Source organism: Ochlerotatus camptorhynchus, unplaced genomic scaffold (genome assembly GCF_037179485.1).
Source record: "Ochlerotatus camptorhynchus isolate MF236.1 unplaced genomic scaffold, CSIRO-AGI_Acam_v1.1 ptg000193l, whole genome shotgun sequence".
NCBI classification, from domain to species: Eukaryota; Metazoa; Arthropoda; class Insecta; order Diptera; family Culicidae; genus Ochlerotatus; species Ochlerotatus camptorhynchus.
The window spans coordinates 9,609,131-9,750,190 of NW_027040683.1; the positions used below are offsets into that span (position 1 = coordinate 9,609,131).

The 141,060-nt window shown below is 38.9% G+C and overlaps 6 protein-coding genes, 2 long non-coding RNA genes and 2 other non-coding genes across 10 annotated transcripts; 3 read left to right on the forward strand and 7 right to left on the reverse strand.

Moving 5' to 3' along the window:
• The first annotated feature begins 50,083 nt into the window (after window positions 1-50,083).
• On the forward strand, window positions 50,084-50,757 carry Cks85A (Cyclin-dependent kinase subunit 85A). Its single transcript, XM_065223485.1, has 2 exons — window positions 50,084-50,341; window positions 50,401-50,757. Exons 1-2 carry the CDS (start codon window positions 50,168-50,170, stop codon window positions 50,503-50,505), a joined length of 279 nt encoding a protein of 92 aa, XP_065079557.1. The 5' UTR covers window positions 50,084-50,167; the 3' UTR covers window positions 50,506-50,757.
• Window positions 50,758-51,195: 438 nt separating this feature from the next.
• On the reverse strand, window positions 51,196-54,128 carry LOC135702542 (uncharacterized). Its single transcript, XR_010517706.1, has 5 exons — window positions 54,118-54,128; window positions 53,442-53,498; window positions 53,200-53,253; window positions 51,469-51,767; window positions 51,196-51,224 (listed from the first exon to the last, which is right to left on the reverse strand). It is a non-coding gene; the product is annotated as an uncharacterized LOC135702542 (long non-coding RNA).
• Window positions 51,586-51,658, reverse strand: LOC135702615 (small nucleolar RNA U18). The gene has a single exon (XR_010517710.1). It is a non-coding gene; the product is annotated as a small nucleolar RNA U18 (small nucleolar RNA).
• LOC135702616 (small nucleolar RNA U18) lies at window positions 53,330-53,400 on the reverse strand. Its single transcript, XR_010517711.1, has one exon. It is a non-coding gene; the product is annotated as a small nucleolar RNA U18 (small nucleolar RNA).
• On the reverse strand, window positions 54,118-58,135 carry LOC135702541 (uncharacterized). The gene is made up of 3 exons (XR_010517705.1): window positions 54,997-58,135; window positions 54,382-54,649; window positions 54,118-54,169 (listed from the first exon to the last, which is right to left on the reverse strand). It is a non-coding gene; the product is annotated as an uncharacterized LOC135702541 (long non-coding RNA).
• Window positions 58,136-71,336: 13,201 nt separating this feature from the next.
• Window positions 71,337-87,866, reverse strand: LOC135702528 (hrp65 protein-like). The gene is made up of 6 exons (XM_065223607.1): window positions 87,219-87,866; window positions 80,665-81,339; window positions 80,403-80,589; window positions 79,747-79,937; window positions 79,455-79,616; window positions 71,337-72,895 (listed from the first exon to the last, which is right to left on the reverse strand). Exons 1-6 carry the CDS (start codon window positions 87,660-87,662, stop codon window positions 72,677-72,679), a joined length of 1,878 nt encoding a protein of 625 aa, XP_065079679.1. The 5' UTR covers window positions 87,663-87,866; the 3' UTR covers window positions 71,337-72,676.
• Window positions 87,867-100,730: 12,864 nt separating this feature from the next.
• On the forward strand, window positions 100,731-103,253 carry LOC135702453 (transmembrane protein 216-like). The gene is made up of 2 exons (XM_065223486.1): window positions 100,731-101,277; window positions 101,422-103,253. Exons 1-2 carry the CDS (start codon window positions 101,058-101,060, stop codon window positions 101,613-101,615), a joined length of 414 nt encoding a protein of 137 aa, XP_065079558.1. The 5' UTR covers window positions 100,731-101,057; the 3' UTR covers window positions 101,616-103,253.
• Window positions 103,254-108,263: 5,010 nt separating this feature from the next.
• On the forward strand, window positions 108,264-108,994 carry LOC135702455 (COMM domain-containing protein 10-like). The gene is made up of 2 exons (XM_065223488.1): window positions 108,264-108,303; window positions 108,356-108,994. Exons 1-2 carry the CDS (start codon window positions 108,266-108,268, stop codon window positions 108,951-108,953), a joined length of 636 nt encoding a protein of 211 aa, XP_065079560.1. The 5' UTR covers window positions 108,264-108,265; the 3' UTR covers window positions 108,954-108,994.
• Window positions 108,995-109,059: 65 nt separating this feature from the next.
• On the reverse strand, window positions 109,060-111,766 carry LOC135702454 (uncharacterized). The gene is made up of 4 exons (XM_065223487.1): window positions 111,665-111,766; window positions 110,368-111,596; window positions 110,215-110,305; window positions 109,060-110,148 (listed from the first exon to the last, which is right to left on the reverse strand). Exons 2-4 carry the CDS (start codon window positions 111,532-111,534, stop codon window positions 109,166-109,168), a joined length of 2,241 nt encoding a protein of 746 aa, XP_065079559.1. The 5' UTR covers window positions 111,535-111,596; window positions 111,665-111,766; the 3' UTR covers window positions 109,060-109,165.
• Window positions 111,767-113,930: 2,164 nt separating this feature from the next.
• Window positions 113,931-117,962, reverse strand: LOC135702606 (uncharacterized protein K02A2.6-like). The gene is made up of 3 exons (XM_065223653.1): window positions 115,733-117,962; window positions 114,043-115,313; window positions 113,931-113,975 (listed from the first exon to the last, which is right to left on the reverse strand). The coding sequence occupies exons 1-3, from the start codon at window positions 117,960-117,962 to the stop codon at window positions 113,931-113,933; spliced, it is 3,546 nt and encodes a 1,181-aa protein (XP_065079725.1).
• Between the last annotated feature and the right edge of the window lie 23,098 nt (window positions 117,963-141,060).

Sequence of the window (141,060 nt, forward strand, 5' to 3'; positions counted from 1 at the left end):
AAAATTCTGGATAAAATGCAAAATAATCACGGTCACGATCTTCTTCAGAAAATGTCGTATAAATTTCTTGAAAAAATTTTGCGAATAGATTACAGTTTTTTTCCGAACTATCACCGACATTTTCGTCTAGATGCATTATTGAAGGAAAATTGTCAGATTTTAATTTCGTTTTTACGTAATTAAAGAAGTTCTTCGGACAGGACATTATTTCACGTTCAGTTTTTGCATTATATTCTTCAAATGCAGTACTGATAGCTAAATTCAGTTGATCGCATAGATCCAAATAAATTAATAAATTATTACTACTATTGTGTTTTTTATAAATTTTATGTGCTTTTTGCTTCCGATTTTTCAAGTTTTTTATTTGTCTGTTAAACCAGACTGGATTTTGTGTGTTTCTGTTGCGTCTTTTTTTCTTCAAAGGAATTTCTTCCGAAATTATTTTTGTTAAAATTTTGTAGAACACGTCTATACCAATTTCGACATTTCCTACATTCCTTAAAATTAATTGCCAATTGACACTGTTTAATTTAAATTTTATTTTTTCGTAGTCTGCTAATTTGTATTCAAAGACTTCTTCGTATTCGCAGTCGTTGGGTCTTTGGTTTTCATGCATAAATAAAGAATATTCGATTGCTGTGTGAAACGCTTCATTTTTCCACAGTGGATTTAATGATTCGGTCACACAGAAATCTTCATAAATATTCGTTAGTAAAAAGTCCAAATAGCAATTTTGTTGGTTTTTGATGTGGTTAATTTGGTTCAGTCCTAAATTAGCAGTTTTGTCAAAAATGAACTGCAATGTTTCATTATCCCCAACGACTGGGAGTAAGATACATTCATTTTCAGAGTCCAGAATGAAGTCAGCATGGCGTTGATTAAAGTCTCCATAGATGTGAACTTTAACCTCAGGAGGAAGGTCAGATAGAATTTGTTCAGCACTTTGGAAGAAGGCTTCATAAGTGCTTTTATGAGCATGGTCTGGTGGAAAATACACTGTGTGAGTACATTACTACTTTCTAGCTGATCTTCTCACCATTTTCGCTGCAGCGCTGACATGATCTGCGTTGCTGCTCTGCTTACGGTATTCCAAGTGCCCTCCTTACGACACATTTCTTCGACGACAATCTCCGCGCTGTGGTGATTTCTGCCCGCTGCACTGCTCTATAGTTACTGACCAATATCACTTCTGATTTGTGGTTGATTATCTGCAGCTTTACCAACAATCAATTCGAAACTAACGATTTTAAATTGGCTCACTACTTGACTAGCCTATTGGTCCCAAGCAAATCGATAAACGTACTCCATTCTAGCATAAATTCCAGTACTACACTATGTTTGTTTTGATTCGCTATGAAAGTTTGACAGATAAAATGAGGGGTTCGTGGATTTTCCTATGTTTCGAGGGGTGCATCGATTAGCTTGGGACCGAAGATAGTACCAGAGCTGAGCCAAAAAGTTGAGCTCGTTTCTTCGGGCCTTCTGGTCTTAGAGATACCTCTATGGCTTTACTCCTTGTATCCAGTTACCAATCGTATCTATCGCCTCGGCCGTTTCACAGCGTGGGACCTAAGGCTTGTACTAGAAAAAAATGCACCATTTTTAGCCGTGTGTAACTTTTTTATCCGTGGTTAAAAATTGATGAAAATCTGGGTATAACTAGTTTGGAGTGAATTGTTTACATATACAAAATTTCATAACAATCGGTTCAGTGGTTATTGAGATGTCATCGAAACAAAAAGAAAATCGCCGGAGAATTTTGCGCGCCGTCATGGAAAATCCGACTGCGACCATGAGATGGATCGGAAGACAACTGGGAATCACCCATACAACTGTGTCTCGGGTGGTAAAATCGTTTAAGGAGTCCCAGACGACCGAGCGGAGGGCTGGAAGTGGAAGAAAATCGAAGACAGCTGACCCTGTGAAGGCCCGGAAGGTGTTGGATTATTTCAAGCGTAATCCGAACCTTGGTTAACGAAACCGATGTGTGTGGTTATGGATGACGAAACCTACATCAAGGCAGACGCAAAGCAGATACCGGGGCTGGAGCTCTACGTTGCCAAATCACGGTTTGATGTTCCGGAAGACATAAGGAAGAAGAAAATGGACACATTCGCCAAAAAATACTTGCTCTGGCAGGCCATATGCCAATGCGGTAAACTGAGTAAACCGTTCACAATGAGTACCACCAACAGCGAAATTTACCGCATCGAGTGCCTCCAGAAGCAGGATTGCTTCCACTCACTTGTATGTATGTATGTAAGGTAGCCACCATCCCTTCGAAGATCTTGTCTTGTATGCAGCTCCACTTAATAGCAAGATCAATTTGAGCTACCGATCTGAATTCACAATATCGCTGTATGAAGGGCCAAAAACGGTGGAGTGGACCCGTAAGCAGAGACACTTACGCGAAATCCACGGGAATTTAAGAATCTCCTTCCAACGATACGATCCAACAAATCGAATAACGCAATTCGCAATACTTATTAAGCTTCCTACAGGATGGTTTGTTAAGAAGGGCGCGTCAATCTCACTGAAACTGTTGGAGTAGAATTCACACCATCACAATCGAATCGGTAGGATAAAGAAAATGATAGTGTTTATTCCCTCCTAGACTCCGGTTGTCATACCACTCCAATCGTCCAGTTTCAGGTCAAATGATACCCTGATGCTCCCTCCCAACCCAGTATTTATTTATATTTATATTTATATAGTAAACATATGTAATGGAGAAATGAGATATATCAGAACATTAAAATACGTAATAATGAAAATACATTTATATGGATAAAAAAACTGGTATTCCGCAATGAAAATAATAATTATTTTACATACAATATGATGCAGCCACAGACAAACAGACGTAACTCTTCATTGTGTGTCTTCGTTCATGCATTTAACGGTTGATTTGAATATTATCAGTTCCGCAAACTACTCGCCGCAGCGCTGGCATCGGATCACTTTGACGTTTCCATACATTCGATAGAACTTTTATGCAATATTGTTTACGAGTTAGCGAGCAAGCTTGTTTTCCGCGAGAAGCCAGAGAGATGTCGTTACTGAGGTTATATGTTTTGAGATACTATGTTTTCAAGAACAAGTTTTTCAAAGAGTTACGTCTGTTTGTCTGTGATGCAGCTCTATGTCTCCTCAGCTCCCAATAAGGAAGATGTAACCCTGAAATTTCCAACAAAAGACACAGAAAAAGAGATGTTGTTAGTAAGTTGGGTTCGTTGGATCAGGATTCACCTTGATAAGTGATGCGACCATGGTTTTAAATGAATCAGTGTTATCATGCATTATACTTGGATTTGCCCGAAGCCAAAACCAAATGGTGTATCATTGGGCCTTATTACGGGTGTCACTACACGGTGATAAGAAAGTGATACTCAGAATAAGAGCCGTGATTACCGTACAAATCAAATGGGAATCACTTCACCGTGACGACAAGTGACAACTTTTCACCGTGATGTGACATCCGTAATAAGCCCCATTATAATATAAATCTGAAGACGTTCCATCATCGAAATGCTGAAAATGAACTTAGAGCATGAGCATTAGCAAAATTGATCGCCCGCGACTGCCATCACCAAAGAGCTGAAAACCAATTCAAACAAATCAAATCAACAGACAAAACCAGGGTGAAAGCTGTAAAAGTGAATCATTACAGTATAAATCTAGTGATGTTCCGTCATCAAAGAGCTGGAAGAAAACTCAAATAATTTAAATCAATAGATCCAGTCTGAATGAAGGCTGCAAAAAGAGAATACAGCAATGACCCCATTTTGTCAGCTAGCAAAGTATGTGTATCTTAAACATTCATCTTGAAGGAGGAAGGTATGAAATTACAATTATGTGGAATTATTGAAAAATAACAGTCTGATGCGCGGAGAGATTGACAGGATCGGGTCATAACTGTAATGTGAATATTATGAAGATTTATCATCATCAAACTATTCTTGAATTGACCTGGAAGAATGCTTGTGAATAATTGTTATACAGATAAATTAAATTGATAAACTAAATGGTTCAAACAACAACTCCAGCCTGTAAAAAAGCTGAAAATAGGGAATCTTTACAATGTGGATCCCCGATGGTCTTCTACTCAGTAAGCAAAAGCGGCAGCCACCAGGCTAGTCGATCTGCTCAATTTAAATATTGAAAACTTATTTTGTGAAGTTCTTAAGAATACCAATTGAAACACAATGTAAACAAATAAAAGTTAAGAGTCTCATCCGAATCAAATGATTCCAAACGATACGCATTCATAAAAATTCAGTTAAAATAGACAAAAGTAGAAAAATGGAACAATCTCACCAAATCAGCCCAACTGAATCCCTTGCAAGCAGCTATGTCACGCTTGGTGTAGTAGCTCCGAGCATAGACCCGCCCTACGGGGATCAATCCTCTGGTCGAATGTAGTCGATTGCTCCATGACGCGAACACGAAGCGACCGCTCACAAAATCATACAACGCGTAAACAAACTGAAATCAAAAACTATCACACGCGACGCCACAAATTTCTGTACCGGGAGCACAAGCGAAGAAAAAAACAAACAACGCAGATAGCGACACTTCTTCTGATGCCTGCAAACATGATGCATCACGTTTTCTTTTTCGATTCCAAAACTTCTCGGAAAGCGAGAAAACCACCAATCACACACGTATAACCGTCCGGGAGGCAGAGTGCCAGCGCTAATCTGGCAAAATCAGCGAACGCACGCACAAAACAGAAATAAACTTATACACAACCGTATCCGAACAGGTTCGAAGCTGAACTGCAGGATTGCTTCCACTCACTTGCTATAAAAACATATTTTTCGGAATTATGCGATCATTAGATGATATAATGATATGTTGTACTTGTAAGTATCTAGAAGAGGGTGTAAAGTATGTATTTGACTCATAAAACCTGTCAATTTCGCTTTCAGAGCGTCACAATAAGCGATCTTATGATTCGTGAGCGTTCACTCAGAGTGAGCGCTCACGAGTCGTAAAATTGCTGATTGTAGCGCACAGCAATATTCACAGATTTTGTGTGTCAAACACATAAGTCACGACCTCTTCTTGTAGCTTACAAGTTTTAATTATTACTTTACCATCTCAGGGTTTCATAATTCTGAAAAACATTTTTTTTATAGCAAGTGAGTGGAAGTAACCCTGTCCAGAAGCATCTGCTGCCCTTCGTGCGGTCCCACGGAGGCGAGACATTATTTTGGCTGGACCTGGCATCATGCTATTACGCGCGATCGACGTTGGATTGGTACAGAGACAATAACGTTGTTTTTGTACCAAAAACCGCCAACCCCCCAAATTCACCAGAGATTCGTCCGGTGGAAAGATTTTGGGCCATAATGAAGGCCAAAGTTCGAAAATCGTCCAAGGTGTTTAAGAACGAGCTGGAGTTGAAGAAAGAATGGATGAAAGTGACCAAAAAGGTCGGCTCCACCATTGCACAAAATGTAATGAGGGGTCTTAAGGGAAAGGTGCGGGCTTTCAGCGATGTAAAGGAAATTGAATAAAGTAATATATGTATTAGTTCATTCCCTGAAAGTTTCAAGAAAATCCGACTTAAAATAAATTTTTGGCGACGCTTTTGTCTGGTGCATTTTTTTCGAGTACAGGCCATAGAATGGAGCCTTGTGGAACTCCTGCCATGATCCTAAGCAATTTCTGTCCCGTGTTTGTCTCGTAGACCAGGACCCGGTTCTGGAAGTAACTACTAGGAATCCTATAGGGGTAGTCTGGGACCATCATTCTATGGAGCGCCTCGGTGGTAGCCTCCCAGCTGGCACTATTGAATGCATTCTTCTCATCAATCGTAATCACGGCGCAGTATCGATCTACTCTCCACTTCTGTTTGGAAGCTTTCTAGGCTCTGTCAACCACTATCCGAATTACATCAACCGTCGATGTCCTTTTCCATATTGGCCTATACGATGCAGGATCTTCCGGCGGTTTTCCGGGCTTCGGCAGCAGCACAAGCTTTTGTACCTTCCACCTATCAGGAAGCTGACCCTCGTACAGACATTTCGCAGCACCATCCTGAACAAGTCCGGGAACGCCTGGATTGCCACCTTCAACGCCACGTTGGGAATTCCGACCGGGCCGGGAGCTTTCTTCGCTTTCAACCCTTTCGCTGCTGTTAGGAGGAGAGCGTAAAATTATTGACTGCTTAGGCTGAATGTGAAAGCACTGCATTGTATGTAACAAACGGTATAGGACGAGGCAATGAAAGAGCCAACAAAAACATTCAGTCACTCACGAACAGGCGACTCACACCGCTTGCCTTCGCTCACACAGCATGTAATTTAGGCATTTTTCCATAGAAAATGTACGCTCAGTCATTCAAAACAAGGATTGGGTTCCATCACGGAAAAATAAACGTGCGCGAGATGGGAGATGACAGGTGGGCAGGAACTCACGGTCTCCCAGTGTTGGTGAGTTCTTTCCCGTTAATGTTCACGAAAAGTTCACTATTTTGCTATACAGAAATTCAAAACAAAAAAATTTATCTGCGGATTTGGACAGTTTGACAGACTGTTTCATACGACCGGAAGGTGTATGCTGGTCACAAATGCCGTGCCAAACTGATTTCCTACGCAATTAATCAATCTTTGATGTGAATTTCGCTAATAAACAGGAGGAGCATTTCTTATAGCAAACTTGCCATAACAAAATGGGCATGGTTCATTTAAGTAAACAAACTAACACTTCTTCCGACTGTGGCACCTCTCTTACGCGCCTAGAAACGTGCTGACTGAGCTACTGACTGAGTGCTCTGCTGTCAGTGACTCGTCAGTACTCTGCTTCAGTTCTTGCTCTCTGAACCCGCCTTCTGGCTAGAATACAACTAGCACGGAGGGTGCTAATTTCCTCGTTCGACCAGTAAGCTGGGCGCCGCCTGTTCGTTGGCTCCAGTTTTCTCGGCATAGTTGTGTCACATGCCCTTGCTAACGATTCGGTCAACTCGTTCGCGCTTAGGCCCGGGACGCTGCTGTCTACCCTTAGAGCTTCGATGAAGAGATCCTTATTGAATGCCTTTGTCTTCCATTTCCGCTTGCCTACTTTCGTCCTCGGCATTTCCACCGGTATCCGTGTGTATGTGTTGTATGTGTGTATGTATGTGTGTGTATGTGTTTGTAACGAAATATTTATTAAGACATGTTTCTCGGCAACCACTAAACCGAATTGGACGCAATAACCGCCAAATGAAAGGTATTATGGTCCGTTACGGTATTTTTGACTATTTATGGGAATCGGTCAACCGGTTCCGGAAATATAGCCGGTACATCCTCCGGTTTATATTGAGCATGAGGCTAATTATGCTCTCAAACGAATAAAACTCATCATCTAGTTCCATGGTAGTCATTTGGAGGACCAGGGCCACATTGCCCACACCAGGTAGAAGCGACCACTTTCTGACTATGGTCAAAAACCATCATGTGATACCATAAATCAGATTAAAATTCAATAACCAGTTCAATGGCAGTTATTAGGAATAGCCACATCCAGCCATTTTACGGGAACCAGAGAAGTGACCAATTTCATACATGGATCAAAATCCATCATCTATTTCCTATGCCCTATGTTTAAGAAAGTTGTGACTAGGAAAGTAAACAGAAAATCATGTTCATTTATGTTTATTTATGTTTATTCTGAGTCAACTGCTAATACGACGAGATAACATCGATTCAAATCAGCTGCACGCAAAGGAAATTGTAAACAAATCGAAGTGCACCTAGCGGCCAATGCAGAAAACAACTAAGTTCAACCATGATACCAACCGGTGGAAACTAACGATTTTAAAATGGCTCTCTACTTGACTAGCCTATTGGTCCCAAGCAAATCGATTAACGTACCCTATTCTAGTTGAAATTCTACTACTACACTATGTTTGTTTTGATTCGCTATGAAAGTTTCACAGATAAAATGAGGGGCTCGTGGATTTTCCTATGTTTCGAGGGATGCATCGATTAGCTTGTGACCGAAGAGAGTACCAGAGCTGCGCCAAAAACTTGAGCACGTTTCTTCGGGACCTTCTGGTCTTAGAGCTACCTCTTTAATTATACTGCGTAGGACCGTAGAGGTAGCTCTAAGACCAGAAGGTCCCGAAGAAACGTGCTCAACTTTTTGGCTCAGCTCTGGTACTAGCTTCGGTCCCAAGCTAATCGATGCGCCTCTCGAAACATTGGAAAATCCACGAACCCCTCATTTTATCTGCCAAACTTTCATAGCGAATCAAACATAGTGTAGTTCTAGAATTTCTACTATAATGGGGTACGCTTATAGATTTACTTGGGACCAAGAGGCTAGTCAAGTAGTGAGCCAATTTAAAATCGTTAGTTTACACCGGTTTGTAGGACCATGATATAAATATGAATTAGGAATTTTGTCAATTATTCAAACTTTTCAGCAAAATTAATGCATTAATAGTCTGATAATATGAAGTTCACAACTTTTAATAGTATTATAGATCTAATGTCTAATGTATTATGGCTCTAATGTTGCCCTACACAGCAAAAAAAAGTTGTTGAATCATCATATATAATAATATCACATTGTACGATGTACATCGATTTTGCGAACAAAATTACAGCCATTGATGTAATATTGTATCTGCTTTTTGCTATTACGTAATTATTTCATACATCAGCTTGAATTACGTTGATCGATATTACATTTTTTTTTGCTGTGTATGGATCTAAGATTGGGCCCATCGCTAAAAATCTGCTATTTATCAATTTTAAGATTAACGTGTCATTGGGAAGGTACAAGTGGATATTTTGGTCGCTATTGACAATTTACTCGATTGCTGAATTTATGTATGGGCCCAAATTAGGGGCATTTATGCTGACATTACACCCATTTCCTCTACTTCACAAAAGTTTTGAAAATGTAACAAAACATTCCTCTTCTGGACAGTTCTAAAGTGAGCCATGTTGATAAAAAAAATGAGTTAAAAGTGGACTATTTTTAAAAACATAATAAAAAAGGTTTTTTTTTATTCTTAGGCCGGAACAAATATCAAGTTTTTCTTTTGTCACCCCCCCTTCAAAATTTTGGAATATCACCAAGGGGCGATTTTATCGAACATCATTCCTAATCTTGTTTGGCAACTCACTAGGTAAGCCACCTTCAATCTGATCAATCCCTCTTGTTCGTTGGGCACATCTTCGTCTTGTCCCAGTCGGATCGCTACAAAGAACCATTTTCAGTGGGTCGTTATCCGACATTATTACGATGTGCCCAACCCACCATAGTCGCCAGATTTTTGCATTCGATCTACATTTCTTAACTTACAAACCTTCTGCAATGATAGATTTTTTTTTAAAGCAAACACAATTGTTGAGAAAACTGGGTTTACATCCACAAAAGTACGTATTTTTATAGAAATTTGGGTTTCTTGATCAGCCAAGTTGGATTTTGGCTCCGTCCTTTGAAAAACAGGTTTGGATGTTTTGGAATAGACCTTTGTGAGTTCATACGTGATGGTAGATTTTTTTGAAGCCAGGTTGGATTTCGGTTCAATCTTTTGAAATGTGTTCTTGGATTTTATATAATGGAACTTGCTGAATACCGGAAGGACGAACCTGGTTGATATTCACAAAAGAAGATATTTTCATAGAAAATTAATTTTTCTGTTTTTCCGAACAGAATTTTGGCTTCTATCGTTGAAAGATAGGCTTGTATTTTAATAGAAGTTGCTAAATCCATACGTGAGGGTTGAATTTCTTCAATTTTTGAGAATACCAAGTTTAAATTCACAAAAGTACGTATTTTCATAAAAACTTTGATTTTCTGTTCTGCCTAGTTGAATTTCGGCTCCGATCTTTGAAAATAGACTTGAATTTTAAAGAATGGACTTTGCTGAATCCATACGTGACGGTAAATTTTTTGAAGCATGCACAATTTTTTAGAAAACTGGTTTCTCAAAAGTACGTATTTTTATATAAATTTAGGTTACTTGTTCCGCCAAGTTGAATTTCGGCTCCTTCCTTTGAAAAATAGGAGTGGATTTTACCGAATTGCTGAATCCATCCGTATTTTCATAGAAATTTGGTTTTTCGGTTCTGCCAAATTGCATTTTGGCTCATATCTTTGAAAAATAGGCTTGTATTTTTTAGAATGGACCTTGCTGAATTCATACGTGAAGGTTGAACCAGGTTTGTAATTCTAAAAGGTTTTTTTTTTGTTTTCCTTTTCTGCTGAGTTGGATTTTGATACTGTCCTTTGAAATTTATGCTTAGATTTTATAGAATTGACCTTGCTGAATTCGTATGTGATGATTATTTTTTTAAGCACACCCAAAGCCAGGTTTAAATTGACAAAACTACGTATTTTTGTTAAAATTTGGTTTTTTGGTTCAGCCAAGATGTATTTTGGCTCCTTTCTTTGAATATTACGCTTGGATTTTGTTGAATAAACCTTCCTGAATCCAACCGTCTAGTTAGATTTTTTGAAGCACGAACAATTGTTGAGAAAACTGAATTATATTTGGATAGGGAGGAACTTTCGAAAACAGAACGTTTTTTATAAGAACTGTTACGTTTGTGGTATTCCGCTTGATGGTTTATCCGGAATTTATCAATGCCCAAAATCAATTACTTTGATCCTATTCATCTACATTATTACCACTGTTCTTCCTTGAAAGGATACACAAACTTATGCGCGAAATGTCTTGTTGATAACTTGAGTTTTACAGGATAGCAATTGAAATATATGGTTTAGATATAATGTAAAACGAATTTTAAATGTTTTACTTTTTTTTTTGGTTTATTTTTTATCCCTGCCCCCCTCCCCTCGACTGGCGCGAGCTTCGAGTAACATAAGAAAAACTTGTGATTTGTTTCGGCCTTATAAAATATATGTTAATCATTAAAAAAGCTTTTTTTCTTTGTAGCTATGAGCTTTTAGAAAAAGTTTATTAGAACATATGGACTAAATTAGCGCTAGTAGAAATAGGCTTAACCCAGGGTCAAACCATGATTCATTTTTGGATAGGTCCAACCAAAATGCATTACCCTAAATATGCACGGCCAACTAAGATGTTTTGTCTGCAAGGTTTGGCACCCCGCCTTTTTGTGTTTACTGCAAGTGATTTTGAGCGACTGTCGTCTGCTACATCCATCTAATTTACGGCATAGTTCTGTAAAAAATACACCGAATAAAACGTGACAAAATGCCAGTTTCTTCTGCTTTCCCAAAGACAGCGTCGTCAGAAAAAGTGATTCCTATTCTGTTGGTTTTGTCGCGGTCAAAGTGTGACGGAAAACTTAATAAAATAAATCGTAATTAATCTACCATATTGAAAATTGGATTTTCGTTAAGGCGAAAGTCGATTTTAAACTGATTTCAACTACATTTCAATTTCGATTTAGATTTATACGTGACATCGGATAGCAGAAAACTATTAGCAACTCCAGGTGCATTTTCTGTTTTTTTTTTAATTGTTGCGGATTTGAACGATTATGATGATTTACAAGATTATAATAGGCTTGACTTGATTGATTATTTATACTTTTCCCATGCAAACTTATTTATTATTTAAATCTCAAAAATCAAATTTTAACCTCAATCTCAATACTCCCCACGCTTTTCCTCGTGAAGCGCTCGTGTTTATTTACATTGCTGGAACCACGTTTGTAGTGACTGCTTTCTCACCCCAATGGGTCTGGGTTCAATCCCAGCCGAGGTCGGTGAGATTTTTCTGAGGCATAAAAATCTCTGGTCACGGCTTCCTTCGAAAGGGAAGTACAGCCGTTGGTCCCGGCCAATGTGTGTTTGAATGGGTACGATATCCCTACGCAGGTGTGGAAGCTGCCCACATGTACATTCCATTGCCGTCAATGGATGGCAATCGATGTCCGTCGGTGATTGGCATTAGATTACGGATCAGAGACCGACGGGGAAAGAAGAAGAAGACGGTTCGATTGGAACTTTTGGTTTCAGTCTTCGTGCGTCTCTTATTTAACATCGTATCTAAGGAAAATGAATGACCTCTCCCAGTTGATAAACAGGAAGTTCTAATGTTCTGTTTTGTGAAAATTCAATTTAGAGTGCAGTCTGAGGTCTGAGAGGCAGTGTTCTTATCGTTTTAGGTTTTTTTTTTCAGATGAAGAAGTGCAAGGAGTTTGCTAAAAAGTAAAATTAATTAAGTTTTTCGCAGTTGGTAAATTACTGTAGAAATTACACTGCAAATATTGATAGATTATTCTAAGTGCTGCATGGTTTCGATGATCCGGTGAAAACGCTTGCTTGGCGAGGATGATTTATGAAACAACTTCGAAAACATGGAAAGATAGGCAGGTAATGTTGGTGAGATCTTTCCGTTTGTATTTATTTATTTGTATTTCCATTTTATATAATATATAAATATATACCATTTCCTAATAACACAAATGTTCCCTTTCGTGACATTTATGAACGTATTATGGGTTCCCTACACTTAGGGTGTCCATCCAACCGGGAAAATTATGATTTCACTTCGTAAAAACTTTTTGAAGCACAACAGGTAAATTTATAAAAATGAGTTTCATGAAATGGTAAGTTTTGCAGATATTCCTGACAATTTTCCGGATCTTCCGGAGAACCAACTTGTGGCCATGGGCGGTTCATATGCTGACTGCACATTGTAAACAACTATTCAAGCACAATACTAACCGTTTTGAAAAAATCGTAGAACTTTAAAACGAGTTCATCACTTTTAGGTCAAATAATGTTCAGCAGTACCATATTGTCTATATAGTTCAACGGTAAACTTTAGTGTTCACTTTTAGAGTAATCTCATCTCAGATTAACCGTTTTCATTCATCCAGATTTACTCCGGATTGTAGCCGGTTCCGCGTGGTCATAATGACCAAATGGCATCCAGGCCCCTGGAATGGCAACATGGAGCATATATCTTGCCACTCATGCAAAATGATCATTGTATAGCAACAACAATCTTGGGTCTAAATAGACCCAGAGGGCGAGATTGCAGCCCTTTTTTGAATACCGTCACCAGGTTGAAGAAACGCAGCTAGCCCCTATCAATCTACCAAGCAACCGACCACGTGAAGCAGTCCAAATAATCCTTCAGAAAAAGTACAACCAACATTCAAAACGGTACCGCAGTGCTTCAAGTACCACTTCACACCCTTTTGCCCATACAAAGTACCTATCGTATGGACGCAAGCCCTGAGCCTTTTTGTGACGATGGCGGATGGGCCGCACTCCTGAAAATAGCTTTGGGTCAGGGCGAAATAATTCTAATAATTTTTGGCACCGGATCATCATGAATCACACAAACAACACGCCACAACCATCAGTCTTACCGCCACTTCCGAGAGCGAGCGAGATAGAGCTTGCCATGATGGTGTTGGCTGATGATATGCTGCTGCTGACGAATTCTATTTTTCGATGACACGATAAATATTCACGAATTCTGCTGCTGCTGTTGCAAATGGATCAGTTTGTTTGATAGGAGGCGGGAGGACCGAGTGGTGAGGAGTGCATTTTTGTTTTTCCGAGGGTTTGGGAAAATTTCAATCAATCTTGCTGCTGGGTAGAGGTCGTCGCGTTCTCAAAATTGCAACCGTGGTTTTGCCAGCTATCCATCAACATTTCGACCTCCAGAAATTAAATTCCCGTGGCTTTGGGTTCGGTACACGGCCTCTTAAGGGCTCACATTTCGGCAGCAGCCAAAAAAAGTAAGCTACAATCAAATAAGAAATTTCTGTACGCTGGGGTAGCAAAAAAATGATTGTGTAACATAAAACACTCCTCCTCGTTTGTCTGGAGAAAATTCGAAGGCGAGCCTTTCACCACCCTCGACTTGCTCACTCTCTCTCTTTTTCTGGTTCGCCTTTGGAGCCATCCACACATATTTCCACCCACCCATTCATCCATCCGGCCGTGAATCCAAAGCACCAAGCACGGGTCCCCTAAGGGAGAATTTTCTTCCACCTTGCGTCTCTGCTCGCTGAACCCTCAAGTATTCCATTGATCCACCGCCCCCTCCCCATTCCCCACAAATCAGAATCTTATCATAACTCTTCCTTAAATGTATATCTCGTTTCATGGCGAAGCTCGATTTTTGATCCTGCTCCCCCGTTTTACCCTGGAGATTCGAGAAAGCACTGGGGAGTTCCCTTCAGCAGCAGTAGCATGAAAACGAAAACTGAGGAATTCAATTACATACATTCACTCACTGAGGCTCTCAGTACACGCTCTTTCCAAACGTAGTAGTCGTTGTCGTCGTCGTTGGGTGAAAATTCAGCACCAAGTTGGAAATTCAATTTAATTTCGCAGCAAGCAGCAAGCTATGCTGCACTCCTCAACCTTCTTTTTCCACTTTGTCGTACAATTATTCCTCCTGGTCTCATGCATTCACCACCCCCACCGATGACGAAAATTTTACTTCTCAGAATAAAATTTATCGCCAGCTACTTCAAACCAGCGAGAATCGTGTCAGATATGATTCCGTTCGAATTTTCTGCTAACCTGTCTTCAATTTGCTTCCTCAGATTATCCGGACTGGAGTGAAAATCAAGCCTTGAAAGTTAATCTTCTTCTTGGGAATTCCTTTCTCCGTTATTCGTCTCGCACCACACGACACCTCTTTCACGACACTTCACTCACTGATCGAAAGATCCGTCCAAGTCCGGACATACGGTTCGCACAAACTTCCGTCTCAACAGCGCAAAGAAACCGACCACCGTCCGGGAAAATCCATACCGTCCGAAATATTTCCGCCGAAATAAATCAAATTCGCGACAAGCTTCCAAGCGATTCGGGTTTTCCTATTTTCCTTGCAGGGCCGACTAGGCCAACTACTGTTCCTCCTGATCCGTAACAGGACTCGACAGCTCTTCTAATGCATGTAACAAGGACTCGGGACCGCTCCTATGATTTGCGAGCATCGGGTAGGAGTCACAACGACAGACTGACGACGTTGGAGTAATTTTGCTCCATTCGAGGCCACCACCGACTCGTCTCGATTGGCTCGATGTGTGTGCGGTGGCTGGAGGCCGCTCCCCAATACACGGAGTAGTAGGTACCTACACACAAAACCCCGATATCGGTGGTCGGACGAAGGGAGAATCACAGAACACGAGAGTCGATATCCGTTTCCCACCGATGCGATGCGATGGGGGGATGCCTCTAAGCCGCTGATGGAGAGCGAGCGAGCTTTTTCTCGCATGCCTCCTAGATTACGACATACGACTCTGCTCTGTAAGCATAGAATGCTTATTTTGGAGAGGAAGCAGCATATAAGTCGATCGAGCGTTTCTAAATATCCTAGAGAGCCCCCTGAATACGCGAATGTGGGTAATTGTGGGAACATGGAATCCTTTCAGTTTTCGATTTGTGATATCACTCATGGCGCTTTTTTTTCTGTAGTAGTAGTAGCCCAGAACGGATCGAAGCAGAGAATCATCTCCAATGATTGGAAGCTTTTATCGCCGTGCCAGAGGCAGGATAATAAACATTATGAATGAAGGAATAGAAGGAAAACTTCCGACAGTGATGGCAGTTGTAATTTTCCGTTTAACTTTATTAAGAGAGCTGATTAAACTCCGTTACTCGTATAAATACTCCGATTATTCATATCAAAACATCGAAATCGCTTTTCTAATGATGATAACTGCATGATAACGGAAAACGACAAGTCTCTATAAGTTCAGAGTTTAAACTATGTAAAATGCCAATGTATTACAATTCAATTTGAAGCGATGGGACTTATTTCAAGTAATGACTCCGTCATGTGAGACAATTCGTTAACAGTATAACTAAAAATCAGTCACTTTGATTTAGTGTATAACACAACTCTAGGGGTAGGGGTAATCAACTCTGCACTCTGTGCCGAAACACATCGTGGCACACTGATCGGCACGATATGGCATACGAGGACAAGTATGACACAAAATATAATACAAAACGGTATCCCTGTTTTGTGTTTACTTCTTTGTTTACTTCAAAGTAAGGTAGAAGGGATTTTTTGTCAGTGCCATTTTTATTGTTTTGTCGATTTTCCAGCGAAATTGTCGCCAACCATGATAAGAGCTTGTATAATTTACGAGACTCTCCGTGTTCTTATACCTTTTGGGGGATGAACCTAAAGTCCTCTAGTTAAAGTATGGACGACTGTCAGCACAAAACTGAAAAAAGCTGTTCCAATTGAGCAAAGCGGTGCATTTTGACGGTTCGATTGGAACAACTTTTGACAGACGTCCATACTTTTACTGTAGGGCTTTAGATGAACCTCTACAGAAAGTCCACACGGCTTTTGAGAGATGCCCATAGTTTCGGGGAAGTTCAAACGAATTAGTCAGACGCAGTACGCCACGCAAAATAGACCAAAATTCTTATTAATCCTAATCTATGGCCATCTAACCATATAATCCGGACCGAGAGCTGATTGTATAGGTAAAGAGAATTGCAGTTCAGATTGCACTGCTAATGTACGGTGTCAACAACAGCCCGGTGCCAAACGATCCTATCATTCTGTAGATGCATCTGCAACCGCAGCAGTTCCTCCCACAAAACCACTCGGTACGATAGCTGGTTCACCAATCAGTCAGCCGTACAGCTCATTCTATGGACTGAACGATCTCGGAGATTCGGTTAGCTGTGGAGGCTAGTGGAGTCAATGGTTCACGTATTTCCAGTTCACAGTTTCGCAACTTGGGTGTTCGTTTCACCGACAGCAGCAGAAACACTATGAAAGATGCTGCTAACAGAATTGTGAAGGTAACCACCGGAGCCAATTTTAATCGCGAGATTATTGAACGCAACCGGAACCGGCAGCAGTTTCAGTGAGATCAATATGTGATTCCGGCATGTCCAAGCAAGGATAAACAATATGAAGGAACAACAAGCAGATACAAAGAGAAGGTAGTCATCAAACTACTGCAACCAGTATCGAGATCCTGGACCGACATTTGGATGCTGCTGGAAATTATTCGATGGAAGATGTGGATAATCGGATTAAACGCAAGAAGTAGAGAACCATGCGAAAGAAGAAGCCCAACACTAGTTAATTGGTTTCCGTAAATGACCAATATCAGCGGACTCCTGCGTCTTCTGTTTATTTATCAGGGTTTTCCAATGTTCTAAACCATGGACAAAGTAGATTGACTTATAGTCGCTATATTTTATCTGACGGATAACATTTCGATCTATCAAAAAGTGGAACCAATTCAATATATTGTAGACCAACAATTGAAAAGGTGCTATCAACTTTTATAAACAAAACGGTAGAGATTTTCGGGTATGGAAATTTCAATATCCGAACCCGACTTGTACCCGACTCATTAAATTTTCAAGAACCCGTACCCGACCCGAACCCGACTTCAAAATACATACCATTACCCGTACCCGACCCAAACCAGATAAATTGAAAACTATTTTACCGGTACCCGACCCGAACCCGATCGATTAAATTATCTAAAACCCGTACCCGACCCGAACCCGACAAATCATAAATCTCAATACCCGTCCGTACCCGACACGAACCAGATCCAAAATATCCAGCTAATTCTGAAATTTTCGAAATGCTATTCAAAAATTATAACTATTTAACAACATATTTATTTTCGAATCATCGTTCGTTACAGAATAAATAGAATCAATATTTTTTCGACTGGTTAAGATGCAAATAATATTACCCAAACCCGAACCGTACCCGACTTGTTCGTTTATTTTGTTACCCGTACCCGACCCGAACTCGACATATATATTTTTTTTAGATACCCGTACCCGACTCGAACCTGATTTTTTTTTATACACGCACCTGACCCGAACCCGTCGAGTACGGGTACGGGTCGGGTTTCGGGTAAAAATACCCGTACCCGACCATCTTTAACGCACGGTAGAGAACTTTCTTCTCCTGGATGGATAGCATCTGACATCAGTCATCCTTCTTCTTCTCGCGGAGGGGCTGAGCTTCGACCCAAGTAACACTTGCAACATCTTGCATGAAAAATAAAAAAAAATCCAGTTGTAAATAAATTATATATTAATTGCTTTTAAAACATTCTGTTTTAGACGCGTTGTATTGTTGTTTGTGAAGTATTCAACCTTTCTGACAAGCACTTGTTATCTTGAAGTTATAGTTCGATATTGCATGTCTCAATCACCAGTTTATAACACATTTATAACTGATTGTATTTGGTGAAAACTGGCTAGCCTTATGTACAACATGTTTTCATATGTCATTATTATAAACATGAATACATCTGAGATATATGAAACTAATGTTCTGCCCGACAACAACTCAGCAGCACTAGACTCCTTGAACTGTGTCTCAGAGTCGACGCTCTACTGGGCAAACTGGAGGGGCTACGCGGACGAAAAGGCACTCAAGCTTTCAATTAATTATATGATGTGAGTAGTAGCTATATTGAAGATCCGCGAGATGTCGCCCCTTCAGTGGTAGGAAAATCTTTTTTGCAGTATGGAGAATATCAAAAAATCCACGATTTCTGACTAAACATGCTTCCACAGAAGGAAACAAATAAACGAGTGTTTACTTTATCACCATAGTAATGTACTCGTGCAATTTTTGTGCATCTAAAACTGCCCATAAAGACGATAATGAATAAAAACTGAAAATTTTCATGCATTTTCAAATGGTTTCCTACCATTCCCATACATTCGAAAGTGACTGGCCCTCTGTATGTGGATGATATCAAAAACAACAAAACATGATTAATTAAACTGAAACACAGCGCGGATCAATTTAAACACTGTATTTTCTCCAATTAACCCTTCGTCTGTGCCAAAAAAAACTTACGTTGTCTGTACCTTGGGGTCAATTTGACCCCAAATTCAAATTGTCATATCTCAGCGAAGGTTCAACGGATTATCGAAATTTCAAATGTTATGTAAGGTAAATTTAGTGAAATTTCTGTTTAAATTATCAAAATTCATTTTAAAGGACGGATCTACTATAGGGAGGGGTCATTGTAAAAATATTCCCATGAAGTGGCATATTTTAATGTTAGAGATGTTTATATCACAAGATCTCAACCAAATAGGATGTTGCTTCTTTCTGTAAAGATGTTCAAAAATACAAGGTCTTCAAAACTATGGATAGTGTATGACAGAATTCACTCCCTAGATGGCACTAAAACGAAAATGCTCAAGTTGCACCATCGTAAATACACATTATATAACGTTATCTACAGATCCTGCTCATATGGATGGTTCCCGTCGTTAGCTAAGTTGTTCAGATGGACAAGACCTATCTGCAAGAAAGAGTTTAGTTCAGAATTCACTCACCAGGCACCACTAGAGTGACATTCATTTTGAACTGATTGCCTTAACTTAACTTTTGGACTAGATAGAAGGTTTCCGTCTTAGGAAAAGTTGTTCTGATGGACTAGACCTATCTTTAGGACTAGAGTTTAGTTCATAATTCACTCACCAGGCAGCGCTAGTGTGAAATCAATTATGAATTGTTTGCCCTGACTTAACATCTTGATTAGATAGAAGGTTCCCGTCTTAGGCAAAGTTGTTCAGATTTCAATTAGATAAGGTCTGAAACAAAAGGCAGCTTTCTGGCGTTAGGCAAAAATGTTGTAAATATATCTAAGCAAGCGAATGACGACGTCACGTCGACGCAACACAACATTCCATTGTAAATAGTAGATGTTAAGTCACAGAATATAGTTGTCTATAGCGCCACTAAACATTTCCACATTTAACTAATACCATTATGTGCGGTGCGTGGTGCCGTGCTCCCACCGCCATTTACCGGCTGTTCTCTTTCCAATTGAGCTAATTTTCTGTATGTGATTTGGGCCAACCATAAACTTGGCACCGACAAAAAATCACCTCAATTCGTTGGAAGACAACCGAGACAGTACGGTCGATGGACGGCATCAATCACCGCGCTATCGGGGGGATTCAAGATTAACTGCGCAATACGTTTTTGAAGCTTCTCTTTATCTCAAGCATATCGAAAAATAGTTAGACGAAAGCAAGCTCATAGGTCTGTTCCCGTGCTTGTTTTTTTTTTTGCTTTTTGCTTTTTGCTTTTTTTCTGTACATAATCTGTGGTTGTGAACTGTTTTGTGCATATATGGTACTATACACCAATACTAACGAAAAGCGGTCTACAAGTTAGTTAATGCGAAGTGAGTTTTTCATTCTCAATTACCATTCGATTCTACCATACTCTTGGATGATTGAGTAAGTGATACTTTTATTTATTATTATTGAAGGATATTTGATTTGTATTTCAATTAGCATAATGGACGCGGAAATCGATGATAACTTTGATGGTGACTTCTCTGATTTTGATGTAACGGATGAAGAAAGTATTGACCATGACGAGGAAATGTCTTCCGATGACGAAGAAGATGCAGACGTTACGGAACCGGATGTAGGTAACATGTTTGTGGGAAAAAATGGACGTTTGTGGAGTGTCATTCCAAAAACACAACCTCCGATTGATGTGATAACACGTGAGAAACGGGGATTATCCGTAAGTGCAAGAAGAGATGTGTTGAATGCGGTTGATGCCTTTAAACTGTTCATTGATGACAATATTGTAAAAATCGTCGTCTGTGAAACTAACAGGAAAGCTCGTGTTTTTTTCAAAAATAATCCTGGTGGATCTTATAGAAAATGGAAAGATACTAATTCTAAGGAAATTTATGCATTTTTGGGATTGCTAATTTATGCTGGAGCATGTAAATCGTGGGATGAGGAATTACCAGATTTGTGGAAAAATGATAATCGCCCTATATTCAGAGCAACTATGTCATTGATGCGATTCCAACAATTGCTACAGTTCTTAAGGTTTAATGATTTACGTACAAGAAAAGTCAGACTAGCTGAAGACAAACTAGCTGCCTTGCGAAAAATATGGGATGTGTTCCAGGAAAATCTAAATGCGATGTATAAACCATCACAAAACATCACTATTGATGAACAATTGGTACCCACCAGAGGTCGATGTTCGTTTCGCCAATATATGCCTGCCAAGCCTGCTAAGTACGGCATTAAGATATTTTGATGTTGCGACGCTGAGAATAGCTATCCATTGAAAGGAGAAATATACGTTGGTCGACAACCACAAGAGGCTCGAGCTCAAAATTATTCGCTAAATCTCGTTCAACGTCTTTCGGATCCGTGGTTGAGAAAAGGTAACTAGAAAATATTCAGTTTATTTTTTATTTTTTATTTAACTTTGTTCGTCTTAGGTCGCAATATTACCATGGATAACTTCTTCACTTCTGTTCCATTCGCTGAACAGTTATTGCAACAGAAAACAACTCTCCTTGGGACAATTCGCAAGAACAAGCCTGACATTCCTCGAGAGATGTTGAATGTCAAAGAAAGGTAAAAAGAATCGAGTCTTTTTTGTTTCGATAGACAACTAACGCTGGTAAGTTACGTTCCGAAGAAAGGTAAAAACGTGATTTTACTGTCCACAATGCATCACACAAACGAAACGGATGTGACACAGAGAAACAAGCCGACAATGATATTGGACTACAACAAGACTAAAGGTGGAGTAGACAATATGGACAAACTTGTTTCAACGTACACCTGTCGGAGAAAGTCAAATAGATGGCCCATGACTGCGTTCTTCAATATGATGGACGTAGCATGTATTGCTGCTTATATTCTTTACTTTTTTAAATTTCCGAATGCTGATAATTCTTCTACAAAGCGTAAGAAATTTTTGCTGAAATTGGGAAAGGAGTTGGTTCATCCTTTAATTGAAGAGCGTATTGCGAAGTCATCAAAAATTTTCGGTGATGTAGCAGATGCTATTCGTCAAATGGGATATACCCTAGTGAGTGTATCACCAACAGAAGAAGAAAAGAGGACCTGTAAACGTTCCCGATGTATAATATGTCAACGGTCCAGCGACAAGAAAGTTTCCACGCAATGTACAGCATGTCACAAATATGTTTGTAATGATCATATGGATTCGATTTGCCAAGCCTGCATTGAAAAGCTAAGTGAAGATAGTGATGATTAGTTGATGAGCAATAGTGACTGATATGTACCATGTCTTATTTTTAAGAATATATTTTCAAATAAACAAAAGCTTAAATTGAATTGCGTATTTATTTCTAAATTTGGATGTCAGGAATCTTCTGTACAGAGTTGGCAACTAATAGATTATTTTTTTTTCATCTGACCAAAATTGCTAAAGAGAGCGAGATTCTTATTTCCTAAAATATAAAATTAATGCAAAAAATCTAAACAAAATGACACTTTAGTGATCCCTGGGAAACTATGAGGATTACTATATCTTTGTTTTAGTTCATCTTAAAAACTTGGTCGAAATAAAAAAACTTCCATATAGGCGCTGTACAATGAAACCAAAAACTCGAAACAATGTGAAGCAAAAGTGAAAACTGATGAGTAAATTCTTAGCTAAACTGTTTGCCATAGAATAGGTTGAGTCTATCGGATCCACTTTGCCTAAGTTGGGAGCTTTCAATCTAGTTAAGATGTTAAGTTAGGGCAAAACATTCTAAATTAATGTCACACGAACACCACCTGGTGAGTGAAACCTGTGCCGAACTTTTTTACCACAAAATAGGTCTTGTTCATCAGAAAAAATTTGCTGAATACGGGAACCTTCTATTTAGTCCATGCGTTAGGTTAGAAAAACAGTTAAAAATTAACATCACACTGTTGCAACTTGGTAAGTGTTTTCTGAACTAAACACTAATTCTGAAGATAGGTCCAGTTCATCTGAACAACTTTGCCGAAGACGGGAACTTTCTATCTAATCCATATGTTAAGTTAGGGCAAACATTGAAAAAGTAATGCCACACTAGCGCTGCCTGGTGAGTTAACTTTGATCTGAATTATTTACCATAGGATAGTTCTTTTCCATATGAACAACTTTGCCGAAAACGGGAACATTCTATCTTGTCTAAACGTTAAGTTAGGGCAAACAATTTAAAATGAATGTCACACTAGCGCTGTCTGGTGAGTGCATTTTGAACTAAACTTTTTACCTTAGGAGAGATCTTTTCCATCTGAATAACTTTACCCAAGACGGAAACTTTCTATCTAGGCCGTGTGTTAAGCTAAGGCAAACAATTCATAATTGATTTCACACTAGCGCTGCCTGGTGAGTGAATTATGAACTAAACTCTAGTCCTAAAGATAGGTCTAGTCCATCAGAACAACTTTTCCTAAGACGGAAACCTTCTATCTAGTCCATATGTTAAGTTAAGGCAATCAATGCCAATGAGTGTCATTTTAGCGGTGCCTAGTGAGTGAATTCTGAACTAAACTCTTTTCCCAAAGATAGGTCTTGTCCATCTGGACAACTTTGCTGAATAATGGAACCATCTGTATGTGCAGGATCTGTAGATAATGTTATATAATGTTTGTTTACGATGGCGCAACTTGATCATTTTCATTTTAGCGCCATCTAGTGAGTGAATTCTGTCATACACTAACCATAGTTTTGAAGATCTTGTATTTTTGAACATCTCTACAGAAAGAAGCAACATCCTATATGGTTGGGATCTCGTGATACAAACTTTTCTAATATCAAAATATGCCATTTCATGGGTATATTTTTATAATGACCCCTCCCCCCTCAATCTGATAATTGTAACAGGAAGTACACTAAATTACCTATGCAAAACATTTAAATTTAAGAAATCCATTGAAGATTCGTTAACATACGGCAATTTGAATTTGGGGTCAAATTGACCCCAAGGTACAGACAACGTAAGTATTTAAATAAATGTTTTCCAATAAATATTTTTTTCAATTTTTTTTTAAATAAATTTTAATTTTTATATATTTTTTAACCTTTGTAATACGTCCGGTGGACGCGCCTAGTCGTGAAAGAATAAGAAAAATCCATTGACAAATAAAAAAGTTACAGCCTATCAAAGTGGCCTGGGGTCAAATTGACCCCAAGGTACAGACAAAGGGTTAACGATAGTGTGGATTGTGTGGTGTTGTGTTCGATTTTCTTGGCACATATCCTTGATGACGATGGCGACTACGACGACTGCAGCACAGCGCTCGCTGTGGTTCCGGTATGATCCTTAAAGGCCGATCTAGTCGGCAAGATGGCGGTACCACCGCTCGGTGAAATTCCGGTACAATTCCGACAACGGCGGACGAAGCGAGGCTGACCGAACGGGTTGGCTTTACCGGGGCTGGTATAGTGGTTTGTGGAGATGGTTCCGATGCACAGGCGCTTCCTTCTGACGAAGCCGGTCGACGACGGCAAAGCCGCCCTCTGTCGAACCGGGAAGGGAAATTCTCCTTGGCGTTTAGGGCCTTCAGCCCGAGAACGATGTCCTTTACGTTTAGGCCAAGGTAACTAAATGTCACCTAGACCGTAGCGTGCAATGGAGGTCGTTGACTCGCCAACCAGAAAACCATTTGATTAGTTGAAAAAAAAGGTCCTAGCGAGGAGGTAACATCCATTAGTGCCTTAGACCAATTTAGAGGATGACTTCGACTTTACCTGAATCAGCTGAATTGATGATTTACACTTCATCTTGATTCACTACTCGTACTGTATTCTGTTAAAATGTATTCCACAGACACTTCTGGTCTACACGCTCGCCTGAGATAAAGTGAACGATGGCCGTTCTCTACGCATCGCAGAACCCTTCAGCTCATCACCCGTGACTCCGTGTCACCATTTTGCCGCGGCCATGCGCGCCTTATTCAGCAGTCGGCCGTTAAGCATGGCCGTATCGTTTGCCCAGTGGGTTTCACCGCAAGTGTTACACAAATTTGTTTGAATGCTCGATCACATGATGCATATTTAAAATATCGTATGGGACCTTTGTAACAGAATGGTTACATATTACTTATTGATAACATGTTATTAATAAGTTATATTTCAGTTGTACTCATGTTTCCAAAAGTGACATATGAAAACATGTTGTATATAAGGCTATCAAGTTTTCATCAAGAACAATCAGTTATAAAAGTGTTATAAATAGGCAATTGAGAGTTACCATACCTAATTTTAACTTCAGTATATGATACAAGTAATGTTCTTGTTTTTCGAGCATGAGCATGAGCATGAGCATGAGCATGATTGACCAGCGCCGGCCGCGCCCGAACACAGGCCAAGAAAGGAAGGGGTAGGAATGTGTTGACGTAACACTCGCTTTGATGGAAGCCGAGAACACCTCTGCACTTCCACGAGGAATCACTGGGATATTGGATAATAGCCCAAGCAACACGGCTTGTCATAAAGAAGTTGAAAATACTTTGTAATGACTAACGCAAAGAATCACTAATACTTTAATATACATCATTTAATACATTTATACAACCTAAAAAGCGCAAGACGCGGAGCTTATACAACTAAATACTGGTCTTATAACATGTATTTTGGAAACATCATAAAAACCAGCGACAAAAAAAAACAATAAAAAAATCTTGAGCATGGGATTCGATCACTGGTCCTTGGCGTGGTAGACTTGTTTCTACCTAACTAGACCAACACCGCTTGATGAAAGGTTTGTTATAAGTATCTATCATGTTCTTGCCAATGGCATGAAAATTATTTTCTCGTTCAACACGCCTTCGATCCGTCATGAAGACGTTTTGTTAGTAGCAAAGCGTACATCTAATAGCCAGAATGTTATTAAAACGTATTTTCAACTTCTTATAAGACAACCTGCACATTTTCAGTTGTATTAATTTATGAGATGTCATAAAAAAGTATTTTCAACTTTCTTTATAACAAACCTCCGAATACCTCATAAGAAACTGTCAATCACGGCATGAAGAGACAGTCCGGCTCAATGGCACCGTCAATGTTTACGTCAATCTGGATTGATTTTGTATACGACAAGTTTTATAGTGGTATTAAAACAGTAAGATGCACGTTCAAATAACATTTCAAGATAAAAGCAAAAGAAAACTATTTTGGAAAATGTTGAATCGAAGAAGTATGAAGAAAACATCTTTAAACCTCATATATAACGTAGGATGTTTTCTGCATCTCTTATAATACATTTATACAACAATCCGTTCTAATTCTTTTTCAAAAGATGTTTTATGTGTTACTTGGGAGGGGGGGGGAACCCTGCTGCAATCGTTTTGGTAAACGATAAGCTGAATTGATGTCCTAACAATCATATAACGCGAAGGAGCTTGGGATTGAACCCACGGTCTTCTGCTCAGTAAGCAAAAACGTTTGCCACTAGGCAGACGAGCTCCTTTTTTATCATCGAGTTGCTGTTATTACCATGTAGTCACTTTAACAAATAAAACGATTGACGAATCTTGAATGTGGATGGGCTTGAGATTAGACTAATGATGTTCTGCTCAGTAAGCAAAACCGGTTGCTCTAAGGCCACCGAGCCCCTCATATCACATTATAGCGTTACTCAAGTTTTTTATGACTATTCAGACCCGGCACCGACGACAACGAAAAGTTTTACGAAATACACGATAAACAAGCGATCTAACCATACATTTTTAATATGAAAGGATCTGGGACCGCGTTTTTCTGCTCAGTAAGCAAGCCACTGCAACCGACGATCTTTGAAATCCTTAAACTAAAAGCTATGAAAGAGGCCTTCATTAAGATCCATTTTCACGCGACGTTAAATGTTTCGACCGATGCTATGACCGACGTGACGATTGTTTAATACCTGGTTGAACAAGCTATTCAAATGAAATTACGTTCTCGAATTTTACTTGGCATGTAATGAACAACAGAAATACGCGATAATTCATATTTTCAGCGGTTGGTGGTTAATTTTAAATATACTAACGGTACTGCCTACGACTACGACGGCGATTACGACAGCGACTACGACGGCGCCTACGACAACGACAACAGCGAATTTGTAACTTACCATTTGTCTAGGATAAACACCTTTGCCCGGCACCTCCACTGGTTCTTCATGTCCGCTATCTGTCACTGTTTGAAAAATATCTAATAGCAATTACCTTCCAATACCAATACTTCCTGTATTGCCATGGTCATCTGGGAGGAGGGTCGCATCTACTGCTTTCTCCAGGAACCGTTCACGGCCACCAGCTACTGCCCGTCCAGTCTTGGGAGTACCCAGCGAGGCATCCTTCAGATTACTTACAATCTCCGACACTCAATGCAAATCGCAGGCACACTTACGCTAGTTACAAAAAAAACACACCCGTGCAAAGAAACGGATCAAATAAACGTCACTCTCGCGAAAGCACACCCGTCGTCGTCGAACGGCAAAAAAAAGGAATCGGTGGGCAATTGAGAAATCCAACTTAAACTCCTGCGCGCCTGGTGGCAGGAATAAGCACTAACCGACGGTAATAAGTCTGTGACAGCCCTTGACAATTTCATTGATTGTTTGCAAAATTGTTTAATTTCAATGTAATTTCATGCAAATTTATTGTCAGCATGGATGAACCTTGTGCAAAATGCATAACATTATTTTGTAATGCATTGTTCCTAAATAAAAAGCTACTTCAAGACAGTTAAATTACAGAAAACATGTTAAGGTTTGAAGTCATCTGCCGATTAAACAGCAGACAAAGTTGGCCGACTAAATCCATAAAATTATTAAATAGGCCGATTGCTCGGTGTAGCACCAGACGAAAAACGATTTAATCTGCTGATTAATACACCGACTGAAATGAATTTTTAAGTGGCAATGGATTTAGTCGATGGACGCATCGGGTGATTTGGATGACGTTTGTTTATTTGGAAGATATTTTCGAAACAAAGCACGATAAAATTCAGCATTATATACCATTATTACGAGTACTAATTTTTTGCTCGGATCATGTTTTGACTTCCACAGAAACTCGCTAGGATGAATAGAAAATAATAGTTTTTTGGTGGAAATTTCAAAAATGTATTCAGTTTGACACATTATTTCGGACTTATCACCGCTGCGATTGCAGCGTCACGGTGGTCGATTGAAACATGGATTTGTCAATTTTGTGATACGGATTTCCAAAATAAACCGGGAATGCACGAATTTCACCACACCCAACTACGAAACACGTTCAGAAGCACTTTTGGTACACTTTCGTTCGAAAACACTTAATTTTTTTTTTCAAAAATAGTTGCGAGTGAACCAACATCATCACCGTGTAAATAAACTGAAATTAAATTAATGGCTCGCGATGCCACAAATTTCTGGACCGGGAGAAAAAATCAAACAACGCAGATAGCGTCAAATCTTCTGTTGCTTGCCCAAGTAATGTTCTTGTTTTTCGTGTTATAAACATGTTTTGAAAACAATTATGAAATTTCTCAATGCATTCTACAAACTGCAGTACAATATGGCTGACCAATGAAACAATGTATAGAATGAAAAAAACATTTAATTTGTGCTTTCAACATCACATGAAAGTTTTGTAAAAGAGAAAAGTAAGATAATTAAAAAAGAAAGGTGATATTCTATTTGTTTTTGTTTTCTGCAAAGTTGGGGAGTTTTATCCAGGATTTTTTATGCAATTCAATTTATTATATTAAGCTTTTTCTAAAAGCCAATGAGTTTTTTAGAAGTAGAATGTATCGATTTACCAGAAATTTGCAACCGCATAAATGTTTGCAGTACGGAATCTCAGCTTAGCCACTTTATTCGCACGATAAAAATCCTCAGAAGAATAAGTTGTGTAAATTGATGATAAACAAATTCCATTCGTAGGAAGGATGAAATTAATTTACAACATGTCCAAAACAGTAGGTTGCGTTATAGTCATACATAAGTTGCGCAAGTCAAGCATATGTTATATAGATCCCACCTCTTGCGCTTTTTTCGGTATTAATAAGTTGTATCTAAGTGACTAGACGTAAATTTTTACCGCTGATATTGTCATAAATAAGTTATGTAAACCCGTTTATGACAAATTGTGTTGCATGGGGAGTGTCACTTCCTTAAAGTCCTTGAAGATCGTTGAATATTGAAATTTATCTTGGAATATCTGTTCACAACATTTTTACGTTATTGGCTTTAAAATGTAAACAAACAGTATCAAAAGTCTTAAGTGGGGGGTTGTCAAACTCATACACACTTAGAAAAATTCATGTAAATTTAGGTGCTCTGAGAGTGACATATACGAGCGTCAATTTTGACATAAATTTGAGTCATAACAGACGCGAAATATAGCTTATTCAAACGTAACTTTTCAGGCTCGGAGCACTAAAAACTATATGACATGTTTGTTTACGTATCATCTTTTATTTCAACGATGGATTCCGTCATATGTAAAATTAGTTATTCCTAAGTGTGCAGGATACTGAGACTGATACCTTGATTGCCACACTTCGGCACGTTCGGCATAACGCTTGACCCAGCTTTCGGCACAGATAAAGTACTAGGCACAGATTGGGATATGCAGAGTTGAACCAACAATCAATACGAAACTAACGATTTTAAATTGGCTCACCACTTTAGTAGCCTATTGGTCCCAAGCAAACGATTAACGTACCCTATTCTAGTTGAAATTCTATTACTACACTATGTTTGTTTTGATTCGCTATGAAAGTTTGACAGATAACATCAGGGGTGTGTGGATTCATGCAGAACATGCAGGGGTGAGTGAAATAGCTTGGGACTGCTTGGGACCGTTGTTCTGGTACTGAGTGAGCCAAAAATAATAATGATTTTCTTCGGGACCCAGTGGTCTTAGAGTTACCTCTATGGTTGAACGCACCTTGGTATAATAACGAAAATTTAGAACAAATCAGTCAATTTATCATGTAATCGTATAGTAAACTATTCAAGTTTTAAACTGAAGTGCCAAAGAATTCGATATTTCACTTTATGTTATGCTTTTTGACTACACACTTAGAAATACCTAATCTTACACGTGACGGAATCCATCTTTGACATAAAGGATGAGACGTAAACAAACATGTATTGTAAAAGTAAGTGCTCCGAGACTGAAAAGTTTGAAAGTATGTTTGATTGAGCTGAATTTCGCGTCTATTACACGGACAGAAAATTGTTTGCATTGAACCAAAAAAAATTTCATTTGTATTTAAACAAATAATTCCGGTTGAAATTATATTGCATTTTATTGTTTCGATAATATTTATTCAAATAAATTCAAAATAAGATTCTTTTTGTTTTAATAAGCCACTCTTCAACTGCAACTATTGTTAAAATAACAACATTCTTTTATTAAGCCAACAATAGTTGATTTTAATTTAACATTTATTTGTTGTCTGTTCCCCGGGCCATGAATGCAAAAATAACTACCAACCATTCCCTCGTTTCCACCCGGACAAAAATGTAAACAATAACAAAAAAATTCTCGTTTGATTCAGCTCTAGAGGTAAGCAAGTATGCTGCAGTCGCAAAATATAAACAGTTTTTCTTTTTTATCCTTTATTTTTTCCGTCGATCTTATTTTCAGTACTGAGTACCAATGCTCCCGACGCCAGGAAGGCCGATCCCACACCTGGACCCTACTTATCGACCCATCAACTCATGAACCGGAGAGATTTTATGCCTCAGAAAGGTTTCAATTGTTATTCTGTTTGCTACAAATAGAAAACAAAACATAAAAATAATCCCAAATTATTGAATAATGAATCAATAAACATATTTTTATTTCTACTGCGTATATTGTCAGTCTAAATAAAATAAATTGATTGAATCAACAAGAAATCTCTTTTAAAAACAAACATATTTTTTTGTTGACCCAGCTGCCAAATTTGACAGCTTACGTCCTCTCTTGTAAATTCGAAAATATTTTCTTTTTGATTTTACAATCCATGGGTTTTTAGAAACAAAGATACTGGATTGTTGAAATAATAATGATTTCTTTTTGCAGCCAAAACAAAATGAAATTCTTATTAAATTTACGTCAAATATTATTACGTTTAAAATATTTTTTTTCTGCGTGTATGACTCAATTTTATGTCAAAATTGACGATCGTATATCCGGAGTAAATTGAGATTTGGGCGTAATTGCTTTTATAAACAAACATGACAATCGCCGATTTCTCATGAATTAAAGCTCAATCTCGTAAACAAACTATACCAACTGGTAAAGGAACCATTCTTCTACGTGATAGTGCTATTAGTTTTCGAGATTGAGCTTTTATACGGAAGAAACCTGAGATAAACGTGTTTGTTTACAAATACAATTACGCCCAAATCTCAAATCAGTCCGGATATGTCAGTCTCAGCGCACCTAAATTTACATCAATTTTCTAAGTGTATACACAGCCAAAAAATATTTTTAATATCCCATCATAGTGGATGCACTTCAATCAACAATCAATACGAAACTAACGATTTTAAATTTACTCACTACTTGACTAGCCTATTGGTCCCAAGCAAATGATTAACGTATCCCATTCTAGTCAAAATTCTAGTACAACGCAATGTTTGTTTTGATTCGCTATGAAAGTTTGACAGATAAAATGAGGGGTTATTGGTTTTTCCTATGTTTCGAGGGGTGAATCGATTAGCTTGGGACCGAAGAGAGTACCAGAGCTGTGCCAAAAAGTTGAGCACGTTATTTCGGGACCTTCTAGTCTTAGAGTTACCTCTATGCTTCAATCGTGTCGAAAATATGGTGTAAAAATATTACTTGCCAAAAAAAGACAAATTTATCATTAATACAGTGCATGAACTGACATTACGCTGTTTTTACTGCATTTGTTTATTTTTATGGCCATAAAAATTATAAATTCTGGAACGCGCAAAAAATAGTCAACTTCAAATTGGTGTATTTATGTTAAAAATGCATTAAAAAAAAACCTAAAATGCTGCCTTTGGAAGTTGAGTGTATATACAATGGTTGCTATGATGAGTTATCACCATTTGCTCTCCAGATTTCAAAATGACGTCCAAGCAAGAGGAGCAGCGTGTCAAAATTTTGCTCGCGCAGCAAGAGAATCCGACGTTCACACACGCCAAGTTGGCAAACTTGCTGGATGTGGTCAAATCGACCGTGACAAACGTTTTAAAAGTGTTCGGGGAGCGTCTGTCGACCGCTAGGAAGCCTGGAAGTGGCGACAATCGTAATCCGGACGTGGCAGCGCTGACGAAGAAGGTGGCGATGAAATATAAGCAAAATCCTAGCCTCTCCATCCGGTACGTCGCTGGCAAGCAAGCGGGCCAAGAAACGAGCCGAGTTGTCGACGTTTAAGAAGGTGAAGGTGGCGAACCGAGATTACAAACAAAACACGTCGGCAAAGCAGTGGTCCCGAAAGTTGTATACGAATATGCTCACAAAGTTCGACTGTGTCGTCATGGACGACGAAACTTATGTGAAGGGGGATTTCAAGCAGCTTCCGGAACAGGAGTTTTATGCCGCATCAGGAAAAGGGAAGGCGGCTGAAATTTTCAAAATCATCAACCTATCGAAGTTTTCGAAAAAAATATCTCATCTGGCAGGCCATATGCACGTGTGGTCTAAAAAGCGGCATTTTCATTACTACGGGAACCAAGGGTTAGGTCACTCCGCACACCAATTTTGGGTCATCTTTTTTGTCAGTGTGCCGCAAGTATGCCGATTGTGCCGGTCATAGAGCAAGCTGCGATTGTTTGTAAAATACCCATCCCGGCAACGGTATTTCTGACACCTTGAATGTTTTGGTTTGAAATCGCAAGGATAAATTGGATTGAGGATGACGCGGGAAGTGGCGGGTGTGTGAAATGTTGGTGTTTTGTGATCCATAGGGTAATAAAAGTCCTGTGTTTTAGTGTTTTATAATTCCCGCAAAGGCAGACCAGAAACCTAGCCTTTCGGCCAAGGAATTTCCTAGCCTTTCGGCCGGAAAGAGTTGGAACTGGACTTCTTTAGTTTGTTTGGTGTGAGTTGCAGCATTATTTGAATTAAGGGTACTAATTAGAGCTGATTAACTGCCTCTTCCTCTTGAGTCCACTCTAGAACCTACATTTCGTATTTAGATCTACAAGTGAACTGCAGTGTTTTCCTGCAGTGCCTCCTTTTTTATTTTACAACAATCTTATGCCTACGAGATTGTGCCGAAGGAAAGCCGAAAATGTGCCGATGGCTATGCCCAAGCTGTGCGGAATATAATTCCGGCACAATGTGCTGAGTGGCTTACCTCTTGACGGGAACCATCAATCAAGAGATCTACGTCCAGGAGTGCCTGGAAAAGCGGCTGCTACCATTCCTAAAGCAACATAATAGACCTGTGCTGTTCTGGCCGGACTTGGTGAGCTGCCACTATGGGAAAAAGGCAATCGAGCGGTACGATGCGAACAACGTGGTTGTGGTACCCAAAGACCACAAGCCTCCCAACAGCCCAGAACTCTGCCCTATCGAACGGTATTGGGCTTTGGTCAAACGGAATCTCAAAAAACTAATAAATCCATGGAAAACGAGCAGCAGTTTAAATCTACCTGGCGTTCGGCGGCGAATAAGGTCGATGAGACCACTGTGCAAAATTTAATGCAAGGGGTATATATGAATTGAACTACCAAAAGAAGAATAAGAAGATTTTTGTAATATGAATTTTGACAGAAAGAAACGATTTTTTTGTCTACCAATTTTTGCGCGTTCCAGCCTTTATGAGATTTTCGACATGATTGAAGTGCATCTCTTGGATGAAATATTAATTTTTTTTGCTATTTACGGCCAAAAACTGTACCATCAGATCATAGTGTGCGCTAGTTGACACTAGTGAGATAGCGACCTTTTGACAACGTTGGTTGTTGATTTTTCCTAGTAAGGGAAATGGATCTAATGTTGGCCTATGCATCTAAGATTGGGCCCATCGTTAAAAATCTGCTATTTATCAATTTTATCTAGTTTAACGCGTTATTGGGACGGTCTATTGGCTATTTTTGGTCGCTAATTAAAATTTAGTCGATTGCTGAATTTATGTATGGGCCCAAATTAGGGGCATTTAGGCCAACATTACATCCATTTCCCCTATTTCATCGGATTTCCTGGCAAATGATACACCTAGAACTATGATTAGCATCATTGACCACAATGGCAACCGTTAATTTTTGGATTACCGAGACCCTGGCATTATTTTTGCCGAGGTGTTTGTCGTGCACTCTGCGGTGCCCATCTTGGTAATGTGATTACCAATATTCGGCAAAACTTAGTGTGCACCCACCCAATAGACCCCAGTTCAGGTCAAATGAAAAAATTTCAGCAATCGAGAAGAGGGGTAATAAAGTCTGTTCCATTTAGAATTTGGTCGCACAAAATGTGTCATTTCTCCAAGAGAAAATAACATACAAAAACGCTAAGAGTATCATTTTGTAGATTTTGACGTATGTTATGTCTTTGTCTTTATCAATTTTCAATAGGTCACAATACATTACACAAATGTCCAACTGTTGCAATGGTGATCAAAATTATCACCGATTGCCTGCAAAAAGCACTTTCCGTAACACAGATATCAAAATCAAATTCCATACGGTCTCGTCGAACAGTACATATTCAATCACCGTGTGTGGTGGTGTCCGGTCGGTCGTCATCAGCAGCAGCAGCAGCAGTACTCTCGGCGCGTGGCGTAGAACATTGTTCTCCAGTACACAACGAAAGGCTGCCCGCAAGCAGCGAGCTGCAGCTCAGATTCACCATTCAGCGAAGAAGGAGGAAGAAACCACACCGCTACTGATCGGATGCAGTAGTTCTTCGTGAGTCGCTGTGGGCCATCCTTGTCACTCTCGTTCCAAACAACATAGAGCTCGCTAGCCTCATCCGTGTTGAACACCCTAATAGCTCAGCATTACTCAACCACCTCGAACAAACGGTTCTTTTCAGGACCACCATAAATTATTGTTGTTTAAAAGTTAATTTTTAAAGAAAATGATAACTTGGCTCTGTAAAGTTTATTCGAATGAGCCTGTACAAATAAAGTAATTAACAAAAAAAAAAAGTTAATTTTCATTGAATGTCCGCTCGCCTTGCTGCTAGCCACATCACCACCAAAGCTCATTGATAATGTACCCAGCAACCAAACGGTTGTGGTCAAATGCGTAACAGTATTGAAGTGGTACATACAAATTCTCGCAATTACCGAATAACACATGACCTTGTCAGAAACACTTCGAGATAAGGAAAGGTTTTCATCAGGACACTAGAAAAAAAATCTCGAAGCTAAATGATTGATCGCTAATATCTCACGATTGGAAAATTTTAGCAAGAAATTCCTCCAATCAATTTTAGTTTCTTTTATTATCTATCGAATAAACCAATAATTCCGTGTAGCATAAATTCTCTGCTTTCGATTATCTCTCTTGGATGTCTACAAGGAATTTCTAGCAGTCTCACATTATAATATTTCTCGATTAGATCCACACGTATTGTAGTCGTTTGTTGATATTTTTGCCTAAGTCAGTATCAATAAAAACGCCAAGTCGGTCGGTCACGGTTGTAGCTCTTTAGAAGAATATAGTTTAACTCTTTTCATAGCCATAAAAGCCGTCTATTTGCTTTCTACATCTGATCGTGCGTGTTTTATTTCTTCGCTAAAGTCAGCCTCAAAACGGGTGTCCAAGGTGTATTTTTTGAAGGGTCCGAATAGTCAGTTTTTCGGATGAATTTTCAAACTTTTCGCTGAATACCTCCCATCATGTCTTGCACAGTAGTACTTTCAACCTTATCTGCCATCTTTTTCCACCACTTTTCCAAATCGAATGGTGTTTTGATTGTTTTGCCACTTTTCTTCAATTTACGCTTGATAATTGCCCAACATTATTCGATGGGGCGAAAATATGAACAATTCTGGACAATTTAGTGGATTGATACTTTTTTGACGTAGAACTACGTCTGTGATTTCTATATGGGGGTACACTTTGTGAAAATGGAACATGTAACGAAATTATGAAAGATTTTGAACGTTAATAACTCAGCTACCCCTGGACCAATTTCAATAATTTTATCACCAATCGATCATAAATATTTCTACGCATCTGTTAAATTGTGCCTGGCCTGACGGGGAGTCTATCGTTGTGTTCTCCAGTACACAACGAAAGGCTCCCCGCCATGCAGCTAGCTATCAACGCTGTCACCAACTACCCAACGAAAATGCATATCAAAAGGTTCTTTTCAGGGCAATCATAGCCATACTAAAGAATATAAACAGAGATAATCTCACTCAAATTCATATTCCTACACAAAACACCAGCTCCTGCTGCAGTTACTAAATAACATTTATTACATAAGACCACGTAGGCCTACACAGATAAAAATTCTGAATTTTAATAGTGATGTAAACATTCATTCACGTAAACTTGTATTTCATTTCACGCAACCGAGGAACTTGTAAACAATGTTGTTTACAACAATGGGCTTTTGTATACAATATTTACTACATTGCATGAAATGTCTCAGAACTTTACATGATGTATAATGTAAACTTCTATGATATGTGACGCACCATTTATGAGCATCATACTGAACAGAAAATTACACTACTTTTTCGAACTGTGTACGTCACCATTGCGCATAACCCCATAGGGCTGTCCCTTGTAGTTTCCAATTAAATCGACATTATTCTGCGTATACCATTCAATGACATCCCTGCTGTAATGGCAGCTGGCTAAGTCGCTCCAGCGCTTTACGGGACCTTCGTGTGACTTAACACTCCGAACATGATGCCTCCGGTAAAATGTGTTACGGCAAATTGGCAATGTTTGAAAAATCATTGCTCAGCAATTTACAATAGATTTTAAATCTATTAATATCAAATAAATATTGAAAGCATTTAGTTTCAAACGGCGCCAATTTTAAATTCGTCATTAAATGGCTGAGCTATGAATTTTCAAACATTGCAAATTTGCTGTTACACATATTCCGAAGGCATCGTGTTTGTTTGTTATTCTTAATCCGGAACACATGACATACAATTGTCGTTAAATGGACTATAAGCTTCAGATAAAAAAAAATGACAACATTGTTAGAAAGCTGAGCTTTCACCGAGTTGGAAATAACACTCTTCTATCCACACTATGACATCAACACTTCACACAGCATGGCAAAAAACTAATTCCCACACTCCACACCGCCAGAGTGAAATAGGAGAGATAAAGAGTGTTGAGAACACCCGAATGTCCATTTTTCCACCCGCAACAACCACGGCAGACGCATGAAGGATATCAACCGCAAGGACGACGACGACGCACCTTCCAACAGCTACCATCTCTTTCTCTCGCTCCCACCAATACATACGGACGACGCACTTTCTCTCACGCATACTCACACAAGACCCACACATTCCACCCACACCCACACATTTACGCACATACATGGGGAAGAAAGGACGACAGGGACGAGGGCAGAGAAAGCGAGAGACACAGGAAGCGCTTTTCATTCAGAGATTTCTGCTTGCATGCGCGCATTCAAGAACTGATTCATAACGACTTCGTTGATTGTTTATTTGTTTTCTCCCGTTCCAAAGCGAGAGACGAAAGCGCACACACAGCAACTACTACCACCACCACCACCACCACCACCACCACCAGCAAACTAGCAAACAACCGACTGGTCCGACCAAACCAACGATATGGAGCAATAGAAAAGCCACCGTTAAGAGAAGAGCGCTTCAAGCGGGTCCATCCGTCCGGTTGGCTTATGATGATAGGTATGTAGCAGCCGGGTGGAAAGGGGGTTGATTTGCACACACTCCCTCATACTCTCGCACCTAGACGGTATCTTGCCCGGAGACACGAAGAAGGCTTTGTCATTCTACCCTCCCCACACCTCCACCCACTCTGTTGGTGGTCCACATCAGCAGGGACTCATTTTCCATCGAGGATGCTTTTCCCGTCTCCTCATTTTTGTGTGATGCGATACGCGCTGTCTTTGGAAAACGATTCACATTCATGCCAATGCCTAGTGGTAGAGAGGACTTGGGCTCGCCGGATTCTTCGTTTGTTCACCCTTACAATAAGTGTTGGGAAAAACAACGGGTTCTTTTTTTCAGCTGTAGCGTTATAGAAGCAGGTGGAACAGGTTTGGTCTATACAATTTAACGAGGATGAGTGGCTGGTGGCTGGTGGCAGGATACCGCGCGACTCCATTGAATTTTTGAATGCATCCTGGGTTGAAAAGACTTAATTGTTGTGCTTTGCTGGCTTGACTTAGCAAAGGATGTGGCGGAAGGGAATTAAACCTCTGGAATAATTGTGTCTTAATTTGTGTGTGGATGATGTTTGTTTGTGGTGAAATTCGGAACAATCTAACAAATAGCAATATGAGCCAAAAATGGTGCCTCGGCATAGTGATGTCCTGTACAACGACGTTCTCAGTTCTGAAAAAGTTAAGTTCGAAAGAAGGAGTTCTTACGCAAACTTCTAAAATAACTCGTTTTTACTACTTTTAAACCACTGCACAGTGGGCCAGAAATTAAATCTAGCAGGGAAAAAATCATAACGCTCTGATATTGCATCCAATTGACTAGAAATCTTCAGTGAAGTTTCTTGGATTAATTAAGACTACAATTTGGTGCATAAAAACATTTCATGTTTTGCCTTGTTTTTGGGCTACAAAATGGTGAGTTGACAACCTGAGAGGAGCGGAATACCTAGCCCTGGTCCTCACAAGTTCCTACTTCACGCCTCCCCGAGTCATATGATAACAAAAGACTACCAGCTAAAACATGGACACAGCTGGGTGGCGTAGCCTGGGCAATGTTGCCAGTCCGGCAATAGCAAAGTGAAGAGGTGCGACGCGAACACTGGCGCGGTAACCATAGTACGGTGATAGAGGAAATGCTTCACCAAACCCGAGCGTCTGTTCACCATGGAGGTGCGGCTCAAAACGGCGTCTGTTCTCCATGTTAGGAGCGGCTGATCACCGTCCTAGTGCCAGCGTGGGACTCTACACAGAGCTGTGCACGATGGTCCCCCGGCGAGACAGGGGTTTGGGGCAGGCCCAACAAGCCACCCTGCAAAAACATAAAGTTGCAAATACTGAAGAAAGAAATACGAATCGGAACAATCGGAACAGACCTACGCAACGAAATAAGGACTACGATTGGAAACTCGGAACATGGAACTGCAAATCGCTCGGCTTCCCGGGCTGCGATAGGTTAATCTATGACGAACTTCAACCACGCAACTTCGAAGTCGTAGCACTGCAGGAACTTTGCTGGACGGGACAAAAGGTATGGAAAAGCGGGCATCGAGCGGCTACTTTCTACCAGAGCTGTGGCACCACCAACAAGCTGGGAACTGGCTTTGTAGTGCTGGGTAAGATGCGCCAACGCGTGATTGGTTGGCAGCCGATCAACGCGAGGATGTGCAAGTTGAGGATTAAGGGCCGTTTCTTCAACTACAGCATCATCAACGTGCACTGCCCACACGAAGGGAGACCCGACGACGAGAAAGAAGCGTTCTATGCGCAGCTGGAGCAGGTGTACGACGGCTGTTCGCAACGGGACGTCAAAATCGTCATCGGCGACATGAACGCTCAGGTAGGACGGGAGGCAATGTATAGACCGGCAATCGGGCCAAACAGCCTGCATGCCGTATCGAACGACAACGGCCAACGATGCGTGAACTTTGCAGCCTCCCGGGGTATGGTAGTTCGAAGTAACTTTTTCCCCCGCAAGGATATCCACAAAGCCATCTGGAGATCACCTGACCAACACACAGAAAACCAAATCGATCACGTTCTTATCGACGGGAAATTCTTCTCCGACATTATCAACTTCCGCACGTACCGCAGTGCGAACGTAGATTCGGACCACTACCTAGTTGCAGTATGCATGCGCTCAAAACTCTCGACGGTTCATAACACCCGTCGAAGTCGAACGCCGTGACCCAACATTGAGCAACTACGGGACGCTGGAGTTGCCCAGGACTACGCGCAGCAGCTGGAAGTTGCACTACCCACGGAAGAGCAGCTTGGCGCAGCTTCTCTTGAAGATGGCTGGAGGGAAATCCGTTCCGCCATAGGTAGTACTGCTGCAGCGGCACTAGGTACTGCAATCCTGAACCGAAGAAATGACTGGTTTGACGGCGAATGCAAACTGTTAGTAGAGGAGAAGAATGCAGCACGGGCGAGAATGCTGCAACACCGCACGAGATTAAATGTGGAGCGATACAGACAAGCGCGGAACAGACAAAACTCGGTTTTCCGAAGGAAGAAGCGTCAGCAGGAAGACCGAGATCGCGAGGCGATGGAAAATCTGTACCGCGTAAACGACACACGGAAGTGCTACGAGAAGCTAAATAGTTCGCGCAAAGGCTACGTGCCGCAAGCCGATATGTGCAAGGACTTGGACGGTTATCTTCTCACGAACGAGTGTGAGGTGATTGAGAGGTGGAAGCAGTACTATGACGAGCACCTCAACGGTGAAGCAGCAGAAAACGAAGGTGGCACGGCAACATACCTTGGAGCACGCGTAGAAGACGACAGGCTACCGGCCCCTGATCTTCAAGAAGTTGAGGAGGAGATCGGTCGGCTGAAGAACAACAAAACAACTGGTGTGGATCAACTACCAAGTAAGCTATTAAAATACGGTGGTGAAGCACTGGTTAGAGCGCTGCACTAGGTAATTGCCAGGATTTGGGAGGAGGAGATATTACCGGAGGAGTGGATGGAAGGTGTCGTATGCCCAATCTACAAAAAGGGCGACAAGTTGGATTGCTGCAACTACCGCGCGATCACACTGCTGAGCGCCGCATACAAGGTACTCTCCCAAATTCTATGCCGCCGCCTGTCACCATTTGCAAGAGAGTTCGTGGGGCAATACCAGGCGGGATTCATGGGTGCCCGCGCTACCACGGACCAAATTTTCGCGATTCGGCAGGTTCTGCAGAAATGCCGCGAATACAACGTGCCCACACATCATTTGTTCATCGATTTCAAATCCGCATACGACACAATCGATCGAGATCAGCTATGGCAGATTATGCACGTGTACGGATTTCCGGATAAACTGACGCGATTGGTCGGCGACGATGGATCGAGTGATGTGCGTTGTTCGAGTATCGGGGACACTATCGAGTCCCTTTGAATCTCGAAGGGGGTTACGGCAAGGTGATGGACTTTCGTGTCTGCTATTCAACATCGCGTTAGAAGGTGTGATCAGAAGAGCTGGGATAGACACGAGTGGTACGATCTTCAGGAAGTCCATCCAGCTTCTTGGCTTCGCCGATGACATTGACATCATGGCACGGAACTTTGAGACGATGGCGGAAACGTACATCAGACTGAAGGCTGAAGCTAGGCGGATTGGACTTGCCATCAACGTATCAAAGACAAAATACATGAAAGGAAGAGGTTCTAGGGAATACAATGTTAGCCTCCCACCCCGAGTTCAGATTGACGGTGACGAAATCGAGGTGGTCGATGAGTTCGTGTATTTGGGATCACTGGTGACCGCCGAAAATGATACCAGCAGAGAAATTCAAAGACGCATTATGGCAGGGAATCGTGCCTACTTTGGACTCCGGAGGACGCCCTTGGTGTTTTCGAACGGAAGGTGTTGCGTACCATCTACGGTGGAGTGCAGATGGATGACGGAACGTGGAGGAGGCGAATGAACCACGAATTGCACCAGCTGCTGGGAGAACCATCCATCGTCCACATTGCAAAAATTGGGCGACTACGGTGGGCTGGGCACGTCGTAAGAATGCCGCACGACGACCCAGTGAAAATGGTTCTAGAAAGCGACCCAACAGAAACAAGAAGAACAGGCGCACAGCGGGCAAGGTGGATCGACCAAGTAGAAGGCGACTTGCGGACCCTTCGCAGACTACGAGGTTGGCGAAGTGTGGCCATGGATCGAGTAGAGTGGAGACGACTTCTTCGGACAGCAGAGGACAACAAGGCCTTAGTCTGATTGGTAAGGTAAGTAAGTTTTGCCTGCAAAGAGAGCGCAGCGATACAAACTTTTTTATTTCGCAAGATAGAGATTTGTTGTCTTCAGCAAAGTTGACTGTGGTATACGAAGTGAACGCAAAATGTCATCAATTATTAGATTTTAATTCCTCAAAATATCTCAGAGGTGTTCATGTTCCATCAATTTCAAAAAAATGTGAGAGTACTGCAGAAGTGCCGAAACCTTCAAGAAAGTTTTTACTTTATCAAGAAGATTTTTTCCCACTAGCTAGTTCCTCTCAAAAATATATTCCGAAATGCATTTCAGGAATGTTCCGAAAACTTGCACTTATAATTTGAAATGTTTTATGAAAATCAGGAAAATTTCTAGATCATTAGAACACATAAGGAACTTCAGAAAATGTTGTGCTTCCCTAAGAAATCGATTTCTTCCGGAATGTTTTCCCAACTTATCCTTGCAGTTTATTTCGACTGTTCCGTAAGCCCTCTGACTTCCGACAACGTGAAAAAACCTTTTAATCTAACTTAGGAAGTTTTATTCAGTGTCTCCAGGAAGTTCAATTAAACTTCTACCGAAGTAATATGTATAGAATTCTCGCAGAAGTTTCATTCGTCTTCCTCTGGTATCTATTCTCCGTAGGTTTTTTTCAAGACGTCTCTAGAAGGTTTTTCTACTTCCCTGGAAATGGCTACTCCTGGAATTTGCTTCGAATTTCCGAATCTTTTCTGGTTTCATCTGGATGTGTCATCCGATTTTTTCCGAAACCTTCTTTAAATTTTCGCCAGAAGTTTCCCAATATTTGTCTTAAAAGTTCCTGGGATGTTTTTCCCAAATTTTCGTAGAACTTTCTTCAAACTTCTTTATACCCCGTATAGAATATGGCTTATATCTTGCGTAACATTTGAATAGGGCCTATCCTCGTTGATCGATTCTCTTCATCGATCTTCTCTTTGGTTTACCACGGCAACATAAACGAATCCTGGTGAATGCGGGCCTCTTAGTGGAATATCTGTATAAAGAGAGAGATTAGTAAGGATTAGTAATTTCCATTTAATTCCACTACCTTATTTGCTTATCCTTGACAGATACGCGTATTTCGTCTAAAATGTGCAGACTTCTTCAGTGTCTTCGACTACATTTAAACATAAACGAATTTCTCGCTAAGCTCACAGCATTGTTCGACAGGATGATGATTCTTACACGGTGTTTCGCGAAAACCCATTAATGGGTATAAAAATACCCATTTCCGCTAAAAGTGCCCCTCCTCATTTAATGGGTAAACTATGGTTTACTCACAGACAAACAGACATAACACATTGAATATTTCTCATTGTAAAACATCGTCGTTAAATCATTACCGCCATCTGTTGAGTAAAAAAGACGTAACAGAAACACACAAAATCCAGTCTGGTTTAACAGACAAATAAAAAACTTGAAAAATCGGAAGCAAAAAGCACATAAAATTTATAAAAAACACAATAGTAGTAATAATTTATTAATTTATTTGGATCTATGCGATCAACTGAATTTAGCTATCAGTACTGCATTTGAAGAATATAATGCAAAAACTGAACGTGAAATAAAGTCCTGTCCGAAGAACTTCTTTAATTACGTAAAAACGAAATTAAAATCTGACAATTTTCCTTCAATAATGCATCTAGACGAAAATGTCGGTGATAGTTCGGAAAAAAACTGTAATCTATTCGCAAAAATTTTTCAAGAAATTTATACGACATTTTCTGAAGAAGATCGTGACCGCGATTATTTTGCATTTTATCCAGAATTTTCAAGGGACATTGGCCTCAATCAACTTCAAGTGCAGGACATTTTGCAGGCTTTAAAAAATTTAGATGCCTCAAAAGGTCCTGGACCTGACGGAATTCCTCCAGTATTTATTAAATGTCTAGCAATGGAACTCACTGCTCCATTGTTTTGGCTTTTTAATATGTCCCTGGAATCCGGAACCTTCCCTAAAATTTGGAAAAGCTCATTTTTAGTACCTATCTTTAAATCTGGTCGAAAATCTGACGTACGTAATTATCGTGGTATAGCCATTATCTCTTGCATTCCTAAGCTTTTCGAGTCAATTATCAACGAAAAATTATTTCTCCAAATCAAAAATAGAATTACTGACATGCAACACGGCTTTTTCAAGGGTCGTTCGACCTCGACCAACTTACTTGAATTTATAGACTATTCATTGAATGCAATGGATAATGGAAACCACGTAGAAGCTCTCTATACAGACTTTAGCAAGGCATTTGACCGCATTGACATACCAATGTTACTCTTTAAACTGCAAAAAATTGGAATTAAGTCAGGGCTCCTGAAATGGCTTGAATCATATTTAACTAACCGCCAACAAATAATTAAATTCAACGGAAAGAAATCGAGCCCAATTCAAGTCACTTCAGGCGTCCTCCAAGGCTCTCATTTGGGACCTCTCCTTTTTATTCTATACGTAAACGACATATCTTACATTCTCAAAAAACTTAAATTGCTTATTTATGCCGACGACATGAAGCTCTTTTTGGAAATAAAAAATGAAGAAGACATCAATATATTCCGGAATGAAATACACATATTCTACATATGGTTCAAAAAAAAGTCTACTAGAATTGAATGTAAAAAAATGTAACTTAATATCATTTAGTAGAAAAAGAACAACTTCAAACATTTCAATTGCATTAGGAAATCAAACTGTAGACAAATGTGAAAGAGTTAGGGATTTAGGAATTATCTTACACTCTAAGCTAACTTTCATAGACCATTACAATACAATTATTCACAGGGCAAATAACATGCTAGGCTTTATCAAGCGCTTTTGCTATAACTTTCAGGACCCTTACACAATTAAAACACTATATATTGCCTATGTGAGGTCAATACTAGAATATTGCAGCATTGTATGGTCTCCATTTTCAATCACGCACGAAGAAAGATTAGAATCAGTACAAAAACAATTTCTATTATACGCTCTTCGTAAATTAGGTTGGACTTCATTTCCTCTTCCATCATATGAAGCACGCTGCATGCTTATAAACATACAAACATTAAAAGAGCGTCGTGAATATGCAATGGTTTCATTTGTAAATGATATCGTTTCGCAGCGAATTGACTCAACAGAACTTTTATCAAAATTAAATTTCCATGCACCCACTCGGCAACTCCGAAATCGAAATTTATTTACCATAAAACATCATCGCACAAATTATGCAAAATATGGGCCATTAAACCGCATGATGGCCTCTTACAATAAACACTGCGAAACCATTGACTTTTCAATGTCTCGGCATAAACTAAAGCAATATTTTTATTCCATAAGAAATAACAACTCATAAAAGAAAAGACAAGAAAGCTGACACTACTTTTTTTTTATATAAATGTATATTTAAGAAAACAAAACTGTATTAGTTGTACTAGGTTGTACTAGTCTACGTTGGTTGACGAAATAAATAAATAAATAAATAAGTACACTGTGGTGGGTAGTACGTTGAACAGATGGCGGTAGTGTGTAAAAATCAAACGCAAGGGAATTGACTATGCGCGCCACAGGTCCATAGCTGGTAGTACCGCCACCTGCCTATGATACTTTAAAATTGACCGTTAAATGCATGTTCGATGAACAACTTGCGAGTGTTATGTCTGCTTGTCTGGTTTTGTGTGGTTTACTCATAAATGGGTAAATAGGTGGTCTGTCCAGTGCTGAGAATTGTCATTGTCATTGACAGACTTTCGCGCGATATTGACCAAATTGTTCGTCACATAGTCAATGACAGACTTGATCCTCGAAAAAACCTTCGTCAAAATCTCATTCATTTTTTCGTCAATGACAAGGAATCACCTGGTAACAAAAAGTGTAATTTCGTATATTCTGTGACACATTATTGTAATCCAAGCAGTTCAGGACGTAGATGGTTGTTCACATTCACGGCTCCATGTAATTGTGTTGCTCAAGTCATTTAATTTCGTTACAAATTTAACTAATAAAAAAATATGTACATGTTCGTCACTGACAGAATTGTCACTCAAAATTTACATGGTTTGCCTTGACTGTGACTCTTACCTCAAATGAGTGACCAAAGCGGAATTGTCACTATCACAGTGCATTGTCGAGATTTTGCAGCACTGGGTCTGTCAATAAATGGGTGTTATACCCCGTTCACATTACAGCGTATATCACGTAATATACGCTGTCTTGCAATGAGCACTCATACATCTAGTTTTCACAGGAAATCCTATGTATGAGTGCTCATTGCAAGACAGCCTATATTACGTGATATACGCTGTAATGTGAACGGGGTATTAGAGATGAACCAGCCTAATACCCCGGACAGACTATGGCTTATATCATGTAATATAGGCTGTCTTGCAATGAGCACTCATACATAGGATTTCCAGTGAAAACTAGATGTATGAGTGCTCATTGGAAGACAGCCTATATTACATGATATAAGCCATAGTCTGTCCGGGGTATAAGGCTGAAAGTCTCGTTAATAAAGGAAAAAAATGGGTGTTTTTCACCCATTTTATTAAATTGTGTTTACCGTAAAATGGGTGAAAAAATACCCATTTTTACAAATGGTGGATGCAAGCGCTTGGTTATTTGTCCTCGTTGAAATAAAAAACTTTCGAATACATTGAAAATAAATGCAGGTGTTCCGCTCAAATTTTACACGAACTATGGTAATACCATATTGGATAATTTGTATTGACTTATCCGTAAGCCTCTCCAAAGTTTCGGATTCTAACATCGTCTATTTTCGCTAAATATGCTGCGGACAGCTCGGCGGACAGTAACTGTTTGCATTCCCAATTAATCGGTGATGGAAATGAGACGATGAAATTTCGAAGTGTTTTTTCACCCATTTTTGGGTAAAAAATATACCCATTATTCAACCGTGAACTGATTCTTTAAATGGGTATTTTTTCACCAATTTTATGATTTCAAAATTCCCCCATTTTTAGACAGCTGCATACATGGTTTGAAAATGAGTATTTTTTACCCATTAATGGGTTTTCACGAAACATAGTGAGACTTCTCTGACGTTTGTGAATTGCAAAAGCATTAGTGCAGAACTTTGGGTAAATTCAAAGGTTTTCTTCCACTAATACTTACAATTTACCCAAAGCACTGCACTAATACTTGTGCATTTCACAAACGTCAGAGAAGTCTATATAGGCTGTCTCGCAATGAGCACTCATACATCTAGTTTTCACTAGAAATCCTATGTATGAGTGCTCATTGCAAGACGGCGTATATTACATGATATAATACCCCGTACAGACTATGGCTTATATCATGTAATATAGGCTGTCTTGCAATGAGCACTCATACATCTAGTTTTCTCTGGAAATCTTATGTATGAGTGCTCATTGCAAGACATCCTATATTACATGATATAGTCTGTACGGGGTATAAAGGTGCCGCCACACGGAGGCTATTTCTAAAGGTGCCGCCACACCTAGGCGAGTAAGAGAGGTGACACAGTTGGAAGAAGTATTAGTTTGTTTACTAAAATGAACTATGCCCATTTTGTTATCGCAAGTTCTGCTACAAGAAATGCTCCTCGTGTTTATTAGTGAAATTCACATCAAAGATTGATTAATTGCGTAGGAAATCAGTTTGGCGCGGCATTTGTGACCAGCATACACCTTCCGGTCGTATGAAACAGGTCAAAAGCTGTCCAAATCCGCAGATAAAATTTTTTGAATTTCTGTATGGCAAAAAAGTGAACTTTTCGTGAACATTAACGGCAAAGAGCTCACCAACACTGGGAGACCGTGAGTTCCTGCCCACCTGTCATTTCCCATCTCACCGCAACACGGAGGCTATTTCTAGTATATAGCGAGCTATGTGATAGAAAACTATATTATAGCCCATGGGAACACCTAAACTATGACGTGATAGCTCATAGCTATGACTAGAGTCGGTGTATAATGAGTCACGCCAAGAGAAAACAGTTGAACTCGCATCACGGTTTTCGAAAGATTCCAATTCTTTTCACTTGGCAACAGAGGACTTCTACAACAACTTCAAATGACTTCTAGCGAGAGAAAAAATACTGCGGCTGTAGTAAATCATTATATCAGTGATTTTGTCGAATTATCTTAACAAAAAATAGTAGAAATTCTCATTACTAATCATTACCGAGCGTATCCCATGACAATTTAACGCTCACTGCGTGTTTATGCTCATTTCTTCGATTATATTTTATATTTTATTGCAATACCTTTCGTGAACCTTTCATAGCATCGTAATGTTTATTTACTTTGCACGATAGGTAGCCGCTTTGACGGTTCAATAGGTAGACTTGGCTTCACTCTTGGCGTGACTCATTATACACCGACTCTAGCTATGACTTGCAAGTTATAGTTTAGAGCTATGACATAGAGCCGAATTCATTGTCATGTGTACACTCTAGCGATAGTTTCTATATCATAGTTGCAAGCTATATACTTTTCCATCAAGCCGGAATAGTTCATAGTTTATTGGTCATAGTTTTTTGATAGCAGTCTGTGCGCGGCGCTTTTTTTTTGTTTTTTTGTTTTTTTTTTTTTCTTTATTAAAGAGACTTTTAGCCTTGGGCTGGTTCGTCTCTGGGTTTTTTGTTTGTTTTAGAAACCACTCATGGACATCTTAAGGTGCCGCCACACGGCGCATGATATTTATGTTATAGTTCTCTATGACATAGCCGATTTGGATTTCTATATCATAGTTCTATAAGATTTGGGAAACCATTTTCAAAAAATATGAACTAACGTAACAGTACACTGAAACAAAGAGAATAGTTAGGAATACTATTTTGCAGAAAACACTTATTTTCAGTATAACTACGCTTAATACCGTTAAATCTACCATGATTTCAGTATAGTTTACTATAAATATATTCAAATTTACTATAATTCTGTCAAAACTACTATGGTTACTCAAACGGTATAGTAGTTTTGATAGAAAAATTAGTAAAATTAAATGAATTTCGTTTCTGCACAAATCTATTGGTGGGAGTATTTAATTTAAACCATCAATATAGTATTTTTGCCAATGGATTTTGTTTCTGTGTAGCTATGTAGTAGAAAACTATGACGTATATAAAATAGAATTTTCGAGTGTACACACGATTGAAGTTTTTGTGTATTTTTTTTTTCGCTAATGAACCGGTGCGCATCATAAAAAAAAAGTTGGAGGGTGGTGTACAAGACACGACCGCATTGTTGACGTAGGACTACGAAATTTTTGTTCGATTTTCTAGTCTGTACTCTCTGTACTCTGTATTATTTAACGGTTCGGACGTTTTCGAAGATGTCGCGCAGCAGGAAAATGCATACGATGAGGGTTTCTCAGTTTATGAAAGTTAAACGGAATAAATTTAACCCACCGATAAGACTACAAATAGAACATAATTTATTTCCCTAACAAATTATTTGATTTTTGTATCATCAATATACATCAATTTAGTGACAAATTGAATGGGTGAATCATGAGTTATTCCATATAAATTCTATTCTAACTTTTTTTCTGAATTGAACTTGGTGGCCCTGAAAAGGGCCGTTTTGATACGTTGGTAATAAGTTTTAACCTCCGAAACCGTACTGAGTGCGTGCGTCCCTGTCGCTTCAGAGCGTAGACGACATCCATGGCCGTGACGGTTTTGCGCTTGGCGTGTTCAGTGTAGGTGACGGCATCACGGATCATATTTTCTAGGAACACCTTTAACACACCTCGGGTTTCCTCGTAGATCAGACAGGAGACACGCTTGACACCACCACGTCGAGCCAGACGACGGATGGCAGGCCCTGGATGTTATCACACAGAACTTCCGATGACGCTTGGCGCCTCCTTTTCCAAGACTTTTGCCTCCCTTGCCACGACCAGTCATTGATGCATGATGTTTGTCGTTGAACGTTGAATTTTGGGTAATTTTTCTGTTCCGTGTATGCCTCAGAACATCCCGGCGGCGCCGACTGAGGCTGGGATGATGCGTTGACGAGTGTCATGTGAATGTCATGAATTACAAATGTTCCTAACTTGTTTTTGTGTCGCAAAAATCGGAAGCTTTTGTTGCCGAAAAGGAAGCACGTAAACGAAACACATAAGCTATCATTTGAACGTACTATAAAAGAAACGTATAGCCATGACTGGTACATCTACCTCATATAGTTTACTGTGGCATTGTTGCCTACAGCCAACCGACCATTCAAACATCAACTTAACTGCCCGCATGTATGCAAACAGCAGACCATCGACACTGTGTATGTTCTTCTTTATCGACATTATCACGAGAAGAGTCGAACAATTTCAGCCACAGGGCTACAAAACAAAACGTCAAAAATCGATCAAACGCGCGTTGCTTTCATAAACAAGGAAAAATAACCCAGCTTTTCGTTCCGAATTTCGACATTTTCCGTTCGAAAAATACCCTAAATTGTGTTTACTAGTACATACTGCATTGGAGCATGCCGTCCGATCAGATTCAATACTCGGAGAAGTACTACGACGACGTGTACGAATACCGGCACGTTATCCTTCCGCCTGAGCTTGCTCGAAACGTACCCAAATCGCACCTGATGACTGAAACCGAGTGGCGTAACCTGGGCGTTCAGCAGTCACCCGGCTGGGTGATGTATATGGTGAGTTCAATCCGATCGTAAGTGGTGAATTCGAGTTGGTAATAGAAATTGTTTTACAGATGCACGCTCCGGAACCCCACATCCTGCTGTTCAGACGACCGCGCACGGACCTGACTAAAAGGCCCAATACCTCCAGTGGGGGATCTTCCAAATTGGCTGCATGAACAGCGTACTTCCTCTCCCACATAATCTTAATGTTAGTCTTTGATAAGCTTCCCTCCCCTCCCACACTCTCTTAATCTCATTTATCGGTATGTAAATTGGAAGTTTCTTTCAAAGAAAGGAAGTTGTTTTCTTGCTCATGTGTTAATTTTATTCATTTTTATAAAATGTGTAAATAAAATCCATTTTTTTACAAGTAAAATGTGTTTGTACTCTCTGTTGCGTGTGGAATTCCATTTAGCGCCGAGTGAGACCTGTAACAATAGAAATAGAAGAAACATTAGTATCTGGTGGAATTGGACTGAAGGAAAAAGATTTAAGGAGAGGGTGTTGAAAGGTTTCAGAGATTGTTTTTATCCATCACCAACATGTATCAGCCGGGAAAAGAAGACATCAATTAAAAGAAATATCATCATGTGAAGAGAACGACAGGACAGACAGGTGGTTAAACTTTAATATTCGGAAAACTGGTTAAATTTACCCACCGTATGAAGTTTTCTCCACACTGTTAAACAACTAGAAAAATAGACGGAAAATGAAACGAATTAGGTGATTGAATTTTATTTCTGAACAAAAAGAGTTCGGTAATCAACTACGTTTTCAAACAAGTTTTATTTTTAAAGCTAATCACGGAGACATGTTAAGTAGTAAAATAAAAGTAATTCCTACCTTCGTCGCTTCGGAGCCCATACAGTTCGGTCGTTTATCCTGTTTCAAGAACCTGTAAATATATAAGAAATTCAAACATTAACCAGATAACCAATATTCAACGCTGATCCATAGCTCAGCTGAAACTTGTGTTTTTCTTTAGAAGTTCTTTTCGATGTCAGACAAATAAACCGAAGTTTACTTGCAGCCGAGGGTTACTATCATACTAAAACTCAAACGGTAATTATTATCATCATTCGAAAAGAACCTTCGCATGAATATTGCTGTTTTACTGAAAATGAAGAAAACGATCGTACCTTTGAAAGCATGTTCACGATCGTACCTGAGAGGACCTCTCGAGGAGCTGTAAGGAAGGAAAAAAAACTAATTAACATTTCATGAAACGCAAGATCCATAGGTTGAAGACTGCATGGAATTATCAGTAATTGGAGTAAAACTTATAATCAACTAAATTCATCAACACGGACCAATTAATTTCATCATATAAAATTGAAAACTATTTTTAGTTACGCATAGACTAAACGAAATCGACTTTTTTTTCTTACCATTAGGATTCTTTTCTCGACCTCCGGTTCCTTACGGTAGGCATGATTTGCTAATGTTGAAAAGGCAGAAAGAGAAATAGATGTTAGATCCAAGATTATTTATTGGATAAACTATTAGGCTTGGGAAGAGCAAATGTCTAAAAATCAATGGTTCTGTCGAATGGTGAAGCTCAAGCGCTTAAGAAATTGATATTTAAAAATCAAAAAACTACTACGAAGGATTAAAATACACATTATTTTGGTGCAATTCGGAGGTATCATCCATATAGAAGAAAAGAAATGAAAAGGACAATTATGCTTAATATGCACACTAATGACGGTAAACTCCAACTCGGATTAACTTTTAATGCCGCCCCTGTTTGGATGATCTGCTAAATGTTTGGATCTGCCGGAATATACCGGTTGGAGCTTACCACCACAAGATGTCATCCACAAATTGTGGATGGAAATAGAGGGACAGGGGGTCTCAACATTTATTACACTTGCTTACAATGAAGAAGAAGAGGGGGGTTGACATTTTCTGACATTGACAACAGAAGATCTAATAGTTAGAAGAAAATAATGATCTCAACAGTTTTTATGCAAAAAAAACCTGAACATACATTAAATGAGCAAATTAATAAGTGATCAATGCAGAAAAAATTGTACTTAACTTAAAATATAACGATTTTTTGGTAATTTTTTAATGATACTAATATTTGAGGAGGGAGAGAGACGAGGGGTTTGTTATTTAATCTTACAATGTCTTGCAAAGAGGAGGGTAGTTAAAATAATCGTTCAAAAACCTTTACATAATTTATGGATGACCCCTAATGGAAGCTGAGTCTTCTCCAACTGCATGTTGCATAAAAATTGCATATGTATTACTGTCAGAACCGTAAAATCCTACACGGCGAATGTAAAACGACCTATATTTGAGTTTAGTATCCTCATAAGAAAGTGTAAATTTACCTATTGCTTTCCTGTAGAACACCTCCAAAATCTGCCAAAAATGAGGAAAATTGACGAAACATTTACTCAGTCAAGGAGAAGTACCAATGGACTGAGTGAATCCAATCTTTACTTTTCTCATAATCGGGATATTTTTCCTGGACAAACCTGGAAAACATGAAGCAAAAATTGACTCAGCGCTGAGTTCCTGCACTGTATGTGATTTATAAGTAAATTAAACTCAAATTTGGGTCGTTCTCATTCACCGGATATGAATTTACTCGCCGATTTATATTTAATTAGCAAAATACTACGAACAAAAATCTACCCTAGAACCATTAATTTTAGAGACTGTCAGACAAATCAACCTAAGTTCATTTGCAGCCAAATTGTTATTATCAGCCATTTTCAAACGGTAATTGTTATCATCAATTTAGTCTTACATTGTAGGATAGGTTGAGCCAGTAATAGTGGAACTAACCCGAGGAACTCCACTATAACTTGAACATCCACCCTATTTTAATTGAACGAGAGGCAGATAACGAAACTTACCGACATTTACTCGATGCTTCTGGGAGATTCTGTCGGGAAGATTCTACGAAAATCCTGTAAATAAAGTAAACATACTTCGATTGTAATACCACGGGGTAACAGAATTGACGACAATGTTTTATCACAAGAACACTGTCAGTAATTGGAGAAAACTATAATCAACGAAATTCATCAACACGGACCAATTATTTTCATCAAAGTAAATTAAATAGCCTTACTGGTCATTTACTTATTTGTCTTACCTCTTTCTATTATCCTCATGTGTCGACGTCTGGCATCCAAAAGTAGGTATTGTTTTGCTAATGATAGGAAAATAAAATTGTGATGTTTAGAACTTGAGAATATTTATAGGTTTTTGTATAAACTACGGCGTACGGTAAGTCAATGCTTTCATCAGAATGTTTTTTTTTAAAGAATTCATAGTAACTACCAACAAATTTAAGCCACAGTGATATTCAATATCAAGGCATAGAATATCACTCTTAACTTGAACTCTTTCGTCACGTTAAGTTGCAGAAATTGAGATTGAAATTAAAAAAAAATTAACGATCATATTCTATTCGAGAAGCATTAACTCAAGCAAATTTTCAGACAAATAAACCGAAGTTTATTTGCAGCCGAGTTGTTATTATCAGCGCATTATCAAACGGTAATTATTATCATCAAGTAAATTTTAGTTTATAGGGGTAAGAGGGGCATAGTGAACAGGTGGGGCATAGTGACCATCCCGTGCATCAGCTTGGACTTCCGGCCGTTCGGAACAAATTGGTTGGTAGTAGGATCAATATCATAATGATATTGAACCTACTACCAGTTGATTTGTTTCATGCAGCTAGAGATCCAGGACCAAACTGCGGGATGCTCACTATGCCCCTCCTCCCCCTACCTAGTTTTTATTATTAAATTAACACAACTTACCAATATTAAACATGTTATTCCGAAACCTTAACGCAGCGATATAATGGAAATCCTGGAAAACAAAAAAAAATAACCTGATTGTAAACACTTATTATACGTTAAAAACCATTGTAAGGACGAAAATGTCGAATCAGAAGTGGTTTGAAGCAATAATCAAAGAAGTTCATAAACACGGACCATAACTATCATCATTAAAAAGGAAAAAAAAAAAACAAGGAAGACTGGGTTTACACACACATACAAAGAAAATCTGTTCCTATTTACCTTCGAAATTTGGCACTGCCAGCCAGCAGCACGTCAGAGGGCGTGACATCTTTCACGACTCCTGCCACTCCACCGTCACAGAAACTGTCTTCCCCCTGCTGTATTGCCGCCAGTGCAGTGTGCCTCTCTCTCCCGTCTACCAACTAACAGCTAATAAATAAGTTTTAGATTTGTTGTTTTGTTACGTTGAGGTAGTTACAGCAGCAGCTTCAGAGGGTTTATTGGTACTTTGAGGGACTTTCGCCCGTTTACCACGCTTTCAGAAAACCTATTCAGGGTAACAAAAGAGAAAAAAAACGACATTAGTTAACGATTATTGGAAGCGACGAACTTTATTGTTCAGTTAATCGGACTAAATCAGACAAATAAACCGAAGTTTACTTGCAGCCAAAGTGTTTACTATCATAAGTTCTCAAACGGTAATTATTATCATCATTGTATGGGTAGTTCTCGCGTCTGTAGTTGAAGTCCACAGACCGTTTTGCATACAAAATGGGGTACCTTTGTTATTCATGGACCGGGTTAGTTGATTTTCGGCTCACAAATAATGGAGAAATGTTGGTTATTTTGTATGAAAAACGGCAGATGGACAGATTTTAGAATGAAAATAGTTACCTTTCTGGGATTTCTGGGATTCCTGGGGAACAGATTCCGTAGCAGTCCGTCCAGAGCAGCCTCCTGCAACGAATCGATAATGCCGATTACAAAGTGTTCCTGTTATCTCACTAAACGATTCGTTCAGTTTGCGATCTCTTAATTTTCAGATTCTTTATTTTTATTCGCCTATATTTTAGTAGCCTAATCTACGGATACACATTCAGCTGTAATTGTATCTCTAAGTGATGGTGGTTGTGCAAGTAGTAATGCATGGAACTACAACGAAAACAGAATTCACATGATTTGCCTAGCCTTGAGAAGATTTGTTATTTTTTTTGCGCACAAGATAACGGAGCGACATTATAGCAGTTTCTTTGGGTCACAGAACTTGGTTGATAACCTTAGCGGGGTCAAACAAAATATGGTGGGTTTTGAGATGAGAAATACATAGAATGGAACAGTTGGTGCACCAACTTCCAAAATTGAGACACATTCGTTTCACAGACAGATATAAGGAGCTAAGGTATCATGTACGAGATAAAAACAAAGATGCTATAATGCGCCTATAGAATTGAAATCGTTTTTTTGCGTAAAATTTATCATGTGAATTTTTGCTGGGACAGAGAGGCTGATTTATAAATTCGTCAATGATTTCACAATAAGATCAATCGAAATCGAGTTCAGATCGGAAAAAATTGCTCTGGGGAGAATTGCTTTAGATATTTTTACGAAATACCGTTGAATATGAGGCAATTGTAAAACAAACAAAAGAGGGACGTCAAATTTTGTATAGGTTTTCAAAGTAGAACATAATGAAATGATACAGGTAAATACAATAAAAATGAAGTCTTAAAAAACATAACAAGTACACAATTGCATTCGAAGACGTGATATATTATCGATGAAATTTGATTAAACTGCCAATGAGATATGTTGCAAAAAGTTACTGCTCTTAACAAAAACATACAAAAACGAAAAAATAAAACGATTTCTTACAAAAATGAATTGTCTCTCAAACTTTAAAAATTCATTGCAAATCTGGTGAGTAATCACTCCTAATAACGGGTCACAATTTTCATTACCGACAGAAAATCAGCAGACATTGGTGGTGCATGCATTACACCATACAGTTTCGATAGATCATTTGATTCGTTCTTCAAATATATTGTCGAAACAATTATAATCATGATAGTGTAACCAGCATGTAAGAATAATCTTTTCAGCACAATCGCCAATTGATCAGGCAAATTCGTTGTCGAACATTTGTATTATATAGATAAAAGGAACGGTATAGTGATGATAGTAAGTATATCAAATAGTAAACTAACGAATAAATTACCTATTGGTTTGTTGACGGAACGAGACTCGGCAAATTGAATGTTCTTCACTTCAACCATTTGTACCCGCTTTTCGGTACACGGTATGCAGATTCCATTTAGCTAATGGTAAGGTGGTTCCGTTCTTTGGTAGAGTTATACAAGATAACACAGTGTTGATATCCAATCCACATTAAGTGGCAGAAGATTCGCTCAGGTATACACACACACATAGTAGAAGCATTGATTGGCACTGTTGGCAGCTGAAACACAAAACGAACTAGCTTCCCTTCTTATGATCAATCGACGCTGTCTGGGGGACGACCAACGAAACCGAGTTATTCCCACCTCAGTACGATACGCTTCCGGACCGGAGTAAGACGCTGTTTGAATATGTGCTATTAAACGGTATTGTCGAATTTCTGTCGCCCTATCTTTTTTCTCTCGTTGAGATCAGTGATTGGACACGCTGCTTTTATAAATTTCCTTTTGGCTAGGTAGAATCATTGTTGAAACATTATTGGTTTCTGTTATCGGATCTTGTCCGGGATCTTTTACAGTTGCAATGTTTGGAAAACAAAAAACTTCCATCTATCGTATGTAGATCACCAACATTCTTATCGTCGGGAATCACGTGAGAGTTGAGAAAACGTGCGTCAAAATTCTACAATCAATTATTTGATCGCCTCACTAAACGAATGTAGGCCTTGTTTCGTTCTCCGCGCTACGCTAATTCATAAGATTCTCATTTTTTTCTTCACGCTGGATGATTATGTAAAAACAAACGTTGTTTGTGCAAATCTGTACCTTGCGGCTTCTATACGCGCACACACTCGCACCATCAAAGCATGCTGCTGGTAGCGAAAGTTTACTCTCTACCTCCAAATGTGCTAGTGTTCGCCACAGAAAATACTTCAGTTTCAGGATGTGATGATCCATATCCGTTCGTGTTAAAATGTGTTCACTGCTTTCGACTTAGTTCGAAAAGTGCGGTTTTGTAAAACTCTCTGTAGAATCATTAAAGGTCTAGAAAGATCACTCCACATAGCTCATATCTTGGGCACACTGAAAACAGTTATATGTAAAATGCTTTTTGTACTTATCAGATGTTAGATTCCTTGCGCGTAAGAACAATATTGGAGCAGCGTATGTCCGATTTTGGTAGCATTTAGCAAAGGTTTTTAGCCATTCCCAGAAGGTTTTTCGTTGTTTTGATATGCAAAAATGTGTTTTTTTTAAATAGTGCTAGAATAAAAAATAATCCATACAGTTTAAAATTCTTGAATCAATCGAAAAAAGTTTATGTTTAAAATCAATAGTATTTCAATTGTTATTTCAATAGTTGCTCAGTTGAATTCTCAAGAATACGGATGGCCCAGAATAAAAAGCACACGTAGAAGCTTAAATAAGTACTGACTATGCAATGGTAGATTGTCAAACATGAGACGCACCGAAAAGTTGTGGATCACCTGTACTACCATGGAAAGAAGACGGGTTAAAGTATTTACGCCCCAACAGACCAGTCAATCATGATGCAAAATTTAAAAAAGGAAATCAGTTCTAACTTTTAGGTCCTATAAGTGAAGAATACCATGCTTCCACCTATCTCCAGGATAAAAAGTAAGTATAAGTATCAGTTATGGACAAAGTCACCACTACTGGCTTATTATATATAAAGAAAATGGTTGCAGGATACCACTCCATTAGAATCCCATATGCCATAAAACTGGAACAATGTTATAAGTAGTGCCCTAACTAATACAGCGATCATTTACATAAAATAACAGCGTATCTCTTCGTTTTTTTAACAGCAAGTTCCTATAGTTATCCGATCTACTCTCTAGCATCATATTTAGCAAAATCGGTAGAAACAAAGCATTTTATAAAGAGCTCCTAAAAGTTCGCACACTAGGACTAGTATTTTCGGCATCCCATTTATATTCGGTAGTGTTCCTCATCAAGTGAATTGGACGATTTGTATGAATACAGCATCAACAATCAAATAACGTCAAAAATATTTTACAAACAATTTGTTCAATAATTGACGATTTCCTGGAGTTTACCTACGTAAACAAACAACACCAACTGGTAACGAAGATATTCATCCATATTCTCGTTTTCGTTCGAACGAGAATATGGGTGATTAAGCCTATTTCGGATTCACATAACAGCACCATTATTATTAATTACGGAATAACATTGAACGGCGGCGGTAGGAAAAATTAACACACGCGCTCGCACACCTACGCTCAAGCGAAGCGGGCAGCATAAAAAATTCAAACAGTGTCATAATTCACTTGGACAACATGCGTCTGCTTGCAGCAGGTGAAGCTCCAGGGACATTATTGATTAAAACGTGAGAATGGTTCTGTCATTTTTGCGTTTGCTCAGCATAATTTTGGGATGAATCTGTTGCATTCTCATTGGCTGGAGATACTGGAACAGTTCGTTCGATCGTGAAATTTTATTCCAAGTCCTAGAAGTGTGCTGATGAGAACCGTCTTAGTCGACTCGACATCTTCAGTGGGATTGTTGGAGAAACTAAAAAATAAAAATTACAAGTTTGAAACGTTTTCAAAATATTTACAGTCATCACCCGCGGCGGTTGAGCCGCCCACCATTCAACAATAATTGGGACGGTTTTGAATCTGTCAAACATGAACATAAAAAAAAACTCGCTAAAGCATTATTTGCAAGTATTAATGAAAAGCCAAAGAAAATGCTGATTTGACACAACAGACACTGACGGACAATTGCTTTTAAGATCTAACGTCATACCGAATTAGTGAAAGGCAGATCAGCCAGCGAAAGATGACTGTACCTACTATGAAAGATAAACACCTGTAGTCACAGATGACTGGTATGGCGGCTTTGGTGATTTGTTGTTGAAGATTAATGACTTGCTTACTGATACTGGTGACTTACAACATGGGAACCTATATATCACACAAACTTTCTTCAACTGCCTTAAATATTGCATTTTTACTCTTGCGATCGCATCGTAGTTCTACTGTACAATTCGAGGGGTTTATTTATAATTGGGGTATCTTGTTAATTAGGTATCTTTGCAGATGGTATTGTCGGTTTGCGAGGGTTAGCTTCTTCGTGAGAAATTGACGGTTGAAGCCGTTGTTTACAAAAGCATTATCGTCCTTTTGAAATGTTGCTGCCGATTAAGACCGTAATATGATAATTTCAAAATTATTAATTGTGCGAAAGAAATGCTTTTGATTTTTTTACAAAATATATTAGGATAGTCAGAAAATTGGGCTACTTTTCTTTGTATGAAAAATACGGATCGAATAAAAACCGCGAAAATAGATACATTTTTCGTTGTAACTTAGAAATTATAGGTAGTTGTAGTTTAGAATTAATGCCATCAGTGAATGGATTGAGCACCCTTTTTCCAGACCCATATCAAAGAACAATTATAGGTCTGACAATGTCTGAATTTTGGCAGAAAGCGCAGAATTAGGCACTTTGCAGACGCACTTTACGATACTGTACATTAAAAAAACAGTTCCAAACATTAGTTCTGCTTACATCCCTGTACCTGTATGAATTAAGGTAGTGTGTTACATATTAAAGTTACAAGGAGGATCCCAACTTTTATCGTATACTAAATAAATATCAGCATGCTGGTATTGGGTGAACGAAATTCCTGTACAAGCCACCCCTATTGGCTCTGTCCTAAATAGTCCTTGAGCATTGAGTTTTGCGTCCCACTCTATTGTTGCAATAAGCGCAACAATGCAAGAGATGAGAAATGTTAATTGGCAAACCTTTGCCGTAGAATATCGATAGACTGGTAGACCATACTTTTCCAGAGCATATAACACACGCACTCAAAGAACACAAACAACTCATGTACACACGAATCAAACGCTAACCACTCATATCTGCAAAACAGGAACATATTCTTCGACGAGCTATGGAATACCTGAAAATAAACTAATTGATTAATACTATATGATGATAACAACCATAGTTGGTCTTGCATTATGCCAAACTGAACTAAGCGCCAATAAATGCAAATGTAATACAAGTACGCTCCATTGTCTGTCGGCAGTTTTGTATCAGAACATAGTTTAAAAAATGGTTAAACTGTCAAAACTTGGAGCTTAATTCTGTTTGGTTAACGGCAAGCCAATTCCTCTCATTCTGCGAGTCATGTGACTTCAACTCTGCGATCTTGCTGCGAGTGGCGACTATGAAAACACGAAAATTGAGCGTGACGTAATGTAGTCAGAAGCAAGGATTTATAAAATTCCTAGAAGTAAACCAAGTTTATTTTAAGTATTTTTATAATCACTACAGATTTTCCAAAACTTGTAGAAGAAAATCGCTCGCACATTTCTCTTTTAATTTTCAACCGTAAATTACTGATATGGGTACAACATATCTACGGTTCTACCTGAATGAAAGATTGACGCTTTGCCACTTCGCGTAACTCGACTCGCAGAAGTAGTGGAATTCAATATTAAGCGGTGCATAACAACTGTAATTACTTCATTCTGGATCCGCAGTAAAATTGGCTTGCTTAGAAAGTTGCGCCTATTTATCAAGCGTACAGAAGTTGATTTCCCCTAAAAATTAGTGTAAAAAAATTGCTGATTTTGCTAAAAATAATCCGTTTTTTCCGTTCTTGCCAGAAACAACACAAATTAATAATTTTTAAAGTTCTAGCATCGCTGCGGGCCTCAAAGCCTAGACAATTAAGGCACGGTATTACCATGCAGGAGACGGCGGGTTCGATTCCCGATCCGATCCGGAAGGAATCTTTCGGGTTGGCAATTTTCTCGACTTCCCTGGGCATAGAGTATCATTGTGCTTGCCACACAATATACAAATTCATGCATTGGTATTGGCATCGAAAGCTCTCAATTAATAACTGTGGAAGTGCACTAAGTTGAGTTCACGCAATAAGCTAATATGCGCTAAGCAATAAGCTTGAAATGCGAAGAAGAAGAAGAAGCAGTGTGTTGATACGATATTCTTTCGTTAAATGTAGTGCTATACCGTAAAGACTGGAAACCCGGACACTTAGTCCACTAATATCACCTTTAAAAGTTGTTTATCGCTGCAGAAAATGCTCAACACAGCACGGTATTTTATCATCGTTTTTAATCATCACTGCCAATTAGACGTAATAGTAATAAAAAATCCGGATAAACGAACCGTCCGGTATTCCGTGCATCGCTGCATTACATTCAAAATGATAAAAATTTATTTTTCGTAGCCCGTGGAAAAAATCTGAAGAATTACTGTCAGCCAAGAGTCAAGTAGATGCAAAATGCGAAATAAAAAGGGACCATAAACCATAAACTGGACCTTTTCCGATTTGCATGAAACTTTGCATAATTGTGTGTTGCAATAAAAAAAATATACACATTGAAAATATACTTTTGAAGATATTCCAGTCAATTTGTTTTACTCAAAATTACTAAAAAATTACCGTATATATTTTTTCCCAGAACGACTTCTAGGCAACTTTGTTTATACGTTATACGATCAAAAGTGACGATTTTGTGCTACACCAAGACGCCATTTGGAAAACATTTACAAGATTCCAAAATCAGGGTGGCCAGCGAATTTTGATTTTAAAATTCCCGGTTTTTTTCCCGGTTCAAATCTCAGAACATTCCCGGTTTTTAATATTTAGTAAAAAAAAATAGTGATTGTATAAAGTTATTTGCGAGGTACTTAGAATCAGTTTGAATAACTTTTTTTTGACAGTCCTTGATTGTAAAGTGATTGTAAAGCGCCAGAATGTACAAAGTACCAGAATGATGGATTTTTTAAGGTCGCCTAGCCGAACGCTATCGGGCTGAATAGGTCATTATACCGAAGTTTAGAGGGAGAGATAAAATTAAGAAATTGAATTAAAAAATCTTGAACTTGATAGGGTTAAATACCCCATTTCCGGCCTATTAAGCACAACCCGCACTTAATCTTTCTTAATCTAGCGCAGTTGTTATTATTCCTGATGTTATTATTACTGATGGCTTCCAAATTTATTTACCTTTCCGTATGTACTGTAAGATTTTATAAAGCGAAACCAATCGTTGAAATATTGTCAAAAGTCTAACACTGCTTCTAGCCAAACTCGGCCTAACGCATTGAAACGCCAATGAATTCACTTCGGCCTATCGGATGAAGATAAAAATTGATTCGGTCGGAGCGCTTCTTTTGTTTTTGGGAATAATGGGTGCAAACCTTCATATAATGCGTTCTCATTGACTTCGTTCCGTAGCTTATTAACTAAAGTATCGTACCAAATCCATAATTGACTTGTTAACTCTGAAATCATGGATATATTTGAAATTTTCTGCTCGATAGGCCCAAAATGGGCGATTAGGCCGAAGTAGTTCTCTACCCTACGGCGCAAGACATTTTTTAAGTATCCTGATCTGTACGAATATAAATCTTAAAAAGAAATTTAATCTTGAGAACAATTTTAATTTCGAAGATTCTGATGCTTTGACTTGTGGTTAGGAGTCTTAGAATATGCCATTTTTTAGAAATGTGTGACTTATGAAAATCTATCCTAGGTTTAGAAGAAAAAACAGGATTGGATTTACAGCCCCTGGAAAATTTTGTTTGCTTGAAAATGTTCAGAGGTCTAACAATTTGCAGATTTTTTTTATAGAATTTTGAAAATTCAACAATTCTGACAAGAATCCCAAACTAATTCTAGGATTAACTCCTGGCGAACTCCTCTTAGAAGAATTACAAGGGAGTTGTGAGGAGAACTTCAAGGAGAATTCCTAGTTGATTCTGAAGAGAATTGTATGAGGATTTTGAGGAGAATTTTAAGGACAATTTAAAAAGAAATATAAACAGAATTTAAAGGGTTTTCTGATTATAATTTCAAATGGATACCGAGGAATATTTACAACAGAACTTTAAGCAAGATCCGGGAAAAATGCCGAAGGAATCGTGTTCTGAGGTAAATAAAGAAAAATGCTGAAGATTTTAAATACATTCTTAAGAAAGTTTCAAGAAAATTCAGCACAGAATTCCAAGGTTTTCTGAGAAGAGTTTTGCAAAAGATCAAATAATTTCAAAGGTTTAAGATGATTAAAAGCTGAATAAAACATTTTTGAGCTGAAGAAACATATGTTTGCTTGATTTAACCCAAGCTATTATTCAACTTTCTATTTTTTTGCAATATATTAAGGTTTATTGATTTAGCCCGCTTCTCCCGTCAAATTCCCGGCTTTTTCCCGACTTCTTTTCAAATTCCCGGTTATTTCCCGGTTTTCCTGGTTCGCTGGCCACCCTGCAAAATGGATGATAGCCCATAACACACAATTATTATGCAAAGTTTTGTTGTGCCTATCTAATAGCGGTGATATAATAAAACGGCAGAGTTGCCAGTCTTCTTGATATTTTAACAGGAGGTTTTCTTTACTAAATAGTTTCAATTTTGACTAAAAACTAGCATAAACCAGAATCAAAGTCACCCCCACGGAGAACTACATTCAAAACAATGATGTCGCCGTAATTTTATGTGCCAACATTATTTGAAATTTGGTTAAATGTAAAACATAATAATGCGGAGTTTCTCAATAGACTTCTCTGACGTTTTTGAAATGCACAAGTACTAGTGCAGAACTTGGGGTAAATTTTAAGTATTAGAGCAAGAAAACCTTTGAATTCACCCAAAGTTTTGCTCTAATACTTGTGCAATTCATAAACGACAGAGAAGTCTATATGCCCGTTAACTGTAAGCCTTTATAAAACGGGAGTCGAGCATTTGGAAGGTGGGGCAAAATGGATCACGGGGCAATATACGTCAACTGCATTTATTGTTTTATTTGTTTGTCAAAATCAATACCCCAAATGGTTTCCTTTTTCAAACCTGTATTGGGGATACCATTGACCCTGTTGATGTGACAATCAAAAACATAAATAAATCAAGTGGATGGCCCATCCTGCCCCGTCCTGCCTCACCTTACCCTTTTTCCAAGAAACGAACTGTTATTTGTTTTAAAGCATTTAGTAATTACAAGCTCAACTGCAGAAACCAAAAAGCTTAATGAAGAAAACATGAAAAATCACACAACATGCTGATGCCTCACTCTAGGTTGCTTATAAATCCAAGATTCCAAGCATACGCTGACCTGACTTAACTAGAATTGGTTATAGTCAAGCGGGACTTTTACTTTTGCAATAAAGCTTTTTTTCATTAGATTTACCATCATTAGATAAAACTGATTTTCTTTATATTTAAACATATTTAAAAAAAAAATGCCTTGAGATGGTTGGATGTTTTGACTAGAAAGGGAAATGACTAGATCAATTTAAATTTGTTTGTATGGTAAGTCACTGATATGCTAAAATACACGTATGTTAACTTGTGGCCATTTAATCAAATATAGTGCACTTTTAATATTCTAACGTTTACTTTTGCATTTTTAGATGATTTTTGATCAAAATATGTTGTAAATACCGATTGTCATACGTGATCCAATTTCACCCAGGAAAATGTTTTTTCTTCCGTATATTTCATTTCACAGACATCAGAATCTAGTACCTGGCACTGATTTATGCTTTCTGATTGATATTGTATGCCCCATCTATTTACAGAATTATGCTCAAAGACGGTTTGCCAAGCCCCGCCCAAGTTATAGTATGGGGAAAAGTTTTAAGACGCGCCAGCGGAATAATATGACTAACAGCCATTTTTCATTGGCTTTTAAAACAAATTAATCTAGAAATCTGCCCACACTGGTGCGTATTACACCCAGTTGCCCTGCGGTGCTTTTTACAGATGGGCGAAATTTGAATCCTGTGGTGGGCGAAAATAGAATTTGTAGACGCGAAATTAAAATAATTATCTTGAGCCCAGATTTATAATGTTATTATCATTGGAATCGGTAGAACATACCCTAAATACATATTTTAAAAGTTATTGTACTTCCATGAAGAAACTTAATTGTTTATAATCTAGATTTAATTGTTGTGATAAAGTGGGCGATTTATGGGGTCATTACCCTTAATAAATAGTTTCTTAAGAGCCTAATGAGCATATTAACTGTTACTAGTCACCATAGTAGTAACACATAGAACTAAATTCCTGGTAGCCCAAAAAAAATTTCCCGGTTTTCTATAAACAGCTCAATATGGTAAATAGTTTCAACATGTTATTATGAATGCAAAAACTGGAGGAAAAACAAAATAAATTTTCAGAATTTGGAAAATTTACCGACAGATCGCAACAAATTGTCAAGTTACGCTTTGAAATGTATGTAAAGAAGCATTTAAATTATTCGAAATGCACTAATCATATAAAAGCAGAACCGAGTGTACAAGGACTGGGATTTTTTCTTAATTATAAATTTATACATTCTTCAACCTTGCGACATTTGTAACTTCAAATAATGCGTACTTTGAAAATCCCAGATTTAAACTAAAAAAACATGGCTTTTGATTGACTGGAATATAATGATAAGAGAATGCCAAATGAGTTTATTTGCGAAGATATCCTAAGATGAGTGTCTTCCTTTGTAGTAATTCAGTAAATTCTAAAATTGAAAATTATCAAGATTCCGAGCACAGCAATTCAAGACTAAGGATTATCAAAAAAAAAATCGGAGACTATAATTGAAAACAAATTTTAATATCCAGGTCTTAGAAAACTGTTCAAGAATATTGAGCAGTAATGGAGGAAAAGTCTAATAGGAAAGTTTGCGTGATCTCAAACTTGGACAAATTATCTACGAACGTGCATTCAATATTCCAGAAATGTAGATATTTTCTAAAATTGCTTATAGGGGAAAAGTTGGCTTCGGCAATACCTTAACCTATTATCGTCAGGGGGGTAAACAAAGTCCTAGAGCACTCAAATTTGGCCAATAGTTGGTCTGAAACACAATGTATCCACATGCCAAAATTGAGCTCTCAAGGACGTTGTTTACCCCCCTGACGATAATAGGTTCAAGTATTGCCGAAGCCAACTTTTCCCCTATATAGGATCTAAAATCATGTTAAAAATCCTTGGCTCTGAGATGTTGCTATTTTTAACGCCTGGCCTAATTGTTTGGTGCTAGGGAAAAAATACAAAAAATCTACGCTTGAAGAATATTTGAGACATAAGGCTTAAAATTTTCATTAATATGCCATTAACCATAGGTACGAATAATATTGTAAACCACAAGTGGCATCCTGTTAGTTTTACCACACGGTAGGGTAGTGGAACATTGAGAATCAATTATCTAATTAAAATATAAATCGAAAATATTTGAATATTATAGACACACACCTTCTAGATTGAGGATATTGTTTATTTAAAACTCTGCGACTTTGTTCTTAAGATTTCATCATTACAACAAAAGATGCAAGATTCTGGTCTAGGAATACTCTTTACAAGTCGAACTCTATTATAAGTGAGACCAAAGATTTTTTTTTAAATTAATCCATCCAAGTTCAATGAAAATTAAGAATAACAGAGGAAAAAACTGAAAAGTAAATATAACAGAGGAAAACAGTACATACATTTGGTTAACACATTAACAGAATTCGATCAAAATATACACCAACATATTTTAAGATTGAAATCATTTTCCCAATTCGTTTCGATTCCCGATTATTTCCCGGTTGGGTTGCTACCCTATGATTTATGATTAAATTTACTATTAGATATTGAAATCAGGGATACAATCGAATTTTGAGAATGTATTCTTACTATCTCGAAGCAACTTACGATTTCGGATTTTTGATTATTTGATTTTGATTTGATTTTATTATGTTGAATGAAAACACGAAAACAAAATTCACTTGTCCAATTGTCGGACACAATAAACAGAGTGTGACCGAACTGAGCAGTCACAGCATGTGCTATAAGCCTATCTTGATGTAATTTTCCTTGTCGATAATTATTATAACGTGATATAACTCTGTAGTCTGAACGTACTATAAACAACAAACACTCCCGCGACAAACGTTGATATTTATGCTTATTGATTCACTAATCAACAAAAATCGTAAATCCACACAAGTGTTGACAGTCCTTTTAATTTAAATTTACAATGTCGTTTTCGGATGTGAAACCGGCAATCCTTGTTTAGTCCATCCAAAAGTAACGCGATGCAGAGGCAAAATGGAGAGCTAGTGTTGCATTTCACTGCAATGATTCACTTTTTTCAACAGCTGTATTTGAACGGGAGAGGAGATTGGCGATATCAGCATCCAGCCTTAAAGATTCGCGCTTCGATCGAATTGTTTGCATCAAGGACGGATCAGCAGAGTGAGCTGGTTCAACGGTTTCACGATCATTGACTTCGATCCACAACTTCAGGAAACATTCATCACAGAAGCAGGACATGAGATCGCTTTCAGTCGGAGAAATACTTTTTTAAAGCAGAATCCTCACATGCCATCCAATTTCTTTTAGTTCGCCTGGTAGCAATTTGCATTTACCACAGTGGTTTTGCAGCCTTGTTGTTTGATCGTATTAGTTTTGCATCAATATTCGGATAAACACGTTTGCACGTTATTCACACTACTTTTCACACGGTAATGACAAATAGTTGTCGCCACTGCGATTTGAGTACACGTATTAATAGAAAACAAGCAGCAAGTCTAGGTTATTGGAAAGTAGAAGAAAAACGTCTGTTGCCGGGAGGGACTGACAAAATCGGGAAAGCAGTGTAGTGGAAATATGAATGCATGCTGATCCTACATTATTTCTTTCTTTTTTGTTACTACTGTAAGGATTTTTTTATGTGTACCCTAAGATTGGGCCCATGCAAAAATACAAAAACGTGGAATTCTTTAAAAAAATTAATTGAAGACCGAAAATTGACTCTACTTCTTGTATCGCATGGGTTGGAACTGAAAAATCAACAAACTCTATTTTAATTATAATCTTCCCTATGTTAGCTCATGGAACCAACCCTAGAGATTCCTTAAATAATATCTTAACGGAATCCCCTATGAAGCACTTTTCGTCGAATGGGTTGAGTTAAAAGGAAATAATTATTCCGTTATAATTGCCTATCTTTTGACATATACGCGTATTTTAACCAATTTATGTAGAGTTACCTCAGTTACCTCAATTAGCTACCACTGAAGAAACCATCGCATTTAAACAACATAATGGTAAATGATTAAAACTAAGCAGGTTAAATCCTAATATCTAGGCATCTACAAATCTCGTATTTAGCTTATAAGGATCGATACAAAAGAAAACTTAATCTACAAAATCTAGTTTTCGACAGATACGGCCTATGTACTACCTACAAATACACGACGTGGCAGATGATTACCTGTCGAAAGATTTTGTAGGTAGAATTCTTCAGGTTAAGTTTTGAGCATGAGCATGATTGGCCACCCGTGGTTGCTAAATCTGCCATTAAACCATATGGTGACTATAGTCGCTATGTTCATAGTCTGGCGGATAGACTCTCGGGAACTTGAGCTGTCAAATAGCGGAACCAATCGAGCAAATCATGACCAACAACAGAAACGAGCACATCAGCTATTGCGAACAACACATCAGAAGCCCTTTTTCTGGTGGTTCAAGGCTCGCCTACGCAAACTAACACCAACTTTGGATGAGGAAAGTTTAGGCCGGCGCACAATAGATACGTTTTCAGGTTTTTTGACAGTTAGCCCATGCATTATCTGTCAAAAAACCCGAAAACGTATCTATTGTGCGCCGGCCTTTTCCCCTATCCGATCCGGTGATTTGCGTTCGATTGGCCAGGAAAGAATAATCGAAATTCTATCCGCCAGACTATGAATATAGCGACTATAATGGTGACTGGTGAGCTCATACACTAAACGCTCGCTAACTGAAAGGGACTATTTGAAGAAAATGTAAACTTACCGTAACCGAATGTTGACCACTGCTAAAAAATAGACAAAAAATAGAGATTTGTCAAAAAAGGGCTAGATAGTTCTTTTAACAAAAATCAAAAAGTCCCTTTCAGTTAGCGCATGTTTAGTGTAATTAACAATAGGCAATACCAGCCGCCGGTCGCGTCCCTGGAAGAATTCACACGGTTAAGATTTTTTTTTATATATCAATCATGAAGCCGACATGGGGCCTACCTTAGTTCAGTCGGTAAATGCGCAACTACAAAGTAATACCATGCTGGAGGTAACTGGGCTCGATTCCCGGGTTGGAAAATTTCTAGACTTCCCTGGCATAGAGTATAATAATTCAGTGCCAACATTTCAAAGGGGCGTAATTGCATTTGTAAACAATGACTTTCGTCTTCGATTTCTCGCGAATGAAAGCTCACTCATGAAAATGAATGACACCAGCAGGTAGAGGAATGTTTCCTGTCCCAGCTAGCATTGGTAATTTGGAGGGGTGGGCTTTTATTTGCGAGAAATCGACGGCTAAAGCCATTGTTTACAAAAGCAATTACGCCCCTTTGAAATATTGGCACTGAATTGTTCTTGCCACATAATTATATCAATGCAAAAATGGTAAAGGCATCGAAAGCTCTCAATTAATAACTGTGGAAATGCATCTAAAATAGTAAGTTGAGAGCACGCAATAAGCTAATGTGTGATAAGCAAAAGCTTGAAATACGAGTAAGAAGAAGAAGAAGAATCCGACATCAACATTACATTAGGGTAAAACTGCTTTAATGATTGTAACTGTCAGTTTCTCACGAATAAAAGCTCACACATGAATAATTACCGACACAGGTAGGGAAATGGTGCACTCTAACAGATGGTTGGTTTGTGAGCTATTATTCTTGAGGAATCTGTGGTTAAAATGTGCATGTTGATGACAAAATTACACTTAGATATTGGTACCGTAAAACGGGATAACATTGATAGTTTTTTTAAGCATATTTTGATAGTATTTTGAAGCATTTTTTCAATATTTTTACAGCAATTCATGTTTTTTAAATTATTATTTTTTTAAACAAGTACTGAGGATCCTAGAGTCAATTCGTTAGTAATATGTTTAAAGGAAATCAAAACATTTGCACTATTTTTTTAGTCTTGTGATCGAACATCAGTATTTTGATTTGGAGTTACTTTGATAATGTTCGATGAATGTAGAAAAAAATGCGTTAAATTCAAACAATTTTGTACAATAAATATGAAACATTGAATGAGTATATAATCAGAAAACATAATCAAATAAGAATACAACATTGAATTTGTTATGGCTATATGGGAAATACATTTCATAAGTGATGGTTTGAGTGCTTTTTTAAACAGACGAAAAACAAAAAAAAAATGTTTTTTTAATATGTTTGTAAAATATGTAACACATACTATGTACAAACTAGATACCATTTCAACGGAAATACCCTAAGCTACAATATGGAACCAATTTTGCTCGGAAAAAGCGCAGAGAATAAATTTAATCATTATATTCTACTATCAAAGTTACCCGCATTATCAAAGTTACCCCGTTTTAAAATACGTAACTTACATAATGTTAATAATCTCAGTAGTTTAATAATGCGATTGTTTCTTCTGTGTTACTCCACTATTTGGCAATGAGAAAATCTACAAGTAGTGGACGAAATACGCTTATTTGTCAAATGTCAATTATAATGGAATTAAAAGGGGCGACCCCAGCGTAGTGGTTAGCATCCATGCCTCTCACGTCAAAGTCACGAGTTCAAATCTCACCCCCGGACAAGTCACGAATGACCCAAAAGTGTTAAAGTGACAACAATAAAAAAAGGAAATGACTCAATCCGCTCCAGAAGCATTTCGCAATTTTTCCATAATTGTTGCTGAATAGAGGTGGAGACTATCTGGCCGTCAGGCACTGGGAACAGAAGTCGTTTTTCATTCAATAAAAAAAACCTATGCAGTCAGAAACAAATGCCTACCCAAGTTAGCTAGCTTTTAATTCACTCACATTTTCTGTTGCTAAAACATTTTTATATTAGATAGACGATCAATTTCATCCAGAAATTTTAATAAAATATGATTTTCTCAATAACGGTTTATGACTATGAAAAATAGCTAACGCTACTCTCTCCCATATGATTACCATTTCCCTTTCCTCCCCACCCGCAAAAAAGCTGTCACAGCAAATAAAAATCACTTGGCTAGATCCAGAGGCTAGTGTTTCCAATGAATATCATTTATATTATTATTATTACAGTGATTTGTAGTAAAAAGATACAATCTTTAAGCTTACACGTAAGGTTCAATCTAGGGGTGATTCGAAAATCAATTGTAATTTTTCTTAAAAATAGTACTGCAAATACATCATCATGTTATGTTGCGTATGCGTGGACGCACTCCGGATGAGCGCGAGCTCACCCGATCAGAATCAATGTTATAAATAATATGTTTACATCTAAGTCATCAAATACAAACGGTTTCTCGTAAGTGTTTTTTTTACTGTAAAATGAGTAGAATATAATTGGTGGAAGACTCATACTTTCGTACGAGCCCGACCTCTACCGTGGGGGTCAAGACTAAAGTTTCTCTTACTTTTGCTGTCAAAAATCAAAACTCCTCCGGTAATTCTCTTTTCTGATAATGTTTTTGTTTGTTCACTCATCCAGAATAAGTGTGTTTACAATGTTATTTTTATTTGATCATTCTTCATGAGACGATAACACTAATGTATTTAACTCGCTAAAAGATCAGAATTGCGGACCATGCTTGTACAGTGGGTTCACCTCGAAACATGGTTGCGCGCTTCTGCCAGGGATCCTCATGTTTTGTTTTTCCATTCTCTCTAAGTTTAGCAAGTATGCCATTAATTTATATGTTCTTTTAAGAGATATAATCATTTCAAAGTTTTTTTTTTCTGTTTCAAGAAAATGTGTTTCATTTATGCAAAACACGCGTCGCACACACATCAGGGCTACTGATTGCTCTCTGAAGTGGGGAAGCTCTGTGTTGGTACAAGTCGATGGTCACCGCTTTCCCCACTGTTAAGCAAATATAAAAAAAATTCAGTCACTAAAATCATGTTTGGAAAATTATACACAGAAATACAATTGAAGCACGTTTCTTAACAGAATAAATATACCATATTTTTTGAGAAACTGTATCTTTTTATAGATAGGAATTTTTTTTCTGGAAAATTGTCAACTAAACTAAATACGGACGAAACGGTTACATTCTGTTGCATCCCACGAGTTAGGAGTTTAAAACGGAACTCGGATGAAGTACAATGGATTTATTGTACTACACTGGTTTTCCCAAGCCCAAGGGTTGTACTCAATATGCGACGCGCGAGCGAGATCGTTCCAATGTATGTAATCCAAAAGCTTTATAAATGCACACACCCCCTCTGTCCACAATGGTTCTATTGCTCATTGTACTCGAGCTCTGGGTGTCGGAGAGCGCAATCAACAACGAGACACACATCCTAAGTAAAATCAGTTTGTGTTTGGGGGTGTGGGTGGTGTAGTGAGACTTTTGCTAGCATTTTAGAAGCGTCGTCGCTTGCTTTGGAAATCATCATTGTTACGACGATCATTGTTCATCCAGGCACGGTTTCCGCCGCCGAAGGAATTACGTTGTGGACCACCACCGCCGCCGCCGCCACCACCGCCGCCGCCGGTTCCTCCTCCCTGCTGGTTCTGCTGCGGGCCATCGTCGTTGAAGCGTGACGGTCTATTCTGACCATGCTCATAGTCACGAACCTCCTAGTGGAATCATAGTTTAATTGGATAAACGAATACATATATTTTTGGTTATAGATTAACAAAGGCTTGGGGTGATTGTGTTGTGAGAGAGGGAGGGAGAAAAGAGGGCAAGAACCGATGGGCTCGAGCCGGCCTCCTCTTTGGAGGCAACATTTGGGTGGTGTTCATTGGCTAATATGTGGCGAGAAGAAAGATATTACTGTGATGTGGGATTTGTTGGTTAGAAACGATAGGCCGAATGATTTTCCAACGTAGGATCGGCGGACGAGAGGGAATTGAGAGATTCAGAACGGTGCGTACAGCTCTCGCAGTGTACAACCGTATCAAGTATGTGTTCGTAAGAAGGCGTAACAGTGTATTGATTTGCTGCGAACGGTTTCCACTTACACTGGATGAATCGTCACCGTCATCATCAACATCATCATCATCATAGTGGGTCACAAGGATATCGCTTCAATCTGAATATGTCATACGAATACGTTGAACGAAAATAGTGCGCTAAGCTGCACGCTTAGACTTCGTAACTCACAAAAGGAATATCAAGCAATTTAAGAAAATTTCTTAGTATTGGACTATATGGCCACTATGTTAGTGCTCAATTCCATTCTCTCCCTGATAGCATTTAATGGGATTCAGATGTTACCCTATTGCAACCCTTTATCGAATTGTTAATCTCGCTTGGCATTGCAATTATAATTAAGAATATGACATATTGTGTGTAGGAACGTAACAAGATGCTGCAACTCACTGCAACTGATATACGACTGAAACTTATTTTATAGAAGTTGTATTAACTATCTATCTCGTTTGTACAAACTTCAGTTTGAACTGTCATCCATTGATCATTGATCTCTTCTACGAAAAAAGGATTGCAGAAATGTTCCACAGAATTGCTTCAAATCTGGAATGCAGAGAATAGGTTCCCCTTCAAATTAATTGCAACTTACAATTTGTCAGTCTCCAAATTCCGTAGAGTTTCATAACAGGCATTTCAGCCTAACCCGAATGGAATATAAATGTCCAGTAAGTGCATAATCACATATCTCACATATACAGTTGTTACATCAAGCATTCACCACAAAATGAGTAGGTATAATATATTATGGATTGCGTAGTTATGATGTAGGGTCTATTTTTTCCAGAGCAGAGAGAAGTTTGAATAAAATATATAACATTTGTTTGTCATGTGTAAGCAAATAAAAGGTTGGGTAGAATGTTAGGTTCACGTCACATAATAATCGATTACCACTTTGACACGCAAACACGGTTCCGTAAACGTGTCGGTTGAGCTTTTTCATATTTGAAAAACATGTTTTCTGTGTATATAGATAGATAGGCCCTGTTGGCAATATAACTGCCAAATTGATGAGCGATGTAATTATGTAATCCAATTTTAGAATCTGGACACCCGTTAAGCCTGAATTATTGCAGAAAAACACTCATGTATTTGCACATTTTTTGGGACAACACAGGTGTTGCTGCATCATTTTTTATGTAACTAAAATTGTGTTCTATCACTGATAGTTTTCCTAATCATATACGATTACAGGGCCATGATGACCACACTTGGTATCCAATAATTTCAGATAAATTGTTGATGTTCATATTAAAATGTTAATGAAACTACTGCGTACAGCATCGGTGATGATAATAAGACTATAAATCGATCGATCGAAATATTGGTTGTATTGAAGTATTATGGATCTCGAATAATATACGAGTATCGTAAACTACGACCGTAAGTTTGAAAAGCATAGCCTTATTTTACTTAACATAGCTTCCGCTGTTCCGAATGGTTACGCAAGCACTAGAATGTATAACTGTGAGCGAACGGACTTCTTATCCGAAAGATATGGAAGAAGATTTTCATTTATAAAGCAAGTAAGACTTAGGCATATTAACGTATGGAACTATTGCACATGGCACTGTTTGTTAAAAAATATAAATCATCGATTAAAAAAGCCGACTATAATTTGCATAGCACACGAGCGTTCTTCAAGTTCTGCCTCAGAGCGACATTTCCATTACAATTGGCCAAAAAGTAATGTAAAATCGATCCAATGCACACTTTTGGCGAACGACAGAAACTCAACGACCTTGAAAACGATATTCGTAGTGAACATATCCTGGAGAGCGACTGATGCGATATCATTGTACCTAGGAGAGCAAAATACAGATTTTTTGTCATTTGATTCCATTCTACAATTCTCGTTTTCTTGTTCACACATACTTTTTTTTTCTTTTACAAAAAGGGAAAGAGAGAAGCGAACTTGACTGCTACTGCGACGAAGTACATGTTTGCAACGATATAGTAGCGACGGTTTGTTCATGAAGGCGACATAAGCATGGTAATGAATTATTTTCAGAATATTTGCCCCTGCTGATACACAAATAAACATAGGTTCAAGTTACGAACACGCAAATTCCAGTATCCACCTGAGACCCTCTTTGAACGCGACGAGCGGATTATGCTGCCTGCCAGTTTTATAAAATTAGCGAAATAACACGATAATACCCGTATCCAAAAGTGAAAAGAAACTGACCTTCAACGGCAGATAAAATTATGTATACGGCTCCGTAATGCGCGCAGATGAGCCCGTTTGGTATAAACAACTTTTTTTTTATTATATTTGTAGGTAGGTGCGTTGTTTCCCATCGGGTTCTACTTTCAGTAATATTGGCGAAGTGAGCGATATGCAGGCGACAGCTTCTTGAAGATATCTTTAGAGCAGTTCCACGCCAAATGACGAAACGATCTAATGCGACCTTCTCCGGTTCACATGGAACTTAGTCGAATTCACATTCACATTTTTCTAAAATTCGGTCATTTTTAATCTCGCAAAAAAAAACTTCAAAATAGCATATTCGAGGTTTTTTAGCAAATCATAACTCGAAAACAACGCCACTTCCAATCGTAATGACGTCTGACACAAAATTGTAGGCAAAAATAATTCGTTATGTAGCTAATTCGCTTGTTCGAACGAGGGAATATCGGGTGTAGCCAAGTCGCAGCTGATTGAAAACAAACGTAGGTCGGACTCGATTTTTCACGAACAATAACTCAATCATACAAATCAATACAGATAGGGGATTGTCTTCTCTGTCAGATGGTGGTGTGGCTTTGCATTATTGAATTATCGTTTGCTAGAAATTTATGATGGAACTGACAAAAGCCAATTACCGATAATCGAGTCCGACCTACCCTACCAAACATGGATATACGTTCCTATTATATGGTATGTTCCAATTATGGTCCACGATAATACAATAGGCCATAATTGGAATACAGTACTTGTTCACTAACTGGGCGTTCTTTAACTGGGCTGTGCTGCCGTTATAAGCATAACTGTTCCATGTTCTATGCAATCCTTATGCACCGTGGGACTCTTATGCGTATAACGGCAGTGTAGTCCAGTTAAAAAGCAGTTATACGTCAAAACTATAGACGTCACATTTAGTTTGACATTTCGTTGTCATAATTTGTGGGGGGCATTCGAATGAAATATAACTAACTTTCAAATTATTTTAATTTTACACTGAAATCTAGACTGCAAAGCAGTTTTAGTCGAAACTCGCGAGTTTGAATGCTGTGTTTTTTGACGATGAACAAGTCATTCCAGTTAGTGAGTGGAAATCGCTAACTGGGCTGCGCTTTTAGCCCAGTTAGCGAACAAGTAGTGTACACCATAATAGGAGCACACAACCATAACTGCTACACCTACCCTTATTTATAATTCATTTTACTCCCAGTCCTTAATTTTTTTTTTACTGATAACAACTGCAGTTTTTATGGGAAAACAAACCTCAACATTGTTTGGATATCTCGGAATTGTGAATGAAAAATCGACAAAGGATATTTAGGCTGCGCCCCAATAGCTGGGTTTAATTTAGCTCGACAAATGAGATACAACTTTCGACTGATTTGAGCAGTTAAACAGAACATTGTCTTTCAATCGAGCTTCAATCTGGAACAGTCCTCCATGATAGGGAGTGGATTTTTGATAGTTGTTGAACGTTTCCTCGAAATAACAGATATTTTTTTATCAAATTAAATACAGTAAAATAATTCAATACACTAATTTGTTTTTACGCAGTTCTGTTTTGTTTAATATTGTGCCCTCTGCAGGATGAGAGTACAGCATTTTTAATACCACTATATTTTTCTTTGATATTTTGAAACAAGTTGCATTAAATTTGGTTGCAATTTGAGATCACACGAGCAATATTAAAGACGAAAAAAATCGCGTAAAATTGAATTGAGTGTATTTGTGATTTTTTCTTCCACAAGATCAATCGTTAGTATTACATCGATTATCAACCTGGGATACACGTGAGGTATTGAACAAAATCTCATAAAAAGAAACTATGTAGAGCGATCTTGATCTCACAGGAGGGGGACAACAATATAGACAATCGACGATTTATGCAGGCTAACTTTTTCGTTGTATTCTTATGCCAAATGGCTTTACGCAGATCCATTTAAAAAAAAATGATAAAACCAACTATACATTTGATCGCTATCACCATATTCATATATTTTTACAATAAGATGTAACTGTCTCTTAATTGAGTAAAAATGTTCAACAATAGAAAACAATACATTTAATGATAAAAAGTATAAATGTCCCTCGTTCGATTAGCATAGAACTTAGGTCAGTTGTTACCATGACAATTATTTGACAACACAACTTCTGCTGTATTTTTAAGGTAGTGTAAGTCGTTTGTACTTCTACGGTTCGTTTTTTTTAAGTAAATTGATGAACAAATTGATTTTTCCCAATATATAAGCAAAACAAGATTCCAAACAACTACTCCAATAGAAGGCTGTCGCTTTCCATCCGCAGAGCTTAATATCGCAAATTTCACCAACCCAGACATCAGAAACAAGGTAACAAGATTTGTTTACTTCTATTTTGAGTTCGATGTGGTTGATGAGCTTCGTTTTCGCTACTATTGACGAATAAATACAACTTGCGTCCGGATAAAATGTGGATGAATAATGATTTCTTTATTATAGAGACTTCAGCGGTTGGCTGGTTCGTCTCAGAAAAGATAGTGTGGGGTCCAGAAGAGACCTGATCTAATCACGAAGTTTTTTTTTATCATGTTAGGAGGTCTATAAGAGGCCTCCTCTAGTTAAGTATACTGAAGCTGTCACAATGTGCTTTCTTTCTTCGTAGTTTTGATTGTTAAGTTTCTGAGGATCTTGCTTTTGTTTGAGATGTTGGGTGATAAAAGAAAATCTATTGCGGTGGCTGGAATTTTTAAAGGTTTCATTTTTGATCGAAGAGGCCGGCCTCACGGAAGAAGCCCATTAATGCTGTGATCCTAGTCGGGTCATTACTCAGAGCGCCCCTAACGCTACCCGGTATACCGTACAGCTCTCGTGAACCTTCGTATTGAGTACAGTGGCAGATTATGTGTTCCACTGAACAGGTGGTGCGGCAGACCCCGCAAAATTTCCGGACGGCCCGCACCCTGAAAAGTTATGATCAGGTCCAGCTGATGATCGTTTTCAAAACAATTACGTCTGAGAAAATAGCCAATCAATTACGGATACGTAGTTTTCTTGCACGATTTGCGTTTTGTGGTGGAATTATATTTTAAGTGTAATCGTTAACGACGGGACAGAAAAATGACGTGTACAACGGCTGGATTTCAAAAACTTCTTTCTTTTCAAGTAGCGGATAAAATCAAATATGAATATACTATTATTACTAAATCGACATTTCATTTACCAAGTTGCATTTGAATACATCATTGGATATACACATTTGTTGGCGAATTCAAGCTAATCACGTACCATTGCGTACGTTCACAAATCATCACAATAATGTTCAAAAATACAACGAAATTCCGAACGACGTTCCTAGTATGATAACTAGCTAAACAGTAACAAAATCAGAGCTTGTTTTTAACGCAAACAAATCGAACGAACGAACGAACGAACAGCATTCACATTAAACAGAGGTCTAGGTCAATCGCTGAGGATAAAAGAAAACCCTTGTCGCTTAAATAAAAATAGTCGCAGCCTTCACACAGCAGAACACAACCGCGATGATCGTTGCAAACATGATTCTTCGCGCCCGGAAGAATTCTTCGGTACCGTGTTTCAGTCGTGACGCACCGAGCGCCGCTCAAAACATAATTTCCAACATCTGCACAAGATTGTTGCAATTCAGACCGAATAGAGAAGCAGGAAAAAAGCGTTACTACAATCTCGAACGAGGTCTAAAAAAACGGTTGCTTCATCCATAGCGGAATGAGCTTGTTATCTTATTCGTTTGAACTGTCGTTGTTTTCCTCTTAGTACTACTGGAAGCGTCCAACGATGACGTCCTCCGAGAGCGAGACGAGTCAGAAAAGAATGAGTGTTTTGCCACCGAATGGCAAGAAGAAATATCAAACAGCATACCGATCAGCGATCGTGTGCGGGTGGTGGTTAATGATCTCTCACATTATGATTTTGGTTCTCTCGGAACAAACGTCAGCAGAATTTCTTTCTTCGTTTGCCGCTGAGTGCGACGCCTCGAGAATATGGAGTAAAGAATCGACTTACCATTCCTCCAAAGTTGTTACCACCACCACCGCCGGCACCACCGCCGCCGCCGCCACCACCACCGCCGCTACCTCCAGTAGCACCTTGGTTCATTAGATCGAACGGCCGACGGCTGTCATCATTGTCGTCCATCAGTCCTACCGGTCCTCCCATCTGTTGGTTCTGTCAAGAAAAAAAAAAGAAAAAGAAACAAAAAGAAAAACAAACAAAAAGAAACACGAAACCGTTAGACAGAAATACTTTGGCTGCGTCTGCGCCTACGTGCGATGCTATGCATTCCGACCACACATACCTGCATGAAGACGTTGTTTTCCTGCTGGCGTCGGTGCAGCTCCTCATCGGTGCGCTTGATGCGGTTTTGCATTTCCTCAACGCTTTGCTTCATTTGAATTTCATTGCGCTGCTTGGCTTCCGAGGCCATCCGTTCCTTCATTTCCCATTCGGCCTTCTGGCGATCACGGTCCTGTTCACGCATTCGCAACTCTGTGAACGGAGCGAATGGAGGGTTTGAGTAAGTCACAGAGAGGAAAAAGCGAAAGTAAAGAACAATTTTGGTTAGTGAACGCGAAAAACAGCGCGGAGCAAGAACGATTGTCTAGAAGTTGTTAGAGATTCGGATTAGGAACACAAAACCAATGTGAGCCGTTAAAGATTGGAATTTGTTTTAAGAACTGTGCAAAAAAGAATAAGTCTACGTCTTGGTTTAGGTGTATAAAACCATCAGACTTTTAATGGATCACAATTGCGGTGCTATATCAATGAACTTAACAATAAATGCTAGATATATTAGTATACGATTGAATGAGGATAAAATAACGTCAAGGCATGTTACAACACAGTGCAAATAGTTTCGCCTAAGGAACACACAAAACGAAGATTCGAGTTTTGGCAAGGATAAACTAGAACGGGAGAGAAACACACGCTAGAAAAATCGTAATTTTAACATACGTTCTCGGAGTGACTCGGTCTCGTGCTCGTAGCGGGCAAACTCCATCTGGGCTTCCAGCTTCTCCTCTTCCATGATCATTTCACGCTTCAGAGCCTCGGCCTTCTGCTTGTACAGTTCGTGCATTTGCTTCCAACGCTGACCGTATTCATGCTCGAACGAACCGAAATCGGCAAAGCGTGGTCCATGCTGTTTGAAAAAATCGAGAACAAAATACAATTAGAAAAATCACCAACGCATCACAACCAATTATTCTCAACCAACCTGTCTGGCCTTTTGGAAGTCTGGAATTTTCTTGTTCATTGATTTCTCTGGTAATCCATCGGTGTCATCCTGATAGGTGTACGGTTCAACGATGACCGGTCGCAGGGACGCCGTCAAGAAATAGCATTTTTCCGAGCAGTACCGGAGGGCGACCATCGCTCCCGGTTTGTTCTTGAACTCGACAATTCCCTCGCCGGTAGATTTTCCACGCTCATCGACATGCACCGAGGCACGTTCAACCGGACCAAACACTTCGAACGATTTGAACAGCAACTCGTTGCTGACCCATGGAGTCAGATTGCGGACGCGAATAGCGGTGGCATTCGGAGCGAAACGCACTCGCAGCATTCGGTTCTTGCGCATCGTACCTTCCAGTTCGCGTTTGGCCTTCTCCGCGTTCGAGAAGTAATCTACACGCACGAAGGCGTAGTTCTTCTCCTTGTTCATGAAAATCTCACTAACATCACCGTACGGCTTGAATAGCTCGACCAGCTCCTCTTCGGACACATCGTTGGTCAGATTGCCGATGTACAGCCGGTTGCGTCCGGAGAACTTGATCTCCTCGGCTTCGATCGGAGCAATGTCCATCAGTGGTCCCTGCAGCATGCGCAGTTTCTCGTTGATGAAGTAACCCTCACCCGGACCACTGCGACGGCGATCGAAGCTCTGGTCACCCTGGATGGTTGAAACAGGTGTGATAGAGGAGGAAAATGGGATTAGTTAGTATATTTGGTTAGTAATATAATAGCAAGAATGCAAATATGTATAGGATAATTAACGCGTAGGTAACACTCCGAAATCGAAACATACGTGCCTATCTTCGTTACAAAACTTATGTTGATACCACAGACAAACAGACATAACACTCGTAAGTTGTTCATCGAACAAGCATTTAACGGACAATTTAAAAGTATCGTAGTTGGTAGTGCCGCCACATGTGGCGCGCATAGTCAATTCCTTTACGTTTGACGTTTACACACTACTGCCATCTGTTCAGCATAGTGCCCACCACAGTGTACTCAACAGATGGCGGTAATGCACTGAGTAACTGTTATAGCATAGGGAGCGCTATTTACGGCTTGCAGCTTATGTTCAACCGAGTAGCGTCGATGTTCGATTTCCACTTGACACGGAATATGCTTCGCCGAAGATTCTCTGCCTTTTTTGCTGACCGAAGGCGCTTGATACCCAACAGCTAAGTGTAAAATTTAAGACTTATAAATTTTTAGTAACTTGACAATGCTTTCCAAGTTATTTTCGTAACTGTAGTAACTGTAGTATATGTATGTCGTCTGTATAATCTGTACTTTTTTACAACACATCATTGGGACTATTTCTAGTCTGTTGATGCAACCATAACAAATAAACAAATAAATAAACAAATAATGTTTTAACGACGATGTTTTACAGTGAGAAATATTAATTGTGTTATGTCTGTTTGTCTGTGTTGATACTGTCTACCTAGTTGAAGAACAGCTACAAGGTTCAAGCAATCAACACGCATTTTTTTTTTGAACGACGAAAATTTAAAAATCTATAAATTAAATTCAATTCACTAAAAACATGGACTAAATAGAACATTAATCAAGATTTACACTCCGAAACCGAACTTTATTTTCTCAAAAGTCACATAGCGATGTGTTTGTTACAATAACTTTAAAATATTTTCGTTTCGGCATTCCCGAAGCCTTCCCCATTCGAAAGAGGGGACTTTTCCCGTCATTTTGAGAGTGAAGAATTGCCCCCGATTAAACATTTCATTCAACAGTTTGTTGTCTCAAAATGCCGGAAATCCCCTCCTATATACCGAATGATGAAAGTATTGAGAATGCCGATTTTATTGTTTATTCTAGCATACTAGCATGTTATTCTAGCATAACGTAGCCTCGGCATAAACTAAATAGTTAATTCCGCACGGAATCCTAAATTTGATAGGTGTCGAAAGGTGCAATTTATTTGGCGCATTTTCGAAAATTTGAAGCATTGGGTTTTGCTTTGTGTGAGTGGTTCACGCCCGTCGAAAGTAACTTGTTGGAAACTTTCTTTTTCCCATAGAAATTTTATTCCGTATCGAAAAAGCGGAGTTACTATCACTGAGTAACTCCACATTTTACGAAACTGGGCCAAATGTGTATGGAAAAAATATAGTGACTCAGTCTTTGAGTTACTTTCGACGGGCATGTTTGGGTCTTAAGGCAGGTGAACGATGGCACTGTAACCTCACTCAATATCCTCCCATCATTCGTTTTCTTGGAAACGTAAGAGTTTGACATGATTTTACTCACGGTTCCGTGACATGGAACAGAGCAGTCAACAAATCTAGACATTGCTTTCACAGACATTAAAATGGAGTACCTGGCACTGTAAAAAGATATTCTTGTAAGCCTCGTGACCATTCAGAAAAAAATGAGAAAAAAAACTAAGGGACAAAAAAAAAGACTTTTATCAAAAGAATACTACTCTAATGATATTTTGTACCTTAGTTACAAGAAGAGTTAGTGAAGTACGTGTTTGACACATACAAGCTGTCAATTTCGCTTTCCGAGTCACAATTAATCATTTTGTCAAGCTTCTGCATTCATGTTCCACCAGATGTCACTGCTGTTGTTTGCGGTGACATCTATCGGAAACTACACACAATCTGTTTTCCTATAATTGTTCACAGAGGACACTGCAGTGCAAAACATGGCTGGTACCTCTATAGGGGAAACGCTCCTATAGTCGCGGTACGTTAGAAGCGTTAGGTTCCTATAGTTGTGTATGGAGACTCAATACACAACTATAGGAACCTAACGCTTCTAACGTACCGCAACTATAGGAGCGTTTACCCTATATGCATTTAGATTATTATTCGAAGTCCCTCTTTTTTTACACATTCTGCACACAAAATAGCTCACCCCTCATAGAATTTCCCGCCGAATTTTATGTATGGGTATCTTTTGCGCAGAATATGTAAAAAAGGAGGGACTTCAAATGTTAAAGCAAATGCATATATAGAGGTACCAGACATGTTTTGTAGTGTCAGATACTCTATTTTGTAATCTGTGAAAGGGAAATCACAAATCGAGTGTCAACAAAATACATGGCATGTTGAGAGATTGAGATCGTGAGAGAGAATTTCTCTCTCAAATTTGAATTTTTTTTTGGCTCTCTGAGGACTGGTAGTAAAGCAGGTAAAATTGTATGGGAAAAAATCATTTTTATTTAATTGTAGCTTGTTTAGCATTAATTTCCGGGAAAAAACTGAACGACAAAGACCCTGACTAATTTCTTTAGGTTGTCGTTCACTTTTTTTGACCTGAATATGCACCGAAAGCGAATTATTCCCACTTCTCTCAATTTCTATATGGGGATTTTTATCACTTCCTACCATTGGAACAGCGCCATCTCTGTGGAAAATGGTCGAACAAAATGATTAATTAGAGATTTGACGATTCGTAAGCGTTCACTCAGAGCTGATTGTGACTAAAGCCCTACAGTAACAGTGTGGACGTCTGTCAAAAGTTGTTCCAATCGAACCGTCAAAATGCACCGCTTTGCTCGATTGGAACAGCTTTTTTCAGTTTTGTGGTGACAGTCGTCCATACTTTAACTAGAGGGCTTTACTACAGTACAACTAGAGGGCTTTAATTGTGACTCTCTGAAAACGAAATTAACAGGATTTATATGTCAAACACATACATCACAATTTCTTCTTGTAACTGACAAGTACAAGTATCATTATAATATTTCTAGACTAACATTTGAAAGGGGCGGAAGAGCCAAAATGTAAACAAACCATATTTTGCCACATATAGAGAGAATAGTTCACAAACTGATCGATAAACACGAAAAAGTAGAAGAAAATATCACTTCAAATCATCAAAAATGTTTCTTCTTACATGGCGTATTTCCAACTTTATGCCAAATGTTTTGATTCTGTAGTATCTAGTCACGCCCGATTCATTTGAAATGCATCCGATTGATAGTTCACGTGTAAACAACTAACAAAAAGAAGACCAAAACATCTCCGGGCGTAATTCCACTCTCACAAAATTTGCGAACGAAGAACCAAGGCGGAACAACAAACAAAAAATCCCGAGGGTGTACTTCCACGGCGTATCACCAGTGTTGGCAGTTCAAAGGGTGGAAGATCTGGGGGGTAACAACATGTATGAAATTATCAGGGCGTATGATGTTTTCTTCTCATTTTCACGACAAAGAAAACTTTTTTTGAGTTTTTAGTGATGCATGATGATAGATTACACTATTAACTATATGTCAAGCTTATAAAATCAACCAGAAAATGGAAAGTCGTGAAATAGGATTAATTTTTAGGTCAACAAAATTCAGAAGCGATTTTCTCGATATGGTCATTTTGGAATTACGCCCTTTTCAAATGTTAGTCTAGATTTAATGATTTTATAATCTCGAAAACAAACATGTTTTATAGCGAAGTGAGTTGAAACAACCCTCCTGGCAATAACGATTTCCTATTAATATGGGACAGTTATGCGATAAAAGCTAGATACTACACGACCAGCCAGATTAACTCAGTGTGAGTCACTTCTACTCACTTGTCAATAGAGAAAAAATGCACAACACTACTGAGTATCTTTTCTTTATGACAGAGTAATTAAACAAAAAATAGTATAATAAACTCATTATTCGAGCTATTTTCCGCGCTGTACAGCTCGAAACTAAAACGCGCCGCCACCACTTTTCTTAGTAAGACCGAAGAGAAGCGAAGGAGCGAAGTGTTGAAACGAATGTTAGGAATAAAATCATCAACGGAAATTCCCTGAGTGAATCCACTGTTTGCAATTATGAGCGATCTGGCTGGCCGTGTAGCTTTTGTTAGAGGTTTCGAATCGACACAACCTGCCTAGGTAAACAATTGTAACTATTGATTCAATATTCAGAACCACAGAAATAAATTTAGTCTTTAGTCAACCGCTTATCAGTATTTGTTTATAAGGGCTTCTAGTTTACTTGATATTTATCCATTGAAGCAATATTTTGATAATTGTTTATGTTTTAAGTGTTCGTGCACAGGTAGATTGAGGTTAAGTAACCGCTACCCATTATCGATATTTAATGGTCAGTTAATCATTAATGGGTAATTGATACTCATTAAATATGTAAAAAAAAAAATCATTAATGAGTTAACCACTTTACTTCAAAAATGAAAAAAAATGATAAAAAATTTACTCATTAATGGGTACTTTAAAGTTAGCGTGTAGTAGCGCAGCTGAAGAAATCGGCCTTTAATTTTAGTTAAATTTCGATATTCCGATATTCTTTTTTTTTTCGTCCCTGGTTATTAATTTTTGCCTTAAACAATTGAGCTTAAATTAAACAAAGCTTTACACAATCCTTTATTATAATTTGCAATTTTTTAAATCAAAATATGTACCTACTAATGTTTGTTGATGAAACAGCGATAACCTTAGTATATATTTTGATATGAAAAGGAATCAGTTAAGCTTCCTTACCCTTAGTTTGTTCAATTTTGCGTTCGATGTAAAAATGTTAATAAATGCATAGATCTCAACATTAGATTAGTAACCTTCCGACACTTAGCCGCATGAATTGAGAGAGCAATATCAACTCTTCTATACATACACCCCCCTCCCCCTCCCATCGTTTATTTCTCCGCAGCAAAAGCAAAACAAAATATAGGCTGAACAGTTAACTGCCTACGTCACAAGTATGAAATGCGCCTCCAACGAGCCGGTTTGAGGGTTAATGATCTCCGGTGCCTCATCATTAGAGCTCCAAGAAAAGCTTATATTATGTAGATGATATCAGACAAGTAGGAGAGAAATGGATGTAATGCCGGCCTAAATGCCCCTATTTTGGACCCATTCATAAATTCAGCAATCGACTAAATTTTCAATAGTGACCAAAAATATCCATTAGTACCGTCCCAATGACGTGTTCGTCTAGATAAAATTGATAAATAGCAGATTTTTAGCGATGGGCCCAATCTTAGATCCATAAGCCAACATTAGAGCCATTTCCCCCAACAATTATTGTCGAGAATAAACATATAAACGACCAAATACCGATCTGGACACTGCACTAGGCCCAACGACCTAATTCACCCAATTTCCAGGACACGACGCAATAAGTCACTAATGCGCAGTACTGTGAAAATGTGCTAATTACCCGATATTTTTCGACAATTTCAAACATCAAAGCTGGAACATTGCCTTCTCACCGGTAGAAATACAAAAGAACCGGTTGAATAGAGAAAAGACAACTACCAATGGCATTGCAGTGAAACTATAACAGTATTAAAACCGTATTTTTTCAGTAATTATAAGTCTCTCAAAAATTTTCAACTCAAAATTCTTCAAAAAAAATCTTAATTTTCGTTATTTCATCCCAAACGGGCATGAACTCAAAAAATAAAATAATGCTTATCCCGCAGAGAAAGCACATCGCCATCTTGGAACGCGTGCGTGTACTCTCCAAATCGGCAAAATTGCCCCCGAAGCCGCCATCTTGAAAAAAGCCACCGCACGGAAAGTTACCTACCCAAGAAAAAATGAAAATCCCGGAATACTTACATCGTTCATGTTCCGACGGTTTCCTCCTCGGTTGCCACCGGGACCGCCACGCTGGTGCTGTTGCTGCTGGTGCTGTTGTTGTTGCTGCTGCTGCTGGTTGCCACCATCGTTGTTTCCGCCATCTAGATTATTCTGACGATTGCCTCCGCCACCGGGGCCGCCGCCGCCACCACCTTGATTGCGGTTACCGAAGCGATTCTGGTTTCCCCCGCGGTTTTTGTTCTGATTTCCACCGCGGTTCTGGTTCTGGTTCTGTCTATTGCCACCTTGGTTGGGGCCACCACCCTGATTTGGGTTGCCACCAGGGTTACCTCCAGGACCACCGCCACCGCCGCCGCCGCCAGCGACTCCACCTGGCTGCTGCTGTGGCGTGCTCTGATTGGAGTTATTCTGCTGCCGCTGTGGCAGTGGACTACCGTTAACCTCCGGCTTAGCTACTTCCATCACGTCTTCCGATTTATTTGTTTACCTCCTTGGGGGAATCTGTTATATAACACGACACTGCCACCAGACTATGGCTTTCTTCGTTTGATATCCTTTACACTTCCTCTTAAGAATTTTCACCTTCCTGTCAATTCTTTTTTCACTCAACAGAGAACTCGGAAATAACGTTCAGCACAGCCGACAGTAGAAAGCAGAATGAGGAAAATGGCTCTCTAGTTTGCTAAAATCAAGTGGAAAGTCTACACCGTTCTAGTACTACACGAGTGCTAAAACTCCGTTGGTGCTGCCAGATGACTATATGGCCAATGAGAATAGCGCAGAGCAAGAAACACTTCTACTCAGTTGTATGATAAATTTATAAAAAATGCAGGTATTGGAGATTGCCGCAAAAGCTCAACGCAGATGTCGCCAGTGCATGATGATGATAATGTTGACAGACTGCATATAAAATTCGTGAAAATTAGCATTAAATCATAATTTTCATCAATCCTGCGTGACATCCTTCCAATATAACATTCGAATCGAAGAAGAAAATGTTTTTACGATCAGACTGATGTGCATCTTTGACTTTTCCAGATGAACTTTCATAAGATATATTCATTTCATTTCACAGCTCCATCAATGCTGCATCGTAAATATGATGTAAACAGAAGAAAATTGCTCAAATACTCAAAAAAAAGATGATTTGTCATCTTGTTATCACTTGAAGACCATCTAGCACCATTTTATAGTATGGTGCGTGTTGAGTAAAGCAAGTTCCGTTGCGTTTCCCGTCGAAAATTGTGAGTATCAATATGTTTGCTTAGAAAAGGCCAAAATGAACATTTATTGAATATTGGCATTCTATACAACCATTTCTCCATTATCAGGAGCATGATACAATCTTTCCTAAGTAAATTCACTTAATTTCCACTTTCATCCTACACTGATAAAATTTCAAAGATTGTTTTTATGTGTCCCACACATGAATTTTTGCAATGTGATCAACAAATGATATTTATGTGTCGGACACATACTTAATATGTGTACACATAGAAGCCATGTGTAACCACACATACTATTCATTTGACTCATAAATTTCATTTGTGCATCTGGGTGGATTCTGTTTATGTGTGGTCACATGAAAATCATGTGGAATTTGACATGGAAATTCGTCAATGTGTGGAATTTTATTAGTGTAGTGGAAATCGCATATATTCACCATTTTCTGAAAAATGCAGCTGTGCATGAGGTAACCTCTACCTGTGGGTGCAAACTTGTTATGCATAATTTTCCATGAAAACATCTCCGATCCATACCGAAATAATAACAGTTAGTTTTCAAACACGTTTTCTTACACGATTCAAGCAAAAGTTTCCACCGAAAATTATTAGTTTTTCTTTATGTACCGATTTGCCCCAAAAATCATCTGTTTCACTTGGAGAATTTGGAAACTATCCTCCTTCTAGTAGTTCTCACTTCGAAATGTAAGCGGCGAAAGCTTGGAAAAGTTTCACTGAAAGACGCCAATTGATGAATCTACGTTAACGGTCGACCAGCAGATGGAAATGATGAGAAAATGAAAATGACGTTTTGCTACCTGTCAAATCGTATGGAATATTTTTTAGTACATCATCACTTTTGTGGTTTTGGATTTCAGACCTAGGTGTCGCACGCACTGGTGCAGTTTCGCGTAGATTCATCAATTGATAAATTTTATTTACGTTACGGTCGTCCAGCAGATGGAAATGATGTTTTGCTACCTGTCAAATCGTATGGAATATTTTTTAGTACATCATCACTTTTGTGGTTTTGGATTTCAAAACTAGGTGTCGCATGCACTGGTGCAGTTTCGCGTAGATTCATCAATTGGCGTCTTGCAGTGAAACCACAGAGAACAGCCCATGGGGCAAGTCAGCTTTGCTCAGAGTAAATAGTTTTGCAGCGAGTAAATTTGAGTAACTCAGATTTACTCAAAATTGATCAAAGTAGTCTCACCTTTATCAAGAAATACAAACATTCAGTGAAAATTAAAAAGTTTAGACTTGTGTCATCTATCCTCGATTCCTCGCATCTATCCGAGATTGTAATCTTATAATAAAGTCACTGAGAATCTGGTTATTCATGTCGGTTTGCCAGTGATAAAATATTTTTTTTTTATAAAATTTGATTTCAATGATAACAAACCTGTTTATTTCGAGGTTTAATTGCAGAATGGATCATATATAAGATAAAGAGCTGTCCGAGGAGACAATTGAATTGAAAAATATGCACTGATGATTGTCCACGCAGGGAAAGTTAAAGTCTGAATCTTGTCAAAATCTGTCCATGATGATGCATGCGAACAATCCCTAATCGATTGAGCGGTGCTACAAAACCAGCAATTAAGAGAATAAACAATGAAAATCATGGTATTTGAGAAATTTACAGTAAAAAAGGGGGGTTGTTAAGCATCGTAACAATATAAAAAAGTGATTTTTCATTAACAAATTTGATCTCATCACACTAATTTTCGTTGTTTGAGCATTGTATCATTAAAAATCGAAATCTATTTTTTCTCCCGTAAAAGCGCTCGTAAAATGCTCGATAGGGAACGGCTCGGGAGCGTTTTGATTTTTCATTTTTCTTGGTGCACGGAGAAAAAATACTACCCATTCGCTATGAAAGTTTGGCAGATAAAATGAGGGGTTCATGGATTTTCCTATTTTTCGAGGGTTGCATCCACAAACGAAGTGACAGACGGAGCGGCTCGAAAACTTTGGTGACTTACCTGCTATTGCAATTTTTCAGTGTACCACATGGCAACACCACTACTACTGGATTGTACCACATGGCAACACTACTACCAACACTACTACTGGATTGAACTAGCATTTTCACCAAATGTACTAGAATGTTTTGGTTCTATCTCTTTCACTCTACTCAAAACTGAAATGCATAAAAAAATGACAAAATGATACGCACTCTTTGCACACTGTCAAAGAATCATTGTACACAAAATCAACTTTGTGCAAAACCAAAACAAAAATACTATCCCATCTGGTGGATGATGGCACAAGCTTCTAAGAAAATTCTATTACAGCGAACCACATTATTTTAATTGATTTCTTCGGCAGTTAGTCGTCTGTCACTTCGTTTGTGGTTGCATCGATTAGCTTGGGTCCGAAGATAGTACCAACAATCAATACGAAACTAACGGTTTTAAATTGGCTCACCACTTTAGTAGCCTATTGGTCCCAAGCAAACGATTAACGTACCCTATTCTAGTCGAAATTCTAGTACTACGCAATGTTTGTTTTGATTCGCTATGAAAGTTTGACAGATAAAATGAGGGGTTATTGGTTTTTCCTATGTTTCGAGGGGTGAATCGATTAGCTTGGGACCGAAGAGAGTACCAGAGCTGAGCCAAAAAGTTGAGCACGTTATTTTGGGACCTTCTACACGAAACGAAAATCAATTATTTTATTCATGTGTTTCACTTATACATTTTTGCCAAAGCATCAGCCTTATACATTCCATAAGACAAACCACATAGGTCCTACAAGAATGCATAAAAGGTATGTGTGACCGCTTATACATTTCATTTGACACATGAGCTTCATTAACTTTTTGCAAGGCGTCTGCTTATTAGTTGACTTATACATTTTATGAATAACCAGCAATAGAAATTTGCCAAAAGGTATAAGGAGATTTCTATCCGTGTAGTCTTAGAGTTACCTCTATGATAGTACCAGGGCTGAGCCAAAAAATTGAGCACGTTTCTTCGGGACCTTCTGGTCTTAGAGTTACCTCTATGGTTCAGCCCAATAAGTTACTTTTGAGTAAATTGCATATTCTCAATTTTACGTGAATTAAACTTAATTTTGGGTAGAATATAATTAAGAGTAAGTATTATTTATTAATTTTTTTGCTTGTGTTAAATGGAAACTACTATATGCGATTTACTCAAATTTAGGTTATTGGGCTGAACCTAGGTTATTTTACTGTTTTAGGATCCTGGAATATGCTTCCACGAATGATGCAGATGTAGTTTTAAGATCTTTTTCGGATTTTGTTGAACATTCTGCATATCAGAATAATAAACACACGTAAACATAATCAAAATCATTGTATAATACCCACAGCGGTTGGCAAAAAAAACGAGAACAAAAATACCTTTTCTGAATGGGACTCAACAGCAGCAGCATGAGCACGAGGAGGTGGAGGAAGCTGAGGAAGAACGAGAGGCTGATGGTCTGATAACTAGGTGCGATCGACCACTGATGATAGCTAAAATTTGAAAAAAAAAAACAAATCATAAGTTTGACTCAGTTTGCTCACAGAGAACAGACATGGAGGCTCGAACAAAATTTCTCTAAAAACTTGTGTAAAGATTCCTATTTGACTTAAGCGCCACTAACGGCGACTTCCCCACTTAAAAACCCTCTTTGACAACATAATGGCGCTGGCGTTGCACAAATTACACTAGACACTAAGTGCTAGTAGCGCCAAGTGGCAATTTTCAACAGAAAATTTATCGATACTAGCGCCAAATTGGTCGAAAGTGGAAAATTTATAGCGAAAATCAGGAGATGCTAACACCACGTAACGGCGACGTTTTCACTTATTTTACACAAGTTTCTGACCGAACTTGAACGTCTGTTTTCTGTGGTTTGCTTGTAACTTTTGGGTTGGCCTGCAAGCTAGAAAGTTTTAATTTTTCTTTGTTTGTTATTTGTAATAGGTATTTGTACTTGTTATTTCTAATAGGTATTTGTACTATTTGTACTGAAGGGGCGACATCTCTCGGATCGTCAGTATAGCTACTACTCAAATCATATAATTAATTGCACAGTAATATCAACAATCAATACGAAACTAACGATTTTAAATTGGCTCACTACTTGACTAGACTATTGGTCCCAAGCAAATCGATTAACGTACCCCATTCTAGTCGAAATTCCAGTACTACGCAATGTTTGTTTTGATTCCATACCATGTAAAATTCCACATGATTTTCATGTAACCACACATAAACAGAATCCACCCAAAAGAACACATGAAATTTATGAGTCAAATGAATAGTATGTGTGGTTACATTTTTGACTTTTATGTGTACACATATTAAGTATGTGTCCGACACATAGATATTAGAAGTATGCAAAATTTGAAATTTTCTCTCCACAATACTTAAACGATTTCAAATCGGATCCTGACTAACCTCTCAAAATTTGAACCCATTTGGTGAGAAACTGAGATCGCACAAACGATTTGGAATTTGTATGGGAATTACTATGGTAAAACCACGATTTTTGTTCATGTCTATCTAATAATTCACCATATCGGTCTGCTTCAAAAGCTTTCAACTGTACTTGTAGGAAATTTTCCCAGCTACAACTTTGCTGAAGATCACTTTTTGATTAAATGCAAGGATCGAAAGTTATCAATGGTTTAATGCGCTGATGTCTTATGATCATGCTCAACCAACTGCTCAGCAGGCAACATTGGTGTTTCTGGGGCGTTGAATATAACACAAAAAAATATCATGGCTACTATGTCACACTGCAAAATACAGTGTTGCCTACAGAGCAGCTGCTTGATCATGTCATAAGTGTAGAGTTTAGGATTAGAGTGTTCAGAAGCTTGGATATGATTTGAGAGAGCAAGCAAGAGGTAGAGAGAGATAGAATGCGGGGTTGTAGGTAGGAGTTTCATCTAGCTAGGGGATTAAGGATTGGACGGTACAAGTGGTTGGTTGTGAAATACAAGTGTTGTGGAAATAAACCAAACATAAAAGGAACGTGTTTCTTATTAAAATATCATAACCCATGTTATAGAGGTAAGATTCTACATTTTGGCGCACTGTCGGTAGGATTATTTATGGAAAAGAGATTTATTTTTACCTTACCAGAAAAGATAAACGGGAACAAGTTTTTTTTTTTTTTTTTTTGTGTGGGTTTTTCATTTTTTTAAAATAAGATAGTGTGTCTGTGAGATCGACGGATTGTATAAAAGGACCTGCTCCAAATTTTTGAAAGGGTTGCGTTGCTTTAATACTTTGTGGAGAGTTGAAATACATCATCGTGTAACAAACGATGATTCCATGTGGGTGAGATGAACCTAAACAAAAAAAAAGGAGTCCGGTCTTGAGCCGAAGCCTATGCTAGTCCAGTCTGTGTACTGAAGAGCCACAAAAAAAAAAAAAAAATGGAAAAAACGGAAAAGCGAGTCCGGTCTACGATCGAAGCGCACCAATACTGCTAGTCCAGTCATTGTACTGAAGAGCATGAAGCGAGTCCGGTTTCAAGCCGAAGCGCACAAACACAACGCAAGACCAGTCAATGTACTCAAGAGCGAGAAACGAGTCAAGTTTTGAACTGAAACGCACCAATACAATGATATCTGTCATTGCATTAAAGAGAGAGAAGCTATAAAAAGTGTTCTCATACTACTAAAATACAACCCTTTGTTTTGGTCTTGTTTTGATTTTCGTTCACAGCCGGGATAGCAAAGAAATGAGTTTTCATACTATTTTTTTTTCTCTCTCCTTGTATCAACAGTGAAAGTAGTGAGGGCATGTAAATAAAAGGAAGAGCTAAATAATGTAAAAGTTTTAGAGTGATAGTGTTGACAGGTAGTGAAGCACGGTAGCTGCAAATCGTTTCACAAACATTATCATAAGCGTACATCATTTAGGTCGTTTCAGTGTTAGTAAAATCTTGCGCAGAAACTCAATAGGATTGCCTTCAGAGTAAAAAAAAAACAAGTTATTGTTTGCTCTAAAAAGAAGTGAAAACAAATTAATTTGAACTGATGCAAAGTACATTTGAGGAATTTTCGGGACATTCTTTTATACTGTATGAACAATCCTAGAGTACCACTGTGGATCGAATTATCTAATCAAATTTAATTATTGTTTCAGATGAGTTTCGAAGGTAAAAGATTTTCGCTAGAACCCTTCAATGATGCAGTCGACACGCAAAATTTGAGACAGGAGTGGGAGGAGTGGCAAAGATCTTTCGAATTGGCATTGGAGTTGCGGAATGTTGAGACGCAGCATGAAAAGCTGGTTCTGCTGTTATCTTGTGGTGGTAGGGGACTACAGCGCATTTTTTATAACTTGAGACCGACATCCGACGAAGTTTATCCCGCACCAGTGAAGATTCCATTTAAGCCGATCGAAGTTCCTGAGTATGAAAACGCAATCAAGAGGTTGAACAAGTTTTTCATCGGAAAACGAAACGAACGTATAGAGTTGGAACTTTTCCGATCACTGAAGCAGACTAGCGATGAGCCATTTAACCAGTTCCTCCTCAAGCTTCGGGCACAAGCGGTGCGATGCGATTTCTACGACCGTGAAGAAAAAGAGATACTGCAGCAGATCACAATGGGCGCTCGCGACGAAAGAGTTCGAGACAAAGGTTTGGAGGACATCATGGGTCTCGATGAACTAATCAATTACGCCATCAATCGGGAGATTTTACTGAAGCAAAAAGGAAAGTCGAGGCCTTTCGGTGAGGAATTCCCATCCACCACAGTAGCAGCGGTAAATCAGAACTGGATCAAGAAGCCGAAATTCAATGATATCGACCGTGGCCGTTCCAACACTAGCACTGGTCGTGTGAATCAACGAGATGGAGACAGACGCAACAGTCGTGATTGTTTTCGGTGTGGGTCGTCGAACCATAGTGGAGATTCACAAAACTGCTACGCACGGAACGCACGGTGCAATGGATGTGGAAAACTCGGTCACTACGCCAGGAGGTGCAGGAATATCAGCAACATACAGCGAAATGATGCTCGATACAATCGTAAGCGTGCAAGTGGAGAAACTAATGTGCTACGAGGAAATGAAAGATGGAAGGAAGAGCCGGATAAGGAACAGTTGGCGAAGGTAGCGTATCGATAATACCACAAGGAATTTCTTTTTTTTTTTTTTATAATAGTTACGTTTATGACGTTTTTTGATAAAGAAAATAAATGTCCCATATGGTCTGTAAATCTACTTGTTCGGTGCCTGTAAAACATATATTATTTCTTTTGCTTTAGGTTGATGCTGATACTAAAGATAATGGAACGATAGTATGTCTGATTGATAAACTACCTGTGGCTTTCTTGATTGATTCGGGTGCATCAATTAACACAATCACGGAAAAAGTCTGGGACCGTCTCGGTAAAAGTAATGCAACTCTTTTCAAGAGAAAATTCCAATGTGATCGGACATTCACAGCTTATGCAAGCCAAACCCCCCTGCAAGTACTAACGGTTTTCGAGGCATGGATTTCGGTGAACGATTCGAAACCAAGGTGCTATGCTGAGTTTTTTGTAATAGAAGGGGCCAACAAATCCCTATTGAGCAAAACCACCGCGGAATACCTCAAAATTCTTCAAGTAGGCCTCGGTGTTAACAATATCGAAGTCGGAATCGAACAATTTCCCAAGTTTCCTAATGTTCAAGTCAAACTGTCAATTGACCAGTCTGTTGTACCACGAAAGCTTGCTTATTTGAGGGTACCTGAACCAATGAAAGATAAAGTCGATCAGAAAATTTTGGAGATGTTACGCACTGATGTGATCGAGCCAGCGGATGGTCCAGCAGATTGGATCTCGCCGATGGTTGTTGTACCCAAGGGTAAGGACGACATTCGGCTCTGTATCAATATGAAACATCCGAACAAAGCAATTCAACGAGAACATTTCCCGCTACCCGTCATTGAAACGTTTTTGAACAAGCTTAGAGGTGCAACGCATTTTTCGAAACTCGATATAACGTCGGCATACCATCACGTAGAGCTTCACCCGGATTCTCGTAGTATTACAACGTTTATGACGGATCGGGGCCTTATGCGATTCAAAAGGTTGATGTTTGGGATCAACTGTGCTCCTGAGATCTTCCAACGAATCATGACACAGATGCTGGCAGGAATTGATGGGGTGATTGTCTACATTGATGACATAGTCGTGTCTGGTAAAACTCAAGAGGAGCATGACGAGAGATTGCAGCAGGTTCTAGCAGTTCTCAATGAGAACAACGCTCAACTCAACAACGAAAAATGTATATTTGATGTCACGGAACTAGAGATTCTAGGTTTTAAGGTTAGCTCGAAGGGGATAAGGCCATCGGATGAAAAGGTAAAAGCCATCAGGAATTTCAGAAAGCCTGAATCAAAAGAGGAAGTTAGGAGTTTCTTGGGTCTCGTTAATTTTGTTGGCCACTTCATACCGCATCTATCGACTAGAACTGAACCACTTCGGCAGTTCTTACGGGGAGATGTTTTGGTTATCGGTCAGGAACAAAACGACGCTTTCGATGATCTTCGGAAGGAATTATCAAACAACGTGCGGACATTAGGGTATTTTGATCCAAAACATGCTACAGAGCTATATGTTGATGCGTCTCCTGTCGGCCTTGGGGCAGTCCTCGTCCAGAGAGATCAAGACACTCCGAGAATTATCAGTTTTGCGTCAAAAGGATTAACGGCTACCGAGCGAGTGTATCCTCAGACCCAACGTGAGGCGTTGGCGGTGGTTTGGGCGGTCGAAAAATTTTATTTGTATTTGTTCGGTCTGCACTTCACTATTTTCACTGACCACAAAACTCTCGAATACATCTTCGGGGGCAAACACCAGGAAGGGAAACGTGCGCTTTCTCGGGCTGAAGGTTGGGCTCTTCGACTACAACCTTTCGATTTTGAGATCAAGCATATTGCAGGACCATCCAACATTTCGGATACTCTCTCGCGACTTTGTCCTTCAAACGATTTACCATTTGACGATAATGCTGATCACTATTTATGTGCAGTTGGGGAAGGTCCTATGGCAATTACACTGGAGGAAATTCAAATTGAAACAAGCTGTGATGAAACCCTTCAGGGCGTAGTGGAAGCGTTGGCGTCGGGAAGTTGGCCAGCAGTTCTTTTTCGCTACCAAGCATTTTCAAGAGAGCTAGGAGTTACAAATGGAATAGTCGTTCGGGATGAAAGAATCGTTCTTCCAAATAAATTACGTTCGAGGGCATTGGAGATCGCTCACAGGGGCCACCCGGGAGTAGTAACCATGCGAAGAAAACTTCGAGAGAATGTATGGTGGCCGTGTATGGATCGGGACGTGGTTGATAGAATTCAGGAGTGTTCTGGTTGTGCTGCTGTTAGAAATGAAACACCACCAGAACCTATGCACAGGAAAGCCATGCCAGAACGTGCCTGGCAAGAGATCGCTATTGATTTCTTTTCAGCGAAGGAATGCGCAACGTTTTTAGTGGTCGTCGATTACTACAGTAGATTTATACAAATCGTCGAAATGAAGTGTACCACAGCAGCAAAAACGATCGAGGCACTGGAAGGATTATTTGTGGAACATACGTATCCAGAAAAGATCCGCAGCGATAATGGGCCTCCGTTTTCGAGTGAAGAGTTCGCCAGTTATTGTTTGAGTAAAAATATCAAACTTGTACGCACAATTCCGTATTGGCCGCAAATGAACGGCCTCGTCGAGCGGCAGAACCAGGGCATACTTAGAACGCTTAGGATTGCTAAGGCAACGAACTCAGACTGGCGAAAGGCTGTCAAAGAGTACGTGTACATATATAACACGACTCCACACTCAGTTACGGAGAAAGCGCCAATGGAGCTTTTAACTGGTCGACCGGTTAAGGATTTGCTACCTTCCTTGAGAACCGATCCTTGCTGGCATCGTGATGAGACTGTGCGTGACGGTGATGCTATTAAGAAGATCAAAGGGAAGATATACGCCGATCAACGTCGTCATGCAAAAATTTCAGAAATAAAAGTAGGTGATGACGTGATGATCAAGAATTATAATACTGGAAAGCTAGAGCCTAAATTTCGCCTAGAGAAATTTAAAGTGATGCAGAAGTCCGGCAATGATACAATAGTCGCAAATGGGAATGGAGTTCAACTACGTCGCTGTGTTACTCATCTGAAGAAGTGGCCTTCGTCATCATTACCTCATCCGTCGTCATCACCAACATCTTCTGAATCATCGTCACCATCAACATTACTTCCTCGTCGTGAGTCATCACAGGGAGCACAATCTCCGCCATCCCTATCTCCGAAGACATCTAAACGCAAGAATCCAGACGAACCGGAATTACTTGATAGGAAACACCCCAAAAGGAATAGGAAGTTGCCACGTCGATACGTTCAATTTTTAACCGGAAGTGATTGATCTATTTTGTTTAGAGTAGAGGAAGGATGTAGAGTTTAGGATTAGAGTGTTCAGAAGCTTGGATATGATTTGAGAGAGCAAGCAAGAGGTAGAGAGAGATAGAATGCGGGGTTGTAGGTAGGAGTTTCATCTAGCTAGGGGATTAAGGATTGGACGGTACAAGTGGTTGGTTGTGAAATACAAGTGTTGTGGAAATAAACCAAACATAAAAGGAACGTGTTTCTTATTAAAATATCATAACCCATGTTATAGAGGTAAGATTCTACAATAAGTTTACCAATCTCTTAAATAATTAATAACTTTTTCCTGTCTCGTTTTACATAGAAACGATCTTGAGCAAAGTTATAGTTGAGAAAATTTTCTATAAGAATGGCTATCGAACTATTTCGCAGCTCAATATGGAAAAAGACTAGAAGGCAATGAACAAAAAGTTGAGATTTCCCATAGTACTTTCACAAACGAAGTGACAGACGACTTACTGGCGAAGAAATCCATTAAAATAATGTGGTTCACTGTAATAGAATTTTCTTGGAAGCTTGTGCCATCATCCACCAGATGGGTTAGTTTTTTTGTTTTGATTTGAACAAAGTTGATTTTGTGTACAATGATTCTTTGACAGTGTGCAAAGAGTGCGTATCATTTTGTCATTTTTTTATGCATTTCAGTTTTGAGTAGAGTGAAAGAGATAGAACCAAAACATTCTAGTACATTCGGTTAAAATGCTAGTTCAATCTAGTAGTAGTGTTGCCATGTGGTACAATCAAGTAGTAGTGGTGTTGCCATGTGGTACACTGAAAAATTGCAATAGCAGGTAAGTCACCAAAGTTTTCGAGCCGTTCCGTCTGTCACTTCGTTTGTGGTACTTTACATGCAAACTTCAAATGGCTTGTGCGAAGTCTGTTTCTAACAAAATGAGTTGTAACTTTGGGCGGCTAATCAGGACCCAATTTGAAACCATTTAAGCACTGTGGAGCGAAAAAGTCAAATTTTGCATCAGTCTAATAGATATCATTAAATGAACACATTGCAAAAAATCATGTGTGGGACACATAAAAACTAGAAATACTCAGAGGAAGAGATAGGCGGAGAAAACAAAATACAATTCGGCAGCAGGGATTTGTATCTAAATTATCTTGCAACCCTTGCTAAAACTTAGCATTTCACATGACTTTTACTTTTGATTCGATTTACGTGTAAATTAATAATTGATTGCATCGCAATATTTTGCTCATTTTTTGGTGCCATTAATTAACCAACTAAGATCAATTAATCAATAGAGCTAGAATATTGCTTTTGATTCCAAAAACTAGTTGAATTTGAGAGGCACACGAAACATAAAGGTGATTGAATTTCTGTTCGAATGCAATACTCTCAAATTTAATCTAGTAAGAATAAGAAATCCTCGGAAAAAATCTAATGGGAATGTTCGTTTGGCTCAGATTTTGACAGTTCATTTGGCTCAAAAAATTGTCTCCGCTCATCTCTCCTTCTAGTATTTTTGATAAAAAAATTTTTTTTGAAATTTTATCGGTGAATTTTAGGTAAAATTAAAACCTAATTTCTAGCTGGAATTAGGGCGTAACAGCTTTTGTAAACAATAACTTCTCTCATTGATTTCTAGGACTTCAAGGCACACCCACGCAAACCAAATGAAAGGTAATGAAAGTCCTCTCCTACCCCATGGTTGACTAAATCTGTTTCTCCATAATTCCAGCTCTATCTAGATTTTAGGTCTTCTTATCTTAGCGTGTGTCGTTGGCAAGGCTACCTATTGCACAATAAAGGAACTACCTACTTCATTCGTCATCTGTCACGATCTGGTACTGCCCGAGGATCCCATCATTTTAGTACGCCTTGGTCGATGTAGTTCTAAAAATAAACATTTTCCATCAAAACTGGGCAAGTATTATTCGTTTCCTAAGAAAATAGTGAAAATTGTTGTAAAATATCAGCAGAACTTGTGCAATCGTTTCAATTATCTAACCTTCAATCTTCCGTGTACCGTTTTCTGTATGTCTGTAGAATTTGGGACGTGGAGTGGCCGGTAGACGCGCAATAAAGTCGTCTACCTACCCCCGTTTGGCAGCTTCGATGTGCTGCCTACGATTCAGTAGCTGCTGCTACTGTTGCTAGTAGTGCGTATCGCCCTATCTCTTCCTGTTCCCATTTTTTCATCGAGGGTAGCTCCGTTCCTGTGCGTGGGAGGAGAAAAAACATAACCAGACCGCCCACGGTACAGTAGCAACAACAATGGGTAATCCTAGCCTGACGTACGAGATTCTTCTCTATCTGAATTCGTTCTACTTCGGGATGTTCGCAATGTGCGAACTGGGCATGATGACCCTCAAGGCGGTCAACTTGAAATACCCGGAACAAATCCTGATGCGGGAAACATGCATATTACTATCGCTCTGTCTGGTTGAAACGATACGGATCATCCTCGGTCGGAAGGGCAGTCTCAGTGATCACGGTGAGTAACTACATACGAATGAAAAGAACGGGTAATATTAAGAGCATTTTATTTATAAATCTCAATAATTGTAATTATTACCATATACGGTTGCCAGGACAATGTTGATGTGTATAACAAAAATTACACCATCTTCTATTACAGGCTGGCAGGTCATCCTATCGGTTATCCTAACGATTCCTTGCGCGGCTGGAGTCGGTTATCTCCTGTTCTATCAATTACACCGATTACGCCTCGAATACATCCTATGTGCCTTAATGTTATCTCTCCAGGCAGCCGAGCTACTGTTTGCGATACTATTCGTATTCACACTCTGCCGTCCGACCTCGTACGACTAGATTCGTTCAAATACTCTCCTCAACCCTTTCTTCGTCCTCGAGAGACATAAGGAAATCTCACGCCGATACCAACATCATTCATTTTCGTATGGCCGCATGATAGATCAGCATCAGTCACTCTTTTTGAACACTACATATACATAATCACACCATCCCATCTCGACCGGTCGCCGTCGTTTGATATCAATCTTTTAGCACAAAGTAGGCTTTTTAAAGAGGAATACCGAAGCCAAAATGATGCAGCCAAATTTCCTAGACTCAAACGGACAATACGATTCAAAGATGAAACCGACAAAAATTAAGCAAAACACATAAGACTCAATCCACATAAACAGGATACAAATCTCGTAAAACAACTACATAAGTCTTTTCATTTGAATCTTCATTCATTTTAAATAAAATTCTTATTTGTTTTCAGTTGAAACGAATCCATCATTTCAAGTTTTAAAAAAGTCAACCGACAACAATATTTGTACTTTTTAAGAAACCTGTTTTTATAACTCGTAAGTAATCGATCTACCTACTAGAAATTTATTATTTAATTATTTATGTGTTCTCTGTAAAATCGCTGTAAGTAACTGAAAGCTAGTCACACGACCAAAGAAAATCATTTCCGTTCCAAGCCAAGTTTTCACGTACTTAGTGGCTCGTGCCATTTGCATACTTTAAACCCGGACAACGTCTTTACTACAACAACTAGTCGCGATACGCTATTGATAGGGTAGGTGGTAAAGGCTAAATCAAAGAAATAGTTAAACGGGTTGACAAAAACCAAAACTCGGTTTACATTTGAAGGAAAGTTGTTTTATATATAAGGTGAAGAAAACCAAATAGCGACGTTAGGATTAATGGTAGTTAAATTTGAAAACAATGAAAAACTGCAATATATTCAAAAAAGAAAAAAAAAACATTTTAGACCATTTATACCGGAATCATACACGAAAAATAAATCACGGAAAGAAGAAGTGGAGACGTTGTAAAGTATAACTGCTTCAAAGTAGTTAAACGCCCGAGCAAAGGGATTATCAAAACTTTGTATAATAAAGAAAATCAACAACTACCGAACGTTTCAGCGTTATACGCACCGACTAACTAAACTTTTTAACTCTCGAGAATATCTTAACCTTTTGTAACACGAAGAAACAGATTCGTTGCAATCGTAGAAAAGCATTACCGAACTAATAAATCTTAGTGTTTTTAGTTGGACTAGGTAGTGCAGTTTACCGTTCTAAAGAATACATCATCTCACCTGACCCATTTGAAAACACTTTTACAAATTTACAATTTTAAATATCTTTCTAAAACGGCACTTCAGCTTGAGTAGTAAAAATCGAACCGGGTAATTCCAAGTAGCAATCCGAAAAATACAAGGATGGTAGTTTCATTTACTTTTTCCAGTTTTGTCACTCTACAATCGCTAATAAACTGTAGCTATATAATTTCTAAATATCAAGCAAGACATAACCAAAATGTCCAACGTGTATCTGCGGAATCATGACAAACTTTAAGACAAAAAAAAATCAAATCAGTACTGTGTTCTTCTTTTGTTATCGTGTAATTTTCAAAGCAAAAGACTTTGTAATAAACAAACACATATTATCTTTATGCCTAATTCGTAATCTACTATTGTAACCGGAACCGTAGTTTGTGTTTGAATTAGTGGAGAAAGAATGCCTTGTGCGTGAAAGCGAACGTTCCACTTGCCCGTTCGACTGAGGATGGTAATGGACCATGCAATAAAACATAAAATGAACTTTTCAAGTGACCTATATTAGGTTGTTAGTCTAGTCGAGTGCACCATGAAATCACATTTGATATTTTTCGAACACCTACAAAATTTAAAGTTAGTGATCGCATACTATCAAGAGTCAATCAATAATTTCTCAACCAATTTTTGAGTTTCAAACGGTTTGAGTAGGCAAAAAGTCTGAGGTTCTGAAATATAATATATATTTATGGTGATGGTACTGTAATTAATCTTAACTTCAGTAAAGAATACCTGATTATCAATAAAAATATCGATAATCGCAAAAAATACACCTACCTAAATTGTCGGTAATCATGGATTACATAATTAATATTGCATAAAAATTTACTTAATTTACAGTAAAAATAGCATTTGTAATTAAAAAGTAACGTTTTTATCGGTAAAAATACCTATAATTTTAGGTAAAATAAAATACCTAATTTGATCCCGTTTGCACTTCTGCTGCAGAGATAGGCTAGATTGATCTTTGGAACATCAGTGCTAACATTTGAAAACGGCGCAAAAGCCATTTGTAAACAAATGGTTTGTGGGCCCTTTACTCGCTACCCGAAGAACGCCCACGCAAACCAACAGCATCGTCAGGAAGGGGAAAATTTCCCCTACCCGATGTTGCTGTTGTGTCGCGTGGGTGTACTTCAAGTAGTGAGTAAAGGGCCCACAAACCATTTGTTTACAAATGGCTTTTGTGCCGTTTTCAAATGTTAGCACTGACATTTCAGTAAATAGTGCCGCCTCGTAAAAAAATATATTGAGTAGTGTATGCGGTTTTCAAATAAAGCAATATTATAAAAAATACCTTCAAACAGTTGCAGTCTTCTGTTAGGGAATCCAAAACATACAGCATACTGTAAATAAAATTCATGTCATGTTTCATCTTAAAAGGTACGTAGATATTTTCCATCGTACTTTTCAGATGAATATTACGTGTTTTGGGGATGAAATACTGTTTAAGTGATGCATATAAAAATTAAGTGGAATTCACGTTAATTTTACCGGACCTCAAATGAATGATTGCATAGTTATGTTCAAGTGAACTTGTGCACTGAATTAAAATGACATTTTCCCATTACAGGTAACCTCGGTATAACGTAACTGTCACTTTTGACTTCCACCGTCGATATCTCACAAATAACAATTCAGTCATATAAGTTGGCATGACCAATAGATGGAGGATTGTCTCATATTTCCAATCATTATTATTATTTATTAGTGACACTTTATCACTTCTGTGACATTCGTGTCTCTCATATTTCCAATGGTGTTATTACTTTGTTTGATTTAATGATTGTTAGCTAGAAATCAGCGATGGAAGTCAACACTGATAGTAACGTTATATCGAGGTATTCCTGTATATGCAAGTCTAATAAAATTACACTATTAGAAATTCCAATTAAACTGCTATGCATGCTTGGCATACACAGGTTTGGTCACGAACTGCTAATTTGCTAATAACATTGAACACAGTTGACGAAACATACTCCTTTTTGAAGTAGTAGATAGAATAGAGTTTAAGCTTGTTATAGATACGTAAAAAAAAGATGTTAGTTCTTAGTAATAAACTGTACGTTGTAAAAATGAAGTTAGAAATGCTCGCTGCACATCTCGGAATTTAAGCGTAATTGGTGTTGATTCAAATGTTAAGATTTACCTACTCTTTGCATATCTATAGTAAGCTATGATTCTAATCTATCAATTACTTTAAAGAAAAACAAATTTTAACAACTGAGTGAAAAGTTATTAACAAATGAGCAGTTGGTGTATACAACTGTGCATTCTAAGCATGCTGCTATTATTGAAAATATGCCAGTTAAATAATATATGAACATCTGATACATTTACATAACCAATAGGTTTATGACTTATATAATGCCGTTCATGGCAAGTCCGTCCCATAGCAGCAATCAGCAAACCGAGAAAAACCGTTAGCTTCGTACCATTGCTTGCAGGGAACAAGTTGAGAGGAACGTGGCAGGAGATGCTCGACCACCGACAAACCGACATGAATGATCATACAAATTATAATGAAATTTCTTATTAAAGCGCAAAACTGACATCTGTCGCCGTGTTCGCGGAAAATATTTATCCTAACCACGAACACGCGTACAACATTTAAGAGTTGGTTCGTGTCTAATATATTTCGGAGAAATTATTTTTATCTAGATAAAACATCTCTATGGTTTTGACAATAGAGCTAATATACTATAGAGGAAGAATAGGGCTTGTGTTCCCTTTGTTCCGATGTTGAATAATACCGGGTACAGAACTGTCAAACTGCATAGTTTTTTTTCTCGCTTTGACAGAACTGTCAAACTGCATAGTTTTTTTTTCTCGCTTTGACAGTTGTGTCCCTATTAGAAGTAATACCCCGTTCACATTACAGCCTATATCACGTAATATAGGCTGCCTTGCAATGAGCACTCATACATAGGATTTCCAGTGAAAACTAGATATGTGAGTGCTCATAGCAAGACAGCGTATATCACGTGATATACGTTGTAATGTGAACTGGGTATAAGGAAAAGATGTTTCGACAGCGACGGCAGCGCTATTCTTCCTCTATAGTTTATTGATGAATCTACGCAAAACTGCACCAGTGCATGCGGGTAAAATTTTACTCATTTAATGGGTAGTCCCAGTTTCCCTCGAAAATGCTTACTTTGTAGTCATTATTGGGTATTTTGCGGTTACCGTGTAAGCAAAAGTCAGACTGTGCGTGAAACATGGCGGACTTTGTATGTACTATCATTTCACTCCACCGAAAATTCCCATAAGAAACTGTCTATATTTGCTGGAAGAGCAAATTTTTCGACGGTGCCGTCAACGCCAATTGTGTGGTCTCCTCATTGTTCTTCATCACCAGTTCCTTCGGTCGATGCGTCTTCGACTTTGGAAAGCAACCGTTTCACGATGAGTGTGTGAGTGCTGACCACGTTTTACGTCCATTGCTGCAATGGAAGCACTCTACCCACCATTGGCGATACTGCCATTCAATTAAATTACTGGAAGCGTCTCCCGTTTTGATATTGGACAACGGAAGATAATGTTGTTTATTGTGTTGTACCTTTTGACTATAGTTTTAAGATGTATTGTATAATGAACAAGAATCCTCGGATCTGTAAAGTTAATTCGATTGAGCCTTATCAAATAAATTAATAAAGAAGATCAAATTTGTTCTAGAAAAATTACGACGCCCATGCCAGAAATAAATGGTATTTTTGACTATTCACTGTAGTTGAGTTTGTCGGTTGAACGCTACAATTTTCATGTTTGAATCTACACTGAAGCGGACACAATGGTAGTATCTAAAAATAAATTAAGTCAAAAATACAATTTTATTTCTGGCATGTGTGTGGTATTTCTACTGAAATATGGATGATGCAACCTAATTTGTTGTAATAATTACTATTTTACGTCATGGTAGAATTAATCATGATTTTCTTGCTTGATTTACTACCTCTTTATTCTCAGTGTACAAGGAATTACCTTAAATAAAATTGATATTTCGACAGTGAGCATTCATAAGGGCCTATACGCGATGATCGATTCTCTTCGTCAATTTTCTCTTTTGTTAATAACTCGCTAGATTTAACGTTTCTCGGTGCGTTTGCTGTTGCTTTTGATAGCCAATACGACCTGTTACTACTCTGCATTGAACAAATTCTAGAAAATTGTTTCGCTTAGCTGTAGCAATGTAAAGAGAAAATCGATGAAGAGAATCGATCATCGCGTATTCGCCCTTATGCATGCTCACTGTCGATTTTCCCTCCTCCACTGTCACATGTTGGTCACACTCTTTACTCATTTCCGTAGTAACAAATACCTACTAATTTTCCCATTTTCCCTCAAAAGTGCATACTTTATAGTCATTATTGAGTATTCTGCGATTACCGTGTAGTATATATATTTATAATATATCAAGAGCAAATTTTCATTATGTCGTAAGTAACATTCGCATCAATCCGAGAAAAATAAAGTTTTGTTTTGATGACCGAAAAGTTATTCCTATTTCCAAGTAAACACATATAATCTCATAGTGATAGCAATGTTTGACATATTTAGCAGGGTTTTAATCATACAAATGCAAATCGCTAGCTTTCATGGTAAAAAATACTGGTTTTTGAGTCAAAAGTTATTATACGTCGTTTGGTGGCCCCTATTGTTACTTAAGTCAAAGTGTATTTACCAGGATATTCGGGAGAATTATCAATTACGTCTCCTCACGTGCAGCCCATTCATCATTTTAGGACCACCGAAATCATCTTAGCAACAAACAGTTCGATTTATTCACTTTAATAATGAGAAAGCGAAACGACGAACGTACACTTTTCACGGGTTTCTCAGCGCTGTTACTTAAGTCAAACGGCATCTCCATAGAAATTGGGTGACTTAAGTAACATCGAAAACTATTTTGATCGGAAGGTGATTACGTCAAAAAGCAATTTGACTGGTAAATAAATTTAAAAATGGGATTTGATCCTATATTCGGACAGTATATAGTGTAATAGCAGGAGAATCGATTGACACTGATAGCTCGACTTTGTTTACCTTTGTTACATTCGACGTAATGAAAATTTGCTCTTGATATATAGATAGAGCTGGAATGAGGGCGTAACAGCTTTTGTAAACAATGACTTCTTTCGATGATTTATAGAAAGCTAAGGCTTACAAACGCAAATCAACAACACCATCGTGTAGGGAAAGACTTCCCCTAGCCGACGGTTATGTTGGTTTGTGTGGGCGTGTCATGAGCTCCTAGAAATCATCGATAGAAGTCATTGTTTACAAAGGCTGTTACGCCCTAATTCCAGCTCTATCTATATATATTATACCAAATTAAATTCATTAATAAAAACATCATCGGCGGATAGGATGTATGGATGCGATGGCCAATCAACCAAACTGGTTTGTCAATACCGAGGGGTAAGTTGTTACAAACGAATCGAAGATTTCGATAAACAAGTTTCTATTCCAGCTTGTGCCGGGGAATAGCTTTCTGCAACGAACGGCTCTCCGATGAGTGCTTCTCCTCGGTGTTGGAATATCTGTTTCGTACCATCGATAATCCGACAAAAGACGCCACAGGGAGCCCGACGGACTCGGATGCAGAAACTGAGATGGAAAACCTCCGCATAACAGCCCAGCTGAACGAACAGGAATTCAAGCTGGCACTGCAATCGATGGCTTATTTGGTAAAGCGATCGCTCAAGTATATGCTAAAACCATCCAGTTTACAGGTCGATCTACGCAATTACCTCCAGTTGAGCGAGAATAAATGTAACAGTTTTGTCAAGTATTGGATCCAATCGACGAAGATTGTGTTGGATGCGCTGGAGGCGGACGATGATAATGAGCATGGGAAATCCAACCAGTTGGAGGATGTTTCCTGGAAGGTAAGAGCGCAGCTTTCATCCGAACCACGTCAAAAGGATAAGCTGGCGTTGGGCCAGTTGGAGCTGAAGACCGGTAGAAGGACTGTTAATTTGGAACTGAACAGCGGAGAGATTGTGGAGTTTTACAACCAGCTTGAACGGATACAAGTGGAGCTGGATTCGTTGAATGCTAAGGCCTAGCTTTTAGACGATGTTGAATGGAAATAAATAAACCTTTTTAATTCTTTTTGACTTCCTGAATCTATGAACTGTGATACCTCACTGGCGTTAAGTAAAACATGACTGTCGTACTACACTTATATTGATTGTAAAAGTAACATCTGCACACTGGATAGATAATGCAGATAGGGAATTTGAAAACATATCAGCTTGAAAGTTTACCTGCTGTCTTCTTACCATGCGCGCCTTTTGTTGAATCCGCCGCTGTTATTGTTGGTTCTGCGCGGCGGTGAAGGGCGGAACCCGGCCGGAACTATCGCAGTCAGCTGGTTGATCTCTTCGAAATTGACACCCCGGTGTTCGTCGTTGAAGGAACTTCTTCCTCGAGAATCCCGGGCGCTACCTGCACCACTATTTCGGGAAGCGGCCATTTCCCGAGCCATCGGATTCATTGGATTCGGTCCGGCATAGCGGTTGGCGTTTCTCTCACTGCGTTCAAGAATTTCTGAAACGTAGTGCAAGCCCGCGTTCAAATTCTGGTTTCGAAGTTCCGGAACATCCCGTTCTAGGTTGTGCATCAGATTCGTCATCGTACCGGAGACCTGTCGTTTCTTCATGTAACGCATAATCTCGTTCAGGATCTTTACCTGGTTGGCGTTCAGCTCGTTCATGGAGTGCAGTTCGACGTCACGGTCACGATCAGTCTGGACACTAACTTCGATCGTACGGGCACGGCTTACCGTTTGTGTATTGATGGAAACGTACGTCTTGCTGCGGCGCTGTACGCAGTCCAAGCAGTTCAAGTCTTCGGTTTGTATAGATCGGTCAATAATTCGTTTGGAAGCGGCACCACCCCTCACTGGAACAATGGTAATGGCTTGAATAGTTCCTACGTCTACACTGGATTCAGTTGAGGTTTTTTCCTTCTTTTGATAGGCAATTCTCTGGGAAATGTTGCCCTCGTCCAGACCAAGACGTTCGATCATTTGCTTCATCTTATGGTTGATATTACGGAATGGTTCGCATAGGCCAACATCCTTTGATTTACTGGTGGATGAGTACAAAACATTCTGATCGTTCCAAATCAAAGGTGAACGATTATCAAGCTTCTTAAGGTCAGTATGATAGGTTGGGGCGACATACAAAAACTTTGCCGATTGAAGTTTCGTTTCCTGTTTGTCCAGAATAGAGATGGCTTCCTTTATGCGTAGGATCACTGGAAATAGGCAACAATCATTACGAATTATCCAATAGCGGCCACCCATCCCAACAATATACTCACCTTTCGGATTGACACGAGTTGACTTTTTGCCATCGGTTGAACCTTTCGTCGCAAGGAAATCGGATAAATTGATTTTGTTGTCCAAAAACAGCTGCAAAACATCGATAACTGAAATATATCCCCACCAACAACCAAAAAGCTTTCTCAACCTACTTGTGCGGTGATGTCATCCTTCCTATCCTGCTGATCGGCAGTCGGCATTTCTTTGGCCACTTCTGCCGTCTTCTGTGCGGCAGCAGCAGCAGCCGCGGCCATCATCGGGTTCATCGGGTTCATCTGCATCATCATCGCCATCATGGGATTCATTTGCATCATCTTGGGATCCATCATGAGTTGCATCATCGACGACATCTGGGTCATCATTGCTGAGGAACTGTCGCTGCCACCCGGTTGCATGAGTCTGTCTCTCAACTCTTCGGTTAGATCACGGTGAGGTCGGGAACGGGATCTCGATCTGGATCGCGTCGAACGACGACTACGGACGCGGTCGCGGCTGCGTGATCTCGATCGTCGAGAACTCCTCGCTCTCCGGGGACTTCTGGAACGTCTGCTGGAGCGCTCGGGGCTTCTCGAACGATACCTGGACCTGCTGCGTTCATGCCTGCGGGGAACACGTCGGCCAATGTCGTCCTCATCGTCCGACAAGGACCGCCTTGTATGAACCCCAGGACTACGAGATCTCAATCGACTGCGAGCCCGCTCAAAGTCCTCGCGATCCTTACGAATTTGTTCTTCACGCTCCCGACCTCTATCCGCTTGAAAGTACCTCTGTGAAGGAGCCAGCTCTCGCTCAGCCATACTGCTTCTTCCTTCCTGTGTGGGACTTGACGGGCTCTGCACACGATGAGAAGACTCCCCAAGACGCTTCAATCTTGGGTCCTTCGGTTGACCTTCCGCTGGGATTACCACCACGGAATTCTCAGCAACCGGAATGGTATCTTCCTCCACTGTAATCACCTCTCTCTCCTCCTGAATTATCGAACAATCGGGCGATTTCGTTTCTGCTTCCTCCTCTGGTATCGCTGCGGTTGTGGATTCTACGACCGGCGCAGGTTCCGGTTCGGCCACTTTTTCCACCACTATACGCGCAACTTCCTCTTCAGCGGCTGGAGTAATATTCCAAGCTTCGTTGAACTTTCTTACCTTCTCCAGTTCGTCCTCCTTCTTCTTCCGGGCTCGTTCTTCGGCCGCCTTTTTTGCCCCTTCGCTTCCTTCGGCCCATTCATCCATGACCTCGAAGCTGTCGAGCACTTCGTTCCAAAAATCGGCCGGAACTCCATCGTCGGCACTTTCATCGATTATGCTGGTTCTCGCCGCCATTGTTGTTTAAGCTGATGTTGAGTGACGAATGCCGCTGAGTCAATTCTGCTGATATCAGACCGCTGTGAATGGTAAAGAAAACAAATTACAACTCTAATCCGTACATTGACAATCGATTTTCAAATCTTACATATTTTTTATCTCCACCGCGGACTTTTACACCACAAAATAACGTTATTTTCTATTTGAAAAGTTTAGCAAAATTTATGAAGTTGCAGGCACCGCCGCGAAATACGTTTAATGCGGTGCATAATTTTTGACAGATGTCAATAAAGCCCTATATACACAGAAATTCAAAACAACCCAAAATTAAGTTCTTTTCACTCATCTCCCATGTTCCGTACGATAAGCCAAATTTTGGTAAACCGGCTCAAAGAAGTTCGCATTTAAGCACGGCAAAAAAAAATTACCCATCGCTAAGTTATTTTCAATTTTTTCTACCCAAAATTAAGTTCAATTAACTCAAATTTGGGTATATCGCATATTACTCAATTTTGGCTTCTTGTACGGAACTAGACGGTTGAGTCGAATCTTTCGTTCTATTTTTGACAACAATAGCGAGAGGAAATGAAACGGACAGAGGTCAAATAACTCAAATTTGAGTTTAAAAAACCCAAGCGGTGGGTAGTTTTGTTTTTCTGTGTAGGTACACTCAAAAAATATTGAAATCTAAATAGTATAAAAGTTACGCTAAATAGCAACTCATCTCCGTACCGACGCAAAGGTCGGTATAAAGGGAGAGAATGCAAACTTAGTATAAAAATGGTTTATACGTGCCATAGTATAAAATCGAAATATACTCACAATGCATAGATACGGTTTATTCAAGAGAATGTATTTTTCGCTTCTTTATTTTATTTATGGTAAATATTATTGTTTTCAAATGAAAATAAAAATTGTCTCGGGAAGCTTTTTTCATTAGTTTATTTTTTATTAATAATGTTTAATAAAATACTTACAATTTCGATGCTGCCCAGCAGATTACAGGTGAAGTAGAAATCCGCTGGGATAAAGCCCTTCACCAGCACGAAGCTCCGAAGGGAATCCAGATGTTCTTATTCCTGTCATTTTAGTAAACACTGATCGAATTCCACTCCGTTATTCGGACTTAGTATAATTTTGACGAAAATTTTAATCGAACCAATGGGCCGTATGAATAAAAAGAGTTTACTTTACTTTCCCGTGCTTTTCTTACGGGGAAAGTAAAGTAAACGCTTTTATTCATACGACCTAATGTATAAATTTTGAAAAACCATAAAATGCATAAAATTTAATCTATATTCGTTTTGTAATATTTTTGAGTGTAAAATTAAAAGTTTGCATTGGTTTTTTTGGTAGAAAGCGGTTCACTTTTAAAATGAAAGTCAGCCAACTTTCACATTAAGAGTTGCCCGTTTACTACTTTTAAAAGTTTAAAATTTCAAAATAAATTGTACAACTGTCAAATCACAGACAAACAGACGTAACTCTTTGAAAAACTTGTTCTTGAAAACATAGTATCTCAAAACATATAACCTCAGTAACGACATCTATCTGGCTTCTCGCGGAAAACAAGCTTGCTCGCTAACTCGTAAACAATATTGCATACAAGTTCTATAGAATGTATAGAAACGTCAAAGTGATCCGATGCCAGCGCTGCGGCGAGTAGTTCGCGGAACTGATAATATTCAAATCAACCGTTAAATGCATGAACGAAGATACACAATGAAGAGTTACGTCTGTTTGTCTGTGGTCAAATGAAAAGCATTACAGTGTTGAAATTAATACTGGTTTAATTTTGTTTAACAACAAACTTTTTGGTATGAAAGTTTGATACAGTTGAAATGTCGTGTCAAAGTTTTCAATTGAAATAACAAAATTTTCATCATAAAAATATTATTGTTTTATTTTAAGTTCTAGTGCTGTGTAAATTTTACAGTTTCTAATATGTTATAGAAAGGTTCATAAATACATTTATTATGCACTGTTCAATAATTTTTAAATCCTCCGATGCAAGAATGCTTGATCGGGCAGCTGCAGCAAACGACGCGATTTGCGATATTTCCTAATCCAGAGGCCCGTTTATATGTAAATCTGTTTTCCAATGTAAATGTGGATGTTGTGACGGCCGAGAATTAATTACACAACAGTTAACGAGTATTTAATTGTGTTTATTCAATATAATAATGATGGAGTTTTGTCTCGTGGGTTTTCTTCACTCTCTCTCCTTTTTGAGCTTACTCTTTCTACTTCGCGAACCAAATGACATGACAAAAAGCAAGGTGTTTAAATATAAGGTGAAGTGATACACTCAAAGAAATAGCAATGTTACAACACCTCTCCCTCTCGTAATAAATGCAAGTATGACGTCTATAAATCAAGCCTCTGAGGTGGTTTGATTGAACGACTTGAGCGCCTTAGGGGCATGCTACTACTGTTACCTTCAACAGTTTGACGGTCATCTGATTGAAAAGGTATTACTTCTGGATAGAGTTTGACTGGTGTAGCTGAATGTTGAACCGCAATTACCGGTGTGGTACCTACAATTTCTTCTTCCGATACTACAGACCTTGCAGGAGAGTTCATCGAAGCAGACGATTCAGTTACCGGCATATACCGTTCAACGGCTACCTCGTTTCTAACGGTATCCAACGATTTTCCTTGTAGATTGGCTCCAACTCCAGCAATATGATCAATGTGGCGTTCCCAGATTCTGCCATCGTTCAGACGAACGCTGTAACGTAACTTCCCAACCTTCTCGACAATTTTCCCAAACTTCCATTTATCGTTGGACAAAAAGTCTCTGACACGCACCGAATCACCATCATGGAACTGACGAACGACGTAATTCTTGTTTCCTTTTGACTCATTCTTCGGCAACAGCAAATCCAATCTCGATCGTAGTTGGCGACCGAACACAAGCATCGAAGGTGACTTACCGGTGGCCGGATGAATCATTTTCCGGTAGGTCAATAAAATGTTTGACAGCTCCAAATTCATCTCCGCCTTTGAACACTTCAATGCCTTCAGCTTATGTTTGATCGTTTGAACGTAACGTTCCGCTTGTCCATTTGTTGCAGGGTGGTATGGTGCGCCCATCTTGTGGATAACGCCGTTCATTTGTAAAAACCGCTGAAATGTTGCTGCAGTGAATTGAACTCCGTGGTCACTCACCAGTACTGACGGTATGCCGTAGGTAGCAAAAATGTCTCGACACATGTTGATAGTGTTTTCAGCAGTTATAGACTTACAAATCATCACGATTGGCCACTTGCTGTACGCGTCCACGTAGATGAAGAAATACGTATCCAAGTATGGTCCAGCGAAATCAACGTGGACCCTTTGAAATGGCTCCGTTGGTGGCTCCCAGCAATGTAATGTCATCTTGGCTGGTTCAGCTCGCACTGCCTGACAGTCTGCACAGTTTGCAATCATCTCTTCTATTTCCCGGTCAATTCCAACCCACCAGCAGTAGCCTCTAGCCAATGATTTGGTACGTGTGTTACCGAAGTGAGCGCTATGAAGTTCTTCAAGCACTCGTCTTCTGAGGTTTGGTGGGACGTAGACACGAATTCCTCGTAGCAAACAACCATTCTGGAGAGAAAATTCATTTTGATCCACTCCGAACCGGTCCTTTGGTTCAACAGTTTGCCCATATTTGAGGCCTTGGATTAGGACCCGCAGTGATGACTCTTCGGAAGTAGCTTGGGCTAACTCAGCAGCAGTTAGTGGCAATGTGTCAATCTGATTCATCTCAATGACATCAGTCTCTTCGATTGTATCCTCCGCATCCGTATTGCCTAACGGAATGCGAGAAAATGCATCAGCATTAGCGCTTTGGTTGATTTACGAAATCGGATCTCATAGTCAAAAGATTGTAAATACGTTGCGTAATGTTGCATCCGTAAAGCTGACATCACGGGCAGACCCTTGTGCTCTCCGAATATCTTTGTTATCGCCTGGTTGTCCGAGATAAGAGTAAACTTCCGGCCGTATAGGTACTGAAAATACTTCTTCACACCAAAGATGATAGAGTACGCTTCTTTGTCTACCTGCATGTACCTTTGCTGTGTACGATTCAACGTTTTTGATGCAAACTGTATGGGTCGTTCCGATCCGTCTGGCATAATATGGCTCAATACTGCCCCCACTCCGTAGGGAGACGCATCCGTGGCAAGAATCAGGGGAAGCTCTGGTGAGTAATGAACCAGGCAGTTACCGGACTGTATGAGTTCCTTGACCTTCAAAAACGATTGCTCACATTCTTTGTTCCAGTTGAACGCTACATCGTTTTTAAGTAAATTGTTCAAGGGATACAATACTGTACTTAGGTTCTTGAAGAACCGGCCATAATAATTGACCAATCCAATGAATGATCTTACCTCATCTCTGTTCTTTGGATGCGGCATACCTTGAACAGCATCCACTTTCTCTCGAAGTTTGTGAATTCCCTCCTTGTCAATTAAGTACCCACAGTACTCAATCTGGTCTGCAAAAAAAACGCACTTGTCTTTGTTCACGCTGATTCCGCATTTGTCCAACCGCTGGAGAACTTCGTCTAGCCGAACTAGGTGTGATTTATCGTCAGAAGCAGTAATCTTAATATCGTCCAGGAATACCCCTACGCCATCAATTCCCTGTAGTATGGCCTCCACCTGCCTTTGCCAGATCGCAGGGGCGGATGCCACACCATACATCAACCGGTTCGGACGGTACAGGCCACGATGGGTACTTAAAGTAAGAATTTCCCTATCCTCTGGAGCCACCTCCATCTGCAAGTATGCCTGAACGAGATCGATTTTAGTAAATTTCTGTCCACCAGCAAGTGAAGCAAATAACTCGTCGACTGTGGGAAGTGGATGCTTATCCACCACCAAGCTCAGGTTCACTGTTTGCTTATAGTCGCCACATATGCGAACACGGTTCAGCGACTTTTTTACTGGTACTATTGGTGTGGCCCAGTTGCTTTGGTTCACTTTTGTCAGCACTCCTTCCGCAACCAGCTTATCCAGTTCCATTTCCACGATCTTTTGCAGACTGAACGGTATTTTTCGCGCTTTAAGGTACACTGGTTTAGCATTCTCCTTCAACGGCAATTTAGCTTGGACACTCGATATTTTTCCGATTTTCTCTTCGAAGACTTTTGGATATTTATCCAGTACTTTTCCCAACGCAGCATTTTGACAGGACATCGTAGCAGCGAGTACATTCACCACATTCGGGTTTTGAAGCACTGTATTCCAGTCAACTGGCAATTCTTTCAACCATTCGCGACCGAGTAATGGATGTTTATCCGATTTCGCGACGTACAGCGGCAGCTCCACCGATTGGTGCTGAACTTCCACAACCATATCAAGCACTCCCAGCACAGGTATGCTGGTGCCACAGTAGCTCACGAGGCTCAAATCACTTTTCCGTAAACACACATTTGAAAAGTATTTGTCCCGAAACCACTCATTGATTATGCTGACCGGCGATCCCGTATCGACTTCAAACTTCATGTCCACTTTGTTTACGCGTACTTGGAACCAAAACTTTTCGTTTCCCGACGTTTTATCCACGACGCACACTTCCTGCACTTTTACCTCGTCGTTGTTATCAGCATTCGCGGTGTGATCAACATAATTGGATTGAGCCGATTTATTTTTATACGCGGATTGGCCCGATTTCGTTTTCTGCATGCACACCCTGGCAAGGTGTCCGGTTTGTTTGCAAAACAAACACTCCGTGTCTTTGTGTTTACACACGTTCGCCAGGTGCGACTTTGCTCCACACCGATAGCAACTTTTTTCCGAATCATTAGCGCTGTCTTTATGTACTTTCTTCTTTTCCGGTTGACGGTGAACTACATGAACATCACTCCTGACAAATTGTCCTTCAATTTCAGCTCCTCCTTTGCGGGACAGCTCCATGCCTACAGCAATGTCTCGAGCATCCTGTAGAGTAAGATTCCGCTTTTCGAGCAACCGGCTGCGAATATCATTCCTCTTAATTCCAAAAACCAACTGATTTCGTAGGGCCTTCTCGAGATACTGATCGAAATTACATGTGATGGCTATTCTACGCAAGGCCACCAAGTATTCGTCTACTGTCTCCTCCGCCGAAACCGCGTCTTTATCACCTTGTCGCCGACAATTGAAACGGTAGTTTTCGGAAATTTCCAACGGCTGCGGGTTGTAATAGGCTTCCATCAATTGCACAATCTCCTGGAAAGTTTTCGTTCGTGGGGATGCGGGTGCAAGTTTGTCGCAAATGACATCATAAGACTCCGGTCCCATATGATGCAGCAATAAATTCCTTCGCATCTCTACATCCGCAACCCCGTAGATAGAAAGAGCTGTTTCCAACCGTTCCACCCAACGCGACCATTTGAGCTTCTTCTTATCGAATGGATCCATTCTAAAATTGGGTGGCGCAGCTGCAGCAGCACCAGCAGCTGGACCCAGCATCTTTTCCTTGCGATAACTTTTGCACTTTCCCGGTTATTCCCGTCAATCCTCGTCGCCAGAACTGTTGTGACGGCCGAGAATTAATTACACAACAGTTAACGAGTATTTAATTGTGTTTATTCAATATAATAATGATGGAGTTTTGTCTCGTGGGTTTTCTTCACTCTCTCTCCTTTTTGAGCTTACTCTTTCTACTTCGCGAACCAAATGACATGACAAAAAGCAAGGTGTTTAAATATAAGGTGAAGTGATACACTCAAAGAAATAGCAATGTTACAACAGTGGATTGCTTGACGAACCGGCCACTTCCACCGAATTACTGGCCACTTTCAGATGCGCATAAGAATGTTTCCACTGGGGATCCAACGAGGGATCTAACGGATACGAGAAATTGTTCTGGATCTAAAAAAAAAACAAGGGAAAGATTTTACTTCAGATAATTTATTTTCAATGCGTTATGGTGCCTATACTTACTATCATTTTATCTGCAATCCTGCAGATTGTCTCGAATGTGGTGTGTTCGAGCGACTATGCTTCCTCTTATTAAAATCCCGCTCCATGTTCCTATTTTTGATGGATGGCGGAACTTTCCACAGGTCCAAACACTCAAGCAGGTAGATAAAATTGTCCACATTAAATCGGTTTAAAAATAACGTTTCAGGCCGCATTGACTTCTTGCCGCAAGATTTCACCAATACAACGTTGCTAGTGTAGCCGTGTAAAATCGATTTGTTTATTATTTTCAACCACGAAATCAGCTGTCAAAGTGTTCGACTTGACAGCGGTTTGTTTTTTATTTTCAACCAGTAAAATTCTTGTACTAGTGAAACTGCTCACTAATACCAACAATCAATACGAAACTAACGATTTTAAATTGGCTCACCACTTTAGTAGCCTATTGGTCCCAAGCAAACGATTAACGTACCCTATTCTAGTTGAAATTCTATTACTACACTATGTTTGTTTTGATTCGCTATGAAAGTTTGACAGATAACATCAGGGGTGTGTGGATTCATGCAGAACATGCAGGGGTGAGTGAAATAGCTTGGGACTGCTTGGGACCGTTGTTCTGGTACTGAGTGAGCCAAAAATAATAATGATTTTCATCGGGACCCAGTGGTCTTAGAGTTACCTCTATGCTAATACTAAAGGTGGTAGAGAACTCTATTCGATCGCCGCGAGTGCATAATTACGTGGTCTTCCATTTGTGAATTGAAACAGATCGAATTGGGGCCTAGGGGAAGTACAACTTGATCTGAAGTAATATTTTATGTAAAAATTGCTCAAATTGGTAGATATTATAATTTTTAGTATAAATATTAATGATATTAACTGTCAAGTGGAAAGCTTCAAAGTAAAAAAAAAAATTACAGTGTAACTTTAACGTATACACTCAATGACGTTGCACCGTTGTTGTTTATGTTTACTGCAGCTTTCTGTTTGTCATAATTTTTGCCTAGATTTTCGTTTTCGATAGCTCTGATCGATTTCGACTTCGGATTTTCATGATAAAAACGGTACTGGACGTTCCCCCAGCAACAAATCTCTCCAAGTTGCATTCTCATGGCAAATCGAGCGTAATACGACCACGGGACCATCACTCTGGGCTTCCGTTAACAGGGGCGGCGTTGTCAATCGATTCCCGTTCCATAGGAGAACAGCACATTGGTTCACAGACGATAAAGAATTCGTGGAAATTAATTCCTGGGAATGGAAGTGCGTCCGATTATGTGCACTGAGAACAGTTACCAAAAAATGCCGAATTTATGAGAACAAGGAGCGGACTTTGGTGGCGGTGGCCAGCAAGATCACAAAGGAATGACTTGCCTCTCGTGTGAAATACATTTTTGATTAAACGAATGTCAAATGTACACTTAAAACAAAAATAGTCAAAAACAAACAAAAAACAACTGTCAGACTAAGTATAAGATTTGCAAATATCACACATATTAAAATATTTAACATTTCCACCATCGGTATTGATACTGATACTTGGAGCTGTCCTTCCCCTAGATTGGGGCACATTTTACTAACGGAATTGAGGCAAACGTTTGCTAAACTCATTTGATCCCTACACACACGTGACTGTTTTCGCTCTTTATGCACTCACACTTTTCTAAAACTACTCATAAATGAGTAGAAGTCCACCCAATGAAGAAGTGATTTTGACAGCTCAACAATTTTCGATCTGAAAATTTGCACTTTTAGAACTACAAGACAAAAACATAACATTTACTTTTAAATTGAAAACTACCTAGTTGTATTAAATGTTGTCATTGCTAGAATAACGAATTAGTGGATACTTTTAAATTGAAAGGTCAGTATTTTTAATGATACAATTTTTGTTTTTTGTGTGCGAAAACCCATTAATGGGTATAAAAATACCCATTTCCGCTAAAAGTGCCCCTCCTCATTTAATGGGTAAACTATGGTTTACTCATAAATGGGTAAATGGGTGGTCTGTCAATAAATGGGTGTTTTTTCACCCATTTTCTTATATTGTGTTTACCGTAAAATGGGTGAAAAAATACCCATTTTTACAAATGGAGGATGCAAGCGCTTGTTGATGTAAAAATGTTTTTAAAACATTGAAAATAAATGCAGGTGTTCCGCTCAAATTTTTCTCGAAGCATTATAATACAAATTATCCATTGTATTGACTTATCCGTAACCCGCATAAACGCGAACCATAAATTTACCTTACCTAAAATGGTTAAAAATTGTTTATAATCCCTGCTAAACTTTAACTGAAATGGTTATGGAACTTCACATGAACGTTTAATGATAATGTTTCAACCTCGGTTTCAACCTTATGTATTATGGTTTTTGGAACTGGACCTTACAAATAATGGGTTGTTAAGAACCATTACCGTTCCAAATTCTTGTTTTCTCCTTACATTTTCGGAAAGAGAACTATATTAGAACCTTTTAACTTATGGTTTGAGAACTTTAATTGTAATGGTTATGGTAGTCAGTAAGGTCCACGAATGGTTTTGTAACATCGATCAACTTTATGTGAAATATATCGCGAATTGGTTGCCTGTAATTTACTGATTACCAATTCACGATATATTCCACGTAAAGTTGAGCGATAATACAAAACCATTAATGGACCTTACTGACTACCATAACCATTACCATTAATGTTCTCAAATCATAAGTAAAAACGTTCTTATATAGTTCTCTTTCTGAAAATGTATGGAGAAAACAAGAATTTGGAATGGTAATGGTTCTTAACAACCCATTATTTGTAAGGTCCAGTTCCAAAAAACCATAATACATAAGGTTGAAACTTTATCATTAAACGTTCATGTAAAGTTCCATAACCATTTCAGTTAAAGTTTAGCAGGGATTATAAACAATTTTTAACCATTTTAGGTAAGGTCAATTTATGGTTCACGTTTATGCGGGAAGCCTCTCCAACGTTTTGGATTCTAACATTTTCCGGAGATCGTTGCTGCGGACAGTAAAGGCCGGTGCACAATAGATACGTTTTCGGGTTTTTTGACAGATAATGTATGGGCTAACTGTCAAAAAACCCGAAAACGTATCTATTGTGCGCCGGCCTTAACTGTTTGCATCGAGGTTTGCATTCCCAATGAGCCGGTGACGGAAATGAGACGATAAATTTCGAAGTGTTTTTCACGATTCTGTGACACTACCCCGAATGTCACTACCCCGAATGTCACTACCCCGAACGCCGTTACCCCGAAAGCTACTACCCCGAATGTCCTACTACCCCGAACGCCATTACCCCGAATACCCTACTACCCCGAATGACCATAACCCCGAAATTAAGACAAACGGAAGAACAGCATGCGATTAAAAGGATAAGGATTGTGCTACATTTCCCCGAATGCCATATCCACGAAAAAAAAAAGTTAGGAATTTTTCAACCTTGGCAATTTTCTTACTATATATTGAGCATAGTGAGCAGATTGCAACCCACCTTAAATTTCAAACCATGCAAATGGAAGATTTAATATGAGATTAACCCAACTACCAATTAATTTGCTTCGAGTAGCTAGAAACCCATTCCCAAAGCACAGGATGCTCACTATGCCCCTCTTTTCCCTATATTAATGTATTGAGCCGTTTATGGTGGTAAGCTCCAGCCGGTATTATCCTCGGATTAAATCCCGACCAAGAATGTCAGGCTGCTTTGATGTCGATATCAGAGTGAATTAACACAACTCTAAGCAACCACTTTGCAGATCATCCAAACAGGGACGGTATTAAAAGTTAATCCGAGTTCGAGCTTACCGCCATTAAAGCATTTTCATTTTTATATATAGAATAATAATCCAAAACCAGTATGCTTGTTTTCAGTTCATTTATTATTCATCATTATTTGATTTGTTTCTTGGAACACCGTTGAGAAATTCTTCCTTTTTTTTAGACATGAGCAGTTCTTTGGAGTTTTGAGGTTTTCATACTTTTAAACACTGGAATGTAATTGTAGAAGGAGAAAAAGTAATTTAATAAACAGTAATTGGAATTTTTTCCTTCTTTTGATCATGAGCTATTCTTTCAAACTTAATTGGACCAGAACATGATTAAAAATAATAATAAGTAATTTTAGAAAATAAATGGATATTTTTTCTTCTTTTCATGAACTATGGTTCAATTTAATACGAAAGAACAGCTCATGAAGAAATTAAGGGAAAAGATATCTTTATTGGATATTTCTCCTTCTTTTGAATATGAGCAGTTCTTTCAGAAGGAAAATGGGAATATTCTCATCTTAGAATATTCGATTATGAAGGAATATTATTATATTTTCAATCCATTTGTTGAAGTGTCACTAAAGAGGGAAACTTCAATGCAGAACATATGAATCTCATACACCCAGATCGCTGTGTGAAGGATTATAATTTTTTTTTTTTTTTATAATTCGTTTATTTTTCCAGGCTCATTTGCTGTAGCTTTGCGGAGCCGATATTCATTGTTTAAATAACAAAATTACTTAAAACTAACGTTAGTAAAGCGGAGGCCGATTACTCGCGGCTATCTCGAGGTTAGGGGTAACAAATTGTAACAAATGGATGGCAGGGTAGGGATTGTGAACACAAGGTTTGGAGAGCAATGTGCTCTTGATCTCGAACTAGGCGACACTCTGATGAAAAAGACAAACATGGGGGTACACCGATGGGCAACTAACAACTTGGGAGAACACAAGATGACACTAACTACTAAATCCTCAAATCTATCCGTTTTAAAAACACATAAATTAAATTCAAATAGTCGAGGTCTCGGCTCGCCAAGACATCTCTAACGGGTATCGCGGGTTGTTTTCCTCGGGCCCTGAGGGATATGGATAACTCAGATCTGGCAACACGGTGTAAGGTACATGACCAAACAACGTGCTCGATATCGTGATAACCACTGCCACACGCACATAAATTGCTGCCTGAGAGCCCAATTCGATAGAAATGCGAGTCTAACGAGCAGTGATTGGACATAAGCCTTGATATAACGCGTATAAAGTCGCGGCTCATGTCCAACCCTTTGAACCATGGCTTGTTCGACACCTGAGGGAGAATAGAATGTAACCATCTTCCCAATTCACCATCATTCCATTTTTGTTGCCAACTGATGAGGACTTGCTGACGAGCAATGGAGAAAAATTCGTTGAAGGCGATTTGTCGCTCAAAAATATCGCCTTCCATAGCGCCCACCTTAGCCAATGAGTCCGCTTTCTCATTACCCGGAATTGAGCAATGAGATGGGACCCAAGCTAAGGTGATAGTATAGGAGCAGTTAGATAAAGCACTCAGTTTAGATCGTATTTCAGGCAGGAAATACGAGGAGTGCTTCATCGGCCTCATTGAACGAATAGCCTCCAATGAGCTAAGACTATCCGTAAAAATAAAATAATGGTCAGACGGTAGTGAGGCGATTCGCTCTACTGCGTAAAATATAGCTGCGAGTTCCGCAACGTATACTGAGCATGGTTTCTGCAGTTTATAAGAGGCGCTATGAAATTGATTAAATACACCAAATCCAGTGGAAGCATTTATGGTTGACCCATCTGTGAAAAATCTTTTATCGTTACTTACATGGTGGTACTTGATTGCGAAAATTGAGGGAACAACCATCGACCGATGGTGATCTGGTATTCCATGGATTTCTTGCATCATGGTCAGATCAAAATTTACAGAGGAACTATAGAAGGCTTGAAAGCAATCACGATTGGAGATTAATGAAGAAGGACCAACCTCCAGCGTCATGTACTCATAGTACAAACTCATGAATCTTGTTTGAGGATTTCTGTCGAGTAGCTTCTCAAAATTTTCTATTACCAATGGGTTCATTACTTCACAACGGATAAGAAACCGGAAGGACAGTTCCGCGAAACGATCTGTCAGTGGGAGAACACCCGCGAGTACTTCGAGGCTCATCGTATGCGTCGAGTGCATACAGCCGAGCGCGATTCGGAGGCAACGGTATTGAACCCGTTGCAGCTTCAAGATATGTGTTTTTGCCGCGGATTGAAAGCAGAAGCTACCGTACTCTAGAACCGACAAGATGGTTGTTCGATACAACCTGATCAGATCTTCCGGGTGTGCTCCCCACCAAGTTCCAGTAATTGTACGAAGAAAATTAATTCTTTGCTGGCATTTTTGTTTCAGATACGCAATATGTTTTCCCCATGTGCATTTGGAATCGAACCAGACACCTAAATACTTAAAAGAAATACTTTGAGTGATTGTTTTACCCATTAGCTGAAGCTGTAACTGTGCAGGATGGTGCTTCCTAGAAAAAACAACCAACTCAGTTTTCTCCGGAGAGAATTCGATACCCAGCTTCAAAGCCCAAGTAGACAAGTTGTCTAAGGTATCTTGCAATGGTCCTTGCAGGTCCGGTGCACTTGGCCCTATAACAGACACAACGCCGTCATCTGCAAGCTGCCTTAGCGAGCAATTTTCATCAAGACAACCATCAATGTCTTTGACATAAAAATTATAAAGAAGGGGGCTTAAACATGAGCCCTGGGGGAGACCCATGTAACTAATTCGTGAAGTTGTCGAGTTTCCATGAGAAAAGCTCATATATTTCTCAGACAACAAGTGGCTCAAATAGTTGTTCATAATTGGTGAAAGCCCACTATCGTGGAGTTTATCCGAAAGGACATCGATACAAACAGAATCAAAAGCCCCCTTAATGTCCAAGAAAACTGAACCCATTTGCTGTTTTTGCGCATAGGCCAGTTGAATTTCAGTTGAAAGCAACGCAAGACAGTCGCTCGTTCCTTTGCCTCTCCGAAATCCAAATTGCGTATCTGAAAGTAAACCATTCGACTCGACCCATTTGTCTAGACGAAAAAGAATCATTTTCTCCAACAATTTCCGTATACAGGACAGCATCGCGATGGGACGGTACGAGTTATAATCCGACGCGGGTTTACCGGGTTTTCGAATGGCGATAACTCTTACTTGCCTCCAATCATCCGGAACAATGTTGTGCTCCAGAAATTGATTGAATAAGTTCAACAAGCGTCTCTTCGCGACGTCTGGGAGATTTTTGAGCAAGTTAAACTTGATTCTATCCATTCCTGGAGCTGAGTTGTTACATGAGAGGAGAGCAAGTGAGAATTCCACCATCGAAAACGGAGAATCTATTTCGTTATTACCCGACGGACGATCACGAACGTTGGTTTGAACCGGCACCGAATCCGGGCAAACTTTCCGCGCGAAGCTGAATATCCAACTGTCTGAGTACTCCTTGTCTTCGTTGACCGGTGATGACGCGTTTCGCATTCTCCTGCCGACATTCCAGAGTGTTCTCATGGAAGTCTCTCGCGACAAACCATCGACGAACCGACGCCAGTAACCGCGTTTCTTGGCTTTAATCAAGCCCTTGAAAGTTTTCTCGAGGTCGGTGTACCGCTCGAAATCCCCGACCTTACCGTGTTTGCGGAAGCGTTTAAACGCGGCGGACTTCTCGCTGTTCGCGTTGGTGCAATCCTTATCCCACCACGGAGTGAGAGGTCGTCTGCGAATGGAAACACCCGGAACGCGTTTCGTCTGTGCTTGAAGAGCGCAGTCAACGATAAGTTGCGATAAAAAGGAGTACTCATCCAGCGGAGGGAGTATCTCAACCGATTCAATACCACCGAGAACCGTGGCCGCAAATTTTTTCCAGTCGATGTTTTTCGTGAGGTCGTACGCGATGTCAACCGAGCGAGTGGAAGATGAACCATTGGTAATAGAAATTTTGATTGGCAAATGATCACTACCGTAGGGATCTTGGATTACTTTCCACGAGCAATCCAACGCTAGTGAACTCGAACAAAGTGAGAGGTCTAATCTGCTTACTCTTGCTGGAGGTTTGGCTACTCGTGTTGCTTCCCCGGTGTTCAGAATTGTCATTTTGAAGATGTCGCACATGTCGTATATCAAGGTTGAGCGGTTGTCGTCGTACAGTTCCCCCCAGCCTGTACCGTGAGAGTTAAAATCTCCTAAGAACAACCGAGGCTCAGATAAAACTGAGCAGATATCTGAGAGACCTTGGCGAGAAATCGCAGTTCTCGGAGGAAAATATACTGAGGCAATACTGAGGCTTTTACCTCGAATATTTACCTGACACGCGACAACTTCAATGCCTGTCACGGAAGGCAGATCGATTCTATAAAAGGAATGGAGCTTATTAATCCCTAGAAGCACCCCTCCATACGAATCTGCTCGATCAAGGCGAATAATGTTAAAATCGTGGAAAGGGAGATCGGTGTCTGAAGAAAGCCATGTTTCACAAAGAGCAAATGCGTCACAAAGTGAGTTGTGAACTAAAAATTTGAATGCGTCAAGTTTCGGTATCAGACTTCTGCAGTTCCACTGAAGAAGAGAGATCATATCTCCGACCTCATTCGGAAAATTATCCATCAAAAGATATGATCGATGCAAGGAAGGACCACCTAGAAGCTAGTTGCTTGAAAAGAGTTTTCACAAATGGAAGCACTAAATTAATAATGTTCCTAGTTGAGTCAGAGACGTTGAATATATTGAAGATGCTCTCCACAATTCCAGAAAACGTGAACATGGCATCATGTTCTTGCTGGTTATTTAGCTGATTTTCTGGCTGAAAAACTGGGATATCTGGGGTTTTAGATGATCCCGGAAGTGGCGGAAAGTCTTTGTTAAAATTACAAACTTGAAATCCCGGTGGTGGGGGTTTTGCTACATTTCCGCTACCTCTTAAATTTGTCAAGGTAGGTTGAGAGTCCGTACGAGAGGCCTTACGAGGTTTTTGGGTGACGTTTGTTTTGGACCGCTTCCTCGTGTTGCCGTTAAAGACAAAAGGACTACTCTCACCAACCTCTGAGTCAGAGCCCTGATCATCATCTGGCAGGAGGTGGAATGTGTTGTTGCTTTTTGGGGTGGTTTGGGAAGATGAAGCGGTCGTTTTCAAAATTTCTGCTAACGAGCGCTTAGAGCGAGCTTGCAAGGACCGCTTTAGTTTTTCTCCCTGCTGTTTGTACTTCGGGCAATCACTCAGAGCATGCGGAGCATCCTTACAGTAAACGCATATTGGTGTAGCATGACAAGGACCCTCCGTATGCTCCTCCCCACATTGATCGCACCGCGGTTTGTTGGAACAAAAGTCCGCGGTGTGACCTAGTTGTTTGCATTTCAAGCAATTCATTACCCTCGGTACAAACAAGCGTACAGGTAGTCGAACCTTCCCAATTGTGACGTAGTCAGGTAATGCCGATCCTGAAAAGGTCACACGAAACGAATCTGAGAGGGTATACTTTTTGTTTGTGCCTATGTGCGACACTGACTGCAGTTGAATGCAGTCCAGTATCTTGACTTTCGGAAGGGCACGGTTTTTGAAAATGCCGAAAGATTCGACTTGCAGGAAATCCTCACAAGTCAGACTCGAATCGGTGACCACTCCTTCAATTTCTACGTCACAACTGGGGACGTAGACTCGATATTCGATCGAAAAAAGCTCACAGGCAACAATTCGGTTTGCCTGTTTCAGGTTATCAACGGTAACGCGCAGTTTGTTTGGCGTCACCTTAAAGATATCGGTTACGGCCGAAAAATGTTTTGTCAGATCCTTCGAAATCCGAGAAATATTCAAAGGTTTTTGTTTGGGCCGGAAGAAAACAACCCACGGACCTTTCGAGTCATCAGGGTAAGCCTTATGGCGGGGGGTCGCTGATATTTTCGGGGGAAGGAGTGGAGTAGGGGGCACATAAGGACAAGGCGGCGATGGAGGAGAAGGGGGCTGTGGTAGAGATTTAACTTTTGGATAGGCTCCAGTGTTCTTGCTGGTGGTTTGATCAAGGTGCTCTTCGAGGGTATCCATTCCCTCAGAGCTATCAAGCTTTTCAAATGAGGGAGACTTTATTGACTCATCATCAGAGATGTCAAGCGACAGACCCCCGCCTTTATTTGTATCATCCATTGCGGTGACTTAAGATACCACCGCAACGGAATTGGTTGCAATCTTAGTTATTAAATTTTTATATTTTCCACAAATTTCAAATATATGGATTGAAATTGGAAAGGAAACAACAAGAAAAGGAAGTCAACACTGTGAGTGAATTGCTCAGTGTTAAAAAAATAAAAATAAAATAAAATATGTGCAAAAAAAAAACTAAATAAGATAATGAATAATAATAAAAATAATAATTTGTAAGAAAGGAAATTCAACGCTGCAGGGGGATTACTTAATATTAGCAAATCAAAAACCAAAAAAAAAAAAAATTATTTACAAAAAAAAAAAAAAAAAGAATTAGGCTGAGAAAAAAAATTAACTTATCTCTATATGCCGGGATGGCGCGTTTACAAACTCCACTGTGCGATGAAGCAGAGATGATCGCTCTATTGTTGCAGCACGTGGCTTAGCACAAAGGGCACCGTCTGGTCTGTATAGACCGTATCTGCAGTTCTGCTGCTTCGTTGTACGGTGTATACGGGTGATGACCTTTTGATGCCGTATGATGCGATGTCTAGGTGGTGGTTGATAGTTTTACCGTTGGACAATCCAATCTTCAGACTCGGCTGAGATGGTTGCTTCCTCCGGGGAACGTTTATGTCCGCCTGTGGCACTGCACACCTGAAGGTGTAAAAAAAACTCCGATCGGGGAGAGAAAAAAAATCCACTTTTTTCCGAAAAACACTTTTGCGGCGGCGGGAGAGTAGCGTAAGCAAACTTGCTCTGTCGAACGTTCGACGAGGAATGAAGGATTATAATGCCTTTGGAAAAAATTCTGCTTGTTTTTACTGCTAATAATACCAGTTACACCGATTCTATAACATTCCCCAGAAAACCATTCCCCAGAATGTACCATTCCCCAGAAAAGATGATGAAATTAGTAATTTATCACTTTTTTTTGTCATTTTATATTGTTATATATTCAAAGAAGGGAATATTTCCTTCTTTATCGTATATCCAAAGAATTTATTATTTCCTTTTGTTATATTTCCAAAGAAGGGAATATTCCCTTCTTTATCATATATTTAACGAATTAATGATGTTCTCTTTTATATATATGCAAAGAAGGAAATATTCCCTTCTTTATCGTATATCCAAAGAATTAATTATTTCCTTTTCTTATATTTTCAAACAAGGGAAAACCCTTTGATCCATTAAGGTCTCCTAAAACCCCTTGCCCCATTAAGAAGTTTTTCTCTTCTTTTTATATATGCGAAGGAAGATTCCAGGAGTGACTATAATAAACAAAAATACAGCTTACAGCTTTTGGAAATGGATTCGGGGTAATGGTCATTCGGGGTAATGGGCATTCGGGGTTGTGTACTATTCGGGGTAACGGCGTTCGGGGTAGTGTACCGTTCGGGGTAACGGCGTTCGGGGTAGTGACATTCGGGGTAGTGACATTCGGGGTAGTGTCACAGAACCGTTTTTCACCCATTAATGGGTAAAAAATATACCGTGAACTGATTCTTTACATGGGTATTTTTTCACCCATTTTATGATTTCAAAATTCCCCCATTTTTTGACAGCTGCATACATGGTTTGAAAATGGGTATTTTTTTTTACCCATTAATGGGTTTTCACGAAACACCGTGTGTAGTACAACAACTGTCATGCGCTTGGTCATTCCTGTCATTATTCGTGATCTTTCGCGAGGTATTTATTTCGTGCACGGTTAGAAAAAAGTACCCAAAATTAAGTTCTTTTTACTCATCTCGGCACTATAGTGCAGGAACCCAAAAGTAGGTAAAGCGGGTCAAAGTAATTTTCATTTACTTGTGTGCAGTTCGTATGGAATTTTCCACTGGCTTTTTAACCAAAAGTAAGTTAGTTGTACCCAACAGTAGGTAAATATGATTATACTCAACGTTGGGCTCCCACACTTTAGTATCCCTGTTGGGTGGTTTTGCTCCTTCGTTTTTGACAACATTAGTAGGAGCAAAGGAGACAAACTAGTCAAAAGTAGGTAAAAGTGAACTGGCCGTTGGGTACTTTTTTATTACCGTGTGCTTTGAAATTCTTGCAAAGTGCATCATTTTTCTCGCGGGGTGTTTTGTTTACAAAATTTTCATCTGGCAGTGTTTTCTATCCATCCTAGTAGTGCATCGCGTCCAGATCTGCGGTTTTTCGTTCACTCGTTGGTGGCAATGAATGTGATGTGATCGTCATTCTAAACCTGTAAAGTGTTTATTTAAGTGTTGTTGTTTGAACGTGTACTTCCGTTCGATCGCGACGTAGTGGCAAGAAATTCTGCTGAAAGCGAATTTTGGACAAAAATCCTGCAGGTGGCTTTTGTTTTCTAGTGATATTGATAGGATAATTTTTGGTGAACAATTATTTCATAATGTGTAATATCAGTTGATTAATTGTCGCACTTTGGAACGACGATACTTTTGCGTATTAATTAAAGTGATAAGTTATGTAAATCTGGGAACTAGTTAATCTGTTCCGTCATGTTTTCCACGTATGAAATTTGGAGCGCCTTGTGCAAGAAACTGGTTAGGCACTGGAGCGATTATTGCTGCAGTTTATGTAGACGGCCACGAGCACTTTATTTCCATAACTTTGATGGCGTAGCAGCCAGATTATCTGCTACGGCATTTCGACAACAGCGGGAAGATTCAACCCGTAAGGAGCAGTTGAGTGTCCTACGGGAAATCATTGCAGCCAGAGAGATAGCCCACCATTGTAGAACCAACAGCTACATATACACGCAACTGCAGGAACTGGGGAACTACCGCTTTAAGGTTGACCTTGACAAGTTGTCCTTGGTGCAGCGAATGTTTCTTGAGAATCGCTACATTTTCGAAGCAATTGCAAAGCACATTCGAGTGACAGATCTGCTAACAGAAGTGCAAATTTGTCCATCTATGGATCTACTGACTGTTAGTAAGGATAGTGTAGAACCGGAAGTCTGTAAAAACTTGGTAGAATATTTGCTAGGCAATGAATATTACGACAGACCAAGGATATTCACTGATGCTTCGAAATCGGCGGACGGCCGTTGCGGTATAGGCGTGTACGACGAGGCCAACGAAATTCGAATAACGATGCAGCTCAAGCTGGACACTAGCATTATGACTGCCGAAACGCTTGCAATAAAGGTTGCAATGCAGCACATAAACGATAGGGGGATTCCGCGAGCGGTTCTCCTCACCGATAGCCAGTCGGCCTGTAGCTTCCTCAAGAAGAGTAAAAATACTCGCCTCAGAAACTCAGTGGCCAATGAGATCCTGGAGAAAGCCAAGCAAAACCGCACGACCATCCAATGGATTCCGGGTCACGTTCAGATCGAGGGCAACGAAATCGCAGATGAGTTGGCACGACAGGCCTTGTCCGCCGAATTTGTGCTTGAGAACGATATTTTTGTCAATGATGCAATCAGCTATTTCGAGGGGCGTCAAGCAAGCAGCATAAACAAATGGTATCAGGAGTACGTGAAACTGAAAGGGAAATCGTTGAAGCAATTGCTTAGTGGTAGTGAAGAGGAAGACCCGTACTGGTTCATGCAGGAGAATTATACGCAGTGATTTCGTGATTTATTTGATTGTGATAGTAGTGCATATGCGGCGTCTTAACAGTATCTGAATGTGTTGTAGCAATAATGTTTCCGTCATATTTAATTATTCGTCTCAATGGTGGAAGGTGAGCTGTATGTGTTTTGTGTCAATCACTCGTGGGATTAAACTTGCTTTTTGTTTTGCTATTTCCTTCCATTTGTTTTCATGAGATGGCCATGTTAGTGGTACAACATTTTATATTAGATAGGTTATTTAATTACATTAATCATTTGATACTTCAATAAAGTTCGCATAATCGTCCGTAAATGAAAAAGCGGAGCAAATAGATGCAGATACTTTAAAATATTTGTTTAATTTTATATAGGTGATATAAGTTTCTACATTGCTAGTACACTACCCATAATCGCATACCTGTCCCATATGATTAGGAAATCAAGCAAATATGGGACTGATAATAGATAATTTCATACTTTATTTATTGAATTTCTCACGTTTCGTAAATATTTCAAGGGGCATGTATTTTTCAGGCTTTTGTAGTTAAACATAGATTATTTAAATATCATTAGGTACAATACAGTCATCCCTCTATAACTTGATATTGAAGGAACCATCGAGTTATAGAATTATATCTAATCATAATAGCGGCGCCGGTGGTGTAGTGGTGTGTGGTTACCTCTCACCCCAGCAGTCTTGGGTCCAATCCCAGTCGGCACCGCCGGGATGTTCTGAGGCATAACATCTCTGATCACACCTAAGTGGTTCCCGGTTCATGATTTGATGGGTCGATAGGTAGGGAGCAGATGTGGGAGCTGCCTCCCTGGCGTCGGTAGCAATGGAAACAAGATCGACCGGGAATTTGATAGGAACCTTAACTTATTATGTATATCTATATTTATTGAATTCTGTTTATATAAAATCCAAGTAGGGGAATTTACGTATTCTCGTCAATCTAAGCAGCGTCTGCACTTCTACTAACATTTTCTCAGCGTCACGCACATATATGATCTGTCTGTTTGTTTACATTCATCTGCTGCTTGCTTTTCTATCCATTCCAATCGACAGAATTTTTCAAAACGTTTTGAAAGCGTTTTTACAACGCTCCAAACTTCTCAGGTGAGTGTGACTATTGTCGGCAGCCTCTTTTTCTTCGGCAACCTTCCCATTAGAACTGCGTGTTAACCAGCTGTTCTATTATCGGCAACTCGAAATCAACCCCATTTTGTAGTGCGTATGCTTTATTTGAAGAAAAATGTACCATTACTGGATTGCTCGATCGTTCAAATATAATCAGATTGAAGCTGAAAGGCTAAACAATCGTTTGGACACATTCAGGGAAGTGCGTTGATGGGAAAACATAGTGAAATTAACGTTTAAATTTTGGTTGCCGAAAACAGTCAATGGGTGCCGAAGCCAACATTTACCCTACGACAAATTAGAATCATGTAAATTTCTTCAAGCTAGGAATTCTCAACTTTTTTTTAGTAACGGCTTCCAAAACTTAAGGCTGAGATGTCAACAAATTAGCAATATCCCAGAGTTTCTATAGTTTGCCAATGTCCGATATCTGGCATTTTGCAATTTTTTGTGATTTTATATTGAAAACGTATAACGAAATAGAATCTACACTCAAAGATAAATTAAATCAAAAAAGCTTAAAAAGTATGCAGATTCCCGCTTCACCTTATTGAGTCCGAGCCATGATTACTTCGGCAGTAGTCATACATGATTAAATTCGAAATAATCATTCCAGTATTAAATATTATTCTTTTCAATACTGATATATAGTCAAAAAGGATTAAAATTCAATCAAAAAATATTAAAATAGAATCAAAAATGATTAAACTAGGATAAATATCAGATGCTTATTTTATTGAAAGAGACTATAAATTTTTAATCATTCGATATTTTTTTTATATTTCTTTATTAAAGAGACTTTCTGATTTGGTGTAGCTAATAAGGAAATATATGGCAAAGTATAAAACAAGTATTTTTTCATCTTTTCAGGCAAATGTTCCTCTCGTGTAAAACTCATGATTCCCAAAAAAAAACAGATTAACGCAATTCAAGATATTTTTACAATAGATTTTAGGAATTTCTGATGAAAAGTTGTGGTTTTTCATATTTTTTGAATTTTTGGACCACCCTAGTGAATTATTTCGTATTAGATCCTAAATGGTGGTTTAATTCGATATATAAGCAGGTTGGAGACAATTGTGAACAGTTTTAGAAGGCTCATCAATCTTCTATATTCCATATAGAACTCATGAAAAAAATTCTAAGTCCCAGAAAGTCGATTTTTGAAAAAAAAAAAAATTCCGAGATAACACCAAATCTCGACGTTTCATGCATTTTTAAGACATTTGGCATCAATTTTTTTTTTTTTGATTTCCGAAATTTCCCCCGTTGGGAGATTTTTGAGAGTGAAAAACGTCAAACTTTGACGCGTTTGCGCCACTCCTAAATCATGTCCGATTGAGCTCAAATTTTGCATAGGGTCATTTATCGAGGCAATAAACATTTTGTATATGGTTTGTTAGCGAAATTAAAAATTACCATTTTCGCTGGCAGTCTAGTAGTCATACATGATTAAATTCGAAATAATCTTTCCAGTATTAAATATTATTCTTTTCAATACTGATATATAGTCAAAAAGGATTAAAATTCAATCCAAAAATATTAAAATAGAATCAAAAATGATTCAAATTTATCCAAAAAAGATAATCTTCAATCTAATCAACCATGATTTAACTAAGATAATTATCAGATGCTTATTTTTTTGAAAGAGAGTATTAATTTTTAATCATTCGATATGATTAAACTGAGTTTAATGTCAAATTGATTAAATTTCAAGCAAAATGGGAATTGTTTAATTTATTGAATTTGCGAAGATTTCTCCATGTTTGAGTTCTCACAGCTCTTCCTGTAACATTTTACAGACTATCATTCTATCTCACTGTTAAATTTTCCAGATTTTTCTAGCCCCATAATCTTGAACAATTTTCTTGGGCTAGGATCTTGAAATTTGTTCTCAATCGAAGTCTCAGGATCGTACATTAAAAATTGAACTTGAACGCTGGGAATAACAAAACTTGATGACAGGTGAAAGTTTTGCCATTCAAAAAGATTTATAATTCCAAATGCAACTAATACCAAAACGGTCTTAGAGTTCAACAAGCGAGCTCTTTATATATAACATATACTGGCCTAGTAACAGGACACTGTCCGTGCAAATATTATTTGAACAACGCTGGCCGGGTTTACCATTATATTTGCTGCTTCTGTAATATGCACATTGTATAGGTACAGATCAAGACCTCTAGATAGTAGCTGGTTATAGCCCAGTGAGATTTGGTCTGCTAATCCTGGAAAAGGTGGTTCATACCGGACTGCGGACATGTTGAGGCAACTAGGAAATCATTCGATTAATGGTGGTCAGCTAACACAGGGATATATTCACTACCAAAGTTCTAAACTATTGACGCAGTAGTTTCGTTCCCCCACCAAAAAAGGGCTTCGAATTCTTTAAAATGTTGCAATGTCTGCTTTTACTTAATATTTTGTTTGAACTTAACTCAGGATTTTGAGGAAATTGCTTAAGGATTATACCAAAATATCTTCAGAGATACTTTCAGGATTCCCCACAATAATCTCATTATTCTCTCCTGTGAAAACTTCCTCCATTACAGTTTGGAATTCTGTGCAGAACACTTATGGAATTTCCTTTAAACTAAACTTAATAATCCTCGCTAGAGCTTGCTTTATTGTCCTTCGTAATGCTTAAAAAAATCATAATTCATAAGCATCTGACAATCTGTGCATCTAGCGGACTTTGTCTTATCTCTTCATTCGACCATGGTACCAGCAAGCCGACGTTTATTTACGCAACAATTGACAGTATCTTATGGGACGTGGTACGTTACGAGATGTAACTAGGGGAACAGGATTTACAGTAATCAAAGGAAATCATCTTAGTCCTTGTTACTTTTTATGCCTTGTTGATAGTGACAAGACTCGGCTTTGTCCACCGAGGATGATCTTAAAACAAGGAAAAATGAGTTAGTCTTCATCTATGTGATTCCTAATTCGTTGTTCTTTAGTTTGAAGTGATTAAGACTAGGGTTCTGATTAGAAACACTGAAATAAGAGACCAGCGGAGACACTGTTATGATTCCAATCGAACTGTTAAAAGCGGTTCCAATCTGCATTGTTTACAAATGGTTTGCTTCAATTAGGAAGGAGTATTAAAATCCTTTAATGATTATTTTTGTTATATTTAAATGTGATATGGAATAATGTACAGCAATAATGGATACACACAGTAATAAAAATGGAATGATGTGATAATTATATTAGCGCAACAATTAAACCCCCGTAAGTCGATTTCGACTTTGAGTAAAGCCCCAACTCAATGCAGCGGTATGGACGCTGAATAATTTTGTATTAACGAGAATGAGAGGGCATATTTCGGATATCAAGTATCTGTACTTCGTTTCTGTTCTCAACAGGATCACTCGTTGCACTTTTGGACATCGAACCTGCAATTTGAACGACGTAAATGACGATATTACTGCAACAACGAAAGAAGATTGTACATTTTTTTGGAGGCAAAATGTTCCAAAATTTTTGCTATAGGAATTCCTATTTCGACGATTTCTGCGCGTTTTATTTCCAATTGAACAAGCATTATTATCACGAGTAAACAGACTATCCCAATTATTACCGTAACTTTCTTCAGAATTAAGTCACACTATATCAGTTATTTGCAAGGTTGCAAATACAGGGTGTCTACTACCTGGAAAAACCTGAAAAACCGGGAATTTACAGGGAATTTTATTTTTTCTGGAAAAACCTGGAATATTCAGGGAATTTTGGTTCCACTCAGGGAATTTTCCAATTATCACTTCATTCGTAATTCAAAAGAAGTTTTTCGTTCAGTTTCTCGAAACGTTTCTTAAGGACACTGAACTTGACAAGCATCTGACAGCTAAGACAACATGTGCGAACGAGACAAGTTCATTCAGAGAGTCTTGTCACGCTCGCTCTTCGCTGATTTGTATGTGGAGGATCAAAATCGTCGTAAAAAGGAAACAGCCGAAAAAGAGAGACTGGCAACCGTCAAAAGGAAGCATACGAAGCATGTATTGTATAAGAATAAGCATGCCAGACAGCAGGTCTGAGACTCAACATAGAATTTTTTTTGAGCTTCAGAGAGGGTCGGATATCTACTGAGAAATTTGTTGAGCTTCAGATAAGTTCGTAGATCTTGAGAACGGAACTACAAACAAATTAAAAGTTATTACCAGAAATTCATAAAAACAAAATCACAAGAGAGGTCGTAGATCTTCAGATAAATGTTCAAAGAAATTTTCAAAACTTCAAGCAAGCAAAAATAATTTCAAATCAATTTGTAAAACTATAAGCGAAATTTTACAAATCTTCAGGGAAATTCGCATAACTTCAGACAAGTCCAAGAATCTACAGTGAAATATAAAGTATTTCACAGAAGTTTGGAGATCCTCGAAACATTATTCAACATCACAAAAGTTCGTAGATCTTCAGAAAAAAAGCTACAGAACTTTGAAAAAATCACAGGACTTCTGAAAAAATCACAAGAATCTCAGAAATGTTAATAGATCTTCAGTAAAAATTGCAGAACTTCAGGGATTTAAAAAAATAAATATTTACACGATTTCAGGAAAATTTGTAGATCTTGAGAGAGACATTTAAAACTTCAAGGAAGCTCAAATATTTTCTGATAAATTTTGACAACTTTAGGTAATCTTCAAGGAAATTTTCAAATCTGCAGGGTAACCCTAGAGGAATTTACAAAACATCAGAGAAGTTTGCAGATCTACTGAGAAATTTATGGAGCCTCAAGTTTTTTTGTAGATCTTGGGAATAGAGCTACGGAGCTTAAGACAACTTTACAGAACTTTAAAGATATTTGTAGGAATTTGACGGAAAGTTTCACAGTTTCACACAAATGTGAGATCTTCTGAAAAATTCGTTAAATGTCAGAAAAGCACCTCAATTCCAAAAACAAATCGCAGCGAAGTACAAAAGTACAATATTTTGCAGAACTCCATGGAAGTCGGAAATAGAGAAGTCCAGACCTTAAGAGAAATCTGTAGAACGTCAGAAAATTCGTACGTTTTTAGAAAAATTTGCAAAACTTCAGCAAAACTCGCAGATTTTCGGGAAAGTTCGCCGATCTTTAGATCAAGAATCCACAAAGAAATTTAAATAACTTTAGAAAAGTTCGGAGATCTACTGTGAAATTTATTGAACTTCAGGGCAGTTCGTAGATCTTTAGAGCAGAAATACAGTACTTCAGAAAACTTTACAGAATTTGAAATAAATTTTAGGAACTTTAGAAAAGTTCAGAGGGTAGGTCGTAAATCTACTCAAAAAATAGCAGATGTTTAAATAAATTTTCAGAATTTTACTGCGTTTCTTGGATTTTGAAAGACATTCACAGAACTTCAGGTAAGTTCGCTGATCTTTAGAGATATTTGCACAGCTTCAGAAAAATTAGAAAAACTTCAGAATACTTCCTAAAACTTCCGGAAAGTTCAAAAATTTCTAGATAATCTTTTAATTCTTTAGAAAATTGCATAGATGTTCAGAGATATTTGCAGATATTCATTGAATCATGAAAATCTGCAGAGAAAATTACAGAACTTTCGAGAAGTTTGTAGATTATTAGAAATGTTGTGAACATCAGAGATAATTGTTGATCTTCAAGGATCTTAAATCTTCAGGGATTCAGGAACTTTGTAGGTTTTTAGGAAAATTTGCTGAACTTCTGAAGAACACACAGAACGTCAAAGAAATTTGTAGAACTACCGAGACATTTGCAGATTGTCAGGAAAGATTGTTGATTTTTAAGGAAATTTTACCGGAGAACAGAAACAAAACTTCAGGGACGTCAGAAGGTTTGAAGACCTTGCAGAATTGAGTTGTTAACAGAAATTTTCAGAACTCAAGGAATCATGTATATCTAGTGAGAACTTTTCCCACTAGCTTGTCTAAAATTGGTATCGACATCCTGGCGAAGTTTTGAAATCCATTTTCATCTTCATATCGCAGCTCTTGATGGACAAGATGAGCCAAATCCCTGCCGGTGTTCCTCCTGAGCAACCATTTCCTACTCCACAAAGTTCACCTTCTCTTTCTCATTTTATTTAAAATAATAAAAGCAAATACGTCTGTCGAAACTAGAGCAATTTTCCGGTAATTCATGATGGAAGTATTTACTTTTGATTCCTGATACAGTTTTGTTTTGAAATCTAAATTGACAGTTCTTTCGACATGTGCAAGCAGTGTGAACACCAGCACAGTGAACACACGATAAAATAATAATGTGTATAATTTGTATGCACCTGGAATTTTTTTCATCCGACCTGGAAAAACCTGGAAAACTCAGGGAATTTGATTCCTTGGATTGAGTAGACACCCTGAAATACTCATTTCAGCTAAAACAACGTTTTTTTAATTATGAAATAATTAGATACTATGATCATATTTTGAATTGGTAGGATACAAGAAGAGGTTGCAAAGAATGTGTTTGACATATTAAACCTGTTTATTTCACTTCATGAGAGTCACAATCAGCGATTTTTCACACACTCACGCAGCGATCAGCAAATCGCTGATTGTGACTCATAGAAAGCAAAATTTACAGGTTTTATGTTACAAACACATACTTTGTAACCTCTTCTTGTAAGTTACAAGTAAAACATGTCATCATACCATCTTTTGGTTTTATTATTCCGAAAAACATTATTTTAACTGAAATGAGTATTTGCAAGCTTGGTTATTTGCACAACGAACGGGTGAACAGGAACCGCTGACGGCTGCTTGAGAACTTTATCTCCAATTTTTGAAAAATATAGATCTTTGTGATCAAAATGGAGCCAATCTCAGACACATGATTAAAAAGAAACTTACACTACACAGCCGTGTTGTTTCCGCCACTTGAAAATCCATCGGCAAGCCGCAAAAGCTCAGCCATTCGCTTTTCAAATCCCGTTTCTTCGGGAACCGGACAAAGCTAAGATTGGAAAATCCCGCTTTCTGCTGCTTCCTTACGGAGTTCGAGCAAAACTTATGGAAACACTTCATTTTCAAAAAAAAAAAACTTCAAATTTTATGAACTGTAAACTCTTGAGGGAATTTATATCTGTAACTGAAACCAGTTCGATTTTGTTTGCCAACCTGGTTAAAATGTCATATCTTAAAGATAAATCGTCCAGCTCAAACCTTTGTAGGGGTAAGAGGTGGGACCATCATCATCATCATCATCATCATCATCATCATTATCATCATCATCATGAATGGCAAGACGTAAACAAACTCGCTCGTCGGTGCATTGGCGAAGTCACTCGCAAGCAGTTACAAATGCAAGTGATGCCAGGATTGCTTTGATGTTTATCTTGTTGCCAAATTCATGTTTTTTTCTCCGCTGGTCTCTTATTCCAGTGTTTCTAGTTCTGATGCATGGTCATTATCAGTGTCATTCCTTAATTTTGTTGCTAAGGAATCCAATTTTGAGTGACAAAGGGGCGCGCCTTTGGAGAGTGTTTCAACTAGCAATGGGTGATCTTGGATCGAAAGTTATAACATGTTAAAGCGTTATCTTGATGGTGGTTTATGTGTTGCAATTATTTGACAACCGTTATAACATGTTATAACTCTCCAGTCTGAACAAGGCATTATAGTACGGTCAGACTACAGAGTTAAAACATGTTATATTGGTTGTCAAATAATTGCAACACAGAAACCACCATCAAGATAGCGCTATAACATGTTATAACTCTGTAGTCCGAACAAGGCATTAGACCCATTGGATCTCTAGGGATAAGTAATTCAAACCGAATCCCCTCCCTGGCTGCACCACTGCACTTGTTATCAGTTGAATCAAATATATTCACAAATACCATATAACCGTTCCAGCCTGCCTACACACAACTTAAACGAAAGCACGAACTCTACAGAAACTTAAATCACTCCTGCTAGCAGTAGTATCGGATCACACGCCATATGTGATATGTGATACCTATGCCTCAAAAGTTTACTATACCTATTTTGTGTGACTTGTTTTGTTAGTAGTACCCTGGCAAGCGGACGTC

What these genes read in the sequence shown, in the direction of transcription:
- LOC135702454 (XM_065223487.1), bottom strand. Translation starts at nt 111,534, where the DNA reads ATGGCGGCGAGAACCAGCATAATCGATGAAAGTGCCGACGATGGAGTT. An exon ending in AGGATGACATCACCGCACAA is followed by an intron (nt 110,306 to 110,367) that starts GTAGGTTGAGAA and finishes GATGTTTTGCAG; the next exon opens with CTGTTTTTGGACAACAAAAT. An exon ending in AACTCGTGTCAATCCGAAAG is followed by an intron (nt 110,149 to 110,214) that starts GTGAGTATATTG and finishes GCCTATTTCCAG; the next exon opens with TGATCCTACGCATAAAGGAA.
- LOC135702606 (XM_065223653.1), bottom strand. Translation starts at nt 117,962, where the DNA reads ATGCTGGGTCCAGCTGCTGGTGCTGCTGCAGCTGCGCCACCCAATTTT. An exon ending in CAAGGAACTCATACAGTCCG is followed by an intron (nt 115,314 to 115,732) that starts GTAACTGCCTGG and finishes GCATTCCGTTAG; the next exon opens with GCAATACGGATGCGGAGGAT. An exon ending in AAATTGTAGGTACCACACCG is followed by an intron (nt 113,976 to 114,042) that starts GTAATTGCGGTT and finishes CTTTTCAATCAG; the next exon opens with ATGACCGTCAAACTGTTGAA.
- LOC135702455 (XM_065223488.1), top strand. Translation starts at nt 108,266, where the DNA reads ATGGCCAATCAACCAAACTGGTTTGTCAATACCGAGGG. An exon ending in TGGTTTGTCAATACCGAGGG is followed by an intron (nt 108,304 to 108,355) that starts GTAAGTTGTTAC and finishes TTTCTATTCCAG; the next exon opens with CTTGTGCCGGGGAATAGCTT.
- LOC135702453 (XM_065223486.1), top strand. Translation starts at nt 101,058, where the DNA reads ATGGGTAATCCTAGCCTGACGTACGAGATTCTTCTCTATCTGAATTCG. An exon ending in GGGCAGTCTCAGTGATCACG is followed by an intron (nt 101,278 to 101,421) that starts GTGAGTAACTAC and finishes CTTCTATTACAG; the next exon opens with GCTGGCAGGTCATCCTATCG.
- LOC135702528 (XM_065223607.1), bottom strand. Translation starts at nt 87,662, where the DNA reads ATGGAAGTAGCTAAGCCGGAGGTTAACGGTAGTCCACTGCCACAGCGG. An exon ending in ACCGTCGGAACATGAACGAT is followed by an intron (nt 81,340 to 87,218) that starts GTAAGTATTCCG and finishes TCAACCATCCAG; the next exon opens with GGTGACCAGAGCTTCGATCG. An exon ending in AAAACAACGTCTTCATGCAG is followed by an intron (nt 79,617 to 79,746) that starts GTATGTGTGGTC and finishes TTTTCTTGACAG; the next exon opens with AACCAACAGATGGGAGGACC.
- Cks85A (XM_065223485.1), top strand. Translation starts at nt 50,168, where the DNA reads ATGCCGTCCGATCAGATTCAATACTCGGAGAAGTACTACGACGACGTG. An exon ending in CCGGCTGGGTGATGTATATG is followed by an intron (nt 50,342 to 50,400) that starts GTGAGTTCAATC and finishes ATTGTTTTACAG; the next exon opens with ATGCACGCTCCGGAACCCCA.